At 41.9% G+C, this 144,179-nt stretch overlaps 1 protein-coding gene across 1 annotated transcript; it reads left to right on the plus strand.

Moving 5' to 3' along the window:
- Window positions 1–49,997: 49,997 nt before the first annotated feature.
- On the plus strand, window positions 49,998–107,799 carry LOC129783042 (collagen and calcium-binding EGF domain-containing protein 1-like). Its single transcript, XM_055792706.1, has 13 exons — window positions 49,998–50,070; window positions 51,841–51,975; window positions 52,732–52,869; window positions 59,011–59,014; window positions 61,840–61,878; window positions 73,357–73,371; window positions 74,649–74,684; window positions 82,549–82,558; window positions 99,506–99,626; window positions 104,560–104,699; window positions 104,792–104,827; window positions 105,379–105,414; window positions 107,509–107,799. The coding sequence occupies exons 1-13, from the start codon at window positions 49,998–50,000 to the stop codon at window positions 107,797–107,799; spliced, it is 1,074 nt and encodes a 357-aa protein (XP_055648681.1).
- Window positions 107,800–144,179: the final 36,380 nt, after the last annotated feature.

The following is a 144,179-nucleotide window of genomic DNA, read 5'->3' on the forward strand; positions in this document are numbered from 1 at the left end:
AATTAAAGATAAGCTCAATATTTCAATTACTTGATCATATTTAACTTTTAATTTCATTTCCCCTTTTTTAAACTTCTAGATGTTCTAATAAATCTCATCCCAACAAAGATTTTGGTGAATTTGGCATTCTTATTTGTTTTTTTAGTTTCTACTTTAAAGGTTTCAGGATGTTTTCCTGGTGGCCAGCAGCTCCCACAACTGTAACAAATTTTTTTTTATTATTTTTTTTTACTGAAGTTTAACAAATAAGTTGGTTTTGTATTCACTAAAATTCCACCTCATACCCATTCCCTGCCCTAAAAGGGGCCGTTACCGGTCCTGTTGTACTGCAAATGCTGCAGCAATTGAGGTGACATTGTCAGGTCCTTCTGCTCAATTGTCAGCAACAGCAATCCCCTCCTCCTTACCAGCAGAAGGGTTCGGGGCAGGAGATGCTGTTCCTGCTCTGCAGGTTACACAAGCCTGCCTCTGCAACAGCACTTCTGTTTTAACTCTTTCTTACCCTGAATGCAAATCTGCTACTTGTTGCTTTAAGTCTGTGTTATTACATATCATGCCTTTGCAGGCAAACAGAAAACATCCTGCCATGCATCCCAGCATGATTCAGTCGCACCTTGGAGGGGGTACGGGGGTTTGTACAAACTCACCCCAATACTTCAACACTTTCACAAGGTCTTTGATTCTCCACCCACCCCCGTCTCAGGTTTTACATACATCAGTACAAGTTTTTATCTTACAACGTGTTTCATTCTGGTTGCTCCACAGAAGGAACCGCAACCCGAGCTTTTAAACACAAAAATTTCAACAAGAACATCTTTCTAGTTTAGGTCTTAGTTTTTTTTTCCTATCCTTTTCTAGAGCCATAATCAAAGATCAGGTGATGTTAATCCCGCACTCTTTCTAGTGCTAGTACCATAGGATCCCGAGGGGGTACTAATCCACAGTCCTTTTGCCACTCGGGTTTGTCCTGGAGGACGAAGAACATGTCTGCATATGATACTTCGTCCCATTTTCCTTCTCTTCTCAGAAACATTAATTGCAGGAGTGTTATAATCAAACATTCCTCCCTCCTGAGGCCATTTTGCATCACTCTCCAATTTATACAAAGGCCACCACTGATTACAATATTTAATCCATTTCCTTCTATTTTCGGTACCACCCTGTCCTACGATATCCCTCCAATGTTTTAATATACAACCCAAGGGCGATTTTTCACAGGGCTTACTTCTTCCATTTTCCATTTTGCAATTTTAATTACTTTGTTTTTCTCCGGCCGCCTTAGCCACCCAAGGTCGAAACGCGGATAGAGCTCCTTACTCGCTTTGCACTCAAACGCGCGTCTCAAGCACTCTTGCACTCACACTCAGTCAAAATAATTAAGCTATACACGGAAAATCAAAATGCGCATCTCAATCACACCATTCACACTCTCCGGGCAGCCCTCAGTCACACAAGCAGTATGTTATACGGTACCGTGCACTTATGTACAACTTTTAGGAACACTGACAGTTCACAAAGTATGCATTTCAATGAACAATTGCCAAAAAACAAACAAGAAACAAAACCCCAATTTTTCCTGGTCTTAAGCAGAGTGTTAAGTTTTCCGCTATTTGCCACGAATTACCAGAATATTATTATTTTTCAACATACATTTCATAACTCCGAGTTTTGAACATGTAACAAGACAACACATAGAACAAACAAGACACAGAGCGCTATTTCAGTTGTTACATTCTAGGAATTCCCCAATTCTTAAGACAACCTAAAGGAAGTTTTTAGCTTCCTCTTTTTCCTACGCAAAAGTTTCCCTTTTACTTTTGCTGTGAGGTCCCTCTTGTTCCTGTGAGATTCCGCCTTATTCCGTCCCGCCCCCCGCTTTCCGTCACGAGGCCTCCGGGCTTTTAGGAATGGCAGTAACCTCGGGTTTGCTCGATCTGCCCTCAAGATCGCTAGCGGCCACCCCTTGGTCAGCAAACCCCCTCCCAAGGTACCTTTCCTCCTGGGGACTACGCTGCGCGCCGGACGTCTCCGTGCGTCTCACCAGCCGCCCCGTTACTAAACATACCGTTTTATCCGTGGATCCAGGGGTTTCTCTTCTGCTCCCGGGTGAACAGCTGAGAAGAGGAGGCTCCTCCGAGGAAATCTCCCGGGGCGCGCCTAGGAGCGTCCGCTCCGCAGCTGGTCCCTCGGCCGAGCAGAAATCCTCCTGGCTGGCTCGCCAAACTGACGTGCGGAGTTAGACTCTATAACTCGAAAGTTATAAAGTAGGTATGTTTATTGCGCGCAGATGCACGGGGGATCGCTCCTCCACAAGCGTGCATGCCCGAAGTGACGAACCATCTCACATTTATACAATAAAACAAATGAATATTCAATTAACGCCTATACATATTCGTTACCTAAACCCCGCTTCGTATGTTAATTAGCTTATCAGTCCGTTTCCTGGAATGTGGTGGTCTTGCAGGTTTGTAGGTGATTCATGTTCTTGTGACCATCCGATCGTCTCCAGCGAGGAGCGGTGATTCATGTCCATGTCCTTGTGACCATCCGATCTTCTCCAGCAAGGAGACTTAGCACTCCCTTCCTCTAGATAGCTTTGGAATGTCTCTCATCCTTTTCTCATTCTTTTTTAAATAGCCCCTTTGTTAGAGGAAGAGGGGCAGGCGTCTCCTCAAAACTGTAGTTGTCTCCTCAAAGCTGTGTGCCTATGTGACCAGACACCGCACCCATGACCAGTCACCATACCCACATTCCCGAGCAGACGTATACAATCACAGTCTGTGTCCATTGTCCCCATTTCACACTATTTCTCCATATCAGCTTTACCTATTAAATTGTTCTTATCTCAACCCTTGAGTTTTACATTCCTTTCCAATTCTCCTCCCCATCCCTCTGGGTGAGGGGGAGTGAGCAAGGGGCTGCGTGGTGCTTGGTTGCTGGACAGGGTTAAACCACGTCAGAGTTGTTCACTGATTGTGGGTCAGAGTGTTGCCAGGATTTGCTGGCAGTAGAGGCTAATTCATGCTAATCTGTAGACTTGGTATTGTTTGATACAATTAATCTCAAGTAATGTGTTTCTCCTTTTAAATGCTAGTGCCCATTTCCATTGATCTATTTAACAAATAGATACCTGTGCATTTAAATGAAAATACCCTTCAACACTTAACAGCTCTGCAGGTGTCCTAGTTGTTGCTAGTCTGCTGTCTTCTTGAAGCACACAGTTTATACTGGAGCTAGTTTTCTTCCTTGTCCAATTAAGAAAAATAATTAAATCTCCCTTTTTAGTCATATCCTCCATTTTTAATCCTGTGACTGAGCTTGGCCTGCCACAGGAAGTTCTCTGCATTTCTCAACATAGTGGATCCCTAGTAAACATGGCATTAAATCCAGTCCCATGCTGCTTCTCTGTATTCATCTGTCTTTTCTTGACCTGGTGCTTTTATGCTGGGTGTTTCCTGTGCTAATGGTTATTTTATTTAAATGCCAGATGCATTGTGATTATACTTTTAGCTCAAAGTATAGGGTGGGGTTTATTAAGTGTTAGATTTAGTTACACGTACTTGATATTTAGAGTACAAGCACAAAGCATGTTTTGACTGAAGCTGCCTAGACCCAATTTGACAATCAAATAAAAAGCTGGAGGTTTCAGGAATGAAATGGCAACACCTCTTCAGCAATACAAATAATTTCCTTGCTTCTGTATTCATTGCATGTCCTTTGTTTGATGATGGAAGCTTTTAAATCAGCCATTGCATCTTATCTGAAGGATGTTTTGCAGTTGCTGAGTGTAGGTGTAGTGGATGATGTGACAAGGAGCTCAGCTGAAGAATTTGCACCTCTGTGGGGCATTCTACAGGGTTACTTAATGAATTTGATACACCAAACAAAATTTGAAGGTGCTACAAATAATCCTTCACTTCAGGGATAAAGAAATTACAGATATCTCTTCCCATTTGAATGTTTGCCTTGAACTCTGATACAGAAATGGGAAAGAGCGAGGACTTCTGAACTGTTTCCTTCATCATACCTGTAGCATCTCCTTATGGAAGTTGCTTTTGGAACTAGATTCAAATAGTTCTTTACTAGTTTCATTTTCAGCTGAATTTGCTGTGTGAGGAGGGCAAAGCTATACACAAGAGACCAAATAGTTTGAGATGTGCTAAAACCCCCATGCAATACTTGGATTGCTTTCTAATGCTTGAAAATAAGGCTCAGATTCCTTAGTTCTTACTCAAGCTCTTTGTTCAGGTCAAACCAAGGTCATGAATAAACAATGTTGGTAGGATTTTTCCATGTGTGTATGAAAGAGACAGCACTGTCAGAAGAGCACATTTTTTGAGCAGTGGTGTTTCTTTGTCTTGCATTGGATTGTTAGGTGTAACCTCTTGCATTTATGTAATTCCTGGAGCATCTAGAGACCTCATCTGAAGTTATTGATATTTGTGCTGAAAAAATGCTTTGGTAGGTGTGGGAATCCTCACTTTGAACTCATTAAGTGCTCTCTGTCATGCATATTTTTGACCAGCAGTAAGAAACCTCTGTGATGTGGGTGGCAAGGATGCATTAGCAGATATTGAGTAGTGTGTAACAGGGTATGATGGGATGAGCAGAGACCCTTGCCAGCTCCTAACTTCCACTGAGTTTCCATTGCAGGCTTCACAGCTCATTTGGGAATGAAATTTAGGGTCTGGCACACAAGTCTGCAGAGGTGGTTGACTCCTTGTGGAGATGTCATCGATGATATAGAGCAAGCATTCAACTATAGTCATCATTTCCATAGGTTTAGGACTTCCTTTTTGAATCCTTTGTGACTCGGTCAGTAAATATACTAAAGAAAATAGTAAACTGAGTAAATTGTTAAATCAGTAAATCTAATAGGGATTTAGGGTCTTCCCTCCCTTCATTAAGTTTGAGTAATGATGATTATATATGAGCTTAAATTGCCAATTTTGGACTTGTACATAGACTGCTATTTCAAGCCTCATGTCCTAGCTTTTAGTTTCTGGTCTGGATTCAATACATTAGGATTAATATATGTATATTGCTGAGGCTAAAAAGACTTTAAAATATGGTAGATATTAGTGAGTATAAATACAGACTGAGTGGGGAATGGATTGAGAGCAGCCCTGAGGAGAACGACTTAGATGGGTTGGCTTACGAGAAGCCCAACATGAACCAGCAATGTGCATTTGCAGCCCAGAAAGCCAACTGTATCCTGGCTGCATCAAAAGAAGCATGGCCAGCAGGCCGAGGGAGATGATTCTCCCCCTCTACTCTGGTCTCGTGAGACCCCATCTGGACTACTGTGTTCAGCTCTGGAGCCCCCAACATAAGGACATGGACCTGTTGGAGCGAGTCCAGAGGAGGGCCACAAAGACGATCAGAGGGCTGGAGCACTTCTCCTATGAGGACAGGCTGAGAGAGTTGGGGTTGTTCAGCCTGGAGAAGAGAAGGCTCTGGGGATACCTTATAGCATCCTTTCAGTACCTAAAGGGGGCCTACAAGAAGGCTGGAGAGGGACTTTTTACAAGGGCATGTAGTGGTAGGACAAGGGGGAATGGTTTTAAACTTAAAGAGGGTAGATTTAGATTAGATATAAGGAAGAAATTCTTCACTATGAGAGTGGTGAGGCACTGGAACAGGTTGCCCAGAGAAGTTGTGGATGCCCCATCCCTGGAAGTGTTCAAGGCCAGGTGGGATGGGGCTTTGAGCAACCTGGGCTAGTGGAAGGTGCCCCTGTCGATGACAGGGGGGTTGGAACTAGATGATCTTTAAGGTCCCTTCCAACCCAAACCATTCTATGATTCTATGATTGTGCTTGGTGGCAATTTGTTCAGATTATCTGCTGCGTGACTTCCATAAGCATGGCAAATAGAGACTATGTTTTTTGATGTTTCTCACCTGAGTAAATGCCAGCAAATAGGATCCACAATTAGCTCTATAATTGAGCACAAGGGCCTCTAGGCAGGGTTTGGGGCACGGGGAGGATATTTCTGTCTTCAAAAAAGTTGCTATTGTGATGAATTGCTTTAATTTGGAGGAGGGGAAGGCCTCTGCTGCAGAAGGTTGGTAAAGTTGGTATTTAGCTGGTGAGGAGGGGAGAAGTAAGTGGAAACTGAAAGTTCCTGGAACAGTTGTTGCTGTGCTGGGTGTCTGGGTTGAGAACACCTGTCCTGGCTGGTGGCGAGGACAGTCTTGTTGCCTCCTGATGAATAGCAGTGCATGTATGAAAAAAGTCTCTGTGTTGTTCTTGGCAAAGCTTCCTGAAGGGCTGTGAAGGAGCAGTGATGGCTCTGAGCCATCACTGCATTCTGGAAAGGAAATCCTGGTCTTGTGGGGTGTGTGGCAAAGTGCCTGTTGGGTTTTTTTAATCTTTTTTTTTTTTTGGGGGGGTGGGTATGTGTGTGTCTCAAGATTTTGCTGCTGGAATTTTTGGATCTGTGTGGATTAGAACAGTCTTAAGGCTGCTGTAGGGTATGGTAGATCGTAATGGCTGTTTTAGGAAGATTGACAATAGCTCTACATTAAAGTGCCTATGGCAGAGTTGCTTGGCACACACATTTACAGCTAATTCTCTGGCATTGCATGTGAGATGTCTAACACCTTTCTGCATTGTTAGAGGAGCAGAAATGTCCTGCCACAGGGATGTAATACAGCCCTTCAGCTTGTCCAACAAAGAAATTCTTGTCACTAAACAAAAGGCTTTCTTAAGGAATATATAGATGCCCAGACTGAATTTAGGCTTCTCTACATGGGATGAGTCACTGCACTGTTTTTTAATAGAGCCCCTCTGGATTTATGTGGCTGCTGCTCAGATTAAACTCTGATCCAGTGTGTGAAATAAGTCAGTAGTTGTCATGCTCTGCTGTTGTCCTGCTGCTGGCAGACAGTTGATGGTTAAAATCTGCTTCTGGTTTTTCTGTGCAGATAACAGTCACAAAATACATTATGAAGCATCCTCATTTGGGGTTACACTGACTGCCTGTACGTGTTGCTACTTGTCATTTTTAAGCAGATATCCAATTCCTGCTATCTTGTTGGTTGTGTTTTGTTTAACTGAAATCAGTCTTATGTGAGAATGTACTTACAAGTCCAATCAATATATTCAGTGACAGTTTAGGAAGGGGTGGGGAAGGAAATTAGTTATATGACATGTTATAAGCTAATAATGGAGTAGATGTGATGATTTGTAATGGGAATTTTTAGTTTCCCTCTCTCTGTCAGTACTTGCATCTTTTTTTCATGCAGTTCCTGCCAGGTTCTGCTCTGAAATTCAGAAACATGATTTGTAAAACATTGGAAGCAAGAGATGGCAATTTCCTTGGGGAGGCAAGTGAGCTGGAAGAGCTCTTGCAAGTGCTGGGGTGCTGTGGGTGGTGCAGGTGGGATCAGGCACTGGTGGAGGAGCCAGTCCAACTCCCTGCTCCTCGCAGGGCTACCTAACACTAAACCATATGACTAAGAGCATTGTCCAGACTCTCCTTGAACTCTGTCGGGCTTGGTGCCTTGACCACTTCCCTGGGGAGCCTGTTCCAGTGACTGACCACCCTCTCAGCGAAGAACCTTTTCTTAGTGTCCAATCTGAACTTCCCCTGACGCAGCTTCATTCCATTTCCTCGTGTCCTATCGCTGGTCACCAGAGAGAAGAGATCAACACTTCCCCTTCCACTGCCACCCTTGAGGAAGTTGTATTGAACTTGTTGATTGAAAACGAATCAGTGAGAACTTCCGCCAGCTCCCTCAGTACCTTTGGAAAGATAAAACCTACTTAAAAGCTCTTGATATCTTAGAATTTGACAAGTGTTCCACTGTGCCTCCATTCTGAAGCATGGAAGTGGAAATTGTGCAGAACAAAGTTTTACTTGAAATAATTGTTCAACTGTTATTGCTGCTTTTCAAAGAACCTGAAAGCATACAATGAAAACTTAGAACTAAACAAACAGCTGAACGGACACATTTAGATCATTACTGGAATTAAATGAAGAAGTTAACTACAAAAGTTTCTCAAAATGTTCTGGTTGCTTTGTGGGATTTTGTTGTTGTTGTTGTTGTTATATACATAGAGAACTATACACAAACAAGGAAATTAAAAAGTTGCTTAAAAAAAGGAAAGACAATAGTATACAGTATTTACAGCTTAAATGTCACCTTTTTTTAAAATTGCAGATAAACTGTTACATGACCATGCAGTACATCCACAACTCTGAATGAATACCTTTTTTTGCAGTGTAATATAGTCTTGTACGAACCATAAATAAACTATATGTTAAATTACTCTTCTCCATCACTGTTGTCACTATCTTTGAGCTTTGTAACAATGCCTAGGTCACGATCCTTTGGCTTAGGCAACTTCATCAGGTGAAAATACAAACATTTATTTCTAATACAAATTTGCAGAATGCATTCTATCCACAAGACACTTTATGGAGAGATATTATGTTGCATTGTGTATGATCTATTAGAAATGAAAAAATGGTGTTCCTGAAAGAAAACACTTCTTTAGTTCATTACTTTAGAACTGGTTTTGCACCTGCTATACTGCAAGAATACCCTAAGCAGTAACATATCTTTGTGGCCTTTGAGATATCTGTGTGATTACATTTAAACTTAACACGCAAGCTGATTTCAAGTATAACTCTAGGCACAAGTGTGGGAAACGGCATGCTGTCGGGACACAATCTTTCTCACGTACAAAGTGTCAAATGGTATGTTACTCGGGTTAAAATCTAACATCTATGACAACTTCTTTTTCATCAAAGGATTTGCAGTTAAGTACACAAACTAATGCAGCTCAGCTGAAGTTTCACCGCTGCAACGGAGTACAGAATACTTTTCCCACTGACCTTAAAGGTTGTGGTGGTGGTGACAAAAGTGTGACAGATATTTGACTTATAACCCAAAACAAATTTTCAGCTGTGTGAAATTCACCTGTACACAAAGAACACTTATTCCTTCTGAAGCAACAGCTGAGGATTTGAACAGTCTTTTCACCTTGAGCTGTTCCCAATTTAGAGGTTAAAAAAAAAAAGAAAGAATTCAAAAGGTATTCTGTCAATATGCTGATGCAGTTGTATGCTAAATTCTGGTCACACTGAAATAGGGTTATGATCTAGCATTTATATATATGTAGCACTCCATTATAATTTATGAACAAAATTCAGAGGTTCATTTTATATCAAATTGCTTGGAATTAGATTAGGTTGCAGTTGTCATCCTAACAACTAGTTTCCACATTTTACCCCTTAACTGAAAAACACACATGATGAAAACGCGCATTTCTAGAAACAGAAGAGTAATTAAGAAAAAAAAATTCTTATGTTCACAATTGTTTTTCTAAGTCTTATAAAGTCACTTTTTTTTTTTTTTATATGCAGCCAGAGACATTTTATTGTACGGAGGAGCTCATATTTATATCTCTGATACTGGATACAAATTTCAGCTGTATGTACCACCAGGCTCAGGGCAGAAACCATTCATGCAGTTACATATCTTTCTTACTCTCCTTCACAATACCTAGTTGTTCTCTCATCTCCTGCCAGGTCAGACATTCTCCATCCTCCTCTCATATATCTCTCTTTAGACCTTCTCTATCCTCCTCTCTCTTATTTCCCATCAGTAATAGTCAGACATTCTCCGTACTCCTCTCACACATTTCTATTCAGACATTCTCTGTCCTTCTTTGTTTGTTAATTGTGACAAGGCAAAGGTTGTGGTGTGTAGCTGGGTGACTATGGCCTGACTTATGTTATGGTCAACTAAATGCTGAATACAGGAAAAAAGGCATGGGAGACATAAGGCAAACATCAATAAGGCAGTTAAAGCAATTATAATAAAACCTGCAATACTTTTGATCCACGGCCCAAAGTTTCCCAGAGATGAGAAGAGACCAAAGGCATCCCACCCCTGGCTCTGCTGCAGATCTTTGTTTAAGGCTTTTAAGTTTTGTATGCTTTTGTGAATTGATTCAGAGTGGTCACTCAGATTCACGCAACACATCCCATCAAAGTCTTCAAACCCATGTCCCTGTGCTAACAATAAAAATCAGTAGCAGCTCAGTTCTGTAGCAACGCATGACGGACAGAATTGACATCTGTTAATAAGCCAGAAAAAGCAGTATTTGTAGTATTACTTTCTTTAGCAAGTTAGCAGCCTCATTTACAAAGCAAGTTAAGAGCGTGTATTATTCTTACTGAATAGATTAGAGAAGCAAAAATGTGTTGCGCTGCATTTCAGAACTCAACCTGAGAGTTAGTCTGTTGTGAGGTCTGCATTACAAACATTTGACACATGGTGGGGTTGCGATTGTGAAAGGGCTGCAATACCTGCTTGCAATCTTCATTGGCATTAGCATAGTTAGTTGTTTTAAAAGCAACCTTTGAGCTTCCTCATGCTCGACTTGTTGTTGCAAAATATTCTGAAGCTGATCAATAAAGGTAGTATATGACTCTCTAGGACCCTGCAAGACTGTGGTGAACAAGTCACTAGAAGCTCGCCCAGACTCCTAGCCATGTCCTTCATTTGCAAATGGTCATCCCTGGGATACCTTGCCTGAGTCACAGAATCGGCACAGTTAATTGCTCCAGCCAACTGCTCATAGTTAACAGCAATTCCTCGATTAAGGTTTTCAGTCAAGGCCACTACACATAGCTCACAAAAATCAGATAACCACATCATATACTGTATCAGTTAGTACCATACAAAGCAATGACTTCCAATCGTGCAGTGTGAGTGCATAAGGCTCTGCCATCACTTCAAGAAGGGACACAGCAAATGTATTATGAATCCCCCCTTCCTGCACTGCTTTTCTTAACTCTTTAATGGCCTCATATTGCACAGGCTGCCACTCTGGAGGCTGATTCGGCCGATACAATACCGGACATGCCATAGCGACTCCCAAATCCCCTCGCTTACGTGCTTCCCGCTTGCATTCCTGCCACTAATCCCCTGTACCCCCTTTCAACCTCCCCAATAACACAGTCAATGCATCATGGGGGGGAGGAAAAAAAAAAATCTGGTTCCTTTTCTGGATCTATAGGACCTGGATCAACAGATTAATCAGTGTCAATGGAAGCACTATCCGAGTTGTCCTGTTCCTGCGCTTGGTCCTGTGCTGTGAAGGTCATTGCAACCAGCAACAGGAGCTTTGGGGATAGAAGAAGCACAGACAGAGTTGCCACCGTTGATGGTGTGTTTGTAGAGGAATTATAGAGGACTGAAGCTGGGTTAATTAACATTGATAATATACAACTGTGGGCTGGCTTCAGGGGTGGTGGGTTGGCTGATGTGGATAATGTGCAGCTGTGGCTGGTTCCTGCTAAGTAGTTAAATAGCTCTAAGGGGTTGAACAGAGGAGGAGTGGTGGTGTTTGACCTCTGGAGGAACAGTATGGGTAGTAGATGACCTTTTGAAAGCTTGTGGGGGATTGGTGGTTGTGCCAGGGCAAGGCACGGCAACTACTTATTGAAGTTAACCTGGTATGGGGTGGTAAAAGCCTTGATGTAGCTGGCTAGTTTTGTTAGTGCTGTGACAGTGTTGAGCTGTGCCGTCACTGGAATTTACAGCCTCTCCTGGTTTAGCACTGATATTATTAGTCAACACTTGGTGAAGAGTAGCCAGAATTTGCCACCAAGGTGCTAAATGTGCTCCCACCATAGAGTTCCCCCTCTGTGGCAGCATCATACAATCATCTGCTGACTGCTTGCCAGGTAGGAATTTGCAAAGTGCCATCAGGTGGAAAGTCTGGCACTTTGTCATGGATCCATTCTAACAGAGTCACTAGCTGTGGACCCATCACAGCTGGTTGCTGAGTTGCAAGCAGCTGTCACAATGCATCCAGGCTGTGCTGTTGATCTCTGGATAGCTTCCCTCCCATCATTCCTAACTGCTCACCTTTTTTGTAGGTGATGGGTGCACAAAGTTTCTGTGGATCCTGGTTCAGTTGGGCTGTGCCACTGGTTTGGGGCTCTGTGAGCCTCCTACTTAAGTCCCACATTGTCAAAGAAGGGGTTGTTGTAGAAACTTCCTTTGCTGCATCAAATAGCATCTTTCCTGCTTCTTCCCAAAGATGAGTGCAAAATGCTGTTGTGGCATCTTCAGCGTGTCCCTGCTTGCACAGCCAGGCAAGCAAAAGTTTCACAGATGCTTTGTCATACTTCACCCTTCTCCTTTCCAGTATTTTTATCATTATGCTGCATATTGATTTTTCTTCACTTGACATATGTGAACCCATATTGTCCCCAGCTGCTCACCTGTAGAGGTGATTAGGTCTGGACCGAACAGCTCTCTGTACTGCTGCTTTCTTGAGTTCAGCTGAGCATTGCCACTGACTGCTCTATCGTCTGCAGCTTATTGACCATCATGTCAGGGTCACCATTTGTGGTGATTGAGGCGTGAACTTTGCAAGGATGGTGAAGCAAAGACCTTTATTGTTAGCTAGTTACAGCTTTTATAAGTTTATACTCTGTACACGCGCTGCTAAAAGCTTTATTATTGATCAAACTCTACTGTCCATGCACCCAGCTGCTGTTCACTATAGGTTACTCTCTGCTGTTCACATTGTTTCCTTATCTTCTAGAGGTGAGATCACATTCCTCTTTTGTCTCTGTTTCATCTGGGTTTCTTCTCATACTCCCTCAAAGTTATTTACTTCTTTGCTGCAGCATCACAGCTGCACATCATCAAGTCAAGGTCACAGCTGCACATTATCAATGTCAAACCCGCTGTCTCCGTCCTCTATACTCCCCTTCTTTAATTTTTTCAGTTTGGAAAAATCTCTCTCCCCTTCTGTAAAGTGCAGGTCTGTATGAGGGCAGGAGGAATACCTTACGGGCAGATACTTAAATTGTCCGTTCTGTCATTGCTCAGTTCAGATTGTCTTCACTCACTGCATAGCACAGAATTATTGAGAAGCAGTTAAATATTAAATATTTAAACTACACTTTGAAAAATAGAACAGGCTTGATAGACATCCCAGATAAGATGGGATTGCCCATATTCTTCTGTGAAAAGCCATTGCCCAGTAGGAAGAGCATGTGGGGAGCAGGTTTTCTGGTACTTGTGCTGTGGCTGCCTTTTTTTTCTGTCTTTGCATGTTTGGGAGAGCAGTTACTCTGTGCGTGCAACAAGATCACGCAAAGTAGACATGTGCAAGATACCTGGTGTGGCTCGTACCGCTGATTTACAGATATGCAGAGAAACTTTACCTGGGATATATCACATTTCAGATTGTTCTCACTTTTGTGCAGTGCTGGTAGTTTGGGGCATGTGTGATTTTGTTTTTTGTTGAGACTGTGCTGAATTCTTGCAGCCTTGAGTTTAATCTTTTGGTTTTGTCTCCACCGCAGTGCCCCAAATCCTGAGATGACTTTTCTCTCAATGTGTGGGTCATTGCTGCGTATTCAATATCAGTGTCACTTCAGCTGGAGCTGGTGGGGTTGGAAGGATTGTAGTGGGCTTGTTATGTGCTAAGTCAGTGACAGGAAGAAGATTTGCTCTGGTGACCTTCACTTGTGTTGCTTATGTCTCCTACAGATCCATATGGGTCACTCCAGTGTTCTTGTCATTAAAATTCACTCTTACCAAGAGGCTGAGACTTGCACCTACCATCCAACTAAGCAGAGTTGACATTTGATTTACAGTAAAGAAACTTTCCCCCAAATACTGCTCAAAATTTTTTTTTCTCTGTTGTCCATTTTCTGTTTGCCCAGTTTCAATTTTCAAACTAATGGTGGCTTGTTTTGTAAACTAACAGTAGCAAATATCATTCTACTGCTCTGCCATTTCTTCTGTGTTGTTCCAATTGTAAGCAAAAACAATGCAGAGCAGAATTCATACAGTGCTCACTCAGTTTCTTTTTGGCCTAGGAAAAGAAAGCAATTAATTTGAATCTCCTTGAGGGTAGCGCTGTTTAACAATCAAAGAGAAAAGTAATTTTAGTTGCAGACTAATCTCAGAGCTTATTTGTGTTTGGAAAATCCTTCCTCACTATAAGAGTGTTTCCCATCATGTTGTGTTGATTTCATTGTTGATCCTGGTTCAAAAAATGAAGTACGAGTCTGTAAAGCATTTAGCTTACATCCAGCTATTAAAAACATGTACTTCTGGATTTTTTGTTAAAATGCATGTGGTTGGAATTTATGTACTGTGCTGGTATTTAAATAAGATGAAATACACAGTGATTAAATTCACTGTATTAATATTAGCAGCCATAAAGTAATAAATGCACATAAACCAGATTATTTCCTCCTCCATTTTCAAATGGGTTGGGAGCTAAAGTGGAGCATACACAATGTTTTAAGTGGGCATAAGAGGCAAAATCAAAGCTATAATTGGAATTTTTAAAGGGATTGTTCTTGGAGAATTAATAGGCTTCTTATAAGTTAAAGGCAAGTTATGCTAGAGAGAGAATTTGGAAAAGCAAAGGACAATATTTATCTGGACTAGCAAGTGTATGATGTACAATAGTCTTTCTATGGAGAAATTAGTGGTGCATAGCTTATGATGTAAAACAGCAGTGTATGTATTGGCTTCATAGTCTCGTTACCTTCCCTCGAAGGGGAAGGCTGACAACCTAATTCTCTGTAACAAAACATGTAAGTCCAAGAAGTTATATAGAATCATAGAATCATTTAGGTTGGAAAAGACCCTTAAGATCATCGAGGCAGACTGTAAACGTAATGCTGCCAAGTCTACCAATAAACGATGTCCCTAAGCACCATGTCTACACATCTTGAAATACTTCCAGGGATGGTGACTCAACCACTTCCCTGGGCATCCTGTTCCAATTCCTGACAACCCTTTCCATAAAGACATTTTTCCTAATATCCAATCTAAACTTCCCCTGGCACAACGGGAGGCTGTTTCCTCTTGTCCTATCACTTCCTACTTGGGAGAAGAGACTGATACCCACTTCGTTACAACCTCCTTTCAGGTAGTTGTAGAGAGCAATAAGGTCTCCCCTGAACCTCCTTCAGGCTAAACAACCCCAGTTCCCTCAGGTGCTCCTCATAAGACTTGTGCTCCAGACCCTTCACCAGCTTCATTGCCCTTCTCTGGACATGTGCCAGCACCTCAATGTCCCTCTTGAAGTGAGGAGCCCAAAACTGAACACAGGATTCAAGGTGCGGCCTCACCAGTGCCAAACACAAAGGGATGATCACTTCCCTAGTCGTGCTGGCCACACTATTTCTTGTTGACGCAGAAGGCTCGGACACAACTTATACGACCAATGTGATCAAGTTAGTGCCACTTTATTAAGGGATACACAGCAATTTATACTCTACAGATGCTATTAATAGACCCACACCAATTTATACCCCCAGCTAAAAATACACACGCTACGCAGGCTTTGTTATGTAAAAGGTGATAGGTTAAAACTACTCGTTCACACGCTTCCACCTCCCCTATGATTGGTCCTGGTGTGGTGCCCACACGCTGCTCCCCCCTTGTGCGGGCATCCTGTTTTTTCTCATCTTTCTGTCCAACTCTCTTATCTCTCTGTGAATACACAGTTTCTTTGTCTCCCTTGGCCTTGCATATGTCCTTCATAACACCTGAAGCTTGTTAGAGCTGCAGCCTACTCAGCCTGCTATTACAACAAAGTTACTTGGTCTGGATTGCTCATAATATGTCCGCTGTCTTCCAGCCACTCCACAAATCCTCCTTTTTGTTTTTGAGCGATCCGGACCCCTTTTATCATTCAGTTCATCATTCTCATAAAGCAATTCCACACACAGCCTAATATCATTAAAAAGATTACAATGGCAATTAATACCGTTATCCCATGCAGAAACAAATCTTTTAACTATCCAGTAATTCCTAAACTCTGTAGCCAGTCTGTTAACCCTTTCTCAATCTTTATAGCCTGTACATTTTTTCTCAACTCTGCAAGCTGCTTATGAATAGAGTTTGAGTGATCAGTCAAATTCATACAACACTTTCCTTAGTGCTGTTCACTATAGGCTACTCTCTGCTGTTCATGCTGTTTCCTTATCTTCTACAGGTGTGTAAGAGTCGGTCTAAAGAGAACGATATTGTCTCAACATTGCTAACAGAGACCTGGAGATGGAATGTGCTCCTCATGGACACCGAGACCCAGTGACCCTGAAGGAGAACTGCATGGTACGAGGAGTACTATGCCGCTCCCTGATACCCGGCACTGGAAGGAACAACTACGATAAAGCCGCATAACAACTGTCCGGAAGATGAATCACAACTGTTGTCGTAACAACGAACCAGAACATGCATGATAACCTTGCTCGAGAAGGCAGAGACTGACACCAATCCATGGACCAGAGGAGGAGCAACGTGTATTGCTCGGCATAAAAGAGGACTCCTTAGCAACCAAATTTTAGGAGATCTCCCCCACCAAGGATCACGACAATCGGAAGGACCGCTGGGACACTGCCTGGACCTGGGACCATAGGGATGCCTTGGACCCGTGGTGGTAGCTATAATCCTCTTTCCTTTTCTTTTTACTTTATCTTTTCCTTCACTTTCTGTCTTTTTGCCTATCGCACACCGCTTTATGGGCAAACAATAACATTGTGCTGTTTGATTGAAGCATAATGCCTTGGCGTGGTCGCCTTGATTTTTTGTGCTTCAAGATCATAGTAAACAAACCATCACGAGTCCACTGAGTGGACTGTGACATTAAATTGGCGTCACAGACAGGATCCTGAGAGACAGAGGGGCGCAGGTTGTGTGTGGTTTGTAACAGGGAAAGGATGTTTCGTTCTAGCCACACCTGGCCCTACACCCAGCTGGGTGAGAGGTGTCCAGAAAGCAAGGGGGGCGACTCTAATTTCCCGCATACCACACACGCCCAGGACTTAGCACTCCAAACTCCAATTGAGGGCTCTGTCTGTTGGGATCCAACTAAAAGAACTTGAAGTGCAAAAGGGGGAAAGTGCTAAAAAGGGGGGCTGCCCTCATGTTAATGAGAATTTGTCTGCTCTGCTTGGGAAAGTGAAGGGACAACCTTGTAGTAACTATAAGCTGCCTTCCCGAAGCAGATTTTTGGTCCCTTCAACCATTCGGGGAAGAGAAGGGCGACACAGCAGTGGCTGTGTATTTGTAACTAAGTCTAGCCTCCCCAAAGTGGGTTTGGTCCCTTCGTAGTGAGAATGGCCGAAAAGGCTGATAAACAAAATCCTTTGTTAATGAAAGATTGGGACATGTTTTACACGTTTCTGGCAAAGTATGGGGCTTGACCCTCCGTACCCGGAGAAGACTGGGCTCGAGATAATTGGGCAAACTTGCAGAATGTAGTGGACCGAGTGACCTCTTTACAGACTGAAGCTAAAGTTAGATCAGGTAAGGGCAAATCTATAGTCTGTGCCATTTTAGGAGCCAGCCTGGTCGCAGCAAAGATCGCCTTAGAAAACATAGCAATGAAAACAAAATTATAGAATCCCTTGAAAATTTGGTGAAAGTTCTGCAAAAAATGGCTTAGAACAACAATTAGAGAAAGAGAGGGAAGAAAACCGCTTTTTAAAACCACTCTGAAGGCAGAATGCTCTAAAGACACTGAAGCCCTGAGTGTAATAGAGCTGGAAGTAGAGGAAAAGGGCATTAACCCAATATACCCTCAGAAGGAGTTGGAAGAGGTGAGAAAACGTTTTGTAGAAAACCCTCAAGTGAGACCCTTAATTAAAACAGAATATACTTATCTGAATGAGGACGATGATAATCCTCACATTACAACCAAAGAGATACCATATACTGCCACTGAGCTAGCCAAACTGAAAAGAGAGTATGGACACCTTCCTAAAGAATCCAAAACAGTGTACGTGTGGCATGTATCCCTAACTGGGGGGGGACCAAATTCAATTAAGTGAAAAGGAAGCTGGTGGCTATTGGGGTCACGGAGTTTTCTTAACAACAGGCAATAAACATGCCCCATGGTCCCTAACCCAGCGGGCTGCTTATTGGGCTGGAGGATTGAACCCTTTAGACAGAGGGGATCCCCCGGCAATCACCAGCACAGCTGATCAGTTGCTAGAAAGTGTACACAAAGCAGCCTGCTTACAAATGATACATGAAAGAAAATTAATTCCTGGATGTGAATCCCCAATGATTCTGCTGGTGAATCCCGAAATCATGACCCTCTTGATAAGGGGACTTCCAGAGTCACTCAAACCTACGGGGGTTAGCCTTCAAAGGACCATCGCGTCGATGGGCCCTGTAGAAAGGCTGGAAGGTCTTATTAGGAGCCAGAGAAATGAAACACCGGATTCAGTTTCTTCCCACCATACGACCTCAGCATCAAGTAATAAAAGGATATGGACCTGGGGACAAGTAGCACAAGAATTGATAGATTATAGTAGAAAATATGGTCCTGTAAAAATCCCAGAGGAAAAATTGAGGGGAATCCACCAAACAGAAGTTGAGGTTTTGCCCCTCCCCACCGGTAAAACTGTAGCTGCCGCTGATGTCCTGAGAAAGGAGCATCCACACCATAAAACAGGAAAGGGAGAACAGTCCATGACTCGACAACAGTGGTGGCTTTTGGGAATTAAAAAGGGAGTCCCCAGGGATATAATGGATGGCTTACCCTTTGATAAATTGAGTAAGGTAGTGTTGAAGTGGCATAATCCAAAACAACCCTCTCATACACAGTGCAGGAGAAAAATATCACCAGATACACCCTCAGCTGCCCCTGCTGAGGAAGCTGTTTCCCATGAGCAGGGAAACTAGAACTTCCATTCCCTGGTAGTGGGCGGGGGAATGGAGGATGGATTTATATCCGTCAGCTCACAAAAACTAAAGGAAGAGACTTATTAATCACAGCTATAGCTGGCTCTAAGCGTGCACCAGTGACCTTTCTAATTGATACCAGTGCACAGGTCTCTGCTCTGACAGAGGAAGATGCTGAAAGATGTGGGGTTTTTCCCTTGAAGCGCCATTTTTGTGTTCTGAATGCCTTAGGGTCGACAGAAGTTATGAAAGCTGCCTCGGTAAAGTTGACTCTTCCAGGAGAGGAAGGTACGGTCACTGTCATAATGGTGATTGGAGACATTCCAACAAATTTGTTAGGAATGGATGCCCTCAGGGGAAAGCAGTGGGAGGACTCTGAAGGATTGTTGTGGACCTTTGGAACACTGCAGCTGCATGTCATATTGCTTCCAAAAGGCACCCCCACTGCCGTTCAGCAGAGTAACTAATGTCAAACAATATCCCCTTCCCCTGGGAGCGAAGGAGGGCATCAAACCAGTCATGCAGGAATTGCGAGAACAGGGAGTGGTGATAAATACCCATTCCCCTTTTAATTCTCCAGTGTGGCCCGTAAGAAAACCTAATGGGAAGTGGTGGCTCACAGTAGATTTTCAGAGACTGAATGCTAACACTGATCCTTTAACTGCCGCAGTCCCTAATCTGGCTGAGTTGATAACAGTAATCCAGGAAAAAGCCCATCCAATCATGGCAACAATAGATGTTAAAGACATGTTTTTTATGATACCTTTGCGACCAGAAGATAGACAACGTTTTGCTTTCACGTGGGAAGGGCAACAATTTACTTTCACCCGCCTTCCCCAAGGGTATAAACACTCCGCCACGCTGGCTCATCATGCTTTAGCCCAGGAGCTGGAAAAAATACTAAAACCCGAAGGCATAGCTGTTTATCAGTATATTGATGATATTCTTTTGTGGGGGGGAGATGAAATAGAGGATGTGGGAGCAATCCAACAGAACATAATTTCACATTTGGAAAATTTGGGTTTGCAGATCCCTCCAGAAAAGGTCCAAAAGCCCTCACAAGAAGTGAAATTCCTAGGAATCTGGTGGAAAGGGGGAATGACATGCATCCCACCAGATACCCTTGCTTCCTTAGAACAGATCAAAATGCCTGAGTCGAAAAAGGATCTGCAACATGTTTTAGGATTATTGGTGTTCTGGAGAAAACACATCCCGGACTTTTCTATCATTGACAGACCTCTTTATGATTTGCTAAGAAAAGAGGTTAAATGGAAATGGACTCGAAGAGGGTCCCCCGTGGAGAGTCGGCCAAGTCACGACAATCACACCAATATGGCTACATGCCGTGCTCACTTTATTAAACAAACAGGTCATATTTATAACTTAAACCGGCCGCTCACCCAACTTTGCACACAGGTGATTAGATAAAAGTCTCTGGTCACGTGGGCGTCCGTGTCACTGATCAGTGAGCATGCTGCAGGCGCCTGATCAGAGTGTGCCGATGAGAGTGTGTTGATTTCGCGGTTCCCAGGACTTGCTCTGCACCTGGCTTCTTGTTTGTGCACAGCTTGTTTTCCTTCTCCCACTGCTTGTTCCCAGGACAATTCAAAGTTGCTCTGCAGCTTCAACTAACAGGCCTGGGTTGTCCAACCTGGACAATGGTAACATATGTCCTCGGTCCTTTAAAAATCCCTCTACAGATCCCCCAGTTGTCCTGCACATGCCGCATGATGGCACTCAGGATGATCTGCTCCATAACCTTCCCCAGCACCAAGGTCAGGCTGACAGGCCTGTAGTTTCCTGGATCCTTCTTCCTGCCCTTCTTGTAGATGGGAGTCACATTGGCTAACCTCCAGTCTTCTGGGACCTCCCTGGTTAGCCAGGACTGTTGATAAATGATGGAGAGTGGCTTGTTGAGCTCCTCCACCAGCTCCCTCACTACCTTTGGATGGATCCCATCCAGCCCCATAGCCTTGTGTGTGTCTAAGTGGAGCAGCAGGTGACTAAACATTTTCTCCTGGACTGTTGGGACTTCATCCTGCTCCTCCTCAGCTGACAGCAAAAACTGTGTCAGGGAACAGATCTTGCCTTTTTGTTATTGAGTTTGGGGTTTTTTCCTTTATTTTGATTCTTTTCTTTTTTTTTTTTTTTTAAGCCAGAGATGCCCCTAATGTGTCTAACAGAGTGGCCTGTGTCTCGGCTGGGGAAACACCATAATGGGTGCAGGGAATCTTTTGTGAATAGCAGAACTGCCAGGGAGGCTTTGCCCACAGTTTCATTGTGAATCCATTACCCATCTCTGCATGATGTGGCAACAACCCAGGATATAAATTGCAGTTTTCACCAAGTATTAATGGTGAGACTGTTCCTGAAAAGTAAAGGTAAGCGCTTTCCGGGTTGTCCTCGGGGTGGCTGTGTGATGACACACAGGCTGGATGCTAATGAGTTCAGCAGCTTCTGTGACTTACATTATTTTCCCACTGTCAGCACAGATGCTGTGTTGCCAGTCTGGGTGTTTTTAAGACAATGGATACCTATAGTTTGGTGCCAAAGCTCCTTCAGACTTTGTGGGCTTTTTTTCTTTGTCCCTTCTAAGATTTAAACCAGTTCTGCTCTTACAGAGTCTCTCACTTTCTTATGAATATTTGACATCACGGGCTGTCCTGGTTTCAGCTGGGATAGAGTTAATTTTCTTCTCAGTAGCTAGTACAGTGCTGTGTTTTGGCTCTGATGTGAGAACAATGTTGATAACCACACTGATGTTTTTAGTTGTTGCTGGGTGATGTTTATACTGAATCAAGGACTTTTCAGTTTCTTGGGCCCTGCCAGCAAGAGGGCTGGAGGGGCACAAGAAATTGGGAGGGGACACAGCCAGGACAGGTGACCCAAACTAGCCAAAGAGGTATTCCACACCATATGATGTCATGCTGAGTATATAAACTGGGGGAAGAAGAAGGAAGGGGGGAACATTTGGCATTATGGTGTTTGTCTTCCTGAGCAACTGTTACACATGATGGAGCCCTGCTTTCCTGGGGATGGCCGAACACCTGCCTGCCCATGGGAAGGGGTGAATGAATTCCTTGCTTTGCTTTGCTTGTGTGTGCAGCTTTTGCTTTACCCTTTTTTCCCCACCTTTCCATTTTGTTATTATTGTTAGTATTGTTGTTATTATTATTGTTGTTCTTACCTCTTTATTCTGTTTAAATTATTAAATTGTTCTTATCTTAAACCTTGAGTTTTACATTCCTTTCCAATTCTCCTCTCCATCCCTTTGAGTGAGAGGGAGTGAGCAACTGGCTGCATGGTGCCTGGTTGCCGGCTGGGGTTAAACCACAACACGGGCAAAAGCTGCATATTTTTTAAGCTCTTGACAGCATCTCTTAAGTTCTGCTAATGACTGATATTGACCTTGCCAGTGGGTTGTTATTCCGATTTCTGTTCTCAGGAGTGCCATGGACATGGGCTGGTGTGCCTACAGGGACCTGCAGAGCAAGTCTCTTGCTGAGTACCCAGATATTAGCAGTTGCTCTCATGTGGCTATCATCTCTTCTGATTAAAAAAGATAAATATCCTTCTACAGACCAGGTTTTTCCAAGAGGTTCAGAGACATATCGCAGTGCACACAGTTTTCCCCTAAAGACATCATGTCTTCCCCTAAACAAGAGTTAGCTTTTATTACTTCTAGAGGTTCAAGCCTATTGCTAGAATACTACTAGTTTATCTTTCTTGAGGCGGTTTAATATTTCTTGGCTATATAACCCATCTTTCTGTGTAGTGAACAGATGTTTTCACTGGATTCATCATATTGCTGAGATCTCTTTCCTGGATGTTTTACATTCAATTAGAATTTATGAATGTGTAGAAACTCCTTCTGGGATGTACTGCACTTCTTCCCAGCAAGTTTCCCAAAGTACCAGGGTGTCTGTTAGCTTTCTGGTGTCTCAGACTTGTGTGAACGTAACTCTCCAGAACACTTTGTCAGCCAAGGGTCTTGCCACCTTATGCAGCTGATAATTACCAGACATTAATCATTATTAACAGTCGAGGCAGATTTTTATCCAATTTCACTTTCTTCATGCTGGAAACTGCCAGCTTTTTCATTCTCAGTGTTTGTCTCTGGTTTTGAACTTTTTACACTATAAAGTAACATCCAGTAATAATAGTGAATCATTAATTTTTACATCATAGTGTGTGTGAAATAACGGAGATGGGGGTGGTGTTTCTGGCCCTTAGTCTTTCAGCTTTGTTATTCCAGGGCCTATGGTTTCTTGCATGCATAAGTATATTTCTGTCCCTCTGGGTCTGTTTTGGGTTTCTACCTTTTACTTAGAGGTGCAGCTTTTTGAAGACAAGTCATCTGTACTGTGACGGGCCTGACATGCCTACACTGCCCCATGAATAACAAGCACAGCTAATCCATTCCATTTCTAATATGGGATGAAGCAGTCTTCTGCTATGAGATTACCTCATAGGAGAACTCCTTCAATTCTTTCCAGTTTGGCCTCAGAAGTACATTTTGGTTTAGTTGGTGAATTTCTAAAAATTCAGAAAACTAAGGCATGGTTTAGATGAATGATTAATGAACACTGTTCCAGTTATAGCTGTTCTGTGTTGTTTTTTCATTATCCTAGCTACAGAATAAATAATAATAAAAAAAATTCATGTGTTTTACAGCACGTGCCCAGAACTAATTCTTAAGCTTACTGATTTAAAAATAAATGTTAAGCTTATGTGTTTACAATTAAATTTATCTTTCTAAAGTGAGTTTCTTCCCTATCTGCTCTCTTTTTTTTTTAATCTCCCTTCTCTTTTTCTGGAGGAGAGTGTGATACATGTTATGTAGATCATTTATCCATTCTAACACATTAAGCAAACTTGGAAAAGGAAGGCATGGGTTGCCTGCACTGACTGCACACAGAGGATGTGCCTTGTGCTGTCACCTGATCTCCACCTTTTAACCTCCTGGTTATGCTGTGCTGGCCCCCAACTATCAGATCAAGAGCTTTAAAGCATTCAGCTTGGGAGCTTTTTAAGACTCAGGCTTTGCATTTAATTTTTCAGAAATTCTCAGCACTCCTAAATCCCAGTTTCGAGTCAGAAAGAGATGTGTGTGCTCAGTGCTTAGAAGATGGGATGTGTCTGTGTCTGCATTCAGGAAAGTGCTGCATACATCTTTAAAAAGGAGAAAGCCATTTGCTTCAGCAGTGGGTCTTTCAATAACATTTGAAGATCTTGTATCTTTCTTGGCTTAGCTACAGCTGCTGGATGTCATTAAGCGTGTTGCTTTGGGCTAAGCCCAAAGGGATTTTGGTATTGCAGTGGCTGACTTCTAGGCATCTGGTCACCTAATGAAATCCAGATCCCAAAGTCAGACATCTAAACACATCCAGGGAAAACAAAGGGCCTATGAGAGGGAGCACTATGAAAGTTCATGAGACAAGGGGATGCTGCATAAGCAAATCAGTGGGTATTTATGTTAACATGCTGCTCAGTGCAGTAACAGCTGCTAGGAGCCCTCTCCTGGAGTTGGGTGCTTAAAGCATTTCAGGCACACTCATGACGAGCCCTGTACGATGGTGGGAGGTTTGCCTGGAGAGGGGAGCCTGCTCACAAGCCTCCCTGCATCTGAGCTGGACCAGAGGCTCCAACTCCTCTTGCAACAGATCTGCTGGGACTCAGGTACTGGGTGCACAGGGACTTGGTGGTGCTGGGAGTGAGGTGCTGGTGTGCATGCCCCAGCAGAAGGCATAGGGGCCTGGGGACAAGTGGTAGGGTTGCCAGTGTCAGAATTGGTGTTGGACTTGCATGCTTAGTCCTTAAATTTATCTCAACTTCAGGGGAGGATTGGTTCTTCTCTCTGACAGCTTTGCAAAGGACTAGGCTGGATGAAAAAGCTACATGGAAACTAGATATTGGCAAATCAACATTCAGATACTTGGTCTGTAAAGCTGTTTTAATGAAACTGTCTGTAACACATAATACGCTCCATCATTTCAGAAAGCTAAAATACCTCCTCAAATAAAAAGCAGCCATTCTGGCAGTCTTCAAAGATAGAGAAATAATCCCTAAGGGGAGATCTGCTTTTGTGAGGAATTCCCCAGCAAGCACTGAGAGACCTTAACAACAAGTCCTTTTAAACTGCCATGTACTTTGAAGCCTGAGTGAGCATTCATTCATTTAGCACAAAAAGCAACAGTGAAAAGGGGTGACAGGGGCCAAGGGTTGGAAAGACTTTGTCAAGGTGAAAACTGAGTTGTGTCTTTACCCAAAGCCATTGTGGGTACAAATTAACTGCTTCAGTAGAGGTAATAAAAGCTATGTTATCCCACACAATAAAAAGCAGCAGTGAAAGTATAAAGAGCTTATTTCAGGCTTCAGTTAGCTGATGCTTCCTATTTATTGCACATAGCCATTTCTACCAGGATGGAGACCCAAGAAGTGTATTGCCCTTTGAAGTGTGGGCTGTGTGGCCAGTTGCCCATTTGCTGTTTTATGGATTTGCTAAATTTGCTTAATATGATCCACTTTCATACTTTCATCTTTCCAGTGGCAGAGGGGCTTCTGGATGAGCCCTGCAAACATGCACTGTGGACAGGGCAAATCGGGGAGTGTTTCACTCTGGCATGTATATAGAAAGGAGGATGCAGGGTGAAGCAGAGGCTGGGCTCAGTGAGATGCTTGGCAGGACTGTAAGGACCACAGGCCTTGCAGTGAAAATCATTCAGCAGAGATATTGTAGAGAAAGTTTCTGTTCCCTTTGAGTAGAAATGATACAACGTGATTGTAATTTTTGCTTATCCTGCTAGTATTTTCAACTCTCATTTGAAACTGTTGTGTTATCTCCAGTTGTTAGATTATTATATTTAGAAAAACAAGTTTCTTGATGGTTCATTTTCTGCTAAGATATGAAAGTCTGTGGAAGAACCCCCACTAATGTCAACAAGCTTTAGCCTGGGGCCATAGTCCACATCCAGGCAGTAATAAGCACTGCACATCTTTTCTATCAAATGCAATTATTTTACAGATGAACTGTAATAAACTGGCTGAGAAGTTTATCTTTGTAGTGCCATATAGGAAAAAACATCAGTGGACTTGAATCACAGTCATGTTTAAATTTTCTTGTATAAAACAGCAAAATACTTTTAAAACTTATCTTACAAAATATTTTTTCTTATGCTGAAGCATTTTGCACCAGCCTCACGTTTGTAAGCAAGCCCAAAAAATTTCAAGCAAATGGAATGGATTAAGATAGACTTTTTCAAGGAATTGTGTTGTGACCATTCTTAAAATAACATCTTTCCTCAAAAAGCAGATTGGTGGGCTGTGATGTCATTGTGGAGTCATCACTTTGAGAAACAAACTTATTTATATTAATGAAAAATATTTCAGTTGAAAACACTGTCAAAACAATCTCCAGGAAAGTCACTGTTGTGAACTGGAAAGAATGCTACTTCACATGTGTTTAATTATTGAGGGGGGAAAATGAATCTTGCCTTGCATCACAACAATCAATCTGCAATAACAGGAAATCCTGAGCCATTTATGTAGAGGTTCCTCTTTCATTGTAACTGGCAATTGGTTCCAGCTTCTACAACCTGTCTAATTCTCAACAGCTACAATAATACTGTCTCAGCCAGACTGTACACAGCAATGTTCTGATTGTGAGTGTGATTTAATGTTGTAAATAAAACCCCAACACAATCGGAATGACTTGTCAGTATGCAGTGATGCTCTGTTACTTTTTGGTTATGAACACAGAGGTCAGTAAAAATAGAGAAATGTCCAAATCCATGAGCAAGGGGCTGATTATTATCCTTCCTTCTTCAACCCATGCATGCCTGCGCTTACTCAAGTTAAGGAAATATAAAGTGAGATCCAGATTGCTGTTATTTGTGCTCCCCCAGCCCCAGTGGAGGGTCACTATTGCATTAGTTACCGCACAAACAGAGCAGGAGGAACAGCCCCTGTGCCAAAACATTTGTGTTTTGGGGTCCAGATCAAAAGGCAGCAAGATGCAGACACAGGACAACAAGGTAGTGCAAGGAAGCCGTGTGATGGTGTTCATGGCACATCAGCAGCAAACCCTTTCAAAGCTTTTGGTGTGCAGAACAGAAAAGGAAGCTATCGAGGGACTACACAGTAGCTGCTGCCTCCCAAGGGTCAAACACAAGGATTTAAACTAAGGCTGTGCAAGGTCCTCCCACTAGTGAGTAACAACAGTTCTCTCATCTGAGACCCATTGGTGTCTATATGACACCTTGTTTGATACTAAATATATGACGCCAAAGAAGGTGTCTATATGACATCTTTTTTGTCATTTCCATAGGTCATTTAACTATGAAGTAATTTCACCAGCTCTCTTGTATTGTTCCATGTTTTTCCCACATATAATGAAACTGGTCTAACATTGCTGCATGTATCTTGACATGGATGCTTTCAGTCTTCTCAGTGGATATATTGTGTATTTTTTGCATTCTGCTTTCTTTTTATGTTCCTTATTTTTCACTTTTTGATCAGTTCTCTATCATGTGTGTTTTTAATCCTTCTCCAATTCATTTTTTCACCTGTCACACACACACTTACAGATAGAGTGCTTGCTTAAAAAACCCACAAAACTCATTCATTGGGATATTGGCATAGGGTAATGCTCTCACAAGGAATCAAACTGTGGCGTACAAGGCACTGACTTTGCAAGGATGGTGAAGCAAAGACATTTATTCTTAGTTAGTTACAGCTTTTATAAGTTCATACTCTGTACACGCGCTGCTAAAAGCTTTACTATTGGTCAAACTCTACTGTCCATGCGCCCAGCTGCTGTTCACCATAGGCTACTCTCTCTCTCTCTCTCTTGCTCTTTCCTTATCTTCTAGAGGTGAGATCACATTCCTCCCATGTTTCTGTTTCATCTGGGTTTCTTCTCATACTCCCTCAAAGTTATTTACCTCGTTGCTGCAGGATCACAGCTGCACATAGTCAAAGCAAGGCCACAGCTGCACATTATCAATGTCAAACAACCCACTGTCTCTGTTCCCTACAATTCCCATTTTTTGTTTTTTCAAAAGGTATCTTTAACATGTTATGGACTGTTCATTCCCTTTTTTTTTTCTTTTTTATTTTTCTTTTCATCACTTAATTAACAATTTTAGCTTTATTTTATGTGTACATTTGTACATTTCAATCAGGTTCACAAAATGTAAAACTTGTTATCAGCGCATTTCATACAGAGGTCAACACATAGCTTTATGATTACTTGTAAGAACATGCAATAAGCTATGGAAAATTTATGAAAATATTTTAACAGAAACTTTTAATCAAATAAATGAGCATGAGAAATTGTGTTTGACTTGTAAATTCTGTATATAAGCTGCTACGAAACATTTCCTATCCCAAAAGAAAAAGATAAAACCTACTTAAAAGCTCTTGAAATCTTAGAATTGGGCAGGTGTTCCACTGTGCCTCCATTCTGAAGCATGGAAGTGGAAATTGTGCAGAACAAAGTTTTACTTGAAATAATTGTTCAACTGTTATTGCTGCTTTTCAAAGAACCTGAAAGCATACAATGAAAACTTAGAACTAAACAAACAGCTGAACGGACACATTTAGATCATTACTGGAATTAAATGAAAAAGTTAACTAGAAAAGTTTCTCAAAATGTTCTGGTTGCTTTGTGGGCTTTTTTTTGTTTGCTTGTTTGTTTTGGGTTCTTTGGGGTTTTTTTTCTTATATAAATAGAGAACTATACATAAACAGGGAAATAAAAAAGTTGAGCACGCCATTATAATTTATGAACAAAATTCAGAGGTTCATTTTATATCAAATTGCTTGGAATTAGATTAGGTTGCAGTTGTCATCCTAACAACTAGTTTCCACATTTTACCCCTTAACTGAAAAACACACATGATGAAAACGCGCATTTCTAGAAACAGGAGAGTAATTAAGAAAAAAAAATTCTTATGTTCACAATTGTTTTTCTAAGTCTTATAAAGTCACTTTTTTTGGTTGGTTTTTTTTTTTATATGCAGCCAGAGACATTTTATTGTACGGAGGAGCTCATATTTATATCTCTGATACTGGATACAAATTTCAGCTGTATGTACCACCAGGCTCAGGGCAGAAACCATTCATGCAGTTACATAGCTATATATCACTACAAGCATGCAGATACCTATTTGCTACTAGATAACCATGTTTATCTTTCTTACTTTCCTTTACAATACCCAGCTGTTCTCTCATCTCCTGCCAGGTCAGACATTCTCCATTCTCTTCTCATATATCTCTCTTCAGACATTCTCTGTCCTCTCTTTCTCTTGCTAATTGCGACAAGGCAAAGGCTGTGTGTAGCTGGGTGACTATGACCTGACTTATGCTATGATCAACTAAATGCTGAATACAGCAAAAAGGGCATGAGAGACATAAGGCAAACATCAATAAGACAGTTAAAGCAATTATAATAAATCCTGCAATACTTTTGATACACAGCCCAAAGTTTCCCAGCCGTGAGAAGAGACCAAAGGCATCCCACCCCTGGCTCTGCTGCAGATCTTTGTTTAAGGCTTTTAAGTTTTGTATGCTTTTGTGAATTGATTCAGAGTAGTCAGATTCATGCAACACATCCCATCAAAATCTTCGCACCCATGTCCCTGTGCTAACAATAAAAATAAATATCAGCTGATTCTAACAGACAGAATCAACATCTGCTAATAAGCCAGAAAGAGCAGGGCTTGTAGCATTACTTTATTTAGCAAGCCAGCATCCTAATTTATTGAGTTAAGAGCATGTGCTGTTCCTATAGAAGGGATTAGAGAAGCAAAAATGTGTTGCGCTGCACTCCAGAACTCAACCTGAGAGTTACAGTCTGCTGTGAGGTCTGTGCTGCACCATTCTTGAGAGCAATGCAATTTCCATACCCTAACGGCTGAGTCATTGGGGTGAAAGAAAGCAAGCTTACCAAATTTACAAGGCTCCCCTACTGCCCTGCCCGTAATTCCCATCCAGGCCCTGTCCCCACAAATCAAGAAGGTATTGTTCAGAAGGCCTATAGAGGAAATTCCCAGGTTTACTGTTCTGGGGGCAGTATTGTGGAGAGTCCTGATCCCTGCTCCCCCTTTTTTGTTTATTTGACATGTCCTTCAGGGAGTGATGAGCTCTTTCAATAATGGCTTGACTGGTGGTGGAGTGAGGAATTCCCGTAGTATGAAGAACTCCCCACTGTCTCAGCTCCCTACAGTGACTCAGTGAGAACTTCTGCCAGCTCCCTCAGTACCTTTGGATGCATCCCATTCAGCCCCATAGCCTTGGGTGTGTCTAAGTGGTGAAGCAAGTCGCTAACCATTTCCCCTTTAATTATGGGGGCTTCATTCTGCTCCCCATCCCTGTCTTCCAGCTCAGGGGGCTGGGTACCCCAAGAACAACTGGTCTTACTGTTAAAGACTGAGGCAAAGAAGGCATTAAGCACCTCAGCCTTTTCCTCATCCTTTGTCACTGTGTTCCCCCAGCACCCAATAAAGGCTGGAGATTATCCTTGGCCCTCCTTTTGTGGCTAATGTTTTTATAGAAACATTGTTTATTGTCTTTTATGGCAGTAGCCAGATTTAGTTCTGGTTGTGCTTTGGCCTTTCTAATTTTCTCCCTGCATAGCCTCACAACATCCTTGTAGTCCTCCTGAGTTGCCTGCCCCTTCTTCCAAAGGTCATAAACTCTCTTTTTTTTCCTGAGTTCCAGCCAAAGCTCTCTGTTCAGCCAGGCTGGTCTTTTTCGACACATGGGGATGGCCTGCTCCTGCGCCTTTGAGACTTCTTTTTTAAAGAAAGCCCAGCCTTCCTGGACCCTTTGGCCATTCAGGACTGCCTCCCAAGGGACTCTGTCAACCAGGCCCCTAAACAGGCCAAATTCTGCCCTCTGGAATCTGAGGTCTGTCCCTCTCTGTTGAATACTACAGGACCTGTGCTTAGTCAAGCTCTTAACTGTGCACATTGATGGGGTGAATTTGACATGAAATTCAGCTATTTCACAGAAAGTCATATATCGTTATAATAAATTATGTGATGGCATTGATTATACTGCACTCACAATGCACTAATGTGGAAAACTCTTTCCTGATCCATGCCTTCTGTGCCCTGTCATAGCTGTGGCTTGAAAATATATTAGGTAAGGGATTATTGTTGTTTTGGTCAGGGTTTTCATAAAGAATTGGGTTTCTGGTCCATGCTGCAGATGCTTTGCTGTCCATCTAGTATAAATACCAATAATTTTTCTCTATGAAAGCTAAGGAGTGGTGTTCATTTGGTAGTAAATCTAAGGAATTATGTAAGTGAGAAGTCTAAGAAGTTCAAGTAAGGAACTATCAGTTTTCTTGGAGATCTCTTTATGTTGAATTTAGTTTCTATTTGCAGCACTCATATTGTAGTGATTAACATCCTGCAAGAAAAAACGTGTTATTACTACTACCAGTACTAATTAGGAGTGTGGAAAGGTTCAGAAATCCAAGTCAGAGAAAAACATACAATACTGCACATTTCTAAAGGAAGGCATATGTTTTATTTCAAGGAAAAGTGGTGGTGGTGGGGGGTGTGTGCCAGCAAACACCACACCAGTTCTCAGTAGAAGCCATAAGCTCTACGTGTTAGCAGGAGAGACTAGTGGTGTTTTCAGGTTATGGATCCTACTGTACATGATGATGATTATTATTGCTGAGCACCAGTGCTGTGGATTTTTCTGTATCCTTCAAAGAATGAACAGAAATGTGAGCTCGATGCAACTTAATACCCTGGCACTGAATTTTTTCTCAATATCACTGTAACTTGGATTGATTCAGTATCTCCATGTTACTAAGGGCTGCATGCTTTTCTTCTGCTTCTAATGCAATCTGCAAACTTCATCTATAACAAAGTACTCTGTGTAACATCCTGCCTTACCCTTCATTTTATTTTTATTATTGCATTTTAGGAGATTCATCCACCAAAGTGTCTGTGTGGGCAGCAATAAAAAGCTGAGGATAAATATATTTGGAGTTATTATATGCAGTTCTGATAGATAATAGATACTGGATTTCTGTTAGTATTGTGATTCATTCAAATAAAAAACATATGTCTGAAGTCAGTGCCTTGGAGATGTCAGACATCTGGCCAAAATTCCACACCTGGGAATGTAAATGATGCAGATGGTGTGATTATAATACATGCTGTGCCTATCAGGTTGTAACAGTGACGAACAAGCACTTCATTAGGTAGAAAGTGGGAAGGGATATTCAAACTAATAGGTAAAATTTCTCAATGAATGTGAGTGAAATTCATTTGTTTGCCATATGAGGCCTTTCATGCATGTCTTTGAGGAAGCCTGCTTTACTACACATACCAAACCTTTATTTCAAATATATTAGAATGGCCCAGATATAATATAGTGCTTTCATAGAATCATAGAATCATTTAGGTTGGAAAAGACCTTTGAGATCATCAAGTCCAACCATTAACCCAGGACTGCCAAGTCCATCACTAAACCATGTCCCTAAGAGGGACATCTACACATCTTTGAAATACCTCCAGGGATGGTGACTCAACCACTTCCCTGGGCAGCCTGTTCCAATGCTTAACAACCCTTTCAGTGAGAATTTTTTTCCTAATATCCAATCTAAACCTCCCCTGGTGCAACTTGAGGCCATATCCTCTTGTCCTATTGCTTGTTACTTGGGCAGAGACCAACACCCACATCGTTACAACCTCCTTTCAGGTAGTTGTAGAGAGCAATCACAGAATCACAGAATCAGCTGGGATAGAGTTAGTTTTCTTCTTAGTAGCTGGTACAGTGCTGTGTTTTGGATTTGGTGTGACAACAATGTTGATAACTGCACTGATGTTTTAAAGGTTGTTGCTAGGTAATGTTTATACCAAGTCAAGGACTTTTCAGTTCCTCAGCCCCTGCCAGCAAGAGGGCTGCAGGGACATGGGAAATTGGGAGGGAACACAGCCAGGACAGGTGACCCGAAATAGCCGAAGGGATACTCCATACCATATGATGCCATGCTGAGTATATAAACTGGGGGAAGGAGAAGGAAGGGGGGGGACATCTAGCATTATGGCGTTTGTCTTCCCGAGTAAATGTTACATGTGATGGAGCCCTGCTTCCTTGGAGATGGCTTATCACCTGCCTGCTGATGGAAAGTAGTGAATTAATTCCTTGTCTTGCTTTGCTTTGCATGCGTGGCTTTTGCTTTACTTATTAAATTGTTCTTATCTGAACCCTTGAGTTTTACATTCCTTTCTGATTCTTCTCCCCATCCCTCTAGGTGAGGGGGAGTGAGCGAGCGACTGTGTGGTGCTTGGTTGCCAGCCGGGGTTAAGCCACAACATCAGGTTTGGAAAGGACCTCTGGAGATCATCTAGTCCAACTCCCCTGCCAAAGCATGTTCACTTAGAGCAGGTTGCACTGGATCGCATCCAGGTGGGTTTTTAATATCTCCAGAGGAGACTTCACAATCTCTCTGGGCAGCCTGTTCCAGTGCTCTGTCACCTTCAAAGTAAATAAATTTTTCCTTATATTCAGATGGAACTTCCTGTGTTTCAGTTCATTCCCATTGCCCCTTGTCCTGTCACTGGGCCACCACTGAAGAGTCTGGTCCCATCCTCTTGCCTCCAGGGTCTGGGATTCCTGAGGGCCGGCCTTGGCAGTGAAGACTGAAGCAAAGAAAGCACTCAGTAACTCTGCCTTCTCTGTGTCCTTCGTCACCAGAGCACCCACATCATTCAATGGTGGATCCACATTTTCCCTGGTCATCCTTTTCCTGCTGATGTACTTGATGAAGCCCTTCTTGTTGCCCTTGACATCCCTTGCCAGATTTAATTCCAGACAGACCTTAGCCTTCCTCATTGCTTCCCTTCATGTTCTAACATCCCTATATTCCTCTCAAGTGGCCTGTCCCTTTTTTCACATCCTATAAACTTTCTTCTTCTGTTTGAGTTTTGCCAGAAGCAACTTGCTCATCCATGCAGGCCTCCTGCCTTCTTTGCTTGATTTCTTACTCATGAGGATGCACCTATTATGATCTCAGAGGAAGTGATGCTTGAATATTAGCCAGCTCTCTTGGACCTCCCTACCTTCCAGGGCCCTAACCCATGGGATTCCTCCAAGGAGGTCCTTGAAGAGGCCAAAGTTAGTTCTCCTGAAGTCCAGGGTTGCAGTCCTACTTATTGCCCTGCTTCCTCCACGCAGGATCCTGAACTCCACCATCTCATGGTCACTGCAGCCAAGGCTGCCCCCAACCTTCACATCCCAAATCAGTCTTTCTTTGTTTGTTAGTATAAGGTCCAGCACTACACCTTGCCTCATTGGCTCCTCCACCACCTGTGTCAAAAAGTTATCATCAGTGCTCTGCAGGAGTCTCCCGGACTCTGTGTGCCTAGCTGTGTGGTCTTTCCAGCATATATCAGGGAGGTTGAAGTCTCCCATGAGAACCAGGGCCTGTGATGATGAGGCTACCTCCAGTTGTCTGTAGAAGGCCTCACTGACTTCCTCTTCCTGATCAGGTGGCCTGTAGTAAACATCCACAACAGTGTCACCCATGTTGGCCTGCCCCTTAATCCTTACCCATTAGCTCTTGACTTGTTCTGCATCCACCCCAAGGGAGAGCTTGATACATTCCAGTTGCTCCCTCACATAAAGAGCAACTCCACCACCTTTCCTTGCTGGCCTGCCTTTCCTAAAAAGTACATAGCCATCCATGACAGCATTCCAGTCACGCAAGCTATCCCACTGTGTCTCTGTAATTGCAATGAGATCATAGCCCTGCAACCACACACAGATCTCTAATTCTTCCTGTTTATTCCCCATGCTGCATGTGTTGGTGTACAGTGTTAAAGAAAATGTATTTTGAATTAAGAAATTTAAAGTGCTGAAGATGCTAAATGGCAGAACCAAGCCTCAGCCCTTGTATAGCCCTAATCCAAAGCTGGTTTAAAACCCAGTCAAGTTAATCAGTAGGAGAATAGAAAAACAATAGATGATCCATTTGTGTACACAGGTGCTCTCAGAAACGCAAGTGTTTATAGAAAAAATTAGTATATGTGAATAGGAATTTCTTGTTCAAAGACTAAGTGTGCTTGAAGGATTGTGTGAGTTAAAGCAGGCAGAAAGAAGATCATGATCCGAGGAGGACCTTGGAACTGAGGCAGAGACTGGAACCTAACAGATGAATCAATAGGGACGGGGTCAGGTGATGGATTCTCAGAGCTGACAAGACCAAAGGAAATTTCTAAAAACTTTGGACATTGACTAATGATTTGATAAGTGTATATAAGCTGTGCTGCATCCCTTTGTTCTCTGCCACTCACTGAGGTGGTGGCCCAACTCTGAGTTGTGATTAAAGTAAACCTAGTGGTGCCCACGTCTGTGTGAATTTTTCCTTTAACATGCAGGTATTTCAGAGAGGTAATCAAGCACACAGGTTTCCCAGGAGGAGTGCAAGAGAATCTACCATATCTACACAGCCCCTTGAGGTGGCTGGCCTTCTGATGCTCATCTTGGGAGGCAGCTAAGGAACATATATCTCTGCTCTGGTTGGCCTGGCTTATTCCCCAGTTGGATGCAATGCCTTGAGCATTGCCATTTTGGACCCCTCCCCCCGAGTCCTTCAGTTTAAAGCCCACATCACCAAACTGGCCAGCCTGCTGCCCAAGTTTCCCTTGCCTCTTCTAGACAGATGGATCCCATGCCTCCTTAAAAGGCTATAGTCAAAGAATGTCCTGTTGTCATAGAAGCCAAAACCCTCATAACGGCACCAGCCACAAAGCCAGAAGTTGATGTGCTTTATACCTCTATTTTTTGCTGCACCCTTTCCTCTTACTGGTAAAATAAATATATAAGGTCTCCCCTCAGACTCTTTCTCCAGACTAAACAACCCCAGTTCCCTCAGCTGTTCCTCATAAGACTTGTTCTCTAGACTCTTCACCACCTTTGTTGCTCTTCTACAAACTTGATCTTTCAAACAACTTTGTAGAATCAGATTGATATCTCAGGCTGTAAAAATGTTGGGTTTTCTTCCTTTAAGTGTTTTGGGAATAAAAACCAACTTGTGAACAGAATAGGAAAGAAAACAAATAGTTTCTTCTATTCTGTATAAAATATTTTCTCTACATAAGTGTAATGGTATGAACTGTGGAGTGGGCTCAAAGACAACACACAGGTATTACATGTAGATAAATTGGTGGGAATGTAGAAGCAGTCCAAATTGACACAAAATGTATGTTCTGAGAGGAAAAGAGGTATGAAGCTTGCAATGCTACCTTTTTGAGATTTATTTAGCCTCAGATCTAAATTTAGCATTGTCTCTACAGGCTAACACAGACCAATGCCTTGGTTGTACAATGTGCTTACCTGTGCTATTACTTTCTGGAGATAATATACATTTTCCAGGGAGAGCTAAAATTAACTCAGGGAGAGCCAAAGTGACTGTCACCCACAGTCACACCAGTCATTATAAGCCAGACAGAAAAAAATACGCTACTCCCTTATCTTCCAGACTTCCTTAGCAGTCAGTCTATATTATACTTACTAAAGTACAGCATCAACTTGAAAACTCTGGAAGTTTAGTAATGATGGCCATAGCATGAAACACATTAGAGGACCATAAGTTAATAGGAAGAAATCACACAAACTTTCCCCAGTTGTCTGCTTTAGATGAAGGTGATGACTCTTGCCTGTGATCAGGGACATGATTCATCCTGGGCAGTTGATCAGTGGGGCATCTGCCATTGCTTGTCAACTGCTTCCTGCAGGTGATGGGGCCCTATCCTGCTGCCAGCCAAGGCCACAACAGTAGCTTCCCTGCTGCAAAAAGCTCATAGTGCTGTCACTCATTTTATCTGGAAAACAGATTTTAAGAGCCCAAGGTAAATCACATTTACTTGACATTTTTCCCATAATTAATCTCAGAAGAAGAGGTTTTTAAAACAGTAGGTGACCAGAGTATGTTGCTGAAGCAGTTGCTGTGGTGGAGGCAGATGAGACCTTGGGTTTTGTTGTGGTTTAACCCCAGCCAGCAACTAAGCACCGCACATCTCCTCACTCACTCTCCTCGGTGGGATGGTGGAGACAACTGGAAGAGTAAAAGTAAGAAAAGCATTAAGGCAAGCAAGCCCCATGGCAAACACAGGAGCCTGTCAAGTATAGCTAAACAGCAGTAACAGCTATAAATTCAGTCTAGCACATTCCAATCAAACCTATTGTTATCTCAGACCCTTCAAGCCCCATGTTGAGCACCAAAAAGGACTGTTGTGGTTTAACCCCAGTCAGCAACTAAGCCCCACACAGCCACTTGTTCACTTCCCCCACAATGGGATGGGGGAGAGGATCGGAAAAATAAAAGTGAGAAAACTCATGGGTTGAGATAAGGGCAGTTTAATAGATAAAGCAAAAGCCATGCATGCAAGCAAAGCAAAACAAGGAATTCATTCACTACTTCCCATCAGCAGGCAGATGTTCAGCCATCTCCAGGAAAGCAGGGCTCTATCATGCATAATGGTTACTTGCGAAGACAAATGCCATCACTCTGAACATCCCTCCCTTTCCCTCTTCTTCTCCCAGCTTTATATTGCTGAGCATGATGTCATATGGTATGGAATATCTCTTTGGTCAGTTGGGGTCACCTCTCCCAGCTGTGTCCCTTCCCAACTTCTTGTGCACCCCCAGCGTACTTGCTGGTAAGGTGGTGCGAGGAGCAGAAAAGGCCTTGACTCTGTAAGCACTACTCAGCAGTAATGAAAACATCTCTGTATTATCAACACTGTTTTTAGCAGTGATCTGAAACATAGCCTGATACTAGCTACTATGAAGAAAATTAACTCTATCCCAGCCAAAACCAGCACAGGTTTGTATTTATTTTGGTGCTTGGGGCTTTTGAGAAGAGGGGCATGGTAGGAGATGTCCCAGACAACCCATCCCACTTTGCCATGAGGCTGATGGCATTACTGCCTGGAGCGGTTGGGCTCACTGAGTGACCTCAGGCTGAGGCGAACACTGTAGGCAGCATCTGTCAGGCACCCCCTTGCAGTGCACCTTCAGTATTCATCTCCTGTGTACCTGCATTCTCTTCACCTTGCACTGAAAGCAAGAGGTCTTTCCTTTTCAAATGATCCAGCCTGCTCCCCCCAGCATGAGAGGATGCTTTTTGCCTGCGAGGACATCCTGGAGGGAAATGGTCTTCTCTCAGCCACTAATGCTATGACATGAAAATGTTGTTTAAACACTATAGAGAATAAAGCACCAACAGGGATGAAGGTGCACATTGTAGCAGTTGTTTAACCATCATGTTAACAACACTGAGTTTGTCAGGTTTATGATATGATGCCAGCAAGGGCTGCACAGGTGGGTTCAGGTCCCTCCACAAGGATCCAGCCATCCCCGTATTTCCTAGGCATAGTCAGGCATTACAGTAATGAGACATTTATACTGTAATACCTTAAACGTGCTAATGTTAAAGGAAAAGCAAGAAATGTGGCACTGAGTTGTCAATAAACAACAGCCTGAGCTGTTCAGAAAGAGGTTTTACCCAGATGCACCAAAATTATCCTCCAAAAAAGTGACATTGTGAGCAAAATGCCAAAAGCCCATGGCAGAGCAATGGGGAGAGATGGGATCCCCACAAGCAAACAAGCACATGGACAACAGCAAGCACATCTTAAAACTGACACCCAGCAGGATGCTTGCCTTCATCATGGCTCATGGAAATAAGGCAAATGGAGCAAAATCAAACACCAGAAGAAAACAAATGTTTATAAGTTAGTTGAAAAGACCCTGTGGTGACAGACAAAACCACTGAATGCCATGACTGGGTTGGTGCACAAGATGGTTCTCACAGGACAATCTGCAAGGAGGGGAAATCTGGTGATATGAGGCAAACTGAGGACATTCATAAAGAAAACAAACATCTGATGCAAGGAAAAGCTCTGATCCCATATAGTTGAGCTCTTACAGAGTGCCTGCAAAGGCAGTCTGTAAAGGTCTGAAGCCAATAATCTTCCACATGTGCCTTCAAGGAGTTAGACCTAGACAACAGCACTACCTGTGTACATCCTACTCCATCTTCTGGGTAAATTGGTCAGTAACCCTGATTCTGATCTTACTCTAGTCTCAATTTTTTTTGCTTCTGAGCTCAGACTTTGAGCCCATTTTGATGCTTTGAACACTGGAGTCGCTCCAGCACTTGCAACATGTTTGCCCTGAATTGCTGCCTGTAACTAGAACTGCTCCACCAGCTCCAGCAGAGTCATCCCTGGTTTGCACTGGTTTTAGGAAGGGGTGTAGTAGTATAAATTTGATATGTACTTGCAGGCACTATTACCTAAGAACAAAACCTTGTTTCATTATGATGCCTAATTAGTACAAGGGTAATTACACAATACTGCAATTCAACAAGAAAAAGAAAAAAAAGAGATCTTCAGTTTTGCACCAATAATACCAAAATGACAGCCAGAAACAGCACTTGCTACTTTGCAAAGACCTCAAAAGAACAGTAAAATTAGACAAATTTTAGGAGAAAAATAGTCACCGCAGAACAATGAAACTTCTCTTTTTAAATTAAGTGAAATAGCCAAGAACAAAGCAATTCCCCAAGAAAAAGTACAATATAATGTGAAAGATTTTAATGTCTTTTTGTATGGGACACCTGACTGCCCATAAACTCTCCAGTTACATGTTGGTAGTAACTTCTAGCTTTACAAATGGACATGACAGGTATTTTCTCAGGTATTTACTCTATGAAGAAACACACTCACTTCTGAAGGAGAACATGGTGGCAGGTTGGGAGCACACCCAAACATACCCCACAGTTCAAACCACAACAGGAATACTGGGTCCATTTTGAACTTTATGAAGAATTTCTTTGCAACTATGAATATTTCCCTCCTATAAAGAAAAAATAAATATTATGCAGTGGGCCAAAAGCCTAACATTGATATGCTCCTTTTCTTTAAATGGAAAAAATTAATTCTTAATAGGTAAAGTGAGAATAAAGCTTATCAAGGAATAAGAAAAATATTTTTTCCAGGTGAAGCATATACCTTCACTGTCAGCTGTACTCCAGTCTAGTTGTATGGCTTAGTTTCTCTAATTAAGGGGTTAAACCAGCTAAAGCTGTTTTTTTCTTCCCAGGCAACTATATTGGGTCTGGCTGAGCCCCATAGCAGCCCTCATAGTGCAGTGCTTGTATTGGTAGCTAGAAAGGTGGTGATAACACACCAGTGTTTTGGCTACTGCTGAGCAGTGCTCCCACAGCATCAAGGCTGTCTCTCCAACATTTGCCCCCCAACTCTCACCAGTAGGCTTGGGGTGGGAAAGATTTTTGGGGGGGACATAGACAGGACAGCTGACCCAAAGTGACCAAAGGGATATTCCATGCCATATGACATCTGCTCAGATATAAAAGCTAACAGAAAGGAGAAGGAAGGAGGGCATTCATTATTTATAATGCTTGTCTTCTGGAGCAACTGCTACGCATACTGAAGCCCTGCTTCCTGGGAAGTGGCCAAACATCACCTGCTGATGGGAAGCAGAGAATGACACCTTTTGTTTTCCTTTGCTTCCACATGCATGACTTTTGCTATTGCTTCATTAAACTGCCTTTATCTTGACCCACAAGGGTTTTTTTCCATCTTATTTTCTCCCCTGCCTGTTCTGCTGAGGAGGGGAGTGATAGAGCAGCTTGGTGGGCACCTGGAATCCAGCCAAGGTCAACCCAACACAGCAACATGCACTGGTGGAAGATACCAAGCATTCTAGTGACACCATATAAATAACAGCTTGTTCCAGTAATACTTGTCTGCTTAGTGAATTTTTCCAGGATCTACTCCATCCACCCTATCCTGCAAGAAATAACCTGCAGATGTATGTCTCTAAAAATAATCCTTGGCATTGGGGCTGCAGTACAGCATCACTATGTAATTCAGCAAACTTTAATTCTGTGTTGTTTTAAAAATTAATCTTTTCTGTATGCTGGAAGCAGTTCATGGAGACAGATTCTGTCCTAACACAGACCGCTCTGTATATAAAGAGTATTTTGCTATCATTTCTGCAGACAAAAAACATGGATCTATCTTGTGAACATTTTATGTTAAGAATTATTTCTTTCCTTGTCCAATTCGTTAAGTCTGTATACTTAATAAGCAGTTTCAGATTTTGCAAGGTCTTTTCTGGGAACAATAAGAGAGTGGAAAAAGGAGAGAAATTCTGGACCAGTGAAACACTTCTGAAATAATCTTTTTTCATGTCTTTATAGAGATTTCCAAGGGCTTACATTAAGAAGTTAATTCCATTGCTGCTATTGATGTTGTAAATATATTAGAAACACAATTTTAACTTGGTCTTGTTGCTTAGATAGTGATCAGAGCTGGTCAACTCTTTTGTTAGAAAATACTGTCATGACAAATAGCATTGTTGGTATTTCATTCAAGATTTACTACTTTTCTGGTTTTCTCCTTTTAAAATTTAATTGTGGAAATGGAAAGAGGGGAGAGAAAATACTGGGAGGAGACCAAAGCTGCAATTCAATTGCAATTAAGCATATCACTTCCCTCCCCCCCAATTCTTTAATCTTTTTTAAAGAAGATTAGGATACTTTTTGATTTGGTTACATACAGTATTGTACACTTATCAACAAACTGGAGCTATGATGCTCAGGGGCTGGAGCATATCATGTTTGAGAAGAGCCCCAAGGTGCTGTGTTTGCTCAGTCTGGAGAAGAGGGAGCTAAGGGTCAAATTCAATTGGTGTCTCCAACTACCTAATGAGGAGTTATAGAGACTACAAAGCCAGACCTTCATCAGAGGTGCACAACAAAAGGACATGAGACAGCCATGAGTTGCAGTAGAGACATTTTAAGTAGATATAAGGGGGAAAAATGCATAGAGAACTGATTAAGTACTAGAAGAGGGTTCCAGAGAAGTGGGTCAGTCTCCACCCTTGAAGACATTCAAAACTCATCTGAGTGAGTCTCTGAGCAGTTAGCCCTGCTGTCAGATGCACTCAGACCAGATGATTTCCAAAGGTACCTTGCAACCACAATTATGCTGTGAATCTATTTTTCTAAAATTATGGGAATTTTTCCTAGGATTTATTTCTGCTGCTTAGAGGATGGCTGAAACCTTGACTTGAAATATTCCCTTGACTGCACTGAAGCAGGGTCATGCCTCTGTGACTCTAAGCCAGTACTGGAAGGAAAAAAATCCTTAGATATAAGTGGCTATTAAGCACCCTTATGTGATTCATAATGTATAAAAATAGATTGCTATGGGTTTTGCACTCTTATAAAGCGTGTGCTCTGAAGATAGGAACCTTTTAATACCCCTTGTCTGTAGATGGTATAGAAAGTGCCCAGGAAATTATTTGTCATCTTTTTCTTGCATTGAAATAGCAAGGTAGTGGCTAATTACTGTGGTTTCCTTTAAAAATTGTTTATTGTTGATGAGGGGAGACAAGCTTTTGAATTGTAGCCATTTGTTTTGTAAGGTTTCTGGCTCTGATAAAAGCAGAAGTTTATTGTCCCTTAATTTTCAGGCACTGAGGTGATTAGAGAAAAACCTCCCAACACAGAGCAGCAGCAAAACCTTCGCAATCTCATCCATAAAATGCTGTCATTGAGGAATTTGTAAGGAGTGGAGAAGTCATGACATCCAAATTGTGCTTTTATTTTCTTCTGGATAGGTTTTTACCCATCTGCAAAACTAATGGTATCGCTGGGCAGTCTCAGAGCACTTTAGGCAACATGAATAGCAGCAGCGATGTGCTGCTTGGTTTTGCTTTCATTGCAAGGAGAATGAAAGGGAAAGACCACTGAGCAGTAGATAAAATTTCAGTTTTGGTTCTCCTCTTACTACAAAGAGGCAAATAGTGTGTTCCAGGGATGTGCTTGTGAGACGTACTCTTGTTCAAATTGCTCTGTTCATGCTGGAGGGCAGGTTGAAGACATCGATCTTGCTCTGGTGACCCTTCATTTCTGTGTTTCCCATTAATCTGGTTCAATCCACATAAACCTCCATACCCTGCACGGTGAGTCTTGTCCTTTCAACAGAAGTTTTCCACACCAGAGAGGCAGAGTATCCAAATGTAGCCTTTGTCCTCTCAATGTCTGTTAGTTTCCAGCTCAGTGCTGGAAACCAAGGTGTCATCTGGTCATTATGGGTAGCCAGCATAGAGAATGAGGTACTCAGAACTGCATCTTTCATAAATTATTTTAAATTATTTTCCATGCTATTTGACTTTCCTAAAAGCTTATGGCTTTGTGCCTATCTCTTCCCACTTCCAGACTATTTAAATTGGAAGCATTAGCCCGGCTGGTCTTATTTGCTTGCTTTCTTCCCAGAGTTGAATTTCAAGAACCAATACAAATCTTCCTTTTATAATTGAAAGCAAATAGCAATTTCTGAAATACAGCTTTTTAATGTTTCATGTGAAAAGTCTGGGTTAAATATCTGTGTCTGTGTCTAGGGTATAGATGGGGAGGGGAATACAGAAGCAGGGGTATGTGTCAAATCCTGAATGCATCAAAAACAGAAAGACGTTTGCAACAGCTTCCAATGAAAAATGTCAGCCAGAATTGATTAAGTTTATGCCATGAGTAATTGTCTAAAACTATTCTTCCTGTAAGTGCAATTGTAGCACATCCTCAGAGCTAAGTATGTGCTTATGCATCATCCTGAATCTTGGTCTGAGCCTGTTTCCAACCTGATGTGTTCATGGCAAAAACTGCCAGGAATTTCTGCAGAATCAGGATCAGGTCCTTATGCAGCAGCTCATCTCTAACTGAACAGTGGCCAAGTTAATAGCTTGTCTCTGAAGGTTAATTGGGATTTATGTCCTGTTTGGAGAATTAGCTTTAGAAATCTGGTTTACTTGCATAGTTTATGTGATGTGTTTTTCTGTGTATGTGTGTGTAAAAGGTGCTTGCCTTTTACTGTTTATCAAAAGAAGTTTATTAGACATTGCTTATGCAGCATTTTTGTGATCTTGTTGATGAAAGATCCTATATAAACAGGATTGGATTGGACTTAATTCAGTAAGTCTAAGAGTTTGTCAGCAATTTATTGCTGTTTGACTCCAGTGACTGAGCAACAGCACAGCATCCAGTGAGCAAGCACAGCTCCTTGCAACTCTGCTCTGGCTTTGCCTTCCTTACTGAAATGGAATTTATTGCTCTTTATCTCTCATGGATATTTGGTAGGAAATTTGAGCCACAAAATGAAGAGTCATAGAAGTTTTAAAAAAAATCCAAGAGAAAGGACAGATGTGCTGTAATTAGTTTAGTACTCTGGCTCACCTTGGTTTAGAAAAAAAATTGAATGTGTGCTGTCAGTAAGACATACTATTTACAGACTTGGAAGGAAATTTGGCTTACATCCCTCTAATTGAAAGTCAGAGGTGGTGGAAAAAAAGACTTTAACTTAGTTTTTGTACTTTAAATCTCAAAGTGGAGAGTTATTTTAAAACATAGGCTCAACTGATGTGCGGAATCGTACTCTACAACTCGAGGAGAGTTATAAAGCAGGTATGTTTATTGCGGTGCAAGGGGCGTCGCTCCTCCTAACTTGCACACTTAATTTTACTCATAATGCATATTTATACAGTGAAGTTGGTTAGTTCTGCCCAAAGTCTACACCTACTAATTATTGGTTAGTTGTTTTCTCTCCTCAATTTAAAGGTACAGTTCATTTTAAATTCACTACGCATGCTTTCTGAGCAGGGGATCCACCCTCTTCAGGGGGGCCATTTGAGTAGGAGGTCCCGATCTCCCACTACCACAATTATTTTACCCTCCTATCCTTGAGTCTTATCTCTTCAGCAGTTTGTTTTCTTTTAGCAGTTAGTGCGTCCTTGTCAGAAGGCTCCTTATTTACATTCTTGTTGAGCTCATCTACATCTGTACTAACTGTCCCTTCTTGAAGTGCTGAGTGGGCTGAGCTCGAGACCTCCTCTCCAAGACAGTGAGGCTCTTGCTCGTGTGTTGATGTTTCTGTTTTCTATGCGGCTCCTGTCTGCAGCAGAGTTTTAGGGTTTTCACTATATTTTCTCGCATCAAGTCCCCCTTTTTCTTTCCCCTGAGCAAATTCTTTTCCTTAAACAATACCATCCTTAGTATGAATTCTGGTAAAATATTTCCCATCCTTTAGCCTTTTTCTTAGCCTATGTTTCTTCCATTCTTCATAACTGTTCCCATTATTTTACACATCCACAGAAAGCATTGTAACATAATACAAATTCATAATCCTAATACAATAATCATGATAACTCCAACAAAGAGCTGCTTCAGCCAAATAAAATTAGGTAGCCAAGAAGTAAGCTTTTCCCAGAGGTCAGAAAATCCAAAGGAAGTATCATCTAGGGATATTTGATGTAATATTTTTGTTTTTACCCAAATTTGTTGCAAGTCTGTTTCAATTAATTTTTCTTGGTTAACATAGACATAGCAAGTTTGATTAATAACCATACACAATCCTCCTTCTTTTGCTAAAAGTATGTTCAGACCTATTTGATTTTGAAGTACTACATTTCTTAATGAAAAAATTTCTTGTTGGATTCCCTGTATAGCATCTATGGTGAGTTTTTCCATTTGTTCTATCATGGCAGAAATATTTACTATTGCTTTTTCTAACTCACCCCTAATGAAGGAAGAAACCATCTGGCAAAACTATGGAATCCTGTTCTTCAGGTCACCAGGGGGTTATTGGTTCCTTGTTTAACCAATTTTCATGAGAATCTCAAAACACCCAGTAGAGGATGTGAATGATTAAATATTCTACCTTGGGGAACTAGGTATCCTACCCCAAATTCACCTTGCCATCTGTTAGGTAGTCCTTTCCTGGCCTGACCATCTCCACATAACCACCATAATCCTTGAGGTAAGCCATAGGTCTGATTAATGAGCATACCTAGATGCACTTTTCTACATTCTGGGGTATTGCTATATTTTCCTTTTGTATATCTAGAAACATTAGTTGGTGTTAGAATTGGTGGGTCACATACACTCCATTTCAGAGCAGTATAGTTTAAATTGAACCATCCCAACTGTGGAGCGTTCATATCCTTCCATCTAATTATTGTAGAATTCCCTAATTTCTGTACTTCATATTGGGGTCCTGTTGTACTATCTGGGGATTCGTAACAACCAAATCCTTTATGATTAAATGGCCAACTCCAATTTGCTTGTGATAGCATTACACCATATAATGGAAATTCTGTACTACCTCTGGGAAATGCTGAACATACCCAGCAACCTGTCAAATTCAAAGCATTTGTTACATTATGGGTTAGTTGTACAAACAGATTCTGGTCCCAAGAATGAGTTCCTACTATACAGAATATTATTAATATACAAACGATCAACAGTCTTTTCGTTGGATCCAAAGCCGCAGAGGTCCAGTAGGTGTTGATTTCCACTGTGACTTAGGGGCCTTCTTCACTCTGGTATGATGGATCCAGGATGCTTGTTCCTTAATTCTGACTGCTGTATGGGATGTAAGCAGTACTTGGAAAGGACTTTCCCACTTTTCTTCCAGAGGTGAACCTGAAAGAGATCTAACATATACATAATCGCCTGGTACAATATTATGTACTGGCCCATCCAGTCCACAGGCACGAGTTCCCAGGACTTGCTTTTCTATTTCTCGTACCTGTTTCTGCAAATTTATTACATAATCAGTTAATACCTCATTACCAATTTGAGTAATGTCCCCATTTGTACCATATAGGGCCTCCCATATAATATCTCAAAAGGGCTTAGTCCTTCTTTGGCTCTTGGTTTTGTTCTAATTCTCAGAAGAGCTAAGGGTAGTGACTGAGGCCAAGGTAATCTAGCTTCTTGTCCCAATTTTACAATGTGTAATTTGATAAGGTGGTTCATTTTCTCCACCTGACCACTTGCTTGTGGCCTATATGGGGTGTGCAATTGCCAATCAATTCCCAAAAGTTTACTAACTTGTTGAGTGGTTTTGGCCACAAAATGTGATCCTCGGTCAGAGGATATTACTGCCGGGACTCCAAATCTTGGTATTATTTCTTGTACCAGTGCCTTAGTCACTTCCCTAGTTTTATTAGTTCGGCAGGGGAATGCCTCTGGCCAACCTGAAAAGGTGTCAGTCATAACCAATAAATATTGAAACCCCCCTTTTCTTGGGAGTTCTGAAAAATCAATCTGCCACCATTGCCCAGGGTGATTCCCTTTTCCTATTTGTCCAACATGATCCGTTGGCTGGTTTGAGGGTTGTTCTGCAAACAGACTTCACATTGTTGGGTTACCTGTCTGATGGTAGTATATAGATTTCAGGCCACAATATACTGGTTTAAATATCTGTATAAGGCTTCTGCTTCTCAACGAGTTTTCTGATGTTCTGTCATAATTAAGGCCCACAGCACTGCAAATGATACTATAATTTTCCCCTGTGGTGTCTTAACCCACATATCCTTTTCTACCTTCCCACCCATATCTGTAATGAGTTTCTGATCTTCCTTCGAGTATTTTGGTTCCCTAACTATTTGATCAATATGTATTTTACCATCTGGGATCAAAGAGTGCAATTCTGCCATACCTGTTTTCACTGCCCTTTTGGTTTTGCAATCAGCCATGGAATTGCTTATATGCTGGGTTGTCGTTCCTTTCTGATGGGCTTTGCAATGCATGATGGCCACTTTCTCTGGCAGTTGGACTGCCTCCAATAACTTGAGAATTTCTCCAGCATGTTTTATGTGTTTTCCTTGGGTAGACAGTAGTCCTCTCTCTCTCTCTCTCCAAACTGCCCCATGGGCGTGAACTATTTGCATATTTGGAGCCTGTCCAAATGTTAATTTTCTTCCCTTTTGCTAATTCTAAAGCTCAGGTCAGACCTATGATTTCTGCCTTCTGGGCCAAGGTGTTGGAAGGGAGGGCTTTAGCTTCTATTACCTCATTGGTGGTAGTTACTGCATACCCAGCCTTACGTGTTCCATACTGAATGAAGCTACTCCCATCCGTATACCATGTACCTTCAGCATCTTCTAGCAGTTCTTCTTTCAAATCTGGTTGTCTGATAGTAGTGTTGGGTTTTTTTCCTTAAGAAAAAGAAAACCATAATATGTGGGTAATTTTGTTTGACTTAAGTAACTGATGAGAAAAATGGCTTAGACTCAGACAATGCATTAATCACTGAAAATCTGACTTTCAGAAAAATCAAGTAATGGATTTCAGTGATTTGCTTTCAGAGGTCTAACTTCCAGCTTTGCTAGTGAAGGGTGGTTGTTCAGGCAAATCCTGCTTTATTCAGTCAGTTAAGAGAAATAAAGCTGGGCACATATACATACTGCAGTCATAGGTGCTGCAGCATTTCTTAGGCAGTGGAAGACATGCACAGTACTCTTATTTACTCTCAGCTGGAAGGACTAGGGCTGGCCTTGGACCTTGCATTACACCCAATGCGAACATAAATTATGTCTTTACAAAAATGTGAAAAAGGACTAAATCTGGAAACCATGGTAAAGTGTATGCTGAGCAAGTGTCTGCAGAGAGGCACATCCTTTCTTACTCAATATTTCAGTATGTATCCCATGAAAAGGTAAACAAAAATAAACTGCATTGCTTCAGTTTTACACCATGTTGCCATAAATCTTCTCCCATGTGAATTACGGTGAAACCGCACACAGCTACTGAGTTACTTCCTTAATAAACTTGTGCTGCAGATAGGCTTTGTCTGTGCATGTTTTGGCAGACAGACCTGGCCTTCATTTGAATTTTATATAGAATATGAGAAAAATAAGGATTTGGGTTTTTAAAGGTACCTTGTTGGCTTGCTTTTATAGTTGATTATTTTTTTGTAAGTTAAGTGCTGTATTTTATATTTGTATTTTTGCTGTGCTATGTAATTCTGAAAGTCAAGATGATCAAAATGAAACACTGAGCAGGCACAATAAGAAGCCATTCTAACAAAACCCCCTTTGTGCAATTAAACACAGCCATGCCACAGCCTTTGCTGACTCAGGTCTTCAAGATACAGCACAACTTTTGCGTTTATGTTATGACATTGTCTGAAGAAATCTGGTTAAAATTTTTTTCCCCTATTTTTTCCCAATAGGAAATTGGCTTTTTGATTAAATTTTCTCAACTGTATTATCATTATTTTCTACCAGCACCAACCTGGGAGAACAGTGTTGATATATCTAAACCAACATAAAATGTTAAGCAACTCTTATGTCCTCAGAACTGTGACTCTTCTGACATTCATAGGTCAGAAATAGTGTGTCAGAGAGAGGGGATTTAATGTGCCTGACCACCTATGGAACTCCTGCATCTTCCAGTGAAGCAATCTCAGGCATCAGCTAAGCTATAGAAACTGTCCATGCGTGTGCTCCTAGGTCCTGATGAATGAGAGGTAAAGTGCCTCTGCTTGAATTACTTCTGTTTGGGTGGAGCCATCCTAGAGGCTGACTGCCTGAACCCCAGCATTGTAAGAATAAAGTAAGGGTAATATTTTATCATAAAAACTTACTTTCTGACTCAGCATAAGGATTTCTGTATCTACTTTGCTCCTAGGAGGCAAATATTTCCTAATGTGGACTCTTCTATTTCTTCTTTTGACATCTCTAGCAAGAGTTTCCTTAACATATTATGTTCATTTTAAACCAGTATAAAACTTTTGGTTGTCCCTTCCCTTCACATTTCTCCTTTGCTTTCCATTTTTTAAATCATTAAATGGCCATAATATATCTTTTCAACATAGTTGTCATGATAGAGTTTCAGAGTTGGCTTTTTGCTGAAGTTAACCAAAATGTCTATAACGCATCAAGCAGCTCTGAGCCAGCTGTTGTCACATCCCAAGTTGCTGCTGTGTTACTGCAGACAGATACAGGTTAATTCTCATGTTAAATTTTTATCCTGTTGTTATTTGCATTTTCAAAGCATTTCAGCTGCTGTAGGACCCTGAATCACTCCCTGCCCTCTCCCACAGAAGTATTTTCTCAGTTCAGCATACCTGGTCTCTTTGGTACCACCACCAGCCACAGTGTCCCAGCCAAGAGCAGGAGGTGGGCTGGGGGCAATGGCAGCCCTACACCAGGTGGAAACAATTATGGGAAAAAGCTGTGGTCTGCACTGGATGAGTTACTTCTGATAGCTCCCAGATAAGCTAACTTAATAAAGTGGTGGTTTAATTAAGCCACATTCCTTGCATCTTACCTTTCATCCTGTCTGTCTGGGGTGATGCTATCAAGCAGCTACTGCTTTGCAAGATGGGGTGGGGGGTGCTGTACTGGTACATCACTGTGTGTCAGGCACAGGGGGGACCTGCAGGTGACGTGACATGGGAGTGCTCCTGGAAACTCAGCTCCCATCCCAGTCTGCAAGGCAATGGGCCACAAAGGCCTGCAACAAAGGTAGATCCTCTGCTTGCCTAGTCATGGATGTGTTCATTAGTATCAAAGGCTTGATCCTAAATTTCATTTTTTAACATTCAGCAATCCAGAAGCACCTTGACCTCCACAGCAGAGGGGAGTAGCTGACCCTGTCTCTGCTTCTCCAGCAGCTACCAGTCAGAAAAAAGGGTGACTTTGCTTTGAGAGAGTCCCTTAGCTCAGAAGTCCTGAGCTAAGGGCTGTAGATTTTGTTACAGGTAACAGAAAAGCTAGACGTTGCAGTGATCAAAATCACGGTGCCCAAAACTCTCTACAGATTTGGGCTTGTGCATGTTCCTGAGTGAAGATTGCATGAGACTCAGAAATTGCCATATTTTTAATAACTGAAGCACCCTATTAAAAGCTGTAACAGATAAATCTGCCAGAAGTTTCTCCTTTTGGAAACCAGATTTAATGTTAACTAATGAACTTAATTTCCCCATAGATCCAGATCTTAGCAGTTGAGCTTCTTACACAGCCATGTATTAGTTCATTTGGTGTATGCTCACACATACAGCTGCATAGCAACTGCCTCTCTGAAAGTTATTCAGTAGCTAAAATAATCAGTGGAGACCCCCTCTTACCTCTCATTATGTATAACAAGATTGCTGCTGTGCAACATTGATTAGACATGTCAACCTGGAGCTGGATGTCTGAAAATGAGTATTGCTATCAAAATGCCTTTGCTAACGACCAAGTCATGTCCATCATTTTGATGGATTTCTCTTTAGGAATGTAAAAAGCTAAAGCATGAAGGAACCTCAGGGTTGCAATGTAATTTTCAGAGAAATTAGTATTGTCTTATTGTATTTCCTGTGCATTAACCATAAAGTAGCATTTTCCCTGGAAAAATCATGCTAATGGCTGAAGCTTGCTGTTGAGTATGGGCTGTGCTAATAGAGAGCTGTAATCTTGAATCAGGAACTGATTGGCATGGGGAATCGGTTTCTGGAGTGCGATCCTGAAAGCAGGGCACCCCTCCTCTAAGACATTTCTTAAGGTGTGATTTAAAGCTTTCACAATGTGGAAATATCATCAGGTATTTAGAGAAAATATTTCCAAATCTCCTAGTTTGCTCTGGTGTCCATTCCCTGGACTTCAGCTGTGCTGCTACATAGCAGTGAAATCAGAAACAGATTTGCCCTCCTTCAGGTTTCAAACTGGGATTCACACAGTCTTTTGGGTTTTCACTGACAAGCCTGGCCAGTGACTTACCATACCCTAATCTTCACATTGCTATTATTAAGTGGTGATGGTTTTGTAGCAGTGTGTTCTTTACTAGAAGGGTTATATCTGGATTTGAACAATTACTGTGTGATTTTAATTAACTTTTCCTTATGATATAATTTCTGCCCAGATTTGGCAGTTAGCCTCACAGTGTTTCACAGTATTTTGCATGGAAATTTTGCTATCAGCACTTAAAAAATTTGTGGAAAAAAAGCACCAAAAAGCTTTTAGGTAATTTAATATTTCTGTGAGAAGAATTCTTAAGTTCTGCCAACTGGGAAAATGCTCCTTGCTTAAAATGCAATTTCAAGAAATAGTCTAACTACTGTAAAGCTGTAATTAGCAATTATAATTTTACTATAATTCTTTGCTTATGTCTCATGAATGTTTTATTTTTAGGTTTCTTCAGTCCTCAAAACCAATGTAACTCAACTTTATTAATTAGCAGAGAAGTGAAATATTTGCTGTCATATCATCCAGCTATTGCCATTGGTATCTTTCCTAACTATGCTTTTCTCTCTCTAGACTACAGTGTCTTTGCTAAAGCTCCCTGCGAAGAGCAGTGCATAGATAACTTTGAACGGGTCTTATGCACTTGCTATCCTGGGTATTGCTATGATCAGGAGAGACACAGGAACAGAGAGAAGCCTTTTTGCCTGGGTGGGTATAAGTGTGTGTTGTACATCTCTCTGGTTAATGATGTATCTTGCTTCTTCAGGTCTTTTAGGAGTCAATTTAGATCTGAAACCATTCTTATTTTCATTATTATTACAAAATAAATGTGTTTTTTAACTATGTTAAGGACTGCTTCCTAGAACTAAGAGATCTAAATCCCCCTGAAATTATTAGGAGGTAGCACCTAAACCAAGATACATGCACCCAAACACTTTGAAGTGTTGGGATGATGTAATTTTCCCTTTATTAATTCCTCCTGCAGGTTTTGAGCCATATTTGGGGGTTTTGCCTGAGAAGAGGAACATGATTCTAACAGTAACCCTCGAAGCACTATAACTGTGCCTAATTGTGAAAATAAATCCTTGGGGTTTGATTCAGTTGGCAAGTAGCTAATTCTGAATTGATCATTTACATGTGTTCCTTGTGTGGCTAATCCCCTCTGATTCAATAGTCCTGCCCTGCATAGTTTGCTGTGCCAGGGAGCCAAGATTTGCAGGACTGAGTTTTGCTTGTAAGCTTTTTGATGCAAAGAAACGGTCACAGTGTTCACCAATAAAATGCCAGGTTTGTTAATAATAATAGAGCAGTTTACACAGAGCTTCAGCACAAAGTACCAGCAGTGCTGCAATTACTCATTTATTTAAACCCAGAATCTCCTGATACCTGTAAAGGAAGGCTTTTATTGTATTTGAGGTCTGAAACCTCCGATTTTAGGACATTTTCAACTCTTGATATCTCCAGATATCAACGAGTGTGCCACAAGCAATGGAACACTGTGCTCTCAGATCTGTGTTAACACCATGGGCAGCTATAGATGTGAGTGTCACGAAGGCTATACACAGGAGAAGGATGGCAAGACATGCACCAAAGGAGATAAAGGTATATGCTAATGGGGGTTAAGGTCCTGAGCCAAAGGGACATCTAAAAAGTTGATCTGTTGTAAAGAGGAACTGCTCCCTATGTTACACTTGGAGCTGGGGGTCCAAAGCTGGGATGTAGCCAATGCCCCTGGAGAGCCTAGGTTGTTCACTAGGCATCCAAGCACCTGTGGAGCAGTCCTGCAGCACACTCTCCTCCCTGATTTATGAGGTGCACACACAGAGCAGTAAATCAGTAGTCACATCTATAAAGAAAGAACACAAGTATGTTGAAGGATGTGGAAAGCATCTTCCCCTAGAGAGGCAAAGTGACTGAACTGTGAAACTTGCCATTACAGCTTTGGTTAGACCATATATCCTGGATCATACAAATGCTAAAAGCCTTATTTTGCTCCCTTAACAGCCTGGATTATACCTAGATTGTGATCCAGAGCTCAGGAGACACAGTAAAATAATTTGCCAGATGCTGACCCTTATAAACCTTCATTATTTTCTTCTGTTAATTAAATTAATTTCAGTGGCTTAAATTTGTATTTACATAGAATCATAGAACCATAAAATCATTTAAAGACCTTTAAAATCAAGTCCAACCCTTAACCCAGGACTGCCAAATCCACCACTAAACCCTGTCCCTAAGCACCGCATCTACACATTTTTTAAACACTTCCAGGGATGATTCCACCACATCCCTGGGCAGCCTGTTCCAATGCTTCAACACACTTTCAGTGAAGAAATTTTTCCTAATATCCAATCTAAACCTCCCTCGGCGTAACTTGAGGCTGTTTTCTCTTGTCCTGTCCCTTGTTATCTGGGAGAAGAGACCGACCCCCACCTGCCTGAAACCTCCTTTCAGGTAGTTGTAGAGAGCAATAAGGTCTCCCCCGAACCTCTTTTTCTTCAGGCTAAACTTCTCCAGTTCCCTCAGCTGCTCCTCATAAGACTTGTGCTCCAGACCCTTCACCAGCTTCATTGCCCTTTTCTGGACATGTGCCAGCACCTCAACGTCCCTCTTGAAGTGAGAGGCTCAAAACTGAACACAGTATTCAAAGTGTGGCCTCACCAGCGCCAAGTACAGGGGGACAATCACTTCCCTTGTCCTGCTGGCCACACTGTTTCTGATACAAGCCAGGATGCTATTGACCTTCTTGGCCACCTGGGCACACTGCAGACTCTTGTTCAATTCTCATGAGGGCTACAGGTAATGCCTCAATCCATTTCATATAAGTTCCCTGGCACAATTTTGTTATTTGTGTTTTAATTGTTTAATTCATCCTTTCTATTTTCCCACTAGGTTGTGGTCTCCAAGGGGTGTGCAAATCCCATTTAAACTAAAGGAATTTGGACATTCCTTGGACTATCTTTGCAACAAAATGGGTCCATTATCAGAGGACAGTCCTTCTGGAATCCCAAATCTAGGAACTATTACCTTAATGACTTCTCTTGCCTGATTGGTATGGCAAGGGAAAGCTTCCAGCCATCCTGAAAAGGTATCTAATAAAACAAGTAAATACTTATATTGATTTCACCTCAGTAACTCAGAAAAATCTATTTGCCGGTGTTCCCCAGGAGCAATTCCTCTCTCTCTCTTCACATCTCCTGCTGGTGGTTTCTTTTGGATTTTAGGATTATTCATACAGCACGTGTGGCAGTTCTTCACAATGTCCTCAAGGGTCTGCATTTTTGGTTCTACTGCATATCTTTTGATGCTATCTACTAAGGCTTCTGTTCCCAAATGGGTTTAATTATGCATTTTTTGCATAAGTTTTTTCATCTTTCTCTTGGATATTAACATTTGATGATCAGGTGTAACCCACCATCCTTCAGAATTTTTGGAACATTTTAGTATTTTGGCCAATTTATCTTCCTTTTCTGTACATTTTGGTAACTCTAAACTAATTTTTCTTTCAGGTATCAGCACTCCTAGTATTGACCCTTTTATTGCTGCCCTTCTTGCTGCTGCATCTGCTTGTCAATTTCCCAGGATTAGTTTCTTGTTCTGGCAGGGGCAATAGGGTGACAGGGTCCAGGGAGATTACTGTTTTAAGATTGGTGTAATCTTGTTCCAGCAACACTGTTTGGTATCTCGCTAGTCAACTAGAAGACACCCAGTGATGATCTTTCTGTTCTAGAACTGCTGTTACTGCATAAGGCACTAGGACAGTTATTGGTTATCCTAAAATTGATTTTCAGTTAGCAATGCTGTGGCAGCTACAGCTGGTAGGCAAGTAGGTCAGCCTTTACTTATTTCATTTAATTGCTTACAAAAGTAAGTGACTGGGTGCTTCTGATCTCCAAGTAGCTGAGTTAACACCCCCAATGCTACCTGCTGACTTTCATGTACATAATGCTGAAAAGGCTTATTCATGTTAGGTAAGCCTAAGACTGGAGGTTCCATCAATTTTCTTTTTATTTCATATTGAAGCAAAGTAATATCAGGGTATTTACCTTGCCATGGCTCCAGTTCCTTTGCCAATACAGTACCAAACAGAGTGGGGCTGTTGTTTTGAAACCTTGTGGGACCACGGTACAGCATAACTGCACTTTTCTTCCAGTGGTCAGGTTCTCCCATTCAAAGGTGAAGAGGGTTTGACTCTGTTCAGCAACAGGTATGCAGAAGAAAGCATCTTTCAAATCCAGAACTTTAAAATAAACATTTGTCTCAGGTATGGTGGTTAAAAGTGTATATGGATTTGGCATCACAGGATGAACATCCACAGTGATTCAATTAATTTCCCTTAAATTTTGGACCAATCTGCACTCATGAGTCTTGGGTTTCTTTACAGGCAATATAGGAGTATTATACTTAGATTGGCATTCTCACAACAATCCATGTTCTAAGAAGGTGCTAATTATTGGTTCCAACCCTTTCCTAGCTTTCATTTTGATAGGGTATTATCTTTTCCTTACTAGCTTCACCTCAAGTTTCAACTTAATTTCAATAGGAGATACATTCTTTGCTCTTCCTGGTTTCTTAGATGCCCAAACCAAGGGAATTACTGCATTCAATACCACCCTCTGGGATGTCATCTTCAGGCTCCTCTAGTTTTATCTGTCAGCAAGCAAATTTGTGCTTTCCATGCTGCATCAGGTGTGGAGCTGTATGGAATTCTCAGAGAAAGTTATTTGAGCATTCAGTTTCCATAATAAATCTCATCCTAGTAGAGGGAGGGGGCATTCTGGCATATACGGAAATTCATGAGTTAATTTAGTATTTCCAATTGTGCACTCCATAGGTTTTAAGAAATGCCATATTGTTTGTTTTCCCATTGCCCAAACAATTGGGATTGTCATTTTACTTTAAGGTCCTTTACAACTAGTAATTACCAAATGAGTTGCTCTACTATCTATCAAAAAAATCAATAATCTCATTCCCCAACTTCACTGGAACCAGGGCATCAGTTGGGGAAACTTTAATTTTCTTCCCCAGTCCCCTGACACACTCTTTCCCTGCTGGGTAGGACACTTGCTCTTCCAATATCCTTTTTTTTCTGCATATAGCACAGTGATTCAGTCCCAAGGGTGTTTGACCTTCTGAATTTCTTCCCAAACCCTTTCCCATTCTTCCTCTACCTATTCCTCTGTTACCTGTAGCAGTCTCAGTTAAAGCAGCTGCCAATAGAGATGCTTGCATTTTCATCCTATTTTGTTCTTTTTTGTTCCTTTTCTCCTCTCAGTTGTTATACGCTTTATACACTATCAACTGCAAGACAGACATTCCTCCTGCCCTGTCAACCTTATGCAACTTTTTCTTATATCTTTTGATGATTGTCCAATGAATAACATTAAACATTTTCTGATTAGCTTCCCCATCTGGATTTAATGCCATCCATTTTTTGGCTACCTCACAAACTCTCATAAAAAGCCAACAGACTTTCTTTAGGACCCTGTTTTCCAAAAGCTGTTACATTCTGTCAGGGTTTTCTGGATAAGAGCTGACAGATTGTTTCCAGTTCAATAAATCAGAGGTAAAAAATGGTACATGTTCAAAAACTGGTAAGCCCGCCCCCACTGTTTGTCTCAGAGCAGTCCTGCTAGAAACAGGGATAAAGTTTTCATCACCCATCTGGGGTTTTTGGTTTTTTTGGTTTTTTTTTCTTTTTTGGGGTTTTTTTTCAGAAGTATCTGATGATTTTTCCTGCATTTGTACCATATAGAGGCAGGGTTGTGGGCACCACCAATTGTACATCCTCCAGTTCCTCCCCCCCCACAACATACAGTCTCATTCTTATTGCAATTGTCTCTGCACAGACTCACTTTCTTTCCAGCACATATGGCATAAACACATCTCCCCCCAGTTTAAATTTTTTCTGAATATCTGGTTCTATATGCAAAGCCATAAAGGCATCAATATAAGGCACTTCATCCCACTTCCCCCATAAGTGACAAAACAACATAAATTGTAATATAGTATTAAATTGTAAAGACCCATTTTCCAGCCACTGTTCACCATCACCCAATTTATAATTTGGCCACTATTGGTTACAATAGCATTGTAATTTTTCTTTAGTTAAGGGATCCCTGCCAAACTTACTCTAGTGTTTCAGGATACATCCTAGAGGAGTACACAAGGAAACTTCTTTGGAAGTAGCTATACCCATATTACACTTAATTCCACTTAACCCAATGTTTCATACGCTCGACTCTGATCCTCTGTCAGCAAAGACAAGTGTCGTGATTTAGCCCCGGCTGGCAACCAAGCACCATACAGCCACTTGCTCACTCCCCCTCACCCAGAGGGATGGGGAGGAGAATCGGAAAGGAATGTAAAACTCAAGGGTTGAGATAAGGACAATTTAATAGGTAAAGCAAAAGCCGCGTACGCAAGCAAAGCAAAGAAAGGAATTCATTCACTACTTCCCATGGGCAGGCAGGTGTTCGGCCATCTCCAGGAAAGCAGGGCTCCATCACATGTAACGGTTACTCGGGAAGATAAAACGCCATAATGCCAGATGTCCCCCCCTTCCTTCTTCTTCCCCCAGTTTATATACTCAGCATGGCATCATATGGTATGGAATACCTCTTTGGGTAGCTTGGGTCACCTGTCCTGGCTGTGTCCCCTCCCAATTTCCTGTGCCTCTCCAGCCCTATCACTGGCAGGGCCCAAGGAACTGAAAAGTCCTTGACTTAGTATAAACATTACCCAGCAACAACTAAAACCATCAGTGTCCTATCAACATTGTTCTCACATCATAGCCAAAACACAGCACTGTACTAGCTACTGAGAAGAAAATGAACTCTATCCCAGCTGAAACCCAGACAAGGTATTTACCCCTTTCCTTGTCATGCATCTACGTGTTGAAACTTATAACCCTTAATATTACTGCTGCAAATATTCTGAGCATGACTTATGCAGAGGAATAATAACGGCTACTTACCAATTCAGCGATCCCATCCCCCCTGTACAAATATCTCTAATGGCATTGTAGCAGATTGTCTTAAAGTTTTACTGAATCTTTCTATATTTTGTGTTTGTGAAACAGCTATAGAAACATCTTGATTTTAAAGAATTAACCTCCATGTTAGCATTATGTTAGCACTTATTAACCAATAACGTATGGGTTACTGTGCTGCTTGTTATCAGAGACTGTGTTATTTGAAGTCCCTATTCTATAGACCATAATAACCTTACTCTCTAGACGATAACCAGAGCACCTAGGTTCTATTGTGTATAGGATGAGTTATTGGACAGCTTGGCAAGGCTGATATCCAGCTGTCCAGCTTGGCAACAAAACTTACTTTTAAGGTGTCCTGAAGTGAACTACCTTCACTATAATACTAAAAAACCACACCCACAGGTCAAGAAGACCCTTGCCCAGGTGAAGACCCTTCCCCTATGCAAGCATAATAACAGAAAAGGATGACACAGCAAATATTAAAATTATATGCAAATTACAAACCAATCATTGTAACTGGGAGTGTATGACCTTGTAATTTTGTGTATAAATGTAACAGTGAAATCTACGCAGGTGTGCTTGATTTGTGGAGATGCCACTGAGCACCCAGCGCTGCAATTAAGGAGTGCCTGTGATGTGCGGAATTGAACTCTACAACTCCAGGAGAGTTATAAAGCAGGTATGTTTATTGCTGTGCCGGGTGCAAGGGGGATCGCTCGTCCTAACTTGCACACCGTTTCAACAAGCAGCCGGGTATTTATTATACAGTCATGGATATACATAAGGTTTCTGAAAATTCAGAATCTCCTCCCTCTGGCACCTCTTCAAGATGTACTTTTCACCTTCTTGGGTAGTTATCTGAAGTTCCTGTTTATCTTGGCTTACATTAGCAGTCTTCGTTGTTTAGTTTCTGTTATCTTAAAACATCTGCTAGCTAAGGATGAGCCCTTCCTTATTGTCCACTCTAAACATGTCAAGCTAATATGTGCCGACTGGGCTGGTTTTAATCTATAGCAGCATGATCCCGGAGTGGGGGATCCACCATCTTCGGGGTGGGGGGCCATTTGAGTCACTGATCTCGTACTACCACAATTATTTTACCCTAGTTTGTTTTCTTTTCTTTTAGCAGTTAGCACGTCCTCTTCGTCAGAAGGCTCCTTATTTACATTCTTGTTGAGCTCATCTAAGTCGGTACTAACTGTCCCTTCTGGAAGTGCTAAGTGCTAAGCTCCCGCCCCTCGCTCTTTCTCGGGTGTTAATATTTCTGTTATCTATGCAGCTTCTGTCTGCAGCAGAGTTTTAGGGTTTTTCACTACATCACCTGCTCCTTAATACTACATTGATGTTAAGAGGTCTGATTCCCGATTTCGGTGACAGTGTTGCACCTTTGAGTCGCTTACTGCCTGACAGTAGAGATGGGGCAGAGGAGTCCCTGATCAACAGGTTGGTGCGTGCTGGAGTCTGGCCTGGTCCATGTTCTCCTTGTCGGGGATGGCAAGATGATCTGGGCAAGGTCTTATGGCAGTCCCATCTGGGTCACCAAAACTGTTATCCCAAATCTGGGTTCTTCACCTGGTGTGCAAGAGCCAATCCACACACAGAGTCAAGATATTTGTTTATTGCATGTCTGCTCAGAGATGGGTGCTAGGTAGAAAATCCAAGAAGCTAGCACACCTCTTAACGCATGGTAAAACATTTTATACACTTTGAACGATTATTTACAATTACATTTAGCCACATTTAATTCTCATTGATTCTTACAAGCCTCATCCCCATTTAAAGGTACAGCATTCTTTTATTTCACCAGGCATGTTCTGTGGGGAGGGGGCTTCGTTAGTATGCTAATTAGGATAGCTCGCACACAGTTCCAGTAATTTTCTGTTCAGCCTCAATAACCCTTTGGTTGTCCTTGAGATTATCTTGTTGTGCCCCAGCTTGACATATTTATGGTGTCTATTCCTTCTCCCAAGGTGTCCTGGTTTCAGCTGGGATAGAGTTAATTTTCTTCTTAGTAGCTGGTGCAGTGCTGTGTTTTGGATTTGGTGTGAGAACAATGTTGATAAGACACTGATGTTTTTAGTTGTTGCTGGGTGATGTTTATACTGAATCAAGGACTTTTCAGTTTCTTGGGTCCTGCCAGCGAGAGGGCTGGAGGGGCACAAGAAATTGGGAGAGGACACAGCCAGGTCAGCTGACCTGAACTAGCCAAAGAGGTATTCCATACTATGGGACATCATGCTCTGAATATAAACTAGGGGGGTTGGCTGGGGCCTGCTTGGGGACTGGCTGGGCATCAGTCAGCAGGTGGTGAGCAGTTGTATTGTCCGTCACTTGTTTTCTTTTTTTCCTTCCCTTTGGAATTCATTCCTCATTCCTTCTCCCTCCTTTTCATTATAACTGTTATTGTCAACATTATTATTGTTCTTTCATATTTATTCTATTTAAATTATTAAATTATTCTTATCTTAACCCTTGAGTTTTACATTCCTTCCCGATTCTCCTCCCCACCCCTGGGGGGGGGAGTGAGCAAGCCTGGGTGGCACTTAGTTACCAGCCCCGGTTAAAGACACAAGGCCATGTTTTGTTAACTGTTTGTAAGGTTTGACTAACATGCCCTGTTTTTCAAATCCTTTCTTGTTTTTCACTATAGTATTTACTTTTTTTTTCATTCACTTTTTCTTTTTTAAAGCAAATAATTCTTGTATCACAGTTATAAGGAAGAAATTATTTGCTATGAGGGTGGTGAGGCAATGGAACAGGTTACCCAGGGAAGCTGTGGATGCCCCATTCCTGGAAGTGTTCAAGGCCAGGTTGGATGTGGGCACCCTGGTCTAGTGGAAGGTGTCCCTGCCCAAGGCAGGAGGGTTGTGTGAGAAATGAACAGAGATTGGCTTTTCACTAAGTGCTGTGCTAGACAGATAACAAGCTGCCCTCCTTGGGTCCAAAGTTCGCCACGAGGAAGACATCTGACTTCATCCCTGCAGGACCACCAGAGGACCCCAACGACTGAAAAGTGCAAGTGCAGTGGGGGTGGAGTTATTTAAATCATTTCAAGGAATATGTATATGGCTGATGCAACCTCAATGGTATAAGTAGATCATATTTGAACTTGTTTGGCACACCTCTGACTAGAGTCATGCACCCAGTGCCGTGGTTTTTGCTCTTTGACTTTACCTCACAATAAAAGATTTCTGAACCTACCTTTGTTGGGTCAGGTATTTATAACAAATTTGGGGGCTCGTCCAGGATAACTAGTTTGCCCGGCCCCAGGATCTGTGGTGACTGTTAGATAGGAAGCATGCCTCACTGATTTCAGTGAACTCTCTGACGGCATGCCTCTGACCACTGGGACTGTTGGCCAAATGCCCAGGAGAGAGAGAGAGAGAGAGGCTCTTAGAGCAAAAAACACTTGGAGCTCCCCAGGAGGTAAAGCCGCAGTCCCCTGTAATTCACATGCACAAAGACCCTAGTAAGAAGAAGGACTGTAAGTATTATTCAGTTGGGTGGGAAGTGGGGGCTTGACTACATGCCTGAGTGAGACCTGACGGGTAGCCCTGTTCCAGGAAGCGAGTGTGGAGTCTTTCTAACCGCGGTTCCAATATCCCACGAGGGACTTGGCCGGTGAAGAGAAGAAGCGATTGGAAAGCCGTGTGGAAGACAGCCCCAGGGAAAATATGGGACAGGGAAGTAGTAAAACGAGTGCTGGGAAAAAGGGGGGCCAGAGAATACCGAATGAAATACCCCCAGACAGTCCACTGGGGTTGATGTTAGCAAACTGGGGAAGTACTGAGAGAACTATGGATAAAGATAAAACATAAATGATAAAGTATTGTATGTTAGAGTGGACCAAGGAAGAGATTAGACCAGATCATGTGTATTGGCCCCATTATGGGTCATTTGAGGGTTGGCTTTGTCAAGCATTAAACCTCTATGTCAGGGGTCCTCAAACTTTTTAAACAGGGGGCCGGTTCACTGTCCCTCAGACACTGTTGGAGGCCGGACTATAGTTTGGAAAAAAATGAACGAATTCCTATGCACACTGCTCATATTTTATTTGTAGTAGTGCACAAAAAACAGGAAAAAGAATGCAATATTTAAAAGCCTAGTGGGCTTTCTTGGGGTATATCAGGGAGCCCACCCCCACCCCGCTTCTTCTGCATGAAACCAGAAGCTTTACTCTTCTTCTTAATTCCTGTCTCCTTTTTGTGAGTTCTAAAATATATTCTGTTAAAATTTTATCCTCGACCTTCAGGTGTTCCACTAATAATCCAAAATCATAAGGCATCCCATATAACATTTCAAAGGGAGAGATACCAGTTAAAAGTCTCTCAATTTCTGGCTGTAATCCTTCTCTCCCTTCTCTAGAGATGGGATACTGTTTTATCTTAATTGGCTGGTCTGGGTCTTTTAGGGAGACCGTGATTGGTTTGATATTTAATTTTCCCACCAACCCCGGGCTATACCAGGTCTCTGGATTAATCTTAGCTTCATCTTCCGTGGTTAGTAAGCATAATCTTATTTTTAATTTTTCTTGATCTACTTCTAAATTGATTCCTAATTCCACCATCAGGTCTCGCCCCAAAAGATTATATTCAGATTCTGGGACCAATAAAAATGTTCCTACTCCATATTTATTCGGAGCTCTTCTATTGTTACATTCCTTATCAAGGGTACTTTAAAAGGTTCCCCTTTTGCACCGATTACTTGGAATTTATTCTTTGATTCCATACACCCAGATGGTAACTTTTGGACAGTTGATTTTTCGGCACCCGAGTCCACAAGGAACTCGAACACTTCATGCTGAGGACTCAATTTTAATTTTATCAAGGGCTCGGTAACCTTAGGGGTCCCCAGCAAATAGAGCCCCTGACCCCCCTAATCTTCTTTAAAAACTTTTTTTTTCATCCATTATCCTTTTTCGACAATTCCTTTGCAAATGCCCCCCTCTTGTGGCAATAGAAACACTCTACATCTTGTGAGCCAAATCCCTTTCTTTTAGGATTTTCTGGGCCCTTCCGGGGCCTTTCTCCTCTCCTGTCCTGACTTTGTCCTTCTCTTACAGCTGCCACCAAGGTTCTAGCCTGTCTCTTCTGACTCTCTTCTTCCCTTCTCACATACACTTTTTGGGCTTGTCGCAATAATTCATCTAAACACTTTTTCCTGCCAATCTTCTATTTTCTCTAATTTTTTCCTTATATCGATCCAAGATTTAGCCACAAACTGAGTTTTCAGCAGGGCTTGACCCACTTGACTATCAGGGTCTAGTCCAGAATATAGCTGGAAACTCTTTCTCAGCCTTTCTAGCCATTCGGTGGGGGTTTCATCTTTTTTTCTGTTGTTCATTGAAGGCTTTATTAATATTTTGTCCTCTGGGTACAGAATCCCTAATTCCCTGAATTATCATATCCCGGAGATCGACCATATTATTTCTATGTACGGGATCTTGATTGTCCCAATTGGGCCGCTGTAAGGGCCATTTTAAATCTCCGGCTGGGCCATGTTGATGTCTCTGATCCCAATGTCTCATGCCTGCCGTTCTGATCATCCCTCGTTCTTCATTTGTAAACAAGATCTTTAAAATAGCCTTCATCTCATCCCAAGTATAAATGTTAGGGCCGAGGAATTGATCAAAACATTCTTCTACCCCTAATGGGTCTTCTAACAAGTGTCCCATTTCTTTCTTAAATTCCCTCACATCCCCAGAGTTGAGGGGTACAGATACAAATCCGACTCCGGGTTGTGGTCCCCCCATAGCAGTCTCCCTTAATGGATATAATAGATTTTCCTCCCTCCTTTCTCTAGTTTGACTTCTAGTCATTATTCGATCAGGAGGGGACTCTTCCTCAGGTTGGGGGGGTGCTGTTGGAGGAGGATCAGGACCCTGTGGTGACAGAGGAGGGGGAATATAGGGCGGGGGAGACACTGGAAGTTTGTCTTCCTCCCGCCTTTTCTTCCTATCCTTTTTCTTTTCTTTTAATGGGAACAAATTAGCGGTCTGGGCTGTACCCAGGATCCATAAAAAGGCATATTCACTCTCCTCCTTGTTAAATGGCTGTTTATTGTTAACATATATATTCAGTTGTTGACATATCCAATCCTCAAGGGATCCAAAAATAGGCCTGTTGGGGCTCTTGCTGTATTGAATGATTATACTGAACTCTGAAGCAAGTGGAAAAATACTGAAGAAATAAGACGAGGTTACGGCCAGAACAGTGGGATGAAGAAAAAGGAGCAAATTGCAGATGTTTGCTCAAAACCAAGGCCAACGGGACGTGATAAGAGGAGCTGGGAAACCGCAGAAAGGAGCCTACATGCCAGAACAAGCAGAAACAGAAATCTTCCCAGTAAACAATTGTTAACCAATCATATTATTATACGCTTGTAAAATAGCCAACCACATTATTGCACGCTTATAGAATGCCTTATAAAAGTCTACCTGGTTTGTACAATAAACGGATCAGATCTTGAACTCTGTGAGTATTTGAATCTGACTCCCGCTCGCCCGAAATGCCCGCAGCATAGGCCAATATAAATCCTTTCTTATTTGTTTTCCTCCCCATACTTCCATACAATAATGGATCATTTTTTCCCTGGACTTCCCCTTTCGGGAAGGGGAGGCGTCCCAATATTGAATCATTAGGCCTAGAGGGCTTTCTGGGGGTATATCGGGGAGCCCACCCCCACCCCGCTTCTTCTGCATGAAACCAGAAGCTTTACTCTTCTTCTGGCCCATCTTCCGAGAGTGCCTTCTTTCACACAAAATTCACTCGCTTCCCTCCGTTCGTGGCCCACGCCCTCGCGGACAATGGGAACCACACTACAAGGAGGTCCACACTCGCTTCACCTGGTGGACTACTAAGTCCGGTGGGCGTCTCAGTCACTCGCACTCCGGGTACCCAATCCCCGACCGAACGGAACCGCAATATACTCACTCACTCCCGAGTCTTCGTCCGGCTCTTCATGCACAAAAGTTACAGGGAACTGCAGTATCTCCTTTCTCTTTTCTTTTTGCTTTCCTATCTCAGTTCGGAAAATCCAGGTGAGCTAAGTCGGAATCTCCTCCGGGACCATCCGAAGATGGGGTGCCCTCCCAGAGTTGAAGTCCGAATCGGTTGTCTGTATCCGAGTCACGGCACCAAATTTGTTATAGTTGAATTGAAATAACTAGAGTCCGAAATAAATTCACTAAGTATTTATTAAGGCAGGAAAGCAAAACCAGCATGCTGGGCGGCCGGGGAGTCGCAGCTCCATCCAGGCTCGCAAATTCCGACAAGTAACACAGCCCTTTTATCCTCAGCTTCAAGGCCAGTTTAAGCAAACAGTTATGCTTTCAGTCCCGTAGCAAGAAGCTGTATATTACAAAACTAATCTATTTTTACACTAAGGTCTAAACAAAGACAAATGTTGTCATAGTAACATGAGATTATGGTTTAACATTTGCCTTGAGAAAGTACATCTCGCAACCTCATGGTTAAGTCTTTTCTCGCCAGACAGAACATTCTCAAATCTGTTGCAGCAAGATCATTCCTTTTGTTAAAAGCCCATTTGATCAGCAAATTACCCTTAATTACTTATTACAATGTTATCATTGGGGCATACTATCTTCACTTAATAGGTACCTGAATGAAAATGCACCTGTACCTCTGGACACCCCAGTACATACTTTCCAACCAGGAGGTCTAGTTTACATCAGAACCTGGAAAGATTAACCTCTGAAAGAACACTGGAAAGGACCATATTTGGTATTATGAATTGATACAAAGATTGGCAGCATCCAAACCCCCTTGCTTTCTAACCTCACCAAATTGGGAGGCTAGGTGTGGCTGGGTAAGGAGTCCAATATAATAAAACTTAATAACTTTTAAGCAAGGCATCCTTTATTGCAGTGCTTGGGGCAGCACTGGGGATAGTTCCACCATAAGTGCTCCAACAATCTGGCAAACTTTCAGAGGCTATATACCATGAAGTTATACATATTCATAAGATTTCCGAGAACTCATTTACATATACACGAGATTCCCTGGAACTCATTAACATATGCAAATGCATGGTCCGCATGCGCAGTCGTCTTCCCTGGTGGTGTTTGGGTGGTTGGTTGTCGGGGTCTTCAGATGAAGGCTTGTAGTCTTCTTCACTGTGCCCACTGATTGACCTTTACTGCTGCCCAAACTCAGTTCTGGGATCAGTAGACCATATCCTTTGAGGCTATGGTCTACTGATCCCATGGTCATTCTCTTGTAACTTTCTTATCTTTATGGTCCTGTGTAATCTGTTCTCAAGATTGAGTTGTCTACAGTGAGATTATCCGGGGTGCCCCCTTATTTTACACCCATCCCTTATTTTACAACCATCGGGAGCCTCTTTTGTTCAACTAAGTATCTAAGGTATTTACAACAACTTCCTTGGTTTCGGGGCCTTAACCCTTTCAGTGTATTTATCAATGCTAATTCTGATTTTGTTGTATCTGTCACCTTAATAAATCATCTATTTTTATCACCTTTGTGAAACTGTTTCAGTGAAAGTCCTTAGACTGGACTCTGACAGGCAAATGTGAACTCTGATGAGTGGCTGTACATATAATCCTTTAGATTTAAACCCACTGACCAAGTCCAAGACTAGGATTGGATCTAGCCACACCTAGACTCCTCTCTGAGGTGTTTAGAAAGCAAGAGGATCCTTTCTAAACCTTGTGACTCAACGGGAGGGCTGTCTTCCTCTGCCCCTGGCCACTCATCACTCTTACCCCTTAATGTGACAATTATTCCACCTATTTTACCAGGTACTAAAGCACATGAACTGAAAGCTGCACCCTCTCATTTCCCACTACCCACACATCTTCCCCATAGATGAGAACAAGGCACAGCATGTGACAGTCTGATGTTTGTCATACTGTGCAGTGCATAGCTGGAAGCTGCTCAGATGCTTCAGCAGTGCAACAGCCTGTACAGAAGTACAACAGAGAGGGACCAGTCAGGGTGACAGCCACCTCCTCCTGGTTGCACCACCCTCATGGAGCCTGTGCAGAGTGAAGTACCAAATTGCCCAGAGTGCCTGCTCTGGAGAAACAGGCTGCCAGAGAAGTCACTACCTGGAAAGGAAAGAAAAAATCCCAAACTGAAATGAAACCTCACCTCTTTTTGCCCGTCTCTGAAACTAGGAATTAGATCTGCTTCACTCATCTTCTTTTCCCTCTCCTCAGCTCACAAACAAGCCCTCACTCCAGAGGGTGGTTAGCCAGACCTTGGGACACAGCCAAATCATACGCTTGCCCTGCTCATCTCAGAACTCCTGTGCCCATGCTTTCCCTCACACTGCCTGATGCATCTCCCTGATTGAGAATGAGCACTGAGGAAGTGGGCATCTGCAATATGCACTCTGAGTCCACAGGGCCTTGATATGGAGATGGTGCCTGGCCTGCTTTTCTGTCATCTGCAAAGGTGACATGGTGGAGCAGGGACTGGAGAAAAGTTTTTCCTTGCCTTGGTCTGAGATCAGCGTTGAAGGACTCTCCTGCCCCAGTGCTCACCTTTCTGTATGACAACTGCTGCTCTTTCGAGTCTACATACTTTGCCAGCTGTTCCTGATGCCAATATTTAAAGGAAAGTCATGACTTTCTGTGAAGTTGGGGAGAGAAATAAGCAGTGGGAAACACTGTCTAAACTTGCATCCAGTCGTCCTTTGGATAGGCCTTTCCTACAGCCATAAAGTTTTCCCTGAAGGGAACCAGATAACAGTCTACATGTTTAAAGTCTCTGCAGTTCTGGCCTCCCACTCCCAGAAACAGTGATCCACACCTACTCACATATACAGCCTGTCAGCTCTGTACTTTGCAGTATCTCCAAACAGCTGAAAGAGAGGAAAAAAGTGAAATAAATAATTTTCCACCCAAAGTGAACACTATGCAGCCAGGGTGTTTGGGTGCATAAAGGGGGATAAAAGTACCTCAACATTTCTGCATTACATTCTCAGCCCCATCACCCAATCACATTCAGTAACTGGCTGTCAATATGTAGTGCTCCTTGAGGTACAGCTAGGATTACCGGAAATCATAACTAAGAAAACTCTCTAAACCAAGTGATAGTTTAGAAAGCCAACATTGGTTTATTGCAGCACTGGGTGCATGGGGGATTTTTTCTCCTAACATGTACACCAAGTTACTCGAGGGTACACATTATATACAATAGAGTATTTGCATATTCATAGTACATTGCATATTCATTGTCATTCATGCATGGGATTAGTTACAAGTTTCTTGCTTCTAATGCAAATTAGTACGCAACCTCAGATAGTACTACTGAAGCTTTTTACTAACTATGCATGCTCCCCAAGTGGGTCTTTGCCCTCTTTTGGGGGAGCTATCTAAGTCAGAAGTCATGATCAGATGTGAAGAAGCCACCCACTATCCTTCTTGGATTTTGGTTGCCTTTACTGAAGTAGCCAATTGATCATCTTCTGGTGTATACTGTGGGCTCTTGGGTCCTAACTTCTGGACTTTTTCTAGCAGGACTAGCAATACTTAACTTTCAGCTGCTTCTTTTGCTGCTTTATCTGCCATTCAGTTTCCTATATGCACCGGACTATCTCCAAATTGATGTGCTTTACAATGCATAATTGCCACCAGTCTAGGTAAATTGATCATCTGTAATAATTGTTGGACTGTTAGCCCGTATTTGATTTGGGATCCTTGAGAGGTTGAGAGTTCTCTTTCTTTCCAAATGGCCCCATGAGTATGGACCGCTCCAAGAGCAAATTTTGAATCTGTCCATATATTGACAGCTTTATCTTTTCACAACTCCAACGCTCTTAGTAAAGTTATGAGCTCTGCCTTTTGGGCCGACATATCGGATGATAGGGCTTTGTCTTCTATTATCCCTTTGATAGTTAACACCACATATTCTGCTCTTTGGGTCCCATTTTGCACAAAGCTACTACCATGTACAAACAAGTTCCAGTCCATGTTTTCTATCGGCATATCTTTCAAGTCCACTTGGCTAGAGTATATCTGTTCCATCATCTGTAAACAATCATGAGTTAGTTCTTCTTTTCCACTAGGATCAGTAGTGAGGAAGGCTGCGGGATTCAGGATTGTGGTCACTTTCAGTTCCACATCATCTTGTTCCAAAAGGACAGTTTGATACTTTAGCATTCGGCTTGGTGACAACCAGTGTCCTCCTTTCTGTTCCAGAACCATTGTAACTGCATAGGGTACAAATACAGTTAATTTTTGCCCAAGTGTCAGTTTCCGGGCCTCTTGGATCAGTAGTACTGTAGCTGCCACTGCTCAGAGACAGGTTGGCCATCCTTTACTGACGTTGTCTAGTTGCTTTGCAAAGTACCCCATGGGTTTTTTCCATGATCCCAGTCTCTGGGCCAACACTCCTAAGGCAATATGTAATCTTTCGTGCACAAATAGTTCAAATGGTTTCTCTGAATTCAGGAGGCCTAGAGCTAGAGGTCTGTTTCAATTTAGTAAATGCCTCTCTGCACTCCTGAGTCCAGACAAGGAGATTTCTGTTTCCTCATACAGCTTCATATAAAGGTTTGGCAATGAGTCCAAAATTCATTATCCATAGGCGACACCATCCAGCCATTCCGAGGAATGCTCTAAGCTCTTGTTTTGTTTTGGGTTCTGGGATTTGACAAGTAGTCTTGCCTTTCAGTTCTAAGACTACACTGGCCCTGGGAAACTGTAAATCCCAAATACATTACTTCTTCTTGAGTGATCTGTGCCTTTTTCTGGGATACTTTGTACCCTGCTAGACCCAGAAAGTTTAGGAGGTCTACTGTCATTTGTATGGAATCTTCTTTATTACTGGTTGCTATCAGTATGTCATGTACATATTGCAGCAAGGTGACATTTTCATATATCCTTTGCTAGCTTTCCAACTCTTTGGCTAATTGATTTCCAAAGATTGTAGGACTATTTTTAAATCCTTGCGGTAACACAGTCCAGCACAATTGGGTTTTTCTACCAGTCTTAGGGCTTTCCTATTTGAAAGCAAGCAATTCTTGACTCACGGCTGCTAGTGGAAGGCAAAATAATGCATCTTTTAAATCTAATACAGTAAACTATTTATCTGTTTCCTTCAGTGTGGTGAAGAGGGTATACGGGTTTGCTACCACCAGGTGGACATCTTGCACAATTTGATTTATAGCTCTTAAATCTTGGACCAGTCTATATTCTTCTGAATTTGGCTTCCTGACTAGTAATATTGGAGTGTTATATTCTGATTGGCATTCTCTTAGTAACCCAAAATTTATGAATTGTTCCATTAATGGCTCTAATCCTTTCCTGACTTCTAGTTTAATGGGGTACTGCTTTTGTCTTACTTGCCTGGCATTTGGTTTCAACAGGATGATTACTGGTTCCACCGCTTGGGATTGCCCTGGTGTTCCTGAAGCCCATACAAGAGGTGTTACAGTGTTTTCAACTTTTTCTGGTTTCTTCTGTAACTCGACTTCCTTCTGTAACATAAAACTTGGGCATCCAAAGCTTTATTTTCAGGAATATGGATCTGGATTCTCCCTTTTTCAAAAGTAATTTGTGCGTCCAATTCACTTAATATGTCTCATCCTAATAGTGGCATAGGGCAATCTGGTATATAAAGAAATTGATGGGTTAACAGCCTTTTCCCAATTCCAAACTTCAAAGGCTGTAAAAACAGATGCTTGCTTTCTGCCCTGTGGCACCAATAATTGACGTGCTTTGATTGCTCAAATTACCCTTGCATGTATTCAATACTGAATATGTAGCTCCAGTGTCTACTAAAATTGTATTTTCTCATTCTCCAACTTTATAATAATCAGGGGTTCTGTTGGGGTAAGCTCTGATTCTTCCCCTGGTCCTCCTCAGTCTGAGTCTAACATCATCATGTTAACATCCTGCCTTGGCATTTCCTCAAGGCCCTGCTGACTTAGTTGTGGACATTTCCTTTTACAGTGATTTTTCTGCTTGCAGAAAGCACACTGATCCTTTTTTAATGGTATCCTGGCCATTAGTGCTCCAGCAGGAAACCTTCTTCCCCTCGGACCCCGATGGCTCAGCCCTCTAACCCTACTAGTTTCCTCGGCTATGGCTGCTGCCAGTATCTTACTATATTTCAGCTTTTCATTTTTCTGTTTTATCTCTTCCACCTTTCCCCTATTATTATATACTTTCCAGGCATTTTCTAACATTTTTTCCAACGAGCGGGCATCTGCCCCCTCTAGCTTCTGTAACTTTTGTTGCATTAATGAAAAAGAAATGGGAGAGAATTAAGATTGCAAACCTGGACCTAGCAGTCTGTGGCACAAAAACAACCAAGTACCCAGAACCTTTATGTGCATAAAAAGTTTGCCTACTCTTTCTCCTGCAAGAAGAGACTCAGACCAGTCAGCTTCCAGCTATTTCCGCAGCCTTTCAGTGGGGTTTTCTCTCCCCACTGAGATGTGGCAGAAGTACCTGTAAAGGACACTGCTTTTCCTCAACTGCTGCGGCACCACCTGGCTGTCCACTACACCTGGCTCCTTCTGGCTGTTGAGCTTTAGACAGTCTACAAAGTGCAAGTTGACAGAATACATCCTCTCCATGAGCACCATCAGGGAATGCTGGTGAGGGCAGAGAAAGATCAACAGTCCAGCAAGCCAAAGCACTGCCAGAGCCCAGTGTGCAATATCCTGCAGCGAGAACTGTTTTCCCGCCTCACAGCAACTTTTCAGGCTCTGACAACAACTGGGTCACTCCCACCATGATCAGCTGCGCTTGGCACCCAGAAAAAAACCCTGTCTACATGCTTGATGCTTTAACTATGCTTAGCAGGCTGAAAGCTCTCATGAAAATATCGCTGCACTCATTTCAAGGGGCACTGCAGGGCAGCAATACTTTACCTATAACTGAGCTCCGACAGACTGCTTTCGTGTGCTGTTGAACTTGTCATCTGCTCCTCATATGACCTGAAACCAGACCCAAACAAAAGGATTACTCCTGGAAGGAGTGCTTGATTGCCATCCAAAAAGCTCTGCTGGAAAGCAGATGGCAAAAAGGAGAAAGAATTAATTTCAGAGGAGGGAAAAAAGTTAAACATATCAGCAGAGTGTGACTGGTACACCTTGCTCCCAACTCCTGGTAATATGGTTAGCATAACTAACACCATTTTATAAGGCAAATGGCCATTCTCTGTGACTGAGCTGGTCACATATTAGTCCCCTTTCCCCTCATTATCAGGCCCTGAAGGTCCTGTGAACCAAGTAGACAAACCAAACAGATTTCTTCCCTTCTCTACCAGCCTCAAGATTCCTGGGCACCAGGCTGATTACTCCCCTCCTTACTGGCCTTGAAGGTCTCAGGCACCTGGCCAACTAGGTGTTATTGATGATCCCATCACAGAACAGGGAAGCATACATCACACAGAACACCGCAAAATCAAGCACTTACAAGCCCTAAGTGGGGAATTTGGATTGTTGCTGGACAGTGAGATCCATGACCCCCTGGTAGCCAGGGACACATCCACTGTCACAGAATCACAGAATGGTTGGGGTTCGAAGGGACCCCTGGAGATCATCTAGTCCAGTGGTCCTCAAACTTTTTAAACAGGGGGCCGGTTCACTGTCCCTCAGACACTGTTGGGGGCCGGACTATAGTTTGGAAAAAAATGAACGAATTGCTATGCACACTGCTCATATTTTATTTGTAGTAGTGCACAAAAAACAGGAAAAAGAATGCAGTATTTAAAATGAAGAACAATTGTAATCAACAAAAACAAATAATATTTCAATGTGAACTATGGGCCTGCTTTTGGTTCCATATTTGTCACTGCTAGTCGTAGCAAGTGATGCAAGTGTTCATCAGTTAGTCTGGATCTGATTGGAGATTTCAGATGTTTCATTCGGGAAAAAGTCTGCTCACAGACATAGGTGCTGCCAAAGATGGTTGCAATTTTGAGTGCGTGGTTCCTGAGATTATGATATGTCTCTGAGGGGAGAGACGCATAGAAATTAGTAAGGCTGCTTGATTTGAATGCATCTTTCAGCGAGTCACAGGTCTGTAGTTTGGCCAATTCCATTTGGTAAATCGGATCAACAGTTTCAATGTCAACAGAAAATGGGTTCCGGAAAAGCTGTATGTCCTGTTCATGGAGACGAAGCTCTTTAAATCTAATTTGAAACTCCTTTTGCAACATTTCTAGAACATCCATACATGTTTTGTTTGGGAATGCAACTGCTGGTTTTTCTGCAGACAGGTTTTGAGTTGTGGGGAGATGGCAGAAGTTTTCCTCCTTTGCTTGGTTAATGAGCAGGTCTAATTTGACTTGAAATGCTTTCACATGTGAATACATATCACAGATGAGCTTCCCCTTTCCTTGAAGTTGGACATTGAAATTGTTGAGTAGCTCTGTTACATCTGTCAGAAACGCATCTTTGAGCTCTGGTACTTCTTTGTTTTTAGAAAGCACAAAATCATAAACCTGTGGAAGTAAGTCATAAAATCGTTTCAAAACTCTCCCTCGACTCAGCCAACGGACTTCTGTGTGGTACAGAATATCTTCATAGGCAACATTTAGCTCAGACAGAAATTCCTGACACTCTGTGGTTTAGTGCGTGAGATCTAATGAAGTTAACACAAGAAACCACAATTTTCATGACAGAGTCCAGCTTCAGTGATTTACAACACAGTGCTTGTTGGTGGATGATGCGGTGTATGGCTATTGGATGTGAATGGCTGCGTTTGTCCATCTCTTTGTTAATGCGTGCAACCACTCCTTTCATGGACCCCACCATGCTAGGAGCACCACCAGGTGTCACACTGAATAGTTTACCCCAGTCCAGCTCCAAATCATTCATAGTTTGGCAAACTTTCTCATAGATATCCTCTCCTGTAGTTGTTCCTTTGATGCTTTTCAGTGCAGCAAGCTCTTCCGTGACTTCGAAAGAATCATTTGTCCCACGAATGAAAATTAGAAGTTGTGCAGAATCACGAACATCATTGCTTTCGTCGAGTGCCAATGAGAAATAGCAAAGTTTTTTGAGGAGTATGCAACTGCAGATTCAAATTTTCCCCCATTTCTTCAATCCTTCGTGTAATTGTAGCTCCTGAAAGACTCACTGTACTAAATAAATGCGCCTTCTCTGGACACATCTCTTTGGCCACAGAAAGAAGGCATTCTTTAACAAATTCTCCCTCTGTGAATGCTCTGCCAGTGCGCGCTATGAGCTTGGCAACTTGATAGCTTGCTCGAAGTGATGATATATTGAGCTGCTTTTGCGTCACAGAAGTATTTTGCTGAGTTGTCAATCCATGTTTCAGTCTTAATATTTTATCTTTTCTCACTTGTCCGACCAAAGAATCATATTTATCTTTATGTTGAGGTTGGTAGTGTCGACGCAAATTGTATTCCTTGAACACAGACACTGAATTCTGGCAATTCAGACAAACAGCTCTTTCTTTGTACTCCGTGAAAAAATAATCAGAAGTCCACTTTTCTTGGAATACCCCGCACTCGGAGTCAATTTTTCTTTTTTTTGACATGATGGTGCGCGCGCTTCCCACTGGTGCTGGCTTGCTTGTCCTGCCTGGGAGCTGGAGGGAGGGAGGGAGAGACGGGGGAGCCGCCCCCCTCGCTGATGCCGCCGCCCCCCTCCTCAGCCCGGCCGCGCAGTCCGGACAGGGTGGCCAGAAGGGACTGAAGGGACTTTGCCGCGCCCGGGCTCTGGCGATTCGCCCGAGTTGGCTGGACCTCGCAGTGCAGAGGCTGCCGACTGAGCTTGCCCGGCAGAGGAGATGCCCGCGCCTCTCGCCCGCCGCGCAGAGGCGCCCCCTGCGGGGGGCAGGTCGAGGACGAGGCGCTGGTTCCAGCCCGGTCCCGGCGGGTGCGTGGGGGCTGCGGAGGCCGGCGCGCGGATGAAGTGGCAGGAGGTCATCTGCGGCTGCTTGGTTTCCCCCCCCCAAACCCCGGCGGGGGGGTTCTGTAAATACCGGGGGCCGGATTGAGGATCCCGTATCCGGCCCGCGGGCCGTAGTTTGAGGACCCCTGATCTAGTCCAACCTCTCTGCTAAAGCAGGTTCACCTAGAGCAGGTTGCATAGAATCACACCCAGGTGGGTCGTCTTCTTCCTGCAAGGACTGACTCATATTCTTTTATATGATTTTTGAGTCTAGATTATGATTTTTATGTTGATACAGCAAGCCAAGTATTAAGATTTGACCCAATCTGCAGAGGGTCCGGGTGATTAGAAACCATAAGCTAAGCAGTGCTATAAAATTCTGTACTATGCTACTTATAAAATTGTACTGCACTGATTCTGCTTATAGAAATCCTGTGTTATTCTGATTATAAATTCTATGCTAATCATAAAATGCTGTTAGGAAAATAAAGCTTTAATTGTAACTAAAACTTAGTGCTCTCATCATTCTGCCAAAGTTCCCTAAAAGAACCTGTCTGTCCCCTTAGTGTCCAGTGACAATAGAGGCAAACAGAAAACCTTGTAAAAAAACAAAGGAGAAATTGTTGCAAGCAGATTGCTGTCTGTTCATATTTTCAACCAATTCCTGTCTGTTCATATTTTCAGCCAGTTTCTTAAATAATAAATATCAGGTAACTATGCCATCATTTGTCAATTGTCATGTGGACCTGAAGTGCAATACCTTGGCTTTCACATGAGGAATCAGTGTCCCCATCCTGGAGATAGTGGCTGGAAGAACAGAGACAATAGCTAATTTTGTACCCTTGCTTACAATCAACCATGTCTAAACATTCAAACCTCACTTCACACACAAGTTTCCCTACAAATACTGAATCACAGACAGGACTTTACGTTTCACCATCTGGAAATACAATGAAAGAGCTAAAGAAAGGGAGTAGAAAATGCAAATATATGAAGCATACAATCCAGGCAATATTATTTTCTGCCACTGAGAAGACAAGGCAATCAGATTATTGAACAACCCTAAATGACCTTCAAAAGAAATATCATCAACAACAGGCATCTAACAATGCAGAAAAAAGTATAGATAGCAAATGGAAAGCTCACCTATAGCAGCCAACATAGGAGGTTATATAAAATCAGATAACTTAAAACTAATTCAGTGACAAGATGAAAAACTCAGGGAAGTTGAATTTACTGAAGGATCTAATGACAGTTTTGCACACCCTTGATGCAATGGTCTTATGTGAATAATAGAAACACAGAAAGGTTGAGGTTGGAAGAGACCTCTGGAGGTCATCTGGACTCTGGCAGATGACCCTTTGCTCAGCAGGGCCACCTACAGACGGTTGCCCAGGACTGGACAACCAATCTGCACTGAGAACAGGTTCTCTGCTGTTTGTGAACTTTCAGAGTTGGAACTAGACTAAGTATCTTCAGTAACAGTGAGGAAGTGGTAACAAAGAAAGATACTCCTAAGCGGAAGAGCTGAAAACCACTTTTCTTTAAATGTTTACTTTCACAGAAGTTTTGGAGACTCTGAAGGTTTATCAATAACTGGAAAAAGGGAGTGCAGTGGTGGGAGAGAAATAATGCACAACCTCAGAGTTTTTTTAACAAGTTGTACCTGAAAAACAAAATGTGTTCAAAAAGGATCATCTCTACACTCATGTGCTTGCTCCACAGCACTCAATTTTCAGTGTGAACAGTTAGGAGCTATGGCTTCATCCACCTTCATTTCTAGACAAGAACAGAGCATACGGAAAGGACCAGTGGAGACAGTCCTGCACTGGCCCTGGAGAAGATGGGCTATCTGATCTGAGGGAAGACATCTGAGCTAATTCTCTGGAAGAAGATATAACCTGCCTTGCTTTCCAGTCACAGTCAAACCAAAAGATGCTGGCTAGAAAATCTACTGGGTATATCCCAGGAGATCTTGCTGATGGGAAAACACATCCTCCTTCAGCAAAAAGAGCAATTAACCAAAAACTGATCCCTGGAAAGAGCAGGCTTTGCTGTAACTAGCATCTGTAAAGAAGGTCAAGCTTGTGGTCAGAACTATGCCTATACAGTGGCCCTTCAATTCCACAGGAAGAACACCTCTGAAGGCTATTCCTACTATCGTGCCTAGGTACCAAGGGGAACAAACAGCTCTGACAGCTTGGTATATGCCAGCAGCCCCAATCCAGACTGTAGCCTTCCCAGAATCTCCCTGAGGCTGTCAGCTGTGAAACATATTCGTAGTACATGAGCCTCATCTCCACACTTAGCTCTTGCTAAGGTGTGCCCTGATTCATGTGGGATATCTTATTGTAACAGAGGGACTTACCTGTGAACAGCACACTGAGCAAGGGGGTGATGCTGTTGATGAAGAGGCCATGAACATTGGCTGGCAAGGTGTCTCGGTTCTTCTCTAAAAAGTTCCCAGCCGTATATTGTACCTAGGGGAAAGAGCAGCAAGTCACTAAGGCCAGCAGTGCTCACAGGCTTGCTGTGAAAGCCACCTCCACAGCTTGCCAGGAACAACTGCTAAACTGCATGTACACTGGCTCAAAAGTGAATTCTGTAAATGCATATGCACCCCATTCAGATGCAAATCCTGAGGAACAAAACCCAGAGGATGGCACTGAGGCATTAGAACCACAGGAGTGCAGCATAACACTGAGACATTTGCCTTTTCTTGTTCTGCTTTCCTTGATTATTATGAAGTTTCATTTACTTTTGGTTTACGCTTCACTCTTTTCCTTGCTCTCCCCCTATTCCCTTTGAATAGGCTTCCCTCCTGTTGTCATGTATCCCCTTGTTTCTCTTGCTCCCTTTCTTATCTCCAGTCTGCCACTCTCCTTTCTATGTTAGGTGTTAATTTTTGTAATAAAGAAAGTCACAAGTAATAACTTAGTCAACAACTGTGGGATTAGATTACTAAATTACATATTACAATGACCCGATTTTCATCTCTACTACTGTGCCAAAAATTATCTCCAATCAATCCAACATATTTGTGCCATTTCTTTCAAAATTGGTAGCAGTAAGGTTATATGCAATAGTCCTAGAACACAAGCTGTTTAGTTACCATTTGAATGTATAAATGAGTGCCTCCATTTTCAAAACATTAATTACCTGGCTGCTCTCACTGTGTTCCTCAGTGCTTGCAATAAAATAATGACTGCTGTACTCTGGACCCCAATAGGTAAAGGTAAAGCCATTAGACTGTCCTTTGGTGCTGCACAGTGGATGCAGGACTTTTATTTTATAACTTATTATATGTTAATCCTCTCTTCTGTCAGTCCTCTTATCACTCACCAGAATAGGTTAATTACTGTTGAATGTGATAGTCTCCCAAGGCAGCTCTTCTTCCCTATAGGCAGCTTGGCTCAGCTGGAAAATGTGCCGAGACAGAAAAAACAGAGGTTGGAGCACCCAGAAGACTTGGTTAGACAACACCACCTTCCTTCCCACCCTGAGCAAAGCACAGAGGCGTGGCTCTTATTCATGGCATCAGAGGCACAAGATGAAACTGCTGTTCTGCATGCTCTTCCATAAGCTTGTCACTCACTGATGCTGGTGCATAAAGCAGGAATGCTTCTCAAAGCGCAAGCATCCCTGCTCTGCCAACTTTAGTCATTGCTTGACCCTTCTGCTCCTTCCTTCCCTGCACCAGTGGCTCCTCTGCCACAGCAGAGAAAATTGCTGCTCTTTACCCTGCTTCACTAATCATTATTTCTGCCCTTCCAGACAATAGACCTGTTTTCCCCCAAGTTCTCCTTCATATGCCAGATAGATCAGTGCTCTACTTTCCCCACCACACACAGCAGACTTACATGGTTAAAGAAGTGCTGCAGCTGCTTGTTGGCTAAATTATGCAAAGCTATTCAAAATGATTCACTGCAAAGTTTTCAAACCCAAAAATATCCAAGATACCTAAAAGAGGGAAGAAGAGCTCACCATGGAGCCTGCAGACCACCCCTGCAGATAGCTGCATGCCCCAACACACAACTAAATCTCCCATCACCCAGATCTTGTGACACATGGAACTCCCAGTCAACTCACCAGTGGCACCTCTCTCATAACTCCCCTTAGAGAGCTAGTTAGGAGAAATCCCACTCCAACCCCCAGTTCCTCTGCAAAGCCAGAGTACCCCAGAACTAGTCTCACAGTTGCTTTAGACCAACCAACTACCCAGAGTTGGCTGAGGCCCTACAAACTTCATGCTTCTGACTAGTAACTCCAATATGATCACATTTTTTAAAATGCAGTCTCTGTGAAACCTTGTATTGTGCCTTTCCTACATCGTGGATGAGGGATGTACGTTTGGGGACAGAACAGGAGCAAGGCAGGCAGAACTCACCTATTTCCCTCAGCTCCACCTCAGGATGCATGTTCTCAGCCAGCAGCTCATTGATCTTGCAAACTATCCAGCCAAATACTTGGTCGGCCATATGCCACCTTCACAATGGAGTCCCAAGCATCTGCACAGAGAGAATGGCAGTGGCTCACTGAAGGGCTCTGAGGAGAGTAGGGAATACAGCATACAAGCTGGCTCAACACATTCACCTCTAGCAACGATGTTTAGTGGTTTATGAAGTTATTTTAAAGATCAGATAAACATTAGATATGTCTGAACATCCCTTCCCTCTGCAAGCTCACACAGAGCTCTTTCATTCAGACATCCTCACAATCTTTCTATAAGATCAGTTATGACATACTAGGGCACTTGTGAGACCATCTAAAATGGAAAATTTAATTTCAAAAAACATCCAGCCATTTTTTAGAATATCCAGAGACTTGCTTTCCCCTCTACAGGTTTACTTAATATGGATCCCCTCACAGCTAAACCAAGCAGGAGGCTCCAAGTTCTACTTGGAAAATTGAATGGTTCTGTTCCTCCTGGCCCACAGCTGCAAAGTGTTTAAACACTGTGGGCAAGAGGAGGATGCAACTGATGGAAAACTTGCTGACATTCTAAGAAGAAAGACCAAATCAACATGACCTACTACATGATGCACCTACTGATGGGAGGTGTTTATTTTATTGTCTAGAGAAATGCAAGAGAAGACATTTGGGAAGCAGAACTAGATAATTCACCATTTGCACTTTTTTCTTCCATTCTTGACCTGTGGGTGTGATTTTTAGTATTATAATGAAGGTAGTTCACTTCAGGACACCTTGAAAGTAAGTTTTGTTGCCAAGTTGGACGGCTGGATATCGGCCTTGCCAAGCTGTCCAATAACTCATCCTATACACAATAGAACCTAGGTGCTCTGGTTATGGTCTAGAGAATAAGGACTGAGGTTATTATGGTCTATAGAATAGGGACTTCAAGTAACACAATCTCAGATAACAAGCAGCATAGCTAACATGGAGATTAACTCTTTAAAATCAAGATATTTCTATAGCTGTTTCACAAAATATAGAAAGATTTGGTAAAACTTTAAGGTAATCTGCAACAGGTGGACTAGAACACCTTGGTCGTTTCCACAATCAGATTTATACACGATTACATGAATATTCATTTGTTAACTTCCAACCCTCTAACAATGATTCGATGGACATCTACAAAGTCCAATCAGGGTCCTCTAGTGACATGTCCTTCAGATCTGGTCTGCTAGAATATACTCAGTGGAGGTTTTGTATACAATCATGTAATAAATCATCCTCATCAGTCTTAGGTAGCAATGTAGCAGGATTTAAGGTGGAAACAGCTAATCCACATTTGGCACCATCCAGCTATTCCAAGGAAACCTCAGAGTTCCCTTTTTGTCTGTGGGGGAGCTATCTGGCTAATAGCTTCTTTTTGTTCAATTCCCAACCTCCTTTGTCCCTTTGAAATTTCAAATCCAAGGTAAATCACTGTTTGTTTTACTAATTGTGCCTTTGTTTGAGGCATTCTATAAACTGCAAGTCCTAGGAAATTCAACAAACTTAAGGTTGTTTCTTGACACTGTTGTTCAGTTCGAGCTCCTAAGAGCAGATCATCCACATATTGTAACAAAGTAACTGGGGGATTCTCACCTTGCCAGTCTTCTAATTCTTTAGCTAAGACATTACCAAATAAGGTTGGACTAGTCTTGGATCCTTGAGACAACACAGTCCAGCATAACTGCATATTCCTTCCAGTAGTCTGACTTTCTCATTCAAAGGTAAACAACTTTTGGCTCTTAGTTTCCAATGGGATACAGAAGCCTTTTCAGAGACATTAGACAACAACATATATGGATTAGGAACCACTGGGTTGATACGAAGCTACTTTTTTGTTTGACTATGTCTGTAAAGTATTAAGCTGATGCTTGCAAAATATTTGTGCTTGCCTAATCTACAAGGTGTGTGTAAGCCAGTCAGAAGACACCAAGAAGATAAAGAAGAAACAAACTAGTACTAACCAGCTTTGTAGTTTGGATTGCTGCCAAGAACAAATGCGCATGAGCAATGGAGGATGGTTCAAAAGTTCATAAAGAGGAAGACGTCAAGCCTTCATCAAAAAGACCCCCCCAGACAACCACCAGGAAGTAGTGTGCAAGCGCCAAGAAGGCATTCTCTTATTTTGAATAAAATACCGCTCACTCTCGAATAGTTAATGAATATGTATAAGTGTATAAAGCAGAAGTCAGTAAAGAGACCAAGCCCCCCCTGCCCTGCCCCGCATGCCCAGCACTGAATAAACAAATACCTGCTTAGTAGTCATCTGACTATTGAGTTCTTTGTTTGCGAGATTTCTCGGCTTCAGAGTGTACATCTACAACAATTTGGTTGATTCTGCGTAAATCTTGAATCAGTCTGTATTCCTGCAAACAAGGCTTCTTCTTCAGCTCTACCTTACCTGGAGCTACGTTCTTCGCTCTTCATGGTTGTTGAGTGGACCATACTGATACAAAGATTAACCTTATCAGCCTTCTCTAACAGAATGGGATCCAGTGTCATCTGCCGATGAAATGAATTGCAAATAAAAGGCAGAGAAATCAGCAGGGGAAAAAATTAAAACAATTTGAAAAACCTAGCTGTATTTGCAATAAAAAAAAATGGCATCTACACAAAATGTAATAATTAAAGCAGTGCCTCTACCTAGAAAGATTATTGTACAAGATAGCCATCAACTCATGGAAATTATGAAAACACCTGCCAGTAAGAAGATTATTTATAAAAATTTAAAGCCATAATAAGGTATTGCCATCTGGCCTGGTCTGGGAAACACCTGCCAGAAAATTTCAGCCACTGTTTTTCATGCCTTAACTTCTGAGCTAGTAAGTACTTCCTAGAAAACAGCACAATTTTGTTTTAATTATGGATTGTATCTTCCTTAGCATGCTACACTCACAAAACACAGAGGCAAGTGAATTCCTGCTTAGCTTACTCCACAGGAACCACTCCTCTTATCCAAATAAGAACCTGAGAAAAAGAAGGGTGAGGTGCAGGAATCAGTCCAAATTTAAGAAACAAATAGAGGTAAGGTGTCAGCAGCATGGGGCTTGACTGGAAACTGTTTCCCTCAGGCTAAGCTGTGATCAAACTCCCTGGCATACGGCCTGAGCTGGACTGTGCTGGAAGCCTTGGAATATAGATCCGTGTTCAGGGTTCCCAGGGGAGCATGATTTAGGAAATTCTTGTGAAAGGAGGCCAGGGAAACATCCCTAGGGAAGCTAGGGGTGACAGAACAGTGTGCTATGTTAAGGAGGCAGTTGTCTTAAGGAGGCTAAGATGGTATTTGCCCTATATATGGAAGACAGCAAGAAAAGCAGAGTCTCTTCATTGGGAGCAGCACATCTCAGAAACACTGCCAAATGTGAGATACCCAGATCCAAAGCTACCCCTTTTTCCTGAATCTATAGCATTATGTTTTCTCACCTCTTCCCTCCTAGTAACAGGATGCAATCTTAAGTTTTGTGACAGCTAGCTTGTTTCTAGAAAGCTGGCCCAAAACTAGCAAGCCCTAGATGCCTCTTACTTTTCTGCTTCTCATATCCATTAGTACCTATTTTACTCCTGCTAATGGAAAACACAGCCATCACAATTCTCTGTCCTAGACAATGAAAAGTTGTCTACAGACCCTCAACACTTGTCCTACTACGTGTTTCACAATATTTGGAGACCAAAAAAGTAGACCCTATGCTTTTAAATGATGGCCATCCTTGGCCTAGTTATACTGGTTTATTTGGTTTTTTTTTGTCATGGGGTTAACTTACTAGTTCTGTCATTCAGGATAACTGACTTACCTTTTTACTTATGCACTATTCTAATGTGTCCAGGCACCCCCATTACATGCTCAATGCTCAGTATAAGCAGAGCACACCAGACCATACCTGTGTTAGCTCCCTTTCAGCTAGCATCACCAAAAGGATTCTAAGCAGAATGGGAAAGAGAATTATAAATTAATTGTAGAGAGCTTTGTGGCAGGTGCTGCAGGCTGCGATGCCCGTGAAGGACCTTGAAGGCTAAAGAAGAAAGATCCAGAAAAGGAACGAGACTTTTTTCCTCCCCCCCCCCCCCCCCCCCTTCCACCCCTGATGCATTGACTGTATTTTCGGGGAGGGTGAAAGGGGGTCCAGGGGATCTGTGGCAGGAATGCAAGTGAGAAGTGGTTAAGTGATGGGTTTTGGGAGTCGCTATGGCATGTTCAGTATTTTGTCAAACAAATCAACTTTGAGAGTGGCAGCCTGTGCAATACGAGGCTGTTAAAGAGTTAAGCAAAGCAGTGCGGGAAGGGAGGATTCATATTACATTTGCTATGTCCCTTCTTGAAGTGATGGCAGAGCCTTATACACTCACACTGCATGATTGGAAGTCATTGCTTTGTATGGTACTAACTGATACAGTATATGATGTGGTTATCTGATTTTTGTGAGCTATGTGTAGTGGCCTTGACTGAAAACCTTAATCGGGGAATTGCTGTTAACTAGGAGCACTTGGCTGGAGAAAATAATTGTGCTGATTCTGTGACTCAGGCAAGGTAACCCAGGGACAACTATTTGCAAATGAAGGACATGGCTATTAAGGCAGTCCAGATATGGGAGTCTCGCCACAGTCTTGCAGGGTCCTAAAGAGTCATATACTAACTTTATTGATCGGCTTCAGAATATTTTGCAACAACAGGTCGAGCATGAGGAAGCTCGAGGGTTGCTTTTAAAACAACTAGCTATGATAATGCCAAGGAAAATTGTAAACAGGCAACTTTCACAATCGCAACCCCGACATGTTTCAAATGATTATAATGCAGAACTCACAGCAGACTGTAACTCTCAGGCTGAGTTCTGGAATGCAGCATAACACATTTTTTTTGTTTCTCTAGTCTCTTCTGTAAGAATAGTACACGTTCTTAACTTGCTTAGTAAATTAGGCTGCTAGCTTGCTAAAGAAAGTAATACTACGAAAGCTATTTTTTTTTTTCTTTCCTGGCTTATTAACAGATGTTGATTCTGTCAGTCATATCTTGCTACAGAACCGAGTTGCTACTGATTTTTATTATTAGTACAGGGACACGACTGTGAAGACTTTGATAGGATGTGTTATGTGAATCTGAGTGACCACTCTGAATTAAGTCACAAAAGTATACAAAACTTAAAAGCCTTAAACAAAAATCTGCAGCAGAGCCAGGGGCGGGATGCCTTTGGTCTCTTCTCACGGCTGGGAAACTTTGGGCCGTGGCTCAAAAGTACTGCAGGATTTATTATAATTGCCTTAACCACCTTATTGATGTTTGCCTTATATCCCCCATGACTTTTTTCCTGTATTCAGCATTTAGTTGATCATAACATAAATCAGGTCATGGTCACCCAGCTACACATAACCTTTGCCTTGTCGCAATTAACAGGCAAAAAAGAGGAGGATAGAGAATGTCTGAAGAGAGATATAGGAGAGGAAGATGGAGAATGTCTGACCTAAGAAGAGATGAGAGAACAGCTAGGTATTGTGAAGGAGAGTAGGAAAGATGAACATGGTTATTTAGTGATAAATAGGTGTCTGCATGCTTGTAGTGATATATAGCTATGTAACTGCATGAATGATTTCTGCCCTGAGCCTGGTGGTGCATGCAGCTGCGGTTTGTGTCCGAGCTCAGAGATGTAAATAGGGGCTTCTCTGTTACAGTAAAGTGTCTCTGGTTGCACAAGAAAAAAAAAAAAAAAAAGGTGATTAAGCTGTAAATACTGTATACTATTATTTTTCGGGGTTTTTTTAAGCAACTTTTTTATTTCCCTGTTTGTGTATAGTTATAGTTATATATATATTTTTAAAAAAACCAACAAAATAAAACAACACAAAGCAACCAGAACATTTTGAGAAACTTTTATAATTAACTTCTACATTTAATTCCAGCAACAATCTAAAGGTTCAGCTGTTTGTTTAGTTCTAAGTTTTCATTGTATGCTTTCAGGTTCTTTGAAAAGCAGCAATAGCTGAGCAATTATTTCAAGTAAAACTTTCTTCTACAAAATTTCCACTTCCATGCTTTAGAATGGAGGCACAGTGGAACACTCACCCAAGTGCAAGATTTCAAGAGCTTTTAAGTAGGTTTTATCTTTTTTTTTAATATAAGAAAATGTTTCTTAACAGCTTATATATAGAATTTACAAGTTAAACACAATTTCTCATGCTCATTTATTTGCTTAGAAGTTTCTGATAAAATATTTTCATAAAATTTCCATAGCTTATTGCATGTTCTTATAAAAAATCATAAACCTCTGTATGAAATGCGCTGATAACAGAAGTTTTACATTTTGTGAACCTGATTGAAATGTACAAATGCACACATAAAATAAGGCTGAAATTGGTAATTAAGTGATGAGGGAAAAAAAGAAAAAAAATGAAAAGTCCATAACATGTTAAAGCAACCTTTTGAAAAAAAAAACCAAAACAAAAAGGGGGAATTGTAGGGAACAGAGACAGTGGTTTGTTTTGACACTGATAATGTGCATCTGTGGCCTTGCTTTGACTATATGCAGCTGAGATCCTGCAGCAAAGAGGTAAATAACTTTGAGGGAGTATGAGAAGAAACCAGGATGAGACAGAAAGGAGGAATGTGATCTCACCTCTAGAAGATAACGAAACAGCATGAACAGCAGAGTAGCCTTTACTGAACAGCGCTAAGGAATGTGCTGTATGAACCTTTCAGACCATCCGGAGTCAATTCACAGTCAGTTACAAAAATTGAAGGGCATGTCAAAGGACTTACAGCATGAACTATCGGGAGATTGGTTGCGGAATCTTTTTAAGTCATGGGGAATCACCGGATGGTTGCAGGAGCTTACAATACGTGGAGGAATGTTGTTATTGGTAATTGTAGTTAATTGATGACTATTCCCTGTATGTTGAATTGTATAAGATCTATGATTCAAAAGCAGTTTAACCTGTATGTGGTTTCTGTTAAAAATAAAGAAGGGGGAATTGTAGAGAGCTTTGTGGCAGGTACTGGAGGCCGCGATGCCTGTGAAGGACCTTGAAGGCTAAAGAAGAAAGAAAGTAAGATAAGGTTGGCAGAATGCCTGGAAGAAAAACAGGGATATGAAGCGAGGCTGGAGCGGATGCACAATGCCACGTCGGCAGCTGGCTGAGAACATGAAACTCACAGAGATAAGAAAGAAGAGAGAAAAAAAATGCAACAAGTTCAGTGTGTTTGTAACTTTTTTCTTCCATTTGTTTTAAGCAATAATCTAGGAATCCTGGGATTTCATGCTTTTTAAAGCATATTTTTTTTCACTCACAGTGAGTATTTCAGCCCCTTCTGATATGTGGGTACCTTCCGGCGGCACATACTTATTTGTGTTGTCATGGGGAAGGGTAAAGAGCCAGACTTTGATGCATCCCTACTGCATGGGATAAATCCCAACTTGTCACACTGCTGGGGCTGAAAGTTGGGGGTTTTTTTGTTTTTCTTTTACCTTCTCTGTAATATGTAATAGCTCATGGTTTTGGCCTCTTGGCTTTGGTCTGTACACAGACATAAACCTTTAAGTTTTGATTATATAGGGGACTTTCTTAGGTAAGCATTCACATTACTTGATATCCTTTTGAGCTCAAGAGTGTGCAGGCTGCAATGTCTTGCTTTTACTGTGTGCCAAGAATAACTTTTGAGTCACCTGTCGATTTTAACTTTTTGAAATTCTTTTTTTCCTACTTAGTTCTTTGTGACAATTTTAAAGGCCAAAGGGGTGCTAAAACCTGCTGTGTTGGAAACCATATTTGGACCCCTGGAATCCACATATTCAGCCAGCCAGTAAGTGAACACAATGATGCAAATCCTGTAATTATATGGGGAGGACCCTATACTGATGAGAGAGTAAGATTTCAGGAAATAAATCTAACACCTTGTAAAACCGGCATTCACTTCTAGCACTGCTAGCCTTGGTGGCACTTACAGGTGTACCCAGGAATCTACTGATCTTTATCTGCCTATCTGGATGCCCAGTTGCTCTCTGGATAGTGTTTTAAACCCAGTAAGTCTGCTCTGTGGTACTTTTAAGGGATTCTTTCTGTAGCTTACTCTGTGACCACTAAGCATGTATTCAGCACAAAAACTGGATGTGAGGTGGAGACTGACAAATAAAGGTCAGCATAGGAGTGAACCAGAGGGAGCTAAGAAAATGCCACCAGTAATGTACCCCTCCCAAGCTATCTTTCCTCTTTGTGCACAGGGTTCTGTTGCTTCATCTGGAGAGAGGGTATCTGGGACGGACTGGAAAATTGCTATCAGAATTTGGAGCTTCATGGCCACTACACTGAGAATTTGGAGCAAGCAAATAAAAAGTTGAAGTTAAATATCTCCTTTATTCATGTTTTTTCTTCCCTCTCTCCATTCTGTGAAACAGATACATACTTCCTTTTTTCTTACTTCTGTTTCTGCAATGATCAGTTTTCTTCCTTTTTCTGGGCTGCTGCTATTTTTTTAGTTTTTCTTCCATAATAGAATGGTGAAAACCTCTCTACTTATTTAAAGTTGCACATTTTTGAAGCTTGTTTCAGGTGCGTGTGTATGTATGTGCACATGCTGAGCACAGCTTTTTCAGAGTTCTGGTTTTACTCCCATTCTTCCTTGACTGGCAAGCCTGGAGAATTTGCAGTGGGAACACTAGGGGACAGTGATCTCTTTCTCGAGAATTATCCTCCTAGTCTTTCCCTCTACCACTAACTGTATTCTAACAGTGGGATTTCCTTTTTTCTTCCCATTTTTTTTCTATGGTAGAAGAAAAATTGTTCCCTCCCACTTACCTCTCCAAATACAGCCTGTCTTCGAGAAATTTCAGAAGGATATCTTTTTATTTCAAAGTCCTGACAGCTATATCTGGAATTTAAACCACCTGACTTCCAGTTCTTGTCTGCACTTGTCCCCAGCTGCAGGATGTACTAGGATGTTTCTGCTCTGTTCTGTTTGCATGTATATATATGCACTTTTGATGTCTTGAGAAAAAGAAGCCATCTTTTATACTTGCCTTGTAGTGATGGAAATGTGGGGCTGCGTTGCTTTGTCTTGAAATGAGTGGCAAAAAGCCACAGGTGGACTCCTTGTTTTCCTGAGTCAGCCTTCCTTTTTTCTTTGTTTTCATTTGCTGAGTATATTAGCTTTATACTGCTGTGCATGTATGAAGAGGAGATATCACTTCTATTACCCACTGGGAAATGGTGGTCAGGAGAAAAGGAATGGCCATAGCCACAAAAGAAATTGTTGATGCTTGTGTTACCGATTAGTTAATAAGATCAAATTGATTGATTTTATTTGATTAATTAATTGATTTTATAAAATCACTTAATAGAATTAAAATATAGAAGGATAAGGGAAAAAAAAGAAATTTTTATAGGAAACTTGCAGCTACGCAGTAAGAGTTGTTATGGAATCTTTTGTACGTCTTGTACCAAGGCTAGAAGAAGGGCCTGGAACTATTGTAATAACTCTAGGGTTGAAAGGTTCCATTGTATTTAACCAGTCTTCTGTACGCAGAGGTGTATTGAAATGTCAGAATATGAGATTAATGGGAACTGGGGAGAGTCGACTGGAACAGCTTGTAGGTGCCTGCCAAGAAACCGTGAACTTTAGTAAAAGGTAATTCTGGCAGGGGGAGATCGCGACCACCGACTCATATACCACCTACCCAAATCGTACCCCAGACCCATTTCTAGATCTTTCTAAGCTTTACTGCGCATAATCAGATATAGGAGGAGAATATGAAAATTATTTACAGGAAATGTTATGATTATGCATGAATAATTAATGAATATGTATGAATAAGTTCTATATATGGAATCTGATTTTGGGATCTGGTGTGCGTTGACCGTGAGAGGACTCGCTCACGCACCCGGCCGTCAATAAAGAAGTGTCTGCTTATCTACATCACATTGGTGTCGATAAGTTCTTCATTCCGAGATTTCGGTAACAGTTTTGGCGACCCAGATGGGACCTCACTGAAGGAGACCGGAGGAGTCGGGGACCTGATCGGTTCCAGCCGGCACCGAGGATTTCTCGGGGACACCCATCAATCCCCGATCCGTAAGGCTCTTCGCAACGTTCCCTGGATTTTTGGGTAAGACACTTCTTTTTTTAATTGTAGTAAGTAAGTGCACTATAATAATTGTATGGGAAAGAGTGGGATAGAGTCCCACCAGTGGGTTGGAGTCCCACTGAGTAAGTCTACCTGTCAGATGCGGTGAAAGAGCTGCGCAGGGTAGGACTAGGAGTCTGCCCGTAAGACATAAGCGAAAGCTATTGCAGGGTTGGACTAAAAGGATCCTTGTGGAAGTGGAAGCCTAGGCGTCTGCCCGTAAGACATAAGCGAAAGCTATTGCAGGGTTGGACAAAAGTGGAAACAAGAGAAACTATATGCTATAGTGTTCTCTAAGGCAGTACCTCTAACAAGAAGTTGGAAGTTTTTGGTGTTCTTTGTTGTTTTGTGAGTTTGTGTATTAAGAAGAAAATTAAGAGGTATAATATTGTGTTATATGTTTGTTTAAAGTAACTGTGGGAAAGTGTGAGTGTGGCTTTAAGGGTGAGACGTATAATTGAGAACGAAAGCGAGTGTGGAGTGTGTATCCGTGGATCGGAGTGACAGAGTTGAATAATTGTGTATTGTACTGTGAGTAATTACACCATGGCAACTAAGTTAACTCGCTTGTTTAAAAGTAAAAGCATGGGTAATCTTGCTGTAAATGACAAAATCCCGAAAAATTCTTTGTTGGGATGTTTATTGGCACATTGGGGAAATTTACAGGATGATCTGCAAAAGAGCCAGATGATTGAGTATTGTAATAATTTGAGTATTGTAATAATTGGTGGCCTTTGTGTATATTGGATGATCAGGAAAAGTGGCCCACGAATGGGACACTGAATTATAACACTATTTTGCAGTTAATGTTGTATTGTAAAAGAGAAGGGAAATGGAATAAAATGCCAGATGTGGATTTGGTTTTTTTACTTAAGACAAAGAAAGGATTGGCAGGATGAATGTAAGCTAACTATTAGAGATAATTTGGTAATAGCTATAACTTCTGATAATAAGAAAGTGGAAAAAAAATGTTCTTTAAATTGTGAGGTTGGGAGTGGATACAGGAGCAACATTTTTTTATTAAATACCTGTAAAGGAAAAACTGGAACAAAAACAGGCCATTCCTGCAACCCCTGGATTTGAAATTTGGAAATAAGATAAATACATATGAATTTTTGTATGTACCAGAATGTCCGATACCCTTCTTAGGAAGAGATTTGTTATCCAAATTAAATGCACAGGTTGTTTTTGACGAAGGAGAACTTTTCTTGAAAATACCTGAGTCAAAAACGGGAGAAATCCTGATGATACAAGAAAAGGTAAAGGAACAAGAAATTCCACCGGAGGTGGATTTGGCAGTGATCCCTACTGTATGGGAAACAAATATTCCTGGTAAATCGAAACTAGCAGAACCGGTTAAAATAGATTTGAAGGAAGGCGCAGGAACAGTGAGAATTAAACAATATCCAATCAAACCAGAAGTGAGACAGGAATTGAAGAAATTGATTGATAAATTTTTGGAGTATAAAATTTTGGAAGAATGTGAATCTGAGTATAATACTCCTATTTTACCAGTCAGAAAACCTTCGGGTGAATATAGACTGGTACAAGACTTGAGAGCAGTAAATCAAATAGTTAAGGATATTTATCCTGTGGTAGCAAACCCTTATACACTGTTAACAGCGTTAAGGGAGAATTATCAGTGGTTTACAGTGCTTGATTTAAAAGATGCTTTCTTTTGTATACCTTTGGAAAAGGAAACCAGAAAACTGTTTGCTTTTGAATGGGAAAATCCTCAAACCGGGCAAAAGATGCAGCTGACATGGACTAGATTACCCCAAGGATTTAAAAACAGTCCAACTATTTTTGGAAATCATTTAGCAAAGGAATTTGAAATTTGGAAACAGGACAAAGCAAGACCTGGACATTTATTTTTACAATATGTGGATGATATATTGATTGCTACAGAAGAAAGATTTATTTGTATACAGGTGACTATTGACCTTTTGAATTTCCTGGGATTAAATGGGTATAAGGTATCCAGGAAGAAAGCCCAAATAGCCTGCCAGACTGTGATATATCTCGACTTTGAGATTTCAAAAGGACAACGACAATTAGGAAAAAATCGCAAAGAAGCTATTTGTAGTATACCTGAGCCGAGAAATATTCATGAACTCAGAGCATTTCTGGGAATGACTGGGTGGTGTCGCCTTTGGATCATGAACTATGGGCTAATAGCTAAACCGCTGTACGAGGCCCAAAAGAACTCTCCCTTTGTATGGGGCCCACAACAACAAAAGGCTTTTGTAGAGTTGAAACGTGCCTTAATGTCTGCACCTGCCTTGGGACTGCCGGATCTAACCAAAGATTTCCAGCTGTTTGTACATGAAAGACAACACCTTGCACTGGGCGTGTTAACCCAGAGGATAGGAAGCTGGAAGCGAGCAGTCGGATATTTCTCTAAACAATTGGACACAGTGAGTAAAGGGTGGCCAAACTGCCTTCGAGCACTGGCCGCAACAGTGATGCTCATACAAGAAGCTCGGAAATTGACTTTGGGAAGAACAATAACAGTCTATGTCCCACACATGGTGATAACTGTCCTAGAACAGAAGGGGGGACATTGGCTGTCCCCCAGCCGAATGATGAAATACCAGATAGCATTGACTGAACAAGATGATGTGATTCTAAAGACAACTAACCTGGTAAATCCTGCAGTGTTTTTAAGTTCCATACAGGAAGAAGGACGACTGGAACATGATTGCTTGACTACCATCGAGTATGTTTATTCCAGTCGTGAAGATCTGAAGGATGTGCCATTGGAGCGACCAGACTGGGAATTGTATACTGATGGAAGCAGCTTTATGGAACAAGGAGTCCCATACGCCGGATATGCGGTAACAACAGAGACTACAGTTATAGAAGCAGGAGCATTGGCGAGTACCACATCAGCCCAAAAGGCAGAACTCATCGCTTTAATTCGAGCCTTAGAATTAAGCAAAGACAAGAGAGTAAATATCTGGACTGATTCGAAATATGCCTTTGGGGTAGTGCATGTCCATGGAGCTTTGTGGAAAGAGAGGGGGTTATTGTCCTCTCAAGGATCAAACATTAAGCATCAAATAGAAATTTTACAAATATTGCAAGCAGTTCAAAAGCCAGATCAAGTAGCAATCATGCACTTTAAGGCACACCAGATTGGGAATACAAAAATAATAGCTGGGAATAATTTAGCTGATAGAACATAAAAAAAAAAAAAAAAAAAAAAAAAAGGTAGCAAAGAAACAAGCATTGCAAATGGCAATAATTCCTTCTAAAACAGTAACCCTTCCTAGGGAAAAACCGAGATATTCAGAGGAAGATGACAAATTGGGTCAGTTATTAAATGCTAAGAAAAACTTAGCTGGATGGTGGGTAACTCCTAACGGACAGGTAGTAATTCCACCTCTTTTGATGAGAGAGATAATTCAAATGAGACACCAAGAATGTCATTGGGGGGCAGAAGCCTTAGTAACATTTTTACGAAAGCAAGTAATACCAGTTAAGATGTTAGGAATAGCCAAAATGGTAACTGCAAAGTGTGAAGTATGTTTGAAAAATAATCCAGTGATTAAGAAAAAGGTTCAAATGGGTAGACTGAAATCTGGTACAGAACCTGGAGATTATTGGCAAGTAGATTTTTCAGAGTTACTTAGACAAAATGGGTACCGGTGCATCCTGGTAAGGGTTGATACTTTTACAAGATGGCCAGAAGCCCTTCCCTGTTGCACCACACAAGCAAAAAGAGGTTGTGAAGTGGTTATTACAAGAAATAATTCCGAGATTTGGAGTTCCTATTGGAAATCCTCTGTAGAGGTCCACACTTTGTTGCTGAAGTAGTCCAAAGTGTTAGCAAAGTATTGGGTATTAATTGGGATTTGCATGTGTCTTGGAGGCCACAATCTAGTGGAAAAGTGGAGAGGATGAATCAAACTTTGAAACGACAAATAAGTAAAATTTGTCAAGAAACCAGTTTAAAGTGGCCTCAGGCACTTTCATTGGCATTATTATGAATCAGGGTACAGCCAAAGAGTGGAACCTCAGTCAGTCCTTATGAATTATTATATGGAAAACCATATGAGTCTCTAGAACCAAATCTAAACATACATGTAAAAGGAAAACAAGATGTGTATGACTATTTGCTTTTTCTAAGGAAAACTTTGGCTGTGATTTGGAGTGTAGTAATTTGAAATAGACCTTTACCCCTGGAAAATTCAGTGCATGATTTCCAACCAGGAGACTATGTCTATGTGAAGACTTGGACCTCCGAACCTTTGCAGGAGCACTGGAGAGGACCTTTCCAGATACTGTTAACCACTTTTACAGCTATCAAAATTGCAGAATCGGATGCTTGGATACATTATACTCGAGTGAAGAAAGCACTGTGAAGAAAGCATCTACTCCGTGGAAGATTGTGAATCGTGACCCAGAGACTTAAAAATTGACTTTGAAACATGTCTAATTTTTCATATCAGGTTATGATTGGGTTTTGGATTTTCTTTTGGTTGGTAGTGTTGGTGGGATCATGGGCTGACTTGGTGGACAGGAACAAAAGACAAATAGAAACAGAACAAGTGATTGACATTCCCAAACAAATGGCTAAGGAAAATTTGATGGTAGGATTGATTAAAGAATTTGCCAATTTACAAAACGTCACGCAGATTACTGCTTGTTTGCCAATACCGAGGGCAGTAGGTGAATCTATTCCATGGGGAATTTTAACTATGAATCTGACTAATCTGGAACATAAAAATGAAACCACCTATTGTGAACAAAGGCCAGTAACTCAATGGTATGAACAAGTAAAGGTTATTAGAAAACAGTAGAAGTCACCAGGTAAAGTAAGAGATTGTAAAAAAACAAAAAAAAACAAAAAAAAAAAACCCCAACAACTATTGAATTATGATTTTATAACAGGATCCTGACCTAGTGCCATAGCTTGAGTTCTTCTTCCTGGGGGTCCAAATCTCGAGTTAGGATGGTGTTCTTATGATGAACAACTTAAAACCAATGTGAGCAGAAGTATCATGAAATGGAAGTGTAACAAAACTGGCCAAGGTACCCAATTAGTAGAACAATGGGACTCTATATGGTCTATGTCCATATTTTCTCATTTTCAGTATATGGCAAGAACTTCTTGGTGTTTTACCTGGGATTAAAAGGTTTTTTCAGTATTACCCTGGGTAGATGATAGGTCAACTACATCGGGAGAGAAGGAAAATAAAATAGTGCCATGGTGGAAATGTGAGAAAGTGTAAGATTGCAGTAATGCAGACTTAGTAATTCAAAGAATTCCTCCGTAGGCCACTGTTTTAAAATATGGTTATTTTTGTCGAGGTCTTAAGAACACTCTCAGTTTAACCAGCGCCTTTACAGTCAGAAGAGGAACTTTGTTTAGTTGTAGAAAATCTACTATTTGAAGTCCAGGACATTTAGTTTGGGCATTAAGTGATGGAACCTGGACAACACACCTACCATTAGATGGTAAGGTGAAACAAATTACTTTAGGCATGCCAACATTGTGTCCAATTTGGAAGAAATCACCATTTAAAGGATCCTTAGAGAATTTAGAATTGAAACGAATAAAGAGATCTGAGATAAATGATGATATTTGGAATGAACCATTTACAGGAGTGAAAACTGGTTGGGCACTTGAATCACTTTTTAAATCCTATAGCTTCATATAGAAACAGAGCATGGCTCTATCAGTTAACTGGTCAAGTGGAAAAATTAGCAAACGTTAACAAAAAGGGGTTTAAGGAATTGAATATATAATTACAGGCAACCTCCAGAATGACTTTACAAAATAGAATGGCACTAGATATGCTCCTACTTAAAGAACATGGAGTATGTGGATATCTCAAGGATAAACTGGACCACTGTTGCATCCAAATTCCAAATGTCACTCAGGATGTGGAACATGATCTAGACCTATTAGGAAAAATTGAAAAAGAAACTGAAGCAATTCAAAAGGATATGTCAGAAGATTGGCTTGGGAAAATTTTTAACAAACTGGGATGGAATTTGAGCTCTTGGATACAATCTATAATTAAGACTTTGTTTCTGTTACTAGTTGTCTTTTTGATGAGCATGCTAGTATATGCATGTCTGAAGAAACAGTTTACCAATAGAATTGCAGTGAGTCGTATGATTATAAGAGAAGTACCAACTATTTCACCAAGACATGATCCATTACCCAAATATGTTGAAACAAAAGATATATGAATAATGTGAAAGTATTGAAATAATGATTTTCAACACTTTCAAAGGGGGGAAATGTTACCGATTAGTTAATAAGATCAAATTGATTGATTTTATTTGATTAATTAATTGATTTTATAAAATCACTTAATAGAATTAAAATATAGAAGGATAAGGGAAAAAAAAGAAATTTTTATAGGAAACTTGCAGCTACGCAGTAAGAGTTGTTATGGAATCTTTTGTACGTCTTGTACCAAGGCTAGAAGAAGGGCCTGGAACTATTGTAATAACTCTAGGGTTGAAAGGTTCCATTGTATTTAACCAGTCTTCTGTACGCAGAGGTGTATTGAAATGTCAGAATATGAGATTAATGGGAACTGGGGAGAGTCGACTGGAACAGCTTGTAGGTGCCTGCCAAGAAACCGTGAACTTTAGTAAAAGGTAATTCTGGCAGGGGGAGATCGCGACCACCGACTCATATACCACCTACCCAAATCGTACCCCAGACCCATTTCTAGATCTTTCTAAGCTTTACTGCGCATAATCAGATATAGGAGGAGAGTATGAAAATGATTTACGGGAAATGTTATGATTATGCATGAATACTTAATGAATATGTATGAATAAGTTCTATATATGGAATCTGATTTTGGGATCTGGTGTGCGTTGATCGTGAGAGGACTCGCTCACACACCTGGCCCTCAATAAAGAAGTGTCTGCTTATCTACATCACATTGGTGTCGATAAGTTCTTCATTCCGAGATTTCGGTAACACTTGTATTTAGGACTGGAGTCCTAAACTCTAAGTTTAAGAGTTTTAAGAGTTCTAAGAGTTCTAAGATCTGGTGCAGACTAGAACAGATATTTCTTTCTGTAGTTTCAAAGTTATATGCCTTTTCTGCCACATACAGGAGCAACTGAGGAAAAATAAGTCATTTCAACAGTTTAAGAAACTCCAGGAGACTTGATCTCAGTTTCAAGGGAGGAAGCTAGAGGATCTGCTTCCTTTGACCCTGCAGAAGTTGCACCAGTAAGTAAGTGATTCTGAGTCTTAAAGGTGTTAGTATGAGAAGGGAAAAACGATCATAACAGTGTCTTGATTGCTATGGGAGGTAAAGTTGCTTAATGTGTCTCCAAATCAGAGCATATAGACTGCAATGAAACAGACCTGAAGATGTGCCTGTAGAGTGGAATCAGTGCACATGGATGGGAGATGATACAGAGAGGTAGCGATGTTTAGCCCTGGTTCCTAAGCCCTTCATCTAGCTCTAGGGTAGAATTGAATTGGAGGCTTTCTGTCATCTCAGTAAGCGACTGAAGTTAGGCCCTGAACAAAAGCAAGTTGTCTGAAGTGCTGCAGAAGTGGTGCTCTCTGCCAGAGATGGTCTTGCTCTGCTTTTGTGCAGGTTGCTGACCTGGAGCATTGTGACTCTCTTGCAGATAGTTGCTTTTGGAGAGAGATGAGATTAATAAATTCAGGGGAGCTTTTCTCCCCTCCCTGGTTATCAGGACCATATGCTTTCCACAGATTTGGTGCCTATCACAGTTGTCTGAGCCTGGACAGATCCAGTCAGGATTGCTGCCCTGAGGCATCCTTTGAAGAAACAGGCTGTTTGCATGAGAGTGCTGCATACGCTCAAGAGCTGTCCTTTCTTGGGAAGGGTATGTGGGTAACACAGAGCACAGGTGGTTTGCTGTGAACTCAACTGATGCTGCTACAGTGTGGGAGAGGAGGATAGAGAAAGTCTGGAGAGATGTGTGAGAGGAGTACGGAGCATGTCTAACCTGGAAGGAGATGAGAGAACAGCTGGGTATTGTGAAGGAAAGTAAGAAAGATAAACATGGTTATCTAGTAGCAAATAAGTGTCTGCATGCTTGTAGTGATATATAGCTATGTAACTGCATGAATAGATTCTGCCCTGAGCCTGGTGGTACATACAGCTGAAATTTGTATCCAGTATCAGAGATATAAATATGAGCTTCTCTGTACAATAAAGTGTCTCTGGTTGCACCACAACCTGAGTCCGTGCCTTCATATGCCACACTATAGGTCAAGTAGCTCCTCTTTAACCATGATCTTATTCATGCTAAAACAAATTTGAGAGATTGAGAGCTTTGTTTGTTTGAAAATAACTGGGGGTGAGCATATCACAGTCTTTCAGGTAGCTTTATATGGTGTTTTTAATTAATTTGGCTGATACAGATGTAAGCTTTCTTTTTACTGCAATTCTTTGGATCATTCCTTAGACTTTGTAAACCAATAGTATATTTGTTTCTGTCCAACTTTTTGGAAAAATGTGACTCACCACTAATAACCTTATTTCCTCGCTGCGGATCAGCCTCCTGGCTTGTCATCTCCCTTCAGCTGCCTCTGAAGAGACAAAATGTTTGCGGAATATTTCTAAATACATTTAATTATTAAATATATTCAACCCAGGAAAGTAGATTGATGTTTAGTGAATAATTGAACATCTGATGTAACAAATAATAGCATTTTAAACCATAGCATGCAATTCTCCTTACATTCTCACTTTTGTTTTGTGACTCTATGCAGAGCACATTCAGGCATCTGTTGGGTTAAATAGTATGGTTACAGGGCCAGATCCACAAAGTATTTTGGGGTCTCATTGAAACCTTTGAAAAGTTAGGGGCTTGTGCAGCAACTGAGAACTTAAATAACTGAGCAAATGTTGCCCTGAGAAAGGGCAGTAAATGAATAGAGGAAAATTCAGATAAAGAAAAAGAGGTTTCCTGACAAGATCCAAACAGCTATGAGACTTAAGTTTTGACATCTTGTTGCTGTATTTCTCTCCTGAATTTCTCCTGCCTTCCATTTGGATTGACTTGCAGTATTTCCATGGTGACTTGAAAGGTGAACAGCCTCACAGGAAACTTCAGGGTTTCTACTAGGGTACTGGCTCCAGGTCCCAGGGAAATGAAAGTACCAGAATGAATAAATACCTTAAAAACAAATGATGCCATGTTTTTCATGTGACATCTTTCAAGCCTGGGCAACCTCCTGGGTATATGATACCTGAAGTATGGATCATCTCTAGGATCTCCTATTGAGAGCTCACGATACATGCACACACTCTCCCACCACACACACACACATAACCCTCCTGTGTGGAAGACAGAGGAGGGTACCATTTCTGCAAATCCTGACTTGTCTCCATGGGTGACCCAAAACATTCTTTGGAAAGGCGCTGTAGACTGTTACTCTCCATAACAATGTTTTCTCATCAGATTTCTGCAAGGTGGTCGGTCAGAAAGATGTACAGGTGAGACTAAGAGTCTCCAGGCATCCTTACAGCTGATTCTGACTACCTGTGAGGAGGTCTCATCAATGCTTGCAGGACACATAGAAGCCAGTTTTCATTAGGACCACAAAATATGGCAGGAGCTTAAGGAAATATTCATGTCCATACTTTAAAGAAATCATGCTGGCCAGCTTTGGAGTAATTACTGTCATAGGCTTCAACACAGTCACATTTTCTTCTGATTCTTTCAATGAAGGATACAAATAAACATTTTATATTTTCCCGAAGTATTTAAATATGCTATTTGTCCACATGAAAGCTTAACCAATAAGGTAATTTATCCAGCTGAATGATGAAGGGCTTACAGCGATTTTTGTTTTTGGCAGGTTGCTTTGCTACCAAATAATGCTGCTGATCTTAGCAAGCAAATCACTGGTGAAAAAGTGCTTGCATCTAATGCATATATCCTTGGCCTTCCAGGCCAGCCTGGCCAACAAGACCCCCCTGGTAAGATACAGACCAGAGGGATGTGAACGTGCAACAGTGCCATGAAAAAAAATAATAAGCTACAATCTTTCAGTGTGATAGAATTTCATGTGTTTCATATTTAGATTGTTGTTATTATTATTATTGTGTGATTCTGTGTGATTATTGTATTTGTACTAAATTTTAAAAGAAAAAATTTCTGGTCATTATGGTCAGCCTCTGCCAACTGTCTAATATTACTCCATTGTGTTTCTTAGTCTCCATGTATTTCTTGGTATGCAAGCTGTGTTTGTCCTGTATGTGTTAAATTTCTCCCTCTCCCTGGGATATCTCACCTGCTTCAGTTGTCATTTCCTGTTTTTTAACTCTGTCTTAAAGCACTCTCCATTTCATTTCAAGAATACCTATTGCTTTAGCTCACTGTCATTAGTAGAGCAGAAAATGTGCTTTCAGTTTGCGGGGGTTTGTGCCAACTGTTTTATTTTACCTCATCTGGTTTTGCAAGGATTCGTTTTTTGGTTTTGTGTTCCAGATTCAAAGGAATCTGAAAAGAAAAGTAAAACTCCACTCACATCTTTGCTAAGGTATTGGTTGAAAAACTGAGAAAAGCAGAAAGTTCTTAAAACTCTAACTTGAGCCAGACACCTTGCAACCTGCAGCCAGTAATGCTAAAAGTTTTGCCAACTCTGTTGAATGCAGATCTAATGTTGGGTTAGTGATAAATCCAAGGAGTTTTAGCATTGTTTTGGGTTTCAGTAAGATTCTTACAGAGGACTAGCAGAGATTCCTTATGAGGACTGAACTGTCCCCCATTTATCCCCACTTTTGCAGCCTTGCTTTGGTTTTTGAGTCTTTATCTCATTTTCTTGGATAATGAGTATCTTCAGTCTTCAGTATATCATAAATTCAAGGACAATGTGGCTAGAGATTCTGTGTCAGACTGAAATGTACAGTGCTCCACCTTGCAATTTCTCCAACATAGGCCTGATTCTGCAGGTCTTCCATCTTGTTTCCCCATAGTTGAGCTGTCCAAGGTACTGTAGAATTATCTGTTCCACTGGAAAACCATCCCTGCTGATCAACTTCTCTGCCCTGCTGTTAGCAACAGTATGGCTGGGTCTTCAGGAGGAGTCAGAGGTTCATCACTGAACTTCCCTTTTACTGTAATTCTTTGGATCGTTCCTTTAAATCTGTAAGCAAACAGTATATTTATTGCTGTCCAATTGTTTGGAAAAATGGTGCCTTTTTAGCAGAAGGTCTAATTTTTTCAATAAGTATCTCTTTCATGTTCATGTTTCTTTGAAACTGTTACATATGTTGCAAGTCATATGACTTCTGCCATTTTGTGAATCTGCCCAATGTGATATTTCTTCTGTCATTTCAGACTGAAAACAGTTTGATTTTACAGGGAGAAAGCATTGGCAGAGATATGATCCTTTATGGTAAAGACTGGCAAGGAAAAAAGAAAAAGGTGGTTCCTAGTTCTTTCAGAAATGCCTTTATTTTCTTGTGTGGGCACAAAGCCCATAAACCTCATGTACACAAAGAACCAAGACTGCCACTGCCAGGCGATTAGGGACACAGACTGGGAATGAAAATAAAAGCAGAAATGCCTCATTTTCACAGAAAGAAGAAAAAAGCAAAAGAGCATGGTAAGAATGCTACCATTCAGACAAAAAAAGACATAGTTCAAAGGGAAATTTGTCTGTTATTGGAGGCATTTTTATGTGAATGCTGAAGTCTTCTAAGAGAGTCTCATGAACTTAAGCAATATGTGAGGTTGCTTTTATCAGATCCCCAGGAAATACCAAAGGCTTGCAAATGTATAAAATACTTGGATTAATTTAGTTGATAAATTTGAAGATAGAATGAATGTGATTGAAGAATCATGACCAAAAGCTGCTTGATTAGATTTAGAGGTGTGTACTCCATCTCCTGGTGGAGTATTGTTCATCATTCTGTCAATAACAGGAGATGCTGCTGTTCCTGGTATCTTTTTGTGAAATAAAATTGCTCCCTCTATCTTAGGTACAAGCATTTCCTCAGAGACCTGCTGGAGAACACCAGCCCAGACAGCGCTAAGTACCAGAAACTTGCAAATATGATTCCACCTGTAGATGCTGCCACTTAGATCAGTGATCAACCTCCTTGCTAATAACATTTGCATTCTCGTTTTCCATCTACTTCCACAGGAAGAAAAATCTTCTCTCTGGGGTTCTAGTGCATTACTGTTTCCCATCATCATCTTGATCAAGATGTGACTGAGAACACATTGGGAATAAAAATGTAGAGTGACTGACTGGGAAACTGGCCTAGGGGTTAGGCTGGAGAAATGGCAGCTGTATTTTTTACAATGAGGGTGGTGAGACACTGGAACAGGTTGTCCAGAGAAGTTGTGGATGCCCCATCCCTGGAAGTGTTCAAGGCCAGGTTGGACAAGGCTTTGAGCAACCTGATTTAGTGAAAAACGTATCTGCCCATGGCAGAGGGGTTGGACTAGATGATTTTTAAAGGTTCCTTCCAACCCAAAGTTGTTGGTCATGTGCCTCAATTTTCTAGCATAATTCATGTCCTTCATGCCATATTTACAAGCAGTTAACACCACTTATGGGGCATTTTTCATGTTTTTGCTTCCAAATCAATGAAAATATTCCTCTGTCTAATGTTTCATTGGCAAATAAATGTTTTCTAGAACCACAGAAGTGTTGGTTGGATAGAGGCCTCTGGAGGTCATCTAGTCCAATCTTCTGAAATTGTAGAATAAATATGTTGCTGATACTTGGTTTAAAACATTTGCTTCTTAATTTCACCTTATCTTTTCATAGCAAGATAGCTAAGGCGTAATACATACTCATTTGTGATAACCTCAGAATATGCTGCTATAATTCCAGAGACTGTGAAATCTGTTTCTGAGGTACCTCAGTGGGTCTAAGACATCGTTTGTGAGAGAGAACTCATTGCAGATACTTTGGTTTCAGAAACTGCTCAAAGGACAGAAGCCCCAGGTGTTGACTCCAGGTGGGTCTTACCGACAGCTCTGTTTTTCTTCTGCCAAGCTGAGATAACTGGAGGTAGGCTTGCCTTAGAATAGAATAGAATCACAGAATGGTCATGGTTGGAAGAGACCTCTGGAGATCATCTAGTCCAACCCCCTGCTAAAGCAGAGTCACCTAGAGCAGGTTGCAGAGAGTTGCATCCAGGCGGGTTTTGAATGCCTCCAGAGAAGGAGACTCCACAACCTCTCTGGGCAGCCTGTCCCAGTGCTCTGTCACCCTCAAACTAAAGAAGTTTTTCCTCATATTCGGATGGAACTTCCTGTGTTGCAGTTTGTGCCTATTGCTCCTTGTCCTGTCACTGGGCACTACTGAAAAGAGTCTGGCCCCATTCTCTTGACACTTGCCCTTAAGATATTTGTAGATGTTGATAAGATCCCCTCTCATTCTTCTCCAGGCTAAATAGGCCCAGCTCTCTCAGCCTTTACTCTAGAACAGATTACTTCAGTTGGAAGGGACCTACAATGATCATCTAGTCCAACTGCCTGATTTTACTCCTATTGAAAACCCTAATTATGAATATTCTGTCCTGCTGAATTCTTTTTAATCTCTGCCTTTAATTTCCTGTTTCTTTCACATGCCTTCAGTATGAAGAAAAGTGCTTTCCTCTCTAATTATAAAGCAATTCAGCTAGTGACACTTTAATGGTCTTTATTTTGTGCAAATGTTGTTTCAGGTGCCTGATTTTCTGTTTTGCTTTTCATAGTATTTCTCTTGAACTAAACATATACTTTGTTGACTGTGTGCTTTCTAAAAATTAATATTCTCTGCTGAACCAGCAGAAGTGGAAAAGGATAGAGAGCAAAATGGAAGAACAGAGCCTTTCTTGCCCCTAATACATTGTCTACCTGTCCTGGTTTCAGCTGGGATGGAATGGAATTCATTATCTTCTTGGGAGCTAGTACGGTGCTGTGTTTTGGCTTTGATGTGAGAACAATGTTGATAATGCACTGATGTTTTTAGTTGCTGCTAGGTAATGTTTATACTAAGTCAAGGACTGTTCAGTTCCTCAGGCCCTGCCAGCAAGAAGGCTGGAGGGGCACAAGGAATTGGGAGGGGACACAGCCAGGTCAGCTGACCTGAATTAGCCAATGAGGTATTCCATACCATTCCTGGAGGGTTGGCCAGGGTGGGCAGATCATTGCTTAGGGACTGACTGGGCATCAGTCAGTGGGTGGTGAGCAGTTACATTGTGCACAATGTGATTCTTTCTTCCTTTCCCTCTGGGTTTTATTCTTTCCCTCCCCCTTTTCATTATAACCTGTTGTCATCATTGTTATTGTTCTTTCATATTTATTTTATTTCAATTATTAAATTGTTCTTATCTCAACCCTCAATTTTTACATTCCTTTCCAACTCTCCTCTCTGTCCCTCTGGGTGAGGGGGGAGTGATCGAGCGGCTGCATGGTACTTAATTACCAGCTAGGGTTAAACCACAACACCACCGTACTGGGCAAAAGAGAGGTGCAACCCATCACTGAAAAGGGCTTGCTTCTGTGTAGAAGCCTTTGGTCTAACATACCCATGACTTTTCTGAGACTTTCATTTTATGAGATGTTCCTCAGATGTGACTTGCTCTTTTGCTTTTTTCTTCTTTCTGTGAAAATGAGGCATTTCTGCTTTTATTTTCATTCCCAGTCTGTGTCCCTAATCGCCTGGCAGTGGCAGTCTTGGTTCTTTGTGTACATGAGGTTTATTTGCTTTGTGAAGATCTCTTGTAGCCACTGTGACAAGGAATAATGTCTCAGATGACTGCTGTGTTGGTTGTGTTGTTGTGGATTTGGGTTTGTTAAGGCAACCAATCCATTGGGTGGTTCAAAAAACAGTCAGTCCCCACTGCTTGCACTGATGAAGTGTCCTGAAGGCTTTCCCTGGTAGGTAACCTTTGCTGTTGATTGCAGAGGCTCCAGGACCAAAAGGGAGTCAAGGAGTTCCTGGGTCATCTGGACCTCCAGGACAGCCAGGCCCTCGTGGATCAATGGGACCTATGGGCCCATCTCCAGACATAACACATATTAAGCAGGGCAGACAGGGCCCCATGGTCAGTATTCTCATTCCTTGTCATGCATTGAACAATTGGCCTTAGCTCCACAACCTGTCATGTCCTTGTGAACACTTTCTTTACTCTTGCAGGGCCCAGCAGGAGCCCCAGGGAGAGATGGTAGCAAGGTGAGGAGAGGTACTGTTTTCCATAATGTGGGCACATGCACATGTGAAGTGCAGGCTTGCTAGAGAGACCCTCTACACACTTGTAGTCACATCCTTTTACCATGTCATTTCCTTTGCTAAGTTGAAAATGTCCTGTTGTCCCATCCTTTCATGTCTTCCTTCTGCTATTTTGTGCTTCCCATTCTTTAAGTCTTGCAAATAGCCCTGCCAGGCTATCTGTCAAGCAGGTTCCTTTCCTTTCTCTGCAGCTCTTTTGGCTTTTCCATGAAGAAATGTTGATGCTTTAGCCCATTTCATTAGACTGCTCTTTTGTGAATTTCTCCTGTTAACTGGTTTGCTTTTTTCTGTCTAGGAGAAATATCAGAAGTGCCCAACTCTGTGCTCACTAGGATCAGCGGCAATTTCCTTGTGTTCCTCCTTTACTTTCTTTTTATGAGCAAGCGTAAGCTGATGATTCTTGATCTGGGGACAGTAAGTAAGGGGGTCTGCAGAGGCAAACTGCTTTTCTGGTTTCTTTTAGTCACAGTAAACTGAGGTGGTATTGATTACAGGGGGAGCAAGGTGCACCAGGACCAAAGGGGATACTTGTAAGTATTGCTCACAGCAAACATTTCCACAGCAAAGTGGTGTTGGCTACTAACAACAGGCCAGCCAAAAGGGAAAAAACCCAAAACAAAACACCCTTTCTTGTGTCAAGAGCACAGTGAAAGATACTTTACATGCACAGAAAATGTTATTGGAAAGAAAGTAATTACCTGTTTTCATCCAATTTTTTTACCTACTGTCATGGTTTCACCCTAGCCAGTAACTAAGTACCACGCAGCCACTTGCTCACTCCCCGCCTCACCCGGAGGGGTGGGGAGGAGAATCAGAAAGGAATGTAAAACTCAAGGGTTGAGAGAAGGACAATTTAATGATTGAAATAAAATAAAAACAAAAGAATAACAGTAATGATAACAACAGTTATAATAAAAAGGAGGGAGAAGGGGAGAGGAATGAAATCCAAAGGGAAGGGAGAAAAGAAAACTAGTGACACACAATACAATGGCTCACCACCTGCTGACTGATGCCCAGCCAGTCCCCGAGCAACAATCAGCAGGCCCCAGCCAACCCCCATGAGTTTATGTACCAAGCATGAAGTCCCATGGTATGGAATACCTCTGCCCTATGACAGTGGTGGGACATGCTCAGAAGGCAGTAGCATGACATCCCATGCAGAGTGCTAGTTAGTACAGTTCAGCCAGCGCTCCTAATAGGAGTTTGATGCCTGAAAACCTTTTAAAATCCTGCCTCTTGTATCTCTCTGGAACTTGGCGAGCTATAGGCTTTGAGCAAGTAAACAGGAGAAGGATGGATAGTTACAATCTGTTTTCAGGTGAAATTGTGTCCTGGTTTCAGCTGGGATAGAGTTAGTTTTCTTCTTAGTAGCTAGTACAGTGCTGTGTTTTGGCTACGATGTGAGAACAATGTTGATAACCACACTGATGTTTTTAGTTGTTGCTGGGTGATGTTTATACTAAATCAAGGACTTTTTGGTTTCTTGGGCCCTGCCAGCCAGAGGGCTGGAGGGGCACAGGAAATTGGGAGGGGATGCAGCCAGGACAGGTGACCCAAACTAGCCAAAGGGATATTCCATACCATATGACATCAAGCTGAGTATATAAACTGGGGGGAGAAGAAAGAAGGGGGGGGACATCTGGCATTATGGCATTTGTCTTCCCAAGTAACCATTATTCTTGATGGAGCCCTGCTTCCCTGGGGATGGCTGAACACCTGCCTGCCCATGGGAAGGGGTGAATGAATTCCTTGCTTTGCTTGCATGCACGGCTTTTGCTTTACCTATTAAATTGTTCTTACCTCAACCCTTGAGTTTTACATTCCTTTCTGATTTTCCTCCCCATCCCTCTGGGTGAGGGGGGAGTGAGCAAGCGGCTGTGTGGTGCTTGGTTGCCAGCCAGGGTTAAACCACTACAAATTGTCTAGAATTTTGTTTCTTATGGTCTTTTCTCATTGGTGAAATGTATTTTTAAGAGTATGTCCAGCAGGGTGTCCTCAGTATTAAATAGTGTACTTTACTGTGTAAAGTCAGCTAAAATTTATAAAACTTAATGAAATTTTATCTGATTTTCCAAATCAGATACTCTCTGCATTGTAATTACCAATGTATTTAGTAAGTGATCGACAGCAGTGGGGTTACCATACTGAAAAGATACCTTCCAAATATCAACATTCCCTAAATATTTTTAACTATTATTTAATTATTTGTTTAATATTTTGATTATTTGATTATTTAATTATTAATTTAATAAAAACTTATTGATTAATTAGTTATTCTAATAACATAATTTCTATCAGTTTAATAAGGAACACAAGGAACCAAAATTTAGCTCCTCTGTTCCCATGAGGTGTTGAGATGCTCTTAGAATGCAGATATATCAAAAGAATTGTTAAGTAGCAAAAGGGCTGAGCATCTTGTAAATGTAGGCTCTGTCTGCAAAAACATTTGCCTTTTGAAAATTGTTTCCTGAACAGGTTGATTACAAAAGATACCTTTAATTTCTGGCAATCAATATGAAGCAGTGTTTTACTGAGTTACCCCTTCAAGAGTAATTATATCAACCTGTTCCAAAACTGTAAGAGCAAAGTGGATTATTATTAATTACCGTGCCTTGTGACTGCAGGGCCCACCAGGTTCATTTGATTTCCTATTGCTGATGATGGCAGACATTAGAAACGACATCACTGAGCTGCAAGAGAATGTGTTTGGACACAGGACTCATTCATCAACAGAGGAGTTTCCATTACCTCAGGAATTTACAAACTATCACAACACAGTAGATTTTGGATCTGGAGAAGACTACAAACCACAGGCAGCACCCAGAGACTCCAGGATACAGAAGGCAGCCCATCCTTATCTATGTCTACTGAAAAATAGAGCCCTTTTAGAGTTGTTTGATATAAAAATGTACTGACAATATTATATATATATATATATATATGTCACATGAAGGAGGGGGGGGATCCTCTCAACCCCAGGTGTTTGTGTTTGATCTGTCTATTAGCACCCCAGGAAAAGCCAAGACCTTTGTACCCGACCAGTCTGTCAGTGTCCTGTTACAGGGACCCTTCACTGAACAGTCCCACTGGATCAGAGGGCAATTTGACTGCCTTGTTCAGGGAAACATGCCAACAGCATCAGGGGGACTCCTCAGCAGGTCTTCCCACTTTGTTTAAATGTGTTACCCGCTGCCAGCAACTGTTAGCACCCACAAACGACTCACACTAACAGTTTACAGAATAATACTCTTTATTATAAAATCGTGATAAGATTTGTGATTGCCAGTGATAGGGACTGTCTACAAAAACAACCTTGAAATGATACACTACCAAACTATATACAACCAAAACCTTAATTACTAATGACAGCTAGAATGAGTTGCATGTATAAGTCAAAGTTCTTACCCAATAGGTGTCCCTATGAGGGAGAAGACAGGTTCAGCCTGTCAACTGATCAGTTACGATGGAGTCTTCCCTAACTTCTCCCCTCACCTGTCTGCTTTTTATACTTCATAGTACATAGCATATTCATTCATCATACACAGGACTGGTTACAAGTTTCTCACTTCTAATGCAAATTAGCACACATCCTCAGCACTACTGAAGTTCTCTGCTAACTACACATGCTCCTCAAGTGTCATTTTGCCCTCTTTGGGGGGGGCTATTTGAGTTGGAGGTCGTGATGTCCCACTACCACTATTGTCTTTGTCCTATTTTCAACTAATTTTCTGTTGATGTCAGTGGATTGCAACACCTTATCATCCTGTTTCCTTTCATAGCCAGAACTTTCTTCACTTGAAGGCTTCTTTCTGTGTAACTTAGATAATGGTGTTCTTTGCACTGTTCTGTGTTTCTCATGCTCCCCAAGGCTGACTCCCTTGATTAGAAGTCACTTCATTCATAACAACTTTAGAGTGAGTCAGATTGACCTAGCATTGTGAACACTAAATCAGAGTTGGGTAATCCAGGAGTTTAGATAACAGTTCCCACTGCCCTGGACTTATTTCAGTCCAGGACTAGTCCATTTCCATAACATTTAGGTGGAGCTTGAGTGACTCTAGTCATACATGTTGTTGTTGCTAACTGGTATTGTGTGCCCAGTGAGGTGTAGTTGTACTTTGGAGACAGGTAACTTTGAGATGGAGGTGTGCGTAGTATTACAATGAGATTATTTCATCTGAGAAAAGTCATTTCACCACAATGGTTGGCTCAGCCATGGACACGTCATGGATTCTTCATGTGACAACTGGTATGCAGCTTATCAGCTGTGTGGTGCCATCAAGTTCCCATTCCTGCAGGGAGCACGACAGAGCATGGCCACAGGGTCTCCACTCCGCTCCATCCTCCATCACTTCTATCAACATGTGCTGAGCTGGCAGGATGTGTTGCTTAGGGAACTGTGGCGATGTAGATTCCATGCATGCCAACCATCCTGAAGATGATAGCTATATTTTACCCTAAAAAGCTTTCTGTAATACTACGCTTCTGTTAGGACCCAATTTTTCTCTAATTCTCCCCCTCAAGGTGAATTCCCACAATATATTATTTCCCAGTTTTCTCTCTGCTTTTCCCCATCCATGCTGCCTGTACTGTAGCTTTCCCAGTTCATGGTAACTTCCTTGCAGTAATTCCATACCGTCAAGCCTGCACTGTGCATTGTACCTAATCTATCAGGAAAACCTTCTGAATGTATTGGGCTAGCATGATTAAGGCACGCTCTAGCTAACGGTGCAGACCACAGCATCTCATCTGCCTACCTTGCATTGTGTCCAAATGACTCAGTACCCAAATTTTGCCAGGGGTAGAGTGGTAGCTGAACATCTTCCCTGAATTACATCAATAATGAAACCCTAGGTCCACAGTTATACATGTAAATGTATTATACCACTGAATTAAAGTCTCCAGCTAGTGTCCCCAGGCTTAGGAGAGAGTGAAAAGTAGATCCCCGTTTCACAGCAGAGGCCAGCTGTAAGTGAAATGTCTCCTTCTATTATGCCCCACCATGTCAGAAAAAGGCCAAAAAATATGATGAAGCAGTGACACAAGCGTGTTGGTTGTTGATCTGGAAATTATTTGGCTTTGTGTTGCTAGAGGATCATGCAGAGAGAGTCAAAAAGATGTGTTTGTCCTAAACTAGCACTACTTTTCCCTTACCATTCTGCTGCTACTCAGTGTGGAGACCAGTTCCCTTCCTCAACTGATTTATATTGCATACATTACACAAAGATGAGCAAGAGAACAGGGAATGTATAAAGCAGGAAAAACAAGCATAAGTGAATCAAGTAGGCTTATGGGCAAGCACAAAATAAATCCGTGTCTTGCAAAAAGAGTTGGATTCTGATTTCCTGTAGGTGTGTGTCTTCCTTGGTGAAATGCTGAAGTCCAAGTGAACTCAAGACCAGAGAGAGGACTCATGTCTGCAAAGAGCTTCCACCTGTTTTGTTCCTCTGCTGTGTGAGAGCAACCTAAATGGCATTCATGGAACTGGAACATAGACTCGCAGTGAATTTGGCTGGGTATATGAGGTGTGTGAGTAGGTGCAGGAGTGCACATGACAAAACATTTCAACTGGTACAAGGATGGCTAAAATTAGATAATGCATGTGGGATCCTATATTTGTGAAGAGGGATGAAAAGGAGTGTCCTTTTTTACACTGGAAAATTGGATGCACAAGTTAAACCATACCTCATGGATGATGTATGTTACCATTTATTTTGGATTACCATAGCTGCTGAGGACTGCCATGCTTAGAAGATAAAGTAGTATATTAAGCACAAAACTTCAATGTTGTATCTGTGTAGTTGCTACTTCTACAGTATTTTTAGTGCTGGGTCATATCCGTGTTACAAATGCAAAGAAAACCTTTTTATTTTGCCATGTTTTTCTGAGCTTGTATGTTCTAATAGAATAAATACAGATAAAAATATAAGAAGGCCCTTTTCAGATAACCCGTAAAGGTTTGAATTCCCTTCCACATTCTCTGGGCCAAAAGATAGTTGGTATAATCTCTATACCACCAGTACAGGTCATGTTGTATAAACAGCTGGCTGTCTAGACCTTTCATATATTTTGCATATTATCTTAAGAGGATGTGTCCATTCCTGTAATTGTTTGCCAACTCCTCACTATCAGTATGCCACAAGCAAGGGCATTAGCTTTAAGAGCATTAATGTTCTGTATTCCTCTTCACATTATATGTATATCAATATTTACAAAGCAATGACTAGATCACTGGTGTAGCTTAGAAAAAATGATAGTGCTCTCACCCTGTGGTCTTTGGGCTTCTCCTCTGGGAGGAGCTCTCCCAGAAGCTGCAGATCCAAGTAGTCTTGTAAACCAGGTAATAAAGAAATCAGTGAGATTTGGAGAAGGAACTTGTGGACAAAAGAGGGCCAGTCTTATACGCAGCAGACCGAAAGAAACCTCTAAGACAGCATGAACTGAGGTGAGGCATTTATGTCTTTTTTTCTTAATTTCAAGCAGGCAACTAGGTATAAATAACATTGTTCATGAATATGCAATTTTAAGGAAATTTGTTAAAAGTCAAATGTTATGTTTGTAGAACAGCATAGAATAGTTCAGTTGGAAGGGCCGTACAATGATCATCTAGTCCAACTGCCTAACCAATTCACGGCTGACCAAAACTTAAAGCATATTATTAAGGGCGTTGTTCAAATGCCTCTGAAACACTGACAGGCTTGGGGCATCGACCATCTCTCTAAGAAGCCTGTTCCGGTGTCTGACCATCCTCTCACAGTAAAGAAATGCTTCCTAATGTCAAGTCTAAACCTCCCCTGGCACAGCTTTGAACCATTCCCATGTGTCCTATCACTGGATACAGGACTTTCCCTTTGTGAACTCACATTGATTGTGCCTGATGATTGCATTATTCCTTAAATGCCTTTCAGTAGTACTCAGTATGATCTTCATAATTCTTCCAGGTACTGAGGTTAGACTAACAGGTCTGTAGTTCCCTGGGTCCTCCCTCACGCCCTTCCTGCAAAGTGGAATAACATTGGCTAGCTTCCAGTCAGCAGGGACCTCCCCAGACTCACAAGACCTTTGGTAGATGATCGAGAGGGGTCCTGCCATAACATCCGCTAGCTCCTTCAGAACTCTGGGATGAATCCCATCAGGCCCCATGGACTTGTGAACATTCAGCTGATACAGCTGGTCCCTTACAATTTCAGTGTCCACAAGTGGAAAGGCACTGTTCCCACACTCGTGGTTCTCCGACTCAGGGGACTGGGCAGCCCAAGGTCTATCAGTATTATTAAAGACTGAGGCAAAAACTGCATTGAATGCCTCCACTTCTTTCTTCATCCCTATTAGTCAGATGACCATCTTCAACAAGTATCGGTCCAATGTTTTCTTTAGAACTCCTCTTGCTATTAATGTACTTTAAAAAGCCCTTCTTGTTATCTGACACAACACTGGCCAATTTCAACTCTAATTGAGCTTTGGCCTTTCGTGTCTTCTCCTTGCATATGCGAACCACAGCTTTCATCTCTGACTCTGCTCATATTAAGCAGTTTTCCCATTCTGGCCCAAATTCCATAGATAGGTGGTGAAAGAACGTAACTAGTAAGTAATTCAGGCACCTTTTTTTCTTTTTCAGTTAAGAATTTTTTAGTAAGGATAAGCAGCAGCTTAATTGCCTGACTTTCAGAGAGCAGGAGCTAGCTGATCACATGTAGTCAGAAAGTTAGTCACAGGAACCCAAGGAGGTCAGGAGTATAAGTCGTTGGTGAGAATGAAAGACATTAAATAATTTTGGAAGAGTGCAAGTAGCGTTGTTCTCCCTAGTCCATAGATTTGAGTTTCAAGGGCCCAAGAACTGTGGTGGTTTTTTACCTTGAGCTGCAAGCTTCATGGACTTCTGATTACACCCTATACATGAAGAATCTACTTTAATCTGCAGCATTAAACTGTGCCAGAAATCCAATAATTTGTGTTGATAGCTGAGATATATCAAGTCACAGACACTGGCATGTAAGACCATCTAATTGGATAACAGGTTTCTTTAGGACCTCTTGTGTGACTGGGTGCTCTCCATGCCCAGAGCACACTCCAAGCAACAATATTGTGACAAATGTCTGGTCTGAACAATTATGAAATGGTCACCTGGGGCTTCACCTGTGCCCTCACTAAACACTGCTATTGCAGAGGTCATCTAGAAATAGTGCTGCAGTTGGAGAGGAGTGTTAAAGCCACCATGTGTAAAGGTCTCTAAGATGCACCTCCAGGTACCTGTGAATGTGGTTGTACTTCATACATGTGGGGTTTTGGATGAAGGTAGAAAAAGAGGCTATAATTCCCCAAGATTTTCAGTCAATGTGCAGATTAATTGAGGAGATTGAGGCACGGACTCCTGAATTTGACCAGAAGACCCTTTATTAGTCCAAAACCCACGCATATATATCCTCGTTTGTTGTTCACGCACAACGTACTAAAATATCATTGGTTAATCAATACTGTTCACACACTTCTTGGCTACATATAATTGGTTAATTACTAAGTTACAAACACACTGAACTTGTTGCATATTTTTTCTCTCTTCTTTCTTATCTCTGCGAGTTTCATGTTCTCAGCCAGCTGCCGACGTGGCATTGCACATCCACTCCAGCCTCGCTTCATATCCCCGTTTTTCTTCCAGGCATTCTGCCAAGTTTATCCTACTTTCTTTCTTCTTTAGCCTTCAAGGTCCTTCACAGGCATCGCGGCCTCCAGTACCTGCCACAAAGCTCTCTACAATTCCCCCTTCTTTATTTTTAACAGAAACCACATACAGGTTAAACTGCTTTTGAATCATAGATCTTATACAATTCAACATACAGGGAATAGTCATCAATTAACTACAATTACCAATAACAACATTCCTCCACGTATTGTAAGCTCCTGCAACCATCCGGTGATTCCCCATGACTTAAAAAGATTCCGCAACCAATCTCCCGATAGTTCATGCTGTAAGTCCTTTGACATGCCCTTCAATTTTTGTAACTGACTGTGAATTGACTCCGGATGGTCTGAAAGGTTCATACAGCACATTCCTTAGCGCTGTTCAGTAAAGGCTACTCTGCTGTTCATGCTGTTTCGTTATCTTCTAGAGGTGAGATCACATTCCTCCTTTCTGTCTCATCCTGGTTTCTTCTCATACTCCCTCAAAGTTATTTACCTCTTTGCTGCAGGATCTCAGCTGCATATAGTCAAAGCAAGGCCACAGATGCACATTATCAGTGTCAAAACAAACCACTGTCTCTGTTCCCTACAATTCCCCCTTTTTGTTTTGGTTTTTTTTTTCAAAAGGTTGCTTTAACATGTTATGGACTTTTCATTTTTTTTCTTTTTTTCCCTCATCACTTAATTACCAATTTCAGCCTTATTTTATGTGTGCATTTGTACATTTCAATCAGGTTCACAAAATGTAAAACTTCTGTTATCAGCGCATTTCATACAGAGGTTTATGATTTTTTATAAGAACATGCAATAAGCTATGGAAATTTTATGAAAATATTTTATCAGAAACTTCTAAGCAAATAAATGAGCATGAGAAATTGTGTTTAACTTGTAAATTCTATATATAAGCTGTTAAGAAACATTTTCTTATATTAAAAAAAAAGATAAAACCTACTTAAAAGCTCTTGAAATCTTGCACTTGGGTGAGTGTTCCACTGTGCCTCCATTCTAAAGCATGGAAGTGGAAATTTTGTAGAAGAAAGTTTTACTTGAAATAATTGCTCAGCTATTGCTGCTTTTCAAAGAACCTGAAAGCATACAATGAAAACTTAGAACTAAACAAACAGCTGAACCTTTAGATTGTTGCTGGAATTAAATGTAGAAGTTAATTATAAAAGTTTCTCAAAATGTTCTGGTTGCTTTGTGTTGTTTTATTTTGTTGGTTTTTTTAAAAATATATATATAACTATAACTATACACAAACAGGGAAATAAAAAAGTTGCTTAAAAAAACCCCGAAAAATAATAGTATACAGTATTTACAGCTTAATCACCTTTTTTTTTTTTTTTTTCTTGTGCAACCAGAGACACTTTACTGTAACAGAGAAGCCCCTATTTACATCTCTGAGCTCGGACACAAACCGCAGCTGCATGCACCACCAGGCTCAGGGCAGAAATCATTCATGCAGTTACATAGCTATATATCACTACAAGCATGCAGACACCTATTTATCACTAAATAACCATGTTCATCTTTCCTACTCTCCTTCACAATACCTAGCTGTTCTCTCATCTCTTCTTAGGTCAGACATTCTCCATCTTCCTCTCCTATATCTCTCTTCAGACATTCTCTATCCTCCTCTTTTTTGCCTGTTAATTGCGACAAGGCAAAGGTTATGTGTAGCTGGGTGACCATGACCTGATTTATGTTATGATCAACTAAATGCTGAATACAGGAAAAAAGTCATGGGGGATATAAGGCAAACATCAATAAGGTGGTTAAGGCAATTATAATAAATCCTGCAGTACTTTTGAGCCACGGCCCAAAGTTTCCCAGCCGTGAGAAGAGACCAAAGGCATCCCGCCCCTGGCTCTGCTGCAGATCTTTGTTTAAGGCTTTTAAGTTTTGTATACTTTTGTGACTTAATTCAGAGTGGTCACTCAGATTCACATAACACATCCTATCAAAGTCTTCACAGTCGTGTCCCTGTACTAATAATAAAAATCAGTAGCAACTCGGTTCTGTAGCAAGATATGACTGACAGAATCAACATCTGTTAATAAGCCAGGAAAGAAAAAAAAAAATAGCTTTCGTAGTATTACTTTCTTTAGCAAGCTAGCAGCCTAATTTACTAAGCAAGTTAAGAACGTGTACTATTCTTACAGAAGAGACTAGAGAAACAAAAAAAATGTGTTATGCTGCATTCCAGAACTCAGCCTGAGAGTTACAGTCTGCTGTGAGTTCTGCATTATAATCATTTGAAACATGTCGGGGTTGCGATTGTGAAAGTTGCCTGTTTACAATTTTCCTTGGCATTATCATAGCTAGTTGTTTTAAAAGCAACCCTCGAGCTTCCTCATGCTCGACCTGTTGTTGCAAAATATTCTGAAGCCGATCAATAAAGTTAGTATATGACTCTTTAGGACCCTGCAAGACTGTGGCGAGACTCCCATATCTGGACTGCCTTAATAGCCATGTCCTTCATTTGCAAATAGTTGTCCCTGGGTTACCTTGCCTGAGTCACAGAATCAGCACAATTATTTTCTCCAGCCAAGTGCTCCTAGTTAACAGCAATTCCCCGATTAAGGTTTTCAGTCAAGGCCACTACACATAGCTCACAAAAATCAGATAACCACATCATATACTGTATCAGTTAGTACCATACAAAGCAATGACTTCCAATCATGCAGTGTGAGTGTATAAGGCTCTGCCATCACTTCAAGAAGGGACATAGCAAATGTAATATGAATCCTCCCTTCCCGCACTGCTTTGCTTAACTCTTTAACAGCCTCGTATTGCACAGGCTGCCACTCTCAAAGTTGATTTGTTTGACAAAATACTGAACATGCCATAGCGACTCCCAAAACCCATCACTTAACCACTTCTCACTTGCATTCCTGCCACAGATCCCCTGGACCCCCTTTCACCCTCCCCGAAAATACAGTCAATGCATCAGGGGTGGAAGGGGGGGGGGGGGGGGGGAGGAAAAAAGTCTCGTTCCTTTTCTGGATCTTTCTTCTTTAGCCTTCAAGGTCCTTCACGGGCATCGCAGCCTGCAGCACCTGCCACAAAGCTCTCTACAATTAATTTATAATTCTCTTTCCCATTCTGCTTAGAATCCTTTTGGTGATGCTAGCTGAAAGGGAGCTAACACAGGTATGGTCTGGTGTGCTCTGCTTATACTGAGCATTGAGCATGTAATGGGGGTGCCTGGACACATTAGAATAGTGCATAAGTAAAAAGGTAAGTCAGTTATCCTGAATGACAGAACTAGTAAGTTAACCCCATGACAAAAAAAAACCAAATAAACCAGTATAACTAGGCCAAGGATGGCCATCATTTAAAAGCATAGGGTCTACTTTTTTGGTCTCCAAATATTGTGAAACACGTAGTAGGACAAGTGTTGAGGGTCTGTAGACAACTTTTCATTGTCTAGGACAGAGAATTGTGATGGCTGTGTTTTCCATTAGCAGGAGTAAAATAGGTACTAATGGATATGAGAAGCAGAAAAGTAAGAGGCATCTAGGGCTTGCTAGTTTTGGGCCAGCTTTCTAGAAACAAGCTAGCTGTCACAAAACTTAAGATTGCATCCTGTTACTAGGAGGGAAGAGGTGAGAAAACATAATGCTATAGATTCAGGAAAAAGGGGTAGCTTTGGATCTGGGTATCTCACATTTGGCAGTGTTTCTGAGATGTGCTGCTCCCAATGAAGAGACTCTGCTTTTCTTGCTGTCTTCCATATATAGGGCAAATACCATCTTAGCCTCCTTAAGACAACTGCCTCCTTAACATAGCACACTGTTCTGTCACCCCTAGCTTCCCTAGGGATGTTTCCCTGGCCTCCTTTCACAAGAATTTCCTAAATCATGCTCCCCTGGGAACCCTGAACACGGATCTATATTCCAAGGCTTCCAGCACAGTCCAGCTCAGGCCGTATGCCAGGGAGTTTGATCACAGCTTAGCCTGAGGGAAACAGTTTCCAGTCAAGCCCCATGCTGCTGACACCTTACCTCTATTTGTTTCTTAAATTTGGACTGATTCCTGCACCTCACCCTTCTTTTTCTCAGGTTCTTATTTGGATAAGAGGAGTGGTTCCTGTGGAGTAAGCTAAGCAGGAATTCACTTGCCTCTGTGTTTTGTGAGTGTAGCATGCTAAGGAAGATACAATCCATAATTAAAACAAAATTGTGCTGTTTTCTAGGAAGTACTTACTAGCTCAGAAGTTAAGGCATGAAAAACAGTGGCTGAAATTTTCTGGCAGGTGTTTCCCAGACCAGGCCAGATGGCAATACCTTATTATGGCTTTAAATTTTTATAAATAATCTTCTTACTGGCAGGTGTTTTCATAATTTCCATGAGTTGATGGCTATCTTGTACAATAATCTTTCTAGGTAGAGGCACTGCTTTAATTATTACATTTTGTGTAGATGCCATTTTTTTTTATTGCAAATACAGCTAGGTTTTTCAAATTGTTTTAATTTTTTCCCCTGCTGATTTCTCTGCCTTTTATTTGCAATTCATTTCATCGGCAGATGACACTGGATCCCATTCTGTTAGAGAAGGCTGATAAGGTTAATCTTTGTATCAGTATGGTCCACTCAACAACCATGAAGAGCGAAGAACGTAGCTCCAGGTAAGGTAGAGCTGAAGAAGAAGCCTTGTTTGCAGGAATACAGACTGATTCAAGATTTACGCAGAATCAACCAAATTGTTGTAGATGTACACTCTGAAGCCGAGAAATCTCGCAAACAAAGAACTCAATAGTCAGATGACTACTAAGCAGGTATTTGTTTATTCAGTGCTGGGCATGCGGGGCAGGGCAGGGGGGGCTTGGTCTCTTTACTGACTTCTGCTTTATACACTTATACATATTCATTAACTATTCGAGAGTGAGCGGTATTTTATTCAAAATAAGAGAATGCCTTCTTGGCGCTTGCACACTACTTCCTGGTGGTTGTCTGGGGGGGTCTTTTTGATGAAGGCTTGACGTCTTCCTCTTTATGAACTTTTGAACCATCCTCCATTGCTCATGCGCATTTGTTCTTGGCAGCAATCCAAACTACAAAGCTGGTTAGTACTAGTTTGTTTCTTCTTTATCTTCTTGGTGTCTTCTGACTGGCTTACACACACCTTGTAGATTAGGCAAGCACAAATATTTTGCAAGCATCAGCTTAATACTTTACAGACATAGTCAAACAAAAAAGTAGCTTCGTATCAACCCAGTGGTTCCTAATCCATATATGTTGTTGTCTAATGTCTCTGAAAAGGCTTCTGTATCCCATTGGAAACTAAGAGCCAAAAGTTGTTTACCTTTGAATGAGAAAGTCAGACTACTGGAAGGAATATGCAGTTATGCTGGACTGTGTTGTCTCAAGGATCCAAGACTAGTCCAACCTTATTTGGTAATGTCTTAGCTAAAGAATTAGAAGACTGGCAAGGTGAGAATCCCCCAGTTACTTTGTTACAATATGTGGATGATCTGCTCTTAGGAGCTCGAACTGAACAACAGTGTCAAGAAACAACCTTAAGTTTGTTGAATTTCCTAGGACTTGCAGTTTATAGAATGCCTCAAACAAAGGCACAATTAGTAAAACAAACAGTGATTTACCTTGGATTTGAAATTTCAAAGGGACAAAGGAGGTTGGGAATTGAACAAAAAGAAGCTATTAGCCAGATAGCTCCCCCACAGACAAAAAGGGAACTCTGAGGTTTCCTTGGAATAGCTGGATGGTGCCAAATGTGGATTAGCTGTTTCCACCTTAAATCCTGCTACATTGCTACCTAAGACTGATGAGGATGATTTATTACATGATTGTATACAAAACCTCCACTGAGTATATTCTAGCAGACCAGATCTGAAGGACATGTCACTAGAGGACCCTGATTGGACTTTGTAGATGTCCATCGAATCATTGTTAGAGGGTTGGAAGTTAACAAATGAATATTCATGTAATCGTGTATAAATCTGATTGTGGAAACGACCAAGGTGTTCTAGTCCACCTGTTGCAGATTACCTTAAAGTTTTACCAAATCTTTCTATATTTTGTGAAACAGCTATAGAAATATCTTGATTTTAAAGAGTTAATCTCCATGTTAGCTATGCTGCTTGTTATCTGAGATTGTGTTACTTGAAGTCCCTATTCTATAGACCATAATAACCTCAGTCCTTATTCTCTAGACCATAACCAGAGCACCTAGGTTCTATTGTGTATAGGATGAGTTATTGGACAGCTTGGCAAGGCCGATATCCAGCCGTCCAACTTGGCAACAAAACTTACTTTCAAGGTGTCCTGAAGTGAACTACCTTCATTATAATACTAAAAATCACACCCACAGGTCAAGAATGGAAGAAAAAAGTGCAAATGGTGAATTATCTAGTTCTGCTTCCCAAATGTCTTCTCTTGCATTTCTCTAGACAATAAAATAAACACCTCCCATCAGTAGGTGCATCATGTAGTAGGTCATGTTGATTTGGTCTTTCTTCTTAGAATGTCAGCAAGTTTTCCATCAGTTGCATCCTCCTCTTGCCCACAGTGTTTAAACACTTTGCAGCTGTGGGCCAGGAGGAACAGAACCATTCAATTTTCCAAGTAGAACTTGGAGCCTCCTGCTTGGTTTAGCTGTGAGGGGATCCATATTAAGTAAACCTGTAGAGGGGAAAGCAAGTCTCTGGATATTCTAAAAAATGGCTGGATGTTTTTTGAAATTAAATTTTCCATTTTAGATGGTCTCACAAGTGCCCTAGTATGTCATAACTGATCTTATAGAAAGATTGTGAGGATGTCTGAATGAAAGAGCTCTGTGTGAGCTTGCAGAGGGAAGGGATGTTCAGACATATCTAATGTTTATCTGATCTTTAAAATAACTTCATAAACCACTAAACATCGTTGCTAGAGGTGAATGTGTTGAGCCAGCTTGTATGCTGTATTCCCTACTCTCCTCAGAGCCCTTCAGTGAGCCACTGCCATTCTCTCTGTGCAGATGCTTGGGACTCCATTGTGAAGGTGGCATATGGCCGACCAAGTATTTGGCTGGATAGTTTGCAAGATCAATGAGCTGCTGGCTGAGAACATGCATCCTGAGGTGGAGCTGAGGGAAATAGGTGAGTTCTGCCTGCCTTGCTCCTGTTCTGTCCCCAAACGTACATCCCTCATCCACGATGTAGGAAAGGCACAATACAAGGTTTCACAGAGACTGCATTTTAAAAAATGTGATCATATTGGAGTTACTAGTCAGAAGCATGAAGTTTGTAGGGCCTCAGCCAACTCTGGGTAGTTGGTTGGTCTAAAGCAACTGTGAGACTAGTTCTGGGGTACTCTGGCTTTGCAGAGGAACTGGGGGTTGGAGTGGGATTTCTCCTAACTAGCTCTCTAAGGGGAGTTATGAGAGAGGTGCCACTGGTGAGTTGACTGGGAGTTCCATGTGTCACAAGATCTGGGTGATGGGAGATTTAGTTGTGTGTTGGGGCATGCAGCTATCTGCAGGGGTGGTCTGCAGGCTCCATGGTGAGCTCTTCTTCCCTCTTTTAGGTATCTTGGATATTTTTGGGTTTGAAAACTTTGCAGTGAATCATTTTGAATAGCTTTGCATAATTTAGCCAACAAGCAGCTGCAGCACTTCTTTAACCATGTAAGTCTGCTGTGTGTGGTGGGGAAAGTAGAGCACTGATCTATCTGGCATATGAAGGAGAACTTGGGGGAAAACAGGTCTATTGTCTGGAAGGGCAGAAATAATGATTAGTGAAGCAGGGTAAAGAGCAGCAATTTTCTCTGCTGTGGCAGAGGAGCCACTGGTGCAGGGAAGGAAGGAGCAGAAGGGTCAAGCAATGACTAAAGTTGGCAGAGCAGGGATGCTTGCGCTTTGAGAAGCATTCCTGCTTTATGCACCAGCATCAGTGAGTGACAAGCTTATGGAAGAGCATGCAGAACAGCAGTTTCATCTTGTGCCTCTGATGCCATGAATAAGAGCCACGCCTCTGTGCTTTGCTCAGGGTGGGAAGGAAGGTGGTGTTGTCTAACCAAGTCTTCTGGGTGCTCCAACCTCTGTTTTTTCTGTCTCGGCACATTTTCCAGCTGAGCCAAGCTGCCTATAGGGAAGAAGAGCTGCCTTGGGAGACTATCACATTCAACAGTAATTAACCTATTCTGGTGAGTGATAAGAGGACTGACAGAAGAGAGGATTAACATATAATAAGTTATAAAATAAAAGTCCTGCATCCACTGTGCAGCACCAAAGGACAGTCTAATGGCTTTACCTTTACCTATTGGGGTCCAGAGTACAGCAGTCATTATTTTATTGCAAGCACTGAGGAACACAGTGAGAGCAGCCAGGTAATTAATGTTTTGAAAATGGAGGCACTCATTTATACATTCAAATGGTAACTAAACAGCTTGTGTTCTAGGACTATTGCATATAACCTTACTGCTACCAATTTTGAAAGAAATGGCACAAATATGTTGGATTGATTGGAGATAATTTTTGGCACAGTAGTAGAGATGAAAATCGGGTCATTGTAATATGTAATTTAGTAATCTAATCCCACAGTTGTTGACTAAGTTATTACTTGTGACTTTCTTTATTACAAAAATTAACACCTAACATAGAAAGGAGAGTGGCAGACTGGAGATAAGAAAGGGAGCAAGAGAAACAAGGGGATACATGACAACAGGAGGGAAGCCTATTCAAAGGGAATAGGGGGAGAGCAAGGAAAAGAGTGAAGCGTAAACCAAAAGTAAATGAAACTTCATAATAATCAAGGAAAGCAGAACAAGAAAAGGCAAATGTCTCAGTGTTATGCTGCACTCCTGTGGTTCTAATGCCTCAGTGCCATCCTCTGGGTTTTGTTCCTCAGGATTTGCATCTGAATGGGGTGCATATGCATTTACAGAATTCACTTTTGAGCCAGTGTACATGCAGTTTAGCAGTTGTTCCTGGCAAGCTGTGGAGGTGGCTTTCACAGCAAGCCTGTGAGCACTGCTGGCCTTAGTGACTTGCTGCTCTTTCCCCTAGGTACAATATACGGCTGGGAACTTTTTAGAGAAGAACCGAGACACCTTGCCAGCCAATGTTCATGGCCTCTTCATCAACAGCATCACCCCCTTGCTCAGTGTGCTGTTCACAGGTAAGTCCCTCTGTTACAATAAGATATCCCACATGAATCAGGGCACACCTTAGCAAGAGCTAAGTGTGGAGATGAGGCTCATGTACTACGAATATGTTTCACAGCTGACAGCCTCAGGGAGATTCTGGGAAGGCTACAGTCTGGATTGGGGCTGCTGGCATATACCAAGCTGTCAGAGCTGTTTGTTCCCCTTGGTACCTAGGCACGATAGTAGGAATAGCCTTCAGAGGTGTTCTTCCTGTGGAATTGAAGGGCCACTGTATAGGCATAGTTCTGACCACAAGCTTGACCTTCTTTACAGATGCTAGTTACAGCAAAGCCTGCTCTTTCCAGGGATCAGTTTTTGGTTAATTGCTCTTTTTGCTGAAGGAGGATGTGTTTTCCCATCAGCAAGATCTCCTGGGATATACCCAGTAGATTTTCTAGCCAGCATCTTTTGGTTTGACTGTGACTGGAAAGCAAGGCAGGTTATATCTTCTTCCAGAGAATTAGCTCAGATGTCTTCCCTCAGATCAGATAGCCCATCTTCTCCAGGGCCAGTGCAGGACTGTCTCCACTGGTCCTTTCCGTATGCTCTGTTCTTGTCTAGAAATGAAGGTGGATGAAGCCATAGCTCCTAACTGTTCACACTGAAAATTGAGTGCTGTGGAGCAAGCACATGAGTGTAGAGATGATCCTTTTTGAACACATTTTGTTTTTCAGGTACAACTTGTTAAAAAAACTCTGAGGTTGTGCATTATTTCTCTCCCACCACTGCACTCCCTTTTTCCAGTTATTGATAAACCTTCAGAGTCTCCAAAACTTCTGTGAAAGTAAACATTTAAAGAAAAGTGGTTTTCAGCTCTTCCGCTTAGGAGTATCTTTCTTTGTTACCACTTCCTCACTGTTACTGAAGATACTTAGTCTAGTTCCAACTCTGAAAGTTCACAAACAGCAGAGAACCTGTTCTCAGTGCAGATTGGTTGTCCAGTCCTGGGCAACCGTCTGTAGGTGGCCCTGCTGAGCAAAGGGTCATCTGCCAGAGTCCAGATGACCTCCAGAGGTCTCTTCCAACCTCAACCTTTCTGTGTTTCTATTATTCACATAAGACCATTGCATCAAGGGTGTGCAAAACTGTCATTAGATCCTTCAGTAAATTCAACTTCCCTGAGTTTTTCATCTTGTCACTGAATTAGTTTTAAGTTATCTGATTTTATATAACCTCCTATGTTGGCTGCTATAGGTGAGCTTTCCATTTGCTATCTATACTTTTTTCTGCATTGTTAGATGCCTGTTGTTGATGATATTTCTTTTGAAGGTCATTTAGGGTTGTTCAATAATCTGATTGCCTTGTCTTCTCAGTGGCAGAAAATAATATTGCCTGGATTGTATGCTTCATATATTTGCATTTTCTACTCCCTTTCTTTAGCTCTTTCATTGTATTTCCAGATGGTGAAACGTAAAGTCCTGTCTGTGATTCAGTATTTGTAGGGAAACTTGTGTGTGAAGTGAGGTTTGAATGTTTAGACATGGTTGATTGTAAGCAAGGGTACAAAATTAGCTATTGTCTCTGTTCTTCCAGCCACTATCTCCAGGATGGGGACACTGATTCCTCATGTGAAAGCCAAGGTATTGCACTTCAGGTCCACATGACAATTGACAAATGATGGCATAGTTACCTGATATTTATTATTTAAGAAACTGGCTGAAAATATGAACAGACAGGAATTGGTTGAAAATATGAACAGACAGCAATCTGCTTGCAACAATTTCTCCTTTGTTTTTTTACAAGGTTTTCTGTTTGCCTCTATTGTCACTGGACACTAAGGGGACAGACAGGTTCTTTTAGGGAACTTTGGCAGAATGATGAGAGCACTAAGTTTTAGTTACAATTAAAGCTTTATTTTCCTAACAGCATTTTATGATTAGCATAGAATTTATAATCAGAATAACACAGGATTTCTATAAGCAGAATCAGTGCAGTACAATTTTATAAGTAGCATAGTACAGAATTTTATAGCACTGCTTAGCTTATGGTTTCTAATCACCCGGACCCTCTGCAGATTGGGTCAAATCTTAATACTTGGCTTGCTGTATCAACATAAAAATCATAATCTAGACTCAAAAATCATATAAAAGAATATGAGTCAGTCCTTGCAGGAAGAAGACGACCCACCTGGGTGTGATTCTATGCAACCTGCTCTAGGTGAACCTGCTTTAGCAGAGAGGTTGGACTAGATCAGGGGTCCTCAAACTACGGCCCGCGGGCCGGATACGGGATCCTCAATCCGGCCCCCGGTATTTACAGAACCCCCCCGCCGGGGTTTGGGGGGGGGAAACCAAGCAGCCGCAGATGACCTCCTGCCACTTCATCCGCGCGCCGGCCTCCGCAGCCCCCACGCACCCGCCGGGACCGGGCTGGAACCAGCGCCTCGTCCTCGACCTGCCCCCCGCAGGGGGCGCCTCTGCGCGGCGGGCGAGAGGCGCGGGCATCTCCTCTGCCGGGCAAGCTCAGTCGGCAGCCTCTGCACTGCGAGGTCCAGCCAACTCGGGCGAATCGCCAGAGCCCGGGCGCGGCAAAGTCCCTTCAGTCCCTTCTGGCCACCCTGTCCGGACTGCGCGGCCGGGCTGAGGAGGGGGGCGGCGGCATCAGCGAGGGGGGCGGCTCCCCCGTCTCTCCCTCCCTCCCTCCAGCTCCCAGGCAGGACAAGCAAGCCAGCACCAGTGGGAAGCGCGCGCACCATCATGTCAAAAAAAAGAAAAATTGACTCCGAGTGCGGGGTATTCCAAGAAAAGTGGACTTCTGATTATTTTTTCACGGAGTACAAAGAAAGAGCTGTTTGTCTGAATTGCCAGAATTCAGTGTCTGTGTTCAAGGAATACAATTTGCGTCGACACTACCAACCTCAACATAAAGATAAATATGATTCTTTGGTCGGACAAGTGAGAAAAGATAAAATATTAAGACTGAAACATGGATTGACAACTCAGCAAAATACTTCTGTGACGCAAAAGCAGCTCAATATATCATCACTTCGAGCAAGCTATCAAGTTGCCAAGCTCATAGCGCGCACTGGCAGAGCATTCACAGAGGGAGAATTTGTTAAAGAATGCCTTCTTTCTGTGGCCAAAGAGATGTGTCCAGAGAAGGCGCATTTATTTAGTACAGTGAGTCTTTCAGGAGCTACAATTACACGAAGGATTGAAGAAATGGGGGAAAATTTGAATCTGCAGTTGCATACTCCTCAAAAAACTTTGCTATTTCTCATTGGCACTCGACGAAAGCAATGATGTTCGTGATTCTGCACAACTTCTAATTTTCATTCGTGGGACAAATGATTCTTTCGAAGTCACGGAAGAGCTTGCTGCACTGAAAAGCATCAAAGGAACAACTACAGGAGAGGATATCTATGAGAAAGTTTGCCAAACTATGAATGATTTGGAGCTGGACTGGGGTAAACTATTCAGTGTGACACCTGGTGGTGCTCCTAGCATGGTGGGGTCCATGAAAGGAGTGGTTGCACGCATTAACAAAGAGATGGACAAACGCAGCCATTCACATCCAATAGCCATACACCGCATCATCCACCAACAAGCACTGTGTTGTAAATCACTGAAGCTGGACTCTGTCATGAAAATTGTGGTTTCTTGTGTTAACTTCATTAGATCTCACGCACTAAACCACAGAGTGTCAGGAATTTCTGTCTGAGCTAAATGTTGCCTATGAAGATATTCTGTACCACACAGAAGTCCGTTGGCTGAGTCGAGGGAGAGTTTTGAAACGATTTTATGACTTACTTCCACAGGTTTATGATTTTGTGCTTTCTAAAAACAAAGAAGTACCAGAGCTCAAAGATGCGTTTCTGACAGATGTAACAGAGCTACTCAACAATTTCAATGTCCAACTTCAAGGAAAGGGGAAGCTCATCTGTGATATGTATTCACATGTGAAAGCATTTCAAGTCAAATTAGACCTGCTCATTAACCAAGCAAAGGAGGAAAACTTCTGCCATCTCCCCACAACTCAAAACCTGTCTGCAGAAAAACCAGCAGTTGCATTCCCAAACAAAACATGTATGGATGTTCTAGAAATGTTGCAAAAGGAGTTTCAAATTAGATTTAAAGAGCTTCGTCTCCATGAACAGGACATACAGCTTTTCCGGAACCCATTTTCTGTTGACATTGAAACTGTTGATCCGATTTACCAAATGGAATTGGCCAAACTACAGACCTGTGACTCGCTGAAAGATGCATTCAAATCAAGCAGCCTTACTAATTTCTATGCGTCTCTCCCCTCAGAGACATATCATAATCTCAGGAACCACGCACTCAAAATTGCAACCATCTTTGGCAGCACCTATGTCTGTGAGCAGACTTTTTCCCGAATGAAACATCTGAAATCTCCAATCAGATCCAGACTAACTGATGAACACTTGCATCACTTGCTACGACTAGCAGTGACAAATATGGAACCAAAAGCAGGCCCATAGTTCACATTGAAATATTATTTGTTTTTGTTGATTACAATTGTTCTTCATTTTAAATACTGCATTCTTTTTCCTGTTTTTTGTGCACTACTACAAATAAAATATGAGCAGTGTGCATAGCAATTCGTTCATTTTTTTCCAAACTATAGTCCGGCCCCCAACAGTGTCTGAGGGACAGTGAACCGGCCCCCTGTTTAAAAAGTTTGAGGACCACTGGACTAGATGATCTCCAGGGGTCCCTTCGAACCCCAACCATTCTGTGATTCTGTGACAGTGGATGTGTCCCTGGCTACCAGGGGGTCATGGATCTCACTGTCCAGCAACAATCCAAATTCCCCACTTAGGGCTTGTAAGTGCTTGATTTTGCGGTGTTCTGTGTGATGTATGCTTCCCTGTTCTGTGATGGGATCATCAATAACACCTAGTTGGCCAGGTGCCTGAGACCTTCAAGGCCAGTAAGGAGGGGAGTAATCAGCCTGGTGCCCAGGAATCTTGAGGCTGGTAGAGAAGGGAAGAAATCTGTTTGGTTTGTCTACTTGGTTCACAGGACCTTCAGGGCCTGATAATGAGGGGAAAGGGGACTAATATGTGACCAGCTCAGTCACAGAGAATGGCCATTTGCCTTATAAAATGGTGTTAGTTATGCTAACCATATTACCAGGAGTTGGGAGCAAGGTGTACCAGTCACACTCTGCTGATATGTTTAACTTTTTTCCCTCCTCTGAAATTAATTCTTTCTCCTTTTTGCCATCTGCTTTCCAGCAGAGCTTTTTGGATGGCAATCAAGCACTCCTTCCAGGAGTAATCCTTTTGTTTGGGTCTGGTTTCAGGTCATATGAGGAGCAGATGACAAGTTCAACAGCACACGAAAGCAGTCTGTCGGAGCTCAGTTATAGGTAAAGTATTGCTGCCCTGCAGTGCCCCTTGAAATGAGTGCAGCGATATTTTCATGAGAGCTTTCAGCCTGCTAAGCATAGTTAAAGCATCAAGCATGTAGACAGGGTTTTTTTCTGGGTGCCAAGCGCAGCTGATCATGGTGGGAGTGACCCAGTTGTTGTCAGAGCCTGAAAAGTTGCTGTGAGGCGGGAAAACAGTTCTCGCTGCAGGATATTGCACACTGGGCTCTGGCAGTGCTTTGGCTTGCTGGACTGTTGATCTTTCTCTGCCCTCACCAGCATTCCCTGATGGTGCTCATGGAGAGGATGTATTCTGTCAACTTGCACTTTGTAGACTGTCTAAAGCTCAACAGCCAGAAGGAGCCAGGTGTAGTGGACAGCCAGGTGGTGCCGCAGCAGTTGAGGAAAAGCAGTGTCCTTTACAGGTACTTCTGCCACATCTCAGTGGGGAGAGAAAACCCCACTGAAAGGCTGCGGAAATAGCTGGAAGCTGACTGGTCTGAGTCTCTTCTTGCAGGAGAAAGAGTAGGCAAACTTTTTATGCACATAAAGGTTCTGGGTACTTGGTTGTTTTTGTGCCACAGACTGCTAGGTCCAGGTTTGCAATCTTAATTCTCTCCCATTTCTTTTTCATTAATGCAACAAAAGTTACAGAAGCTAGAGGGGGCAGATGCCCGCTCGTTGGAAAAAATGTTAGAAAATGCCTGGAAAGTATATAATAATAGGGGAAAGGTGGAAGAGATAAAACAGAAAAATGAAAAGCTGAAATATAGTAAGATACTGGCAGCAGCCATAGCCGAGGAAACTAGTAGGGTTAGAGGGCTGAGCCATCGGGGTCCGAGGGGAAGAAGGTTTCCTGCTGGAGCACTAATGGCCAGGATACCATTAAAAAAGGATCAGTGTGCTTTCTGCAAGCAGAAAAATCACTGTAAAAGGAAATGTCCACAACTAAGTCAGCAGGGCCTTGAGGAAATGCCAAGGCAGGATGTTAACATGATGATGTTAGACTCAGACTGAGGAGGACCAGGGGAAGAATCAGAGCTTACCCCAACAGAACCCCTGATTATTATAAAGTTGGAGAATGAGAAAATACAATTTTAGTAGACACTGGAGCTACATATTCAGTATTGAATACATGCAAGGGTAATTTGAGCAATCAAAGCACGTCAATTATTGGTGCCACAGGGCAGAAAGCAAGCATCTGTTTTTACAGCCTTTGAAGTTTGGAATTGGGAAAAGGCTGTTAACCCATCAATTTCTTTATATACCAGATTGCCCTATGCCACTATTAGGATGAGACATATTAAGTGAATTGGACGCACAAATTACTTTTGAAAAAGGGAGAATCCAGATCCATATTCCTGAAAATAAAGCTTTGGATGCCCAAGTTTTATGTTACAGAAGGAAGTCGAGTTACAGAAGAAACCAGAAAAAGTTGAAAACACTGTAACACCTCTTGTATGGGCTTCAGGAACACCAGGGCAATCCCAAGCGGTGGAACCAGTAATCATCCTGTTGAAACCAAATGCCAGGCAAGTAAGACAAAAGCAGTACCCCATTAAACTAGAAGTCAGGAAAGGATTAGAGCCATTAATGGAACAATTCATAAATTTTGGGTTACTAAGAGAATGCCAATCAGAATATAACACTCCAATATTACTAGTCAGGAAGCCAAATTCAGAAGAATATAGACTGGTCCAAGATTTAAGAGCTATAAATCAAATTGTGCAAGATGTCCACCTGGTGGTAGCAAACCCGTATACCCTCTTCACCACACTGAAGGAAACAGATAAATAGTTTACTGTATTAGATTTAAAAGATGCATTATTTTGCCTTCCACTAGCAGCCGTGAGTCAAGAATTGCTTGCTTTCAAATAGGAAAGCCCTAAGACTGGTAGAAAAACCCAATTGTGCTGGACTGTGTTACCGCAAGGATTTAAAAATAGTCCTACAATCTTTGGAAATCAATTAGCCAAAGAGTTGGAAAGCTAGCAAAGGATATATGAAAATGTCACCTTGCTGCAATATGTACATGACATACTGATAGCAACCAGTAATAAAGAAGATTCCATACAAATGACAGTAGACCTCCTAAACTTTCTGGGTCTAGCAGGGTACAAAGTATCCCAGAAAAAGGCACAGATCACTCAAGAAGAAGTAATGTATTTGGGATTTACAGTTTCCCAGGGCCAGTGTAGTCTTAGAACTGAAAGGCAAGACTACTTGTCAAATCCCAGAACCCAAAACAAAACAAGAGCTTAGAGCATTCCTCGGAATGGCTGGATGGTGTCGCCTATGGATAATGAATTTTGGACTCATTGCCAAACCTTTATATGAAGCTGTATGAGGAAACAGAAATCTCCTTGTCTGGACTCAGGAGTGCAGAGAGGCATTTACTAAATTGAAACAGACCTCTAGCTCTAGGCCTCCTGAATTCAGAGAAACCATTTGAACTATTTGTGCACGAAAGATTACATATTGCCTTAGGAGTGTTGGCCCAGAGACTGGGATCATGGAAAAAACCCATGGGGTACTTTGCAAAGCAACTAGACAACGTCAGTAAAGGATGGCCAACCTGTCTCTGAGCAGTGGCAGCTACAGTACTACTGATCCAAGAGGCCCGGAAACTGACACTTGGGCAAAAATTAACTGTATTTGTACCCTATGCAGTTACAATGGTTCTGGAACAGAAAGGAGGACACTGGTTGTCACCAAGCCGAATGCTAAAGTATCAAACTGTCCTTTTGGAACAAGATGATGTGGAACTGAAAGTGACCACAATCCTGAATCCCGCAGCCTTCCTCACTACTGATCCTAGTGGAAAAGAAGAACTAACTCATGATTGTTTACAGATGATGGAACAGATATACTCTAGCCAAGTGGACTTGAAAGATATGCCGATAGAAAACATGGACTGGAACTTGTTTGTACATGGTAGTAGCTTTGTGCAAAATGGGACCCAAAGAGCAGAATATGTGGTGTTAACTATCAAAGGGATAATAGAAGACAAAGCCCTATCATCCGATATGTCGGCCCAAAAGGCAGAGCTCATAACTTTACTAAGAGCGTTGGAGTTGTGAAAAGATAAAGCTGTCAATATATGGACAGATTCAAAATTTGCTCTTGGAGCGGTCCATACTCATGGGGCCATTTGGAAAGAAAGAGAACTCTCAACCTCTCAAGGATCCCAAATCAAATACGGGCTAACAGTCCAACAATTATTACAGATGATCAATTTACCTAGACTGGTGGCAATTATGCATTGTAAAGCACATCAATTTGGAGATAGTCCGGTGCATATAGGAAACTGAATGGCAGATAAAGCAGCAAAAGAAGCAGCTGAAAGTTAAGTATTGCTAGTCCTGCTAGAAAAAGTCCAGAAGTTAGGACCCAAGAGCCCACAGTATACACCAGAAGATGATCAATTGGCTACTTCAGTAAAGGCAACCAAAATCCAAGAAGGATAGTGGGTGGCTTCTTCACATCTGATCATGACTTCTGACTTAGATAGCTCCCCCAAAAGAGGGCAAAGACCCACTTGGGGAGCATGCATAGTTAGTAAAAAGCTTCAGTAGTACTATCTGAGGTTGCGTACTAATTTGCATTAGAAGCAAGAAACTTGTAACTAATCCCATGCATGAATGACAATGAATATGCAATGTACTATGAATATGCAAATACTCTATTGTATATAATGTGTACCCTCGAGTAACTTGGTGTACATGTTAGGAGAAAAAATCCCCCATGCACCCAGTGCTGCAATAAACCAATGTTGGCTTTCTAAACTATCACTTGGTTTAGAGAGTTTTCTTAGTTATGATTTCCGGTAATCCTAGCTGTACCTCAAGGAGCACTACATATTGACAGCCAGTTACTGAATGTGATTGGGTGATGGGGCTGAGAATGTAATGCAGAAATGTTGAGGTACTTTTATCCCCCTTTATGCACCCAAACACCCTGGCTGCATAGTGTTCACTTTGGGTGGAAAATTATTTATTTCACTTTTTTCCTCTCTTTCAGCTGTTTGGAGATACTGCAAAGTACAGAGCTGACAGGCTGTATATGTGAGTAGGTGTGGATCACTGTTTCTGGGAGTGGGAGGCCAGAACTGCAGAGACTTTAAACATGTAGACTGTTATCTGGTTCCCTTCAGGGAAAACTTTATGGCTGTAGGAAAGGCCTATCCAAAGGACGACTGGATGCAAGTTTAGACAGTGTTTCCCACTGCTTATTTCTCTCCCCAACTTCACAGAAAGTCATGACTTTCCTTTAAATATTGGCATCAGGAACAGCTGGCAAAGTATGTAGACTCGAAAGAGCAGCAGTTGTCATACAGAAAGGTGAGCACTGGGGCAGGAGAGTCCTTCAACGCTGATCTCAGACCAAGGCAAGGAAAAACTTTTCTCCAGTCCCTGCTCCACCATGTCACCTTTGCAGATGACAGAAAAGCAGGCCAGGCACCATCTCCATATCAAGGCCCTGTGGACTCAGAGTGCATATTGCAGATGCCCACTTCCTCAGTGCTCATTCTCAATCAGGGAGATGCATCAGGCAGTGTGAGGGAAAGCATGGGCACAGGAGTTCTGAGATGAGCAGGGCAAGCGTATGATTTGGCTGTGTCCCAAGGTCTGGCTAACCACCCTCTGGAGTGAGGGCTTGTTTGTGAGCTGAGGAGAGGGAAAAGAAGATGAGTGAAGCAGATCTAATTCCTAGTTTCAGAGACGGGCAAAAAGAGGTGAGGTTTCATTTCAGTTTGGGATTTTTTCTTTCCTTTCCAGGTAGTGACTTCTCTGGCAGCCTGTTTCTCCAGAGCAGGCACTCTGGGCAATTTGGTACTTCACTCTGCACAGGCTCCATGAGGGTGGTGCAACCAGGAGGAGGTGGCTGTCACCCTGACTGGTCCCTCTCTGTTGTACTTCTGTACAGGCTGTTGCACTGCTGAAGCATCTGAGCAGCTTCCAGCTATGCACTGCACAGTATGACAAACATCAGACTGTCACATGCTGTGCCTTGTTCTCATCTATGGGGAAGATGTGTGGGTAGTGGGAAATGAGAGGGTGCAGCTTTCAGTTCATGTGCTTTAGTACCTGGTAAAATAGGTGGAATAATTGTCACATTAAGGGGTAAGAGTGATGAGTGGCCAGGGGCAGAGGAAGACAGCCCTCCCGTTGAGTCACAAGGTTTAGAAAGGATCCTCTTGCTTTCTAAACACCTCAGAGAGGAGTCTAGGTGTGGCTAGATCCAATCCTAGTCTTGGACTTGGTCAGTGGGTTTAAATCTAAAGGATTATATGTACAGCCACTCATCAGAGTTCACATTTGCCTGTCAGAGTCCAGTCTAAGGACTTTCACTGAAACAGTTTCACAAAGGTGATAAAAATAGATGATTTATTAAGGTGACAGATACAACAAAATCAGAATTAGCATTGATAAATACACTGAAAGGGTTAAGGCCCCGAAACCAAGGAAGTTGTTGTAAATACCTTAGATACTTAGTTGAACAAAAGAGGCTCCCGATGGTTGTAAAATAAGGGATGGGTGTAAAATAAGGGGGCACCCCGGATAATCTCACTGTAGACAACTCAATCTTGAGAACAGATTACACAGGACCATAAAGATAAGAAAGTTACAAGAGAATGACCATGGGATCAGTAGACCATAGCCTCAAAGGATATGGTCTACTGATCCCAGAACTGAGTTTGGGCAGCAGTAAAGGTCAATCAGTGGGCACAGTGAAGAAGACTACAAGCCTTCATCTGAAGACCCCGACAACCAACCACCCAAACACCACCAGGGAAGACGACTGCGCATGCGGACCATGCATTTGCATATGTTAATGAGTTCCAGGGAATCTCGTGTATATGTAAATGAGTTCTCGGAAATCTTATGAATATGTATAACTTCATGGTATATAGCCTCTGAAAGTTTGCCAGATTGTTGGAGCACTTATGGTGGAACTATCCCCAGTGCTGCCCCAAGCACTGCAATAAAGGATGCCTTGCTTAAAAGTTATTAAGTTTTATTATATTGGACTCCTTACCCAGCCACACCTAGCCTCCCAATTTGGTGAGGTTAGAAAGCAAGGGGGTTTGGATGCTGCCAATCTTTGTATCAATTCATAATACCAAATATGGTCCTTTCCAGTGTTCTTTCAGAGGTTAATCTTTCCAGGTTCTGATGTAAACTAGACCTCCTGGTTGGAAAGTATGTACTGGGGTGTCCAGAGGTACAGGTGCATTTTCATTCAGGTACCTATTAAGTGAAGATAGTATGCCCCAATGATAACATTGTAATAAGTAATTAAGGGTAATTTGCTGATCAAATGGGCTTTTAACAAAAGGAATGATCTTGCTGCAACAGATTTGAGAATGTTCTGTCTGGCGAGAAAAGACTTAACCATGAGGTTGCGAGATGTACTTTCTCAAGGCAAATGTTAAACCATAATCTCATGTTACTATGACAACATTTGTCTTTGTTTAGACCTTAGTGTAAAAATAGATTAGTTTTGTAATATACAGCTTCTTGCTACGGGACTGAAAGCATAACTGTTTGCTTAAACTGGCCTTGAAGCTGAGGATAAAAGGGCTGTGTTACTTGTCGGAATTTGCGAGCCTGGATGGAGCTGCGACTCCCCGGCCGCCCAGCATGCTGGTTTTGCTTTCCTGCCTTAATAAATACTTAGTGAATTTATTTCGGACTCTAGTTATTTCAATTCAACTATAACAAATTTGGTGCCGTGACTCGGATACAGACAACCGATTCGGACTTCAACTCTGGGAGGGCACCCCATCTTCGGATGGTCCCGGAGGAGATTCCGACTTAGCTCACCTGGATTTTCCGAACTGAGATAGGAAAGCAAAAAGAAAAGAGAAAGGAGATACTGCAGTTCCCTGTAACTTTTGTGCATGAAGAGCCGGACGAAGACTCGGGAGTGAGTGAGTATATTGCGGTTCCGTTCGGTCGGGGATTGGGTACCCGGAGTGCGAGTGACTGAGACGCCCACCGGACTTAGTAGTCCACCAGGTGAAGCGAGTGTGGACCTCCTTGTAGTGTGGTTCCCATTGTCCGCGAGGGCGTGGGCCACGAACGGAGGGAAGCGAGTGAATTTTGTGTGAAAGAAGGCACTCTCGGAAGATGGGCCAGAAGAAGAGTAAAGCTTCTGGTTTCATGCAGAAGAAGCGGGGTGGGGGTGGGCTCCCCGATATACCCCCAGAAAGCCCTCTAGGCCTAATGATTCAATATTGGGACGCCTCCCCTTCCCGAAAGGGGAAGTCCAGGGAAAAAATGATCCATTATTGTATGGAAGTATGGGGAGGAAAACAAATAAGAAAGGATTTATATTGGCCTATTTTTGGATCCCTTGAGGATTGGATATGTCAACAACTGAATATATATGTTAACAATAAACAGCCATTTAACAAGGAGGAGAGTGAATATGCCTTTTTATGGATCCTGGGTACAGCCCAGACCGCTAATTTGTTCCCATTAAAAGAAAAGAAAAAGGATAGGAAGAAAAGGCGGGAGGAAGACAAACTTCCAGTGTCTCCCCCGCCCTATATTCCCCCTCCTCTGTCACCACAGGGTCCTGATCCTCCTCCAACAGCACCCCCCCAACCTGAGGAAGAGTCCCCTCCTGATCGAATAATGACTAGAAGTCAAACTAGAGAAAGGAGGGAGGAAAATCTATTATATCCATTAAGGGAGACTGCTATGGGGGGACCACAACCCGGAGTCGGATTTGTATCTGTACCCCTCAACTCTGGGGATGTGAGGGAATTTAAGAAAGAAATGGGACACTTGTTAGAAGACCCATTAGGGGTAGAAGAATGTTTTGATCAATTCCTCGGCCCTAACATTTATACTTGGGATGAGATGAAGGCTATTTTAAAGATCTTGTTTACAAATGAAGAACGAGGGATGATCAGAACGGCAGGCATGAGACATTGGGATCAGAGACATCAACATGGCCCAGCCGGAGATTTAAAATGGCCCTTACAGCGGCCCAATTGGGACAATCAAGATCCCGTACATAGAAATAATATGGTCGATCTCCGGGATATGATAATTCAGGGAATTAGGGATTCTGTACCCAGAGGACAAAATATTAATAAAGCCTTCAATGAACAACAGAAAAAAAGATGAAACCCCCACCGAATGGCTAGAAAGGCTGAGAAAGAGTTTCCAGCTATATTCTGGACTAGACCCTGATAGTCAAGTGGGTCAAGCCCTGCTGAAAACTCAGTTTGTGGCTAAATCTTGGATCGATATAAGGAAAAAATTAGAGAAAATAGAAGATTGGCAGGAAAAAGTGTTTAGATGAATTATTGCGACAAGCCCAAAAAGTGTATGTGAGAAGGGAAGAAGAGAGTCAGAAGAGACAGGCTAGAACCTTGGTGGCAGCTGTAAGAGAAGGACAAAGTCAGGACAGGAGAGGAGAAAGGCCCCGGAAGGGCCCAGAAAATCCTAAAAGAAAGGGATTTGGCTCACAAGATGTAGAGTGTTTCTATTGCCACAAGAGGGGGGCATTTGCAAAGGAATTGTCGAAAAAGGATAATGGATGAAAAAAAAAGTTTTTAAAGAAGATTAGGGGGGTCAGGGGCTCTATTTGCTGGGGACCCCTAAGGTTACCGAGCCCTTGATAAAATTAAAATTGAGTCCTCAGCATGAAGTGTTCGAGTTCCTTGTGGACTCGGGTGCCGAAAAATCAACTGTCCAAAAGTTACCATCTGGGTGTATGGAATCAAAGAATAAATTCCAAGTAATCGGTGCAAAAGGGGAACCTTTTAAAGTACCCTTGATAAGGAATGTAACAATAGAAGAGCTCCGAATAAATATGGAGTAGGAACATTTTTATTGGTCCCAGAATCTGAATATAATCTTTTGGGGCGAGACCTGATGGTGGAATTAGGAATCAATTTAGAAGTAGATCAAGAAAAATTAAAAATAAGATTATGCTTACTAACCACGGAAGATGAAGCTAAGATTAATCCAGAGACCTGGTATAGCCCGGGGTTGGTGGGAAAATTAAATATCAAACCAATCACGGTCTCCCTAAAAGACCCAGACCAGCCAATTAAGATAAAACAGTATCCCATCTCTAGAGAAGGGAGAGAAGGATTACAGCCAGAAATTGAGAGACTTTTAACTGGTATCTCTCCCTTTGAAATGTTATATGGGATGCCTTATGATTTTGGATTATTAGTGGAACACCTGAAGGTCGAGGATAAAATTTTAACAGAATATATTTTAGAACTCACAAAAAGGAGACAGGAATTAAGAAAGAAGGGTTTGGTAGTACAAAGACCTCCCTTGGATATCTCCATACACCGAATCCAACCGGGAGACCAGGTGTTGATAAAACTTGGAAAGAAACTTCTCTAACACCCCATCGGGAAGGACCTTTTGTTGTTTTACTCACTACAGATACAGCTGTACGAACAGCGGAAAAAGGGTGGACTCATGCCAGCAGAATTAAGGGACCTATCTTCCCATAGACGTGGACTGTAACGTCGGAACCAGGAGACCTCCAAATGAAGATAAGGAAAAACGAGGCCGGTAAATGAACCACTCCAGAAGGGAAGTAAGAAATAGTTTATATCAATGGTTTGAAATACCACCTGGAATTACCCTACGAAAGGTATATTTTGCACCCTGGAGTGAAGAACAAATACCTGACCAAATGGGGGGAGCTGGACTATACAAACTGACAGGAACTCCTCAGGTTTTTCCCTTTTGCTGTGAGACAGAGACAGATATACCCGAATCACCCGGTATAGGAGACTTCCATGGAATACCCTGTTTAAAACACCCTACTTCTGGACACTTATGCTGGGTTGTTTGCCAATGTTTAAATTGTGATAAGAAGTGGTCTTGTGTTTCAATTAAGAGACAACCTTATTGTATGAAATGTCGCAATAATCTGACACCTACCAGGGAACAACGGGCTCAAACAGAAATTTGTAAATTATTTTGTGGATGGGAACTGTCAATACCTGAACTTTGGGAAGTATATGAAACAGACTGGTATAGAGTTTTAGGACAGTGTACTATAAGATCCTGGAAACGGGCACAACAACCAAACAGGTGGAAATATATTTGAGAGATAACTAACTTGCAAAGACCTTGAAAATTATTGCAGGATAACAGCAAATTCCCCTGAAGACTACCTGCTGCTGCCGAGAAGATACTGATATCCCGTTGCTCTCTGCAAAAGAGTAGACGAGGAAAGGCAGAGAGGTACTAACAGTGGGGAAAATGAAGGCTGTTATCCTGATAATAATATTAATTACCACGACTTTAGAAAATGAACATCAACCCTTCAATTGGACCTTAGGTCGATGGGAAGGTCCTGTTATATTGAAAACTAATGTTACGGCCGGTGCTCCAAGTTTCTTAAATCGAGTCATCACAAAGCAAGAAAAGAAAAAGAAAAAGCCAAAGGTAGAAAACTCCCCAGCCTCAGTCACCCCAGGGACATACCTAACCTCTACAAATAAAGTGGAGGAAACTCCCAGAAATAATGAACCCTTATGGGCTGTGATGCAGGCAGCCTATCAAGCTTTAAATGCAACAAATCCAAATTTTACCATTTCCTGTTGGTTATGTTATGACATAAAGCCCCCTTTTTATAAGGGGATAGCTGTACCATCTCCTTTTAATACCTCTACCGAGGATAGTCCCTCCAGATGCAATCGGAAAGAACAGAAAACAGGGATTACCCTCCAACAAGTCAGAGGGAGCGGTTGGTGTATAGGAAAGGTAACAAATAGAAGAAAATCTCTATGTACCAACCAGACTCGAAACTTTGCATCTGATGTTAAATGGGTTCTGCCTAGTCCCGGGGCATGGTGGATTTGTTCTATAACTGGATTAACACCGTGCTTGTCCACTGCTGTTCTCAAGAAAAATGTCCCAGAATTTTGTGTACAGGTTACTGTGGTACCTAGAATCCTCTTACATGGGGAAGAAACTATGTATTTACATTGGGACAATTTAAGACATAAAATCAACAAAAGAGAGCCAGTCTCTGCAATCACTATAGCTGCTCTACTTAGTTTAGGGGCCACTGGAACTGCCACTGGCATAACCTCCTTGGTGCAACAACAGCAGAGTTTGACATCTCTAAGAGCTGCAATAGACGAAAATTTAGCCCGAGTAGAAAAATCTATTTCTTATTTGGAAAAATCAGTAACTTCGTTAACGGAAGTAGTTCTACAGAATCAAAGAGGATTGGATCTTTTGTTCTTGCAACAAGGAGGATTATGTGCTGCCCTTGGTGAGGAATGTTGCTTCTATGCTGACCATACTGAGGTAGTAAGAGATTCGTTAGCAAAGCTGAGAGAGGGATTAGAGAAAAGAAAAAGAGAACAGGAGGCTCAATCCTCCTGGTATGAATCTTGGTTTAATCAGTCACCCTGGCTGACTACTTTAATTTCTACTTTGGTGGGACCCCTTATAATATTGTTATTGACTCTGACTTTTGGACCCTGTATCATCAATAAATTTGTAACTTTTGTTAAAAGCAGGTTGGAAAAAGTGCAGCTAATGGTAATGAAACAATCAGAAATGGAGATGAAAATTATACCAAATGAAAGTCCTGAATTAGATGCGGCTTGTGAGGTATTGTCTAGATTTAATCAGCAATTCACTTATGAATAAAAGAAGGGGGGAATTGTAATAAGTAACTAAGAGTAATTTGCTGATCAAATGGGCTTTTAACAAAAGGAATGATCTTGCTGCAACAGATTTGAGAATGTTCTGTCTGGCGAGAAAAGACTTAACCATGAGGTTGCGAGATGTACTTTCTCAAGGCAAATGTTAAACCATAATCTCATGTTACTATGACAACCTTTGTCTTTGTTTAGACCTTAGTGTAAAAATAGATTAGTTTTGTAATATACAGCTTCTTGCTACGGGACTGAAAGCATAACTGTTTGCTTAAACTGGCCTTGAAGCTGAGGATAAAAGGGCTGTGTTACTTGTCGGAATTTGCGAGCCTGGATGGAGCTGCGACTCTCTGGCCGCCCAGCATGCTGGTTTTGCTTTCCTGCCTTAATAAATACTTAGTGAATTTATTTCGGACTCTAGTTATTTCAATTAAACTATAACAACATGGATTCAGTAAGTATCTGATTTTGGTTTATATGCATATGTTCCCCTTTCCCTGTTAAGCTGCTTACTGGGTATGGTTTGCCATATAAAATTTCAAAAGGACTAATTCCTTCTTGAACCTTGGGAGTAATTTGCATTCATAATAAAGCTATGGATAAGACATCTATGCATTTCCTTTGAGTTTCCTGGCATAATTTTGAGATTTTTCTTTTCAGAGTCTGATTCATTCTTTCTACTTTCCCACTGGATTGCTGTCTCCAAGGTGTATTTAAGTCCCAATCAAACTGTGAAAACTTGGCAATTTCCTGCACTACCTTAGCAATAAAATGAGGCCCATTATCTGATGCCATCCCCTCGGGTATTCCAAACCTAGGCATCATTTTTTTCAATAATGCTCTGATTACTCCTCTTGCCTTGTTGGTTCAACACAGGAAAGCTTCTACCCATCCAGCAAGTGTCTCTACAAGTACCAGCAGATATTTATACCGATTGCATCTTGGTAACTCAGAGAAATATATTTGCCAGTATTCCCCTGGAGTATGTCCCCTCTTAACTTGCCCTGGAGGGGGGGCTTTCCTGTATTTTTGGATTATCTCTGTAACAAATCAGGCATTGTTTCACGATATTAGGAAGCTGTAATGTCTTATGCTTGCCACTATTGCTTGGCTCCCATATGGGTTTCCTGGTGAGTCTTCTTTATTAATTCCCTCAATAATGGAGCAGTAACTATAATCTATCCAGTGTCCATTGTCTAATATCCATTTTCAGTTTTGGTACAATTCAGAAGTTTTGCCAATTGATCATCCCTTTCAGGGTAATTTGGAGGCTCTCTTCATACTAACTTCTCAATAGGAATCAAAGCACCCAGTATAGAATTTGATAGAGCTATTAGTCTTGCAGCTTCATCTGCTCTTTGATTAACCTTAATTACATCTGGTTTTCCCTTTTGGTGAGCCTTGCAGTGAATCACAGATACTTATTTTGGTTTTTGAACTGCTTGTAAGAGTCTTAAAATTTCTTTCCCATGTTTGATTGCAGTTCCTTGTCAGGATAAAAGCCCTCATTCTTTCCAAATGGCCCCATGAGTGTGTACTACCCCAAATGCATATTTTTAACCCATATAAATATTTACTTGTTTATCTTCAGACAGTTCTAGGGCTTGAGTCAATGCAATAATTTTGGCTTTCTGAATATTGACAGGTAATGGCTTAATTTCTATTTCATCTTTCAAAGTTACCACAGCATATCCCGCTTTTTGCTGCCCATTGTCCATAAAGCTGCTTGCATCAGTGAATAACTTCCAGTCCAGATTATCTAAGGGTATAGCTTTCAGATCTGATCGGCTGGAGTACACCTGTTCTATGACATGTAGACAGTCATATTCCAATTCATTATTTTAATTAACAGGGAGTAGGGTTGTAGGATTCAGGACAGAAGTCACCTTTAAAGTGACATCATCTTGTTTGATCAGGGATGCTTGATATTGAATCAATCTGTTTGGGAACACCCAGTGATGGCCCTTCTGCTCCAATACTTCCAAAACAGCATGAGGCACAAAAACAATAATGAGTTGTCCCAAAGACAATTTTTGAGCTTCTGTAATTAATAAGACTGTTGTCGCCACTGCTCTGAGGCATGCTGGCCATCCCTCACTCACTTAATCTTCTATTAATCATGTATCTGCAAGTCAGTCAACTACACTGGCATCTGATGTTGCTTGGTGTTCAGAAAAGCAGTCAGAATATTTTCATTGGGGGGGGAGTAGTTTCTCACATGCTTATAAGATGCCTTTTTTTATTCTGGCAACTGCCAGTCTGCTTTATGAAAAGCTATAAATAAAAAGTTGCAAGTCTACTAAGATATGTGTACAGTTGCTCCTTTTAGTAATATAAAGTATGTACACTGTATAAGCTTTTGCAAGGGCCTGAAAATTACTCTGGTAACTAGTAGAATGAATGTACTGATTTGGATATACAGAAGAAATGTAAAAGCAGATAAATTCCCAGGGAGGAAGCAGTCTCCTCCTTCTGGTATTTGAGTTTTGTATCTCTCAGCCCAGTGGCAGGAAATGCCACAGAAGACAAATGGACTCATCACAGCCCTGTTTTACATTGATATGCCAGAAGGCAATGCTGCCATTCAGCGAGACGGCAACATGCTAGAGAGGTGGGCAGAGAGGAATCCAATCAAGTTCAACAAAGACAAGTGTAAGGTCCTGCACCTAAGGAGGAACAACCCCATGCACCAGTACAAGCTAGGGCTTGACCTGCTGGAAGACAGCTCTGTGGAGAAGGATCTGGGAGTTGTGGTGGACAGCAAATTGACCATGAACCAGCAGTGTGTCCTTGTGGTCAAGAAGGCAAATGGGATCCTGGGGTGCATTAGGAGTAGTGTGGCCAGCAGGTCAAGGAAGGTTATCCTCCCCCTCTACTCTGCCCTGGTGAGGCCGCATCTGGAGTATTATGTCCAGTTCTGGGCTCCCCAGCTCAAGAGAGACAAGGAACTACTGGAAAGGGTCCAGTGGAGGGCTACAAAGATGATTATGGGACTGGAGCATCTCCCTTATGAGGAAAGGCTGAGAGAGCTGGGCCTATTTAGCCTGGAGAAGAATGAGAGGGGATCTTATCAACATCTACAAATATCTTAAGGGCAAGTGTCAAGAGAATGGGGCCAGACTCTTTTCAGTAGTGCCCAGTGACAGGACAAGGAGCAATAGGCACAAACTGCAACACAGGAAGTTCCATCCGAATATGAGGAAAAACTTCTTTAGTTTGAGGGTGACAGAGCACTGGGACAGGCTGCCCAGAGAGGTTGTGGTGTCTCCTTCTCTGGAGGCATTCAAAACCCGCCTGGATGCAACTCTCTGCAACCTGCTCTAGGTGACTCTGCTTTAGCAGGGGGTTGGACTAGATGATCTCCAGAGGTCTCTTCCAACCATGACCATTCTGTGATTCTGTGTTAATCCCAAATCTGTGCCCTAGCTCTGATGTGACTAAGAGACACTTTACCTATAAAGGAGGAGGTAGGAAAAGAATTGATTTTTTAAAATGAGGAAAAGGTGCTTAGAAGGATAGGGCAGCCTTTCTCAAGGTCCAAGGATGCTCCTGATATTTTTGCTGCATGTCCAGGTAACTCAGCTTTTAGATCTGTCACACTGCTGTATGAGTCCAAGATACTTGGCTAAACCACATTAAAGGCAAAACCAAGTATGTATTTACTGTATCCAAAGAGGCAAAGTTTTAGCTCTAAATGCTTTCAGAAGATGTAATGCTTCTGTGTCACCAGCTCCAGTGCTGGTCACACTCACAGGCCCATTTGTTTGAATGGTCTCAGCTTGCCTATCCCCGACTGTCCTGCTCTCATAGGTATTCACCACTCTCTGCCAATATCTTTCTCCGTGAATTTTGTCCACAGTCTCTTCATATTATTCTCATTTACTGAATAAATTGTTGGATAACATCTGGCTTGGAGCTGGCCCCTAGGAGTCGGGGGGGGGGGACGACAACTGTTCATTTTCCAGCATTTTCATAGCAGCTATTTTTGAAGCTGATGTATTTACCAGGGTGTCTTACAACCTGAAGCTGAAAGTTGAAGCCTGTTGCATTGCATTGGCACGGCTCTGGGCATTGACCTACCCATAGCCCCATTCAAGATGAGTTCAGTGTAGGAGCCCACACTTTGGCACTGAGTGCACAAAACAAGAGCCAAACTCACACTGCAACCTGAAGATGAGGAGACAGGATGCTCTACTTGCAGGTGGGCTGGGGCTGGCCATGTCTGAGCAGTGTAGCCTGTCCCTGTGCTGCAGCCCAGTCCTGGGCTGATGAAGCAGGAGCAATGGTTGGGGCTCCCTAGAAGACCATGAGCAGCCTGCTTTGGGAACTGCAGGGACTCTGTACACAGTACTCCTGCTCTTCAGATCCCATCTAGTTTTATTCCTCCTTCACTAGTGCTATCCTCAAACTGAGCCCTGCTCTGCAGTATGATCCCCTGGTATCTAGGGAAGAGTACTGGTTTGCTGTCTGT

The sequence above is a fragment of the Falco peregrinus genome, chromosome W (assembly GCF_023634155.1).
Source record: "Falco peregrinus isolate bFalPer1 chromosome W, bFalPer1.pri, whole genome shotgun sequence".
Taxonomy (NCBI): Eukaryota; Metazoa; Chordata; class Aves; order Falconiformes; family Falconidae; genus Falco; species Falco peregrinus.

Bases quoted from the DNA above. Each gene is read 5' to 3' on its own strand.
- LOC129783042 (XM_055792706.1), top strand. From the start codon at position 49,998: ATGGGAGTGCTCCTGGAAACTCAGCTCCCATCCCAGTCTGCAAGGCAA. The intron at 104,828-105,378 runs GTGAGGAGAGGT...TATTGATTACAG, and splicing joins CAGGGAGAGATGGTAGCAAG to GGGGAGCAAGGTGCACCAGG. The intron at 105,415-107,508 runs GTAAGTATTGCT...TTGTGACTGCAG, and splicing joins CAGGACCAAAGGGGATACTT to GGCCCACCAGGTTCATTTGA.